Source organism: Dromiciops gliroides, chromosome X (assembly GCF_019393635.1).
Source record: "Dromiciops gliroides isolate mDroGli1 chromosome X, mDroGli1.pri, whole genome shotgun sequence".
NCBI lineage: Eukaryota > Metazoa > Chordata > Mammalia > Microbiotheria > Microbiotheriidae > Dromiciops > Dromiciops gliroides.
Window position 1 is genome coordinate 31,305,225 of NC_057867.1, and position 144,179 is coordinate 31,449,403.

The window sequence follows — 144,179 nt, forward strand, 5'->3', positions numbered from 1 at the left end:
GCTCTATCCACAAGCTGCCCCATTAACACTGGAGTTGAAACGAGAAGCCTTTGTGCAAGCTATCCTGGTCTTGTGACCAAAGCCCACCTTCCGAATAAATGCAGTTGATGTGGACTGATTCTTATGGCCACGTTTATATGGACCTGCAGTAGTGGTGGTGATAGGGGGAGGAAGGAGGTCCGAGGAGGGTACCCCGAAGTCATATCCTTGTTTTTGAGGTTGCCTTCCCTAAGGGTACGGATACATACAAATGAATGGGTGCAAAGTGCGTGTTAGATGGGTATACGTGCACGTACGTGTGTATGTGACCGGTGGAAATTAAGCGGTTTATAAAAGGGCCAAATGGATAATTCTTCGAAGCTTCAGCAGAGAAAACAGCAGAGAAGACTGTTAAAAGCGTTAATATTCAAATCCCACCCGCTAGACCACCCCAAATGTCCTGCCACGCCCACTTTCTTGAACCGACAGCTAAGAACGCCCAATTGGCGCAGTCCCATTAAATTACCATCATCCAATCAACAGTCTGAAAGGGCTTCCTCTCTGCTCCACCTGGGCAGTAATTGACAGAAACTTCAGCCAATTCATGGAACTGCTACCAGGACTCCAGCCCCCTTCTCTGACTTCGTAGTCAATCACAAATAAGTTTTAGGAATGACGTCTCCAATGTCCAATCAGAAATGTGGATGGGTGGAGCCGCCCGGCGCGGAGAGAAGGAACCAGATAGTGGTGGGTAAGGGAACTGAGGGAAGCTAGAGGGATAGGGAGGGCGTGGCGTGGTTGAGACGTGGGGCGGCGCGCGCGCTCCCAGGCTGTCGGCGGCGCGCGCGCACCCTCCTCATCAAGAGTCCTGTGGTAAAAGCCGTTCGGAAAATGGCCGCCGCCGCCGCGCTGAGCGGAGGAGGAGGAGGCGAGGAGGACAGACTGTGAGTGGCGCCGCTGTGGCCGCGGGCGGGGGCCCCTCCGCGGAGAGGAGGCAGCGCGGGAGGGGGCCGCGGGGTCGGGGAGGCGAGCCGGGCCGGGCTGGTGGATGGCGTCCCTCCTTCCCTCCCCCCTCCCTCGCTCTTGCTCCCCCCTCCTTGGAGCCCGGGGCCCTCCGTTGGTGCCACCCCGCCTCTCGCGGCGGCCGGCCTCCCGGCGCGCGTCCCAGCGCGCGCACGCCCTCCCACCCGCCTGCTTGGCCCCGGCTAGGCGCTCGTGCGCTCCGGCCCGCTGCCGGTGGGCCTCGAGCGCCGTGCCGCGCAGTCCCTCTGCTCTCGCGCCGTGGCCGCGCGCTCTTGCCTGGCCTGTCTGCCCGCCCCCTCCCTGCCCTGCTCGGACTCGTGCACGGCCGCTGTCGCGCGCTCGCTCCCCCATCCATCCTCCCCTTCCCCCCCATCCCCTCACCTCTTTTCTCTTCCTCCCTACTCCCGTTGTCTCTTATCCCCCTATTTCTTCTCCCCATCCCCCTATTTCTTCTCCCCCCTCCATTTCTTCTCCCCACCCCCCTCATTTCTTCTCCCCCATCTCTTTGACTTTCCCCCTCCCCCTCGGCCACTTTGGCCCCTCCCCTCCCGCGCCTGCGTAGTAGTCCTACTCCCCGGCGAAAGAGTGCGCCACAGCAGCTTCATCTCCCTCCCTCCCCTACCCCTCCTCTTGTCTCTTCTGCTGCCCTGTTAACTCCTGTTTTTTTTCGTCCCCCACGTCTTTGCCAGTCCCCACAGGGCCGTCAGTTCTCCTCCTCCTCCCCTCCCCCTTGGCAGGAAGAGGGAGATGGGAATTACTGCCCACACCATAGGGAGGAGTGTACATTGTGTCCCCTCTGCCCCACAGCCATTTCTGATAGAAGCAGTGGGGGAAGTGTCACCAATCCTGTCACTTGCTGCCAAGGGGGCTCTTTGGTGAAGAGCTCCACATTGTGCCTCTCATCATCTTCTTGGGGATGTCTGAATTTGTGGCCGCTGGAGTACGGTATGCACCCCTCACATCCCTCCCCCCACCACCCCAAATCTTCCAGTTACGTAAAAGCCATGGGCCATACTCTGAAGCCCTGAGTTCGGATCGTTCCTTTGGAGCAGAGTCACGGGCAGGACGATGGGTGTCTGGTTTGCTGGTTTCTGGAGTTTGGTGCACTCTGTCTACCTTCGGTTCCCTCAGCTTTATTTGGTTCCTAGTTTTGTTTTGAATGGATCCTCCAACTGAAACTCACTTCAGATTTGCTAAGTGTAAATAACAGTCAGGACCTTCCTATGTGACACTCAACCCAACCGATTAGAAACTTTCAAGTTCTTCGCAAAAACCAGGTGACTTTGGCCTGGTTTTAGGTTGCAGTACCCAGTGTACGGCTTTCCACTGAAGGCTTATGGAGGGTGAGAAGAATCAGAAAAGATTTATCTCGTCCCAGAGATCATTTATGAAATTAATAGATACAGATAATCTAGGGAAAATAATAGCTCTAAAACCCAAACAGGAGTTGTTGTGTTTTTTTCCTTTTACCTAATATGTCAGCAGCTTTTAGGATTAGATATATGGGAGGGTAGATCGTTCACAACAAACGTACATCATTACAAAGGAGACAGTCGACTTTTTTCCACGGGACATGTGCAGGCAGTTATTATGATTATTATTTTTTGCTAGTGGGGATTGGTTGTGCTGAGCCACACACACCCCTTGTGACTAGTAGCAAGCATGGGTGAGACAGCTGGGTTCTGTGAGAACTGTGGTCTAGGGCTGTGGAACTAAACTTGTTCTGGATTGAGCTTACTGACCTAGACTTTCTAAAAAGGAACTTTATAAGATTTACGGATTTAGTTAAGCTGTGAAAATGAAACATAACCTTGCCCCTGTGGCTAATTAAATTGAACTTTTATAAAGCAGCTAATACCCTCAATGGGAACTCTAGGGCTGGCATAGTGGGAAGCTTTCATCAGGATCCCTACATTTTGGTAAATACAATAAACCAGATCCCTAGTTTTTCAAAAGATGCTAGGACCCAGTAAAAAGACAGGGTTTTGTTTTGTTTGTTCCTGATCTTAATTCCTATTCAAGCAAGCCTAGTCATTCAGGAACCTTTTGAAACCTTCAAAACCAAAAAACCAAGCTAAAAGTAAAAGTGTTGCTCTTGTGCTCTCATTGTTTTGTTTTTTATCGAACCTGTCAGATTAAAAGCTGGAAGACAAGACCTTAGAGATCAGCTAATGTTATGGATGAGGATGCTGAAAAGGTCAGACACGTAAGGAGTAAAGAGGAGATTCGAACTCCATTTCTCCAACTCCAAACTCCGTGTTCTTTTTACTATACTAAAGTCAACAAGTAGCCGAACCACTGTTTTGTTGTTTTTGGTTGGGATCTGTGATTTTATTTCTGTGGGAAATGCCTGGTATGAAAAACTCAGTCTGTAATTTCTAGTCTTAGAGAGTTGCCTGGACCACTGCTAGGGTAAGAGACTTGTCCAGGGTCACACAGCCTGTATATGTCAGGAGCAGGACTTGAACCCAGAGCTTCCTGACTCTGCAGGGCTTGCCCTTTATCCACTAGATCATGCTGCTTTTAAGTCACTGTTGTAAATAAATATATATGTGTGTGTGTGTGTGTGTGTGTGTGTATACACACACACACACACACACACACACATGTACCTCTAACTTAAGAAACGGAGAGAGTAGGCCCATGAGCAACAGCCTTCTTGACAGTCATCTGTTCTTCACACCCCTGGTCCTTTAAATAGAATAAGTATAAACCTCATCCAGAGAGGGGTTTCTTTGAAAAGTACATTTAACTGAATTAGTGGTGTAAATTAGGCATCAGAGTTCTGAGTGTCCTGACAGCTCATAGAAATGCCACTTCCTGATTTCTTTGCTAGTGTCAGCTTGTCACATCTCTGAGATTATAATACAAGTCAATGGAAAAATACCATTTCTGTTTTCACAGATTTCCTTTGCCCAAACCCTAAAGAAAAGTACACTTTTAGCCTCTCATTTAGCGTTAGTAGCCTTTGGTAGAAAGAAGCTCCAAGTAGCTTCCACTCTTACCTGCACACTACTGGTCAGTTGTAAGGCACGTGTGTTTTTCTTAAAGCTTTGATATTTTGGTAGGGCTCACATTATACAAGGAACGCCATAAAAGAGAAACATGGTTTTGAGTAATTCTGTTACATGAAAAGGAAAAACTGCAAGAGGTAAAGTCTTTTGTAGTGTTATGTTAAAGCTTTGTGTACTGTTTCTAATTGGAATAGTTCTCTTGGCAGCTTAGCATAAAGTACTGTTAGTCACTCAGGTAGAATTACTGATTCCTCTAGTTGAGTTCACTTCTCAGCTTTAGCATACCTTCTTGTTGCTATTTTGATAGTAAACAATGTGTTGTTGAATCTGTTCATCTTTCATGAATATGAGCATTGGTGAAAACCTTGTAACTGGCTTAAAATATCTCGTCACATTTTGCAATCAGCCCTGAAGAAAAGGGCATGAAATCCTTTAGATTGTCATTAATTAGGATCTGTTGTGTGCGTACCAGGTGCATGGCATCATTCTGTATCCACTGTTGAATTTTTAGAGAATGTTAAGGAGACCCTCCTCTAGACTGACAGGAGCAGTAACACAATCCTTCACAAAATGTGAATGTGTCTAAACACGCTCTTTTAAAATTAGCTCCCTTGGCCATGTTTAATACAGATACAGGCCAGCCTTAATGTAGGATTCCCCTGTCACTTCAATTCAGCAACCATTCAACTAATCACCTCTGCAAAGTGCTCTGCTGTATTCTATGGGTACAATGACACCATGGAGGGAGGGGAAGAGAGAGAGAGAGAGAGAGTGTGAGTGTGTGTGTGTGTGTGTGTGTGTGTGTGTGTGTGTGTGTGTGTGTGTACCCCTGTGGTCTTATCAATCTTACATTCTCATCCTGTGCTGTGCCTCTTGTACTTTCTCTCTTGGAAGTCCATCCCAGGGGGTCCACCCAAGGCTGAGGGCTTTTCCCTAGACCTCTTGACTTTGTGTGGATACCAGTTGGGCATCTGGCTGCTTATCCATTATCCTTGGTTTGGCCCACCAGCTCTATGATGGCATGAATAAAAATAATTATAATACAAGGTAAGATGGGATGGAGCAAAGGAGAGATCTAAAATTCTCTAAGGAAATATGAGAGAGGAGAGAACTTTTATATCTTATTTCATGCAAGTTCAGGGGATGGAGATGGCTTCCTAGAGTAACTGGCATCTGGTCCAAGCTTTGAAGGAACAAAAGGATTTTAAGTGGTAAAGATGAGGAATGAGCATCTAGACACAAGGAGTTGCCCTTAAGAAATGCACAGAGGCAGGAAACAATAGCTCAACGTTAGGAAACAGCTAGCATTCCACTTTGACTTACAGGATGCCATCTTCTTGCTTTGGAGATAGAGCATGTGGGACTCTGAAACTGAAGAATCATCGCCTTCAATTCTAGTAGCACACCAGAGCTTTCTGGCAGCCTTGCTGGTTACCAGCTTCCTATTGTGACATTGTTTGGAGTATCAATGTATCTTTGAAACTCGAACCTCTCTACCCTCCTTCAGCTCATTGTACAGAATTTGTTGCAATATTCTGTCTTGCTCCTTCTCTTTTGCATTTTTCAGCGGAGCAAATTTTTCAAAATGGAAGCTTTTATTTGCATGAAATTCAATCAAATCAACAAGTATTTAACAAAATTCTACTGTGTGCCAAGAACTAAAAGGTTCTAGGGATACAAATACAAAGAATGAAACAATCCCTACTCTCCCAAGGAGTTTACTTTCTAACGAGGAGACAGGAAAACACGCATGCACACGCATGCATGCATACATACATTCATGGCATATATATATATATATATATACACACACACAGCACAAATATAGGAGTATATGTGTGTGTGTGCATATATATGTTAAATACAAGGTATTATCAGATGGAGGGTACTAGCAACTAGGAGGTTCTTTATGCAGAAGATGGTGCCCAAGCTGCCTTTCAGAGGAAGAAGGGAACAGGGGGATTCTGTTAGGCAAAGGTAAGGTGGGAGTGCCTTTCAAGGGTGCTGGATGGCCTTTGCAAAGGCACAGAGATGGGTGGGAGTTGTTGTTCCTGAGATGCAAAGGATGGATCACAAAGTTCAAGAGGAGGGGGAGTAAACCCAGTGAAGCTGGAAAGGTAGATGGTCCTGCTCTTTGCAAATTTGTCCCATTATTGAATGGTACTGTGGTGTGGAGTTGCCAGGAACATCCCCCTTCCATGATGACCTTTAAGCAGCTGCACCTTTTGGGAATATTTCTTGAAGAATAGCCTTGTGATTTAAACTGCTCACATGAAGCATGTAACTTAGATATAATCATGTATTTTATCCTTGTAGTTGTTTGCCCCTAAAGTATATGTTTATTTGTATGTATATCTACCACTACCTCTGAATCTGACAGGTACCTAGGATAATTCAGGGTTCGGTTGTCTTGTTTGAGAGCTAAAAGTCTTTGGTAGGTCTGCCTACAAATCACATTTTGATGAGTATCTTGTTTTTTATTCAGTTGGGGTTTTTTTTTGTTGTTTAAACTTAAATCTGGATTAGATCAAAGACTTTTGGAGCTGGAAAGTACCTTCCTTAGAGATCATGTAGTCTGACCGCAGCTTTACATGTAAAGACAGACCCAGAGAATTTAACTAATTTGCCAGAGATCATCTAATTAATATTTGCTTATTCACCAGTTTCATTTTTGTTTTTCTAATTAACTTTACTGCCTGGATCTCAAAGCACTCTCCAATCTTGAATGTGAGAGATTCTTTTCTTCCCCACTATTCTGGGAAAGCGATAGCTTAGATGATGTAGGCCTTTTGTAGGCTCATGTACATATAATTGTTCCTGTGAACAGTTTCCAAAGCACATTCTGGTCCTCTTTTGTGTAAAGATAAAGGTGCCGCACTTGGGTAATTCAGGGGCCCAAGAGATTAGCTATTTTCTTGGCAGTTTGGGTCATAATAAGGAAATGAGGACGGATATCTTAGTAATATCTAAAAATACAGTCATCCAAGCAGCCTTAGACCTCTCTTTTGGTAGCTGAGCATTTTATTAAAAAGCAAAAGGGAAAGGTAGTAATTAACTTATTGTCTTTTGGCTATTGTAATATAATAGTTTTTAAAGAGGTTTCAAAGTTGTCTGGGGTAGTAGAAGATTAAAATAGTCTTGATGGTGGCTTTTAATTGCCTGGGTCACCATATTTTCACTGTTTCTGGTGATCATTTCGAGGTCAGTCTTTCTTAGAATATCTTCTCCTTCAAATGATTCTATAGTAGTTGCTTGTGTAAATGTGTTGCCTCGTGCAGTCTTCTACTGTTTGGAAAACAAGGTCTACTTTGTTTCTGGATTTAAAGTGTTTCTTGTGGAATGATACCTTGATAGAGCACGCTGTCTTAAAACCTATTCACTCCCTGAATGTTTCTGGGTGATTTGTGCCTAGAGGCAGAAGGACATGCCAAAGATTGCTGCTAATGTCCTGTTTTCTAGTGTCAGGGCTTTGCCACAGGTAATAAAATATATGATGTTCTCTTTCCTTTTTTTTAAACAAGAGTGGTTATTCTTTTCATTACAGCAATATACCTATACTTGGTGTTCCAAAGACTTGTGGTTTGTATTTAGCTACCAGTTATGATGTCACCTTTCTGGGTGTACATAGGATTTTTCTACATTTTTGTCTTCAAAATACTCCAAGTAGCCCTGGGGAAGAAGGTCTTGAAGCACATGGGGGCTTTCAACTTACCATTTTCTTTGTTTTAGGCTCCATAAAAACACAGAATCACCAGTTCCTGCTTTGATGTGACATGTGACTCCCCAGAACACATCTTGCTTCTGTAGACCAGCTCCAGCAGGATTCCATGGTAGCTGGGATGTTAGGGCTCAGGTAAGTAACCTTCTTTTTTTTTTTTTTAGTATATGTCATGGTTTGGCCAACTGTTTAAAAAAAATGTTGTGCTACACTTGGACAGTATAAAAAATACCCCAAAGACTAAAGATATAATAACTGTGCCAAACTGCGCCATATAATAAAAAAAATTTACTTCCCTGAGCCCTGAAAGGTCAGTTTTTGTATGGTTACTGCTTCATGGTATGTGTTAAGGAGTAAGATTAGAGCAAAAACTGGTGATCTGTAACTTGAGTTCACCTTTCAGCAGGTCAGCTAAGCTTAAAATCACCTATTGGCTGAATTCTCTGACCACCTATTACAGTAGTTTAACATGTGATGATTTTTTTTAAAGGCCTTCCGTGATTTTTAGTTCATGATTATGTAGTGTATTTTCGGGGACAGTAACTATTAGGAGTATTACTTTATGTTCTCACCAAGCAGTAGAGGACCTAGTTTTGGGGGGATGCTCACCACATGACTGCTTAGGTAGCCTTGCTGAGGTGAGAAGCACACACAGATGAGCATGTTGGGTAGAGTCGAGGAAATAACATTGAATGCCTTTTGAAAAGTTTATGTGGCAGATAAACTGGAATTTGGTGCCTTTGGCATCATTATAATAAGGATTCTGGTTTTGGGGGGTAAATGGTTTCTTAATGATTTCTCCATTGTGTTATTATGCACAGCATCTCTCTCCATTAAAAAAAAAATAGCAATCATGCCACTTTTCATAATTTAACAAAACATATAGCAATTGCCCTGAGTTTCTTGGGAATTTGTACACTTGGAGCTCACACACCCAGTATGTTGAGGCACAAAGGATTTGACAGCTTCTTTTCCTCTCTTCATGGTAAGTTTCCCCTGATGTTGCCAGTCCATTGAAGAGATCTTAACACAGACTTGGGACCAAGCAGCACTTTAAGCCCCTCGTTCAATCTCAAAGGGGTGTTATTAGGATAAAATGAAATAGTCATGGAAAAGTACTTAGTGCCATGCCTGGCATAAAAGTGCTATATAAATGTGAACTAGTCTTATTACGTGCTATTCCATCTTCTCCCAACACCCCACTATACAAGTATTGTGTTAGAGGACAAAATTTTTGCAAAGGAAAATAGACTATGTGGAAGAAAATGGGATAGCATTTTGCATCTTTCGAAGCCCAAAATTGGCTCTGCTTATGAGTCTTATGATTGAAACAGTAATTCACACCATCCATTGCCATGGAATGTGATCTGAGCTTTGTTCACGGGAACTTTCTCTGATTCTCTTTCCTACTAGGGGGAATTGTGTGGCTTATGCTGTTTTGTCTCACAGGCTGGGTCAATCAACTGTAAAAGATGGAATGAACAAATGTCCTCAGATAGGTTTTAGGATTTTATCGTTTCACAGGTTTTGATTTTGGTTTTGGTTTTAATTATTTTTGCCAGTATGTTCAGGGTCTCCCTCTAAGATTTTAGGAAACAATAGAAAGGTTCCCTAAACATGCATTGTGAATGAGAAAGCTTGTAAGCCCCAGCTTCAGAGAACTTGTATTTTTTAAATGTTGACAATTACTGGTGAGAGAATATTCTAAGGGTAGAAAACTATTACCTACCTTTAGTGAATAAGTGCATGACTTTGAAAAAATTGTAAGCTGCTTTTAGAAATCATTTATAAAAATTAGAAATAATTGAGAAAAACCTAAATTAGCCCATTCTTACTCCCATAATAACTAAAATGGCATTTTTGAGTCCTACTTTGTGGAAGGTAAAGGTAGTTTCTATTTAACCACTTGTAAACTTAAAAAACAAAGGAAAAGAGAACATCTTGCATGTATAATTTTTTTTTAATGTCCAAACCCTTTAAAATGTGATCATTTCTTTTGTTTCTATAGTTAACTGCAGCTGGAAAGTGGGTTGAGCTTATTATGCTATCAATTTACAAAATGTAGCCCATTAAAGTGTTTGAAAACTGGAATTTAGATAGACAAATTAAAACTTTCTTTCCTTTCACTGATTCTCAACAAAATCAAAGTTAAGGAGAGTATGATGATATTTCCAGATGATTTTTATAGTTAATACTCTTGTCTGTTAGTCTTCTAATATCATTGTCAATTGACAAATACTTTCTGAATGCTTACCCCATGTGCCTAAAGTGTTAGTGATTTAAAAACCATTCCCTTAAAGTGTTCTTATTCTGTAGACTTTAAAAAAAAAGTTTTCTCATTTTATGATTGCTTTTTTAATGTTTATAATCTTTATGGGATTTTTTTTCCCCAATCTTGACAGCAGAAAGGTTGACGGTGCTGCAGTGAAAACTCTGCTGAAAGACTGCAGTGTATGTTTTGAGTGGCCCAATAAAATATTGGTGATATTGCATGATGGCCATATTAATTTTGTGTCAGCTATGCAAGATTAGAATTTTTCTGTTTGACACAACTTGAATCTTTTGAAATGAGGGTAACACAAGTTGATAAGGAATGTTTTAGTATATCACTAGTACCCTTTTCTCCATAAACTTTGCAAGTACAAACTGGTTCTTGTCTCAAACCCAAATAGAAACTTTGTTGTTGTTGAGGCATGGTTTTATGTTCAACATTCCCTTTATTGTTACAGAAGAACAGTTCAGTACTGATAGATGGAGGAATTTCCTCTTAAACTGTTTTTGAGGGTTGTCTTAAACATGTGGTATGGGAACTGTATCTCTTGAGTTTCATTTTGAATCAAGAGATATGGCGACCTTTAAAAAAAATAAATGAAGACTGTTCTTAGGTGGATAAAACTCTTAGGGAATCAAACCAAATTCATGTATCAGCATCACAGAATTGTCTGATGAAAACCCAATCTGATGTATCACTGCCATTCTGATTTAACAAAAACAAAACAATCTTCCTCGGAGGAGGAGGGAAAATGAATTCTCCTCTCTTCTTCCCTTCCCTCCCCACCCTCAGCCTTCTAATTGCAGAGAATCTGACAATCTAGGATAATCCCATAGATTTATGACTGCAATAGCATTCACCTGATGTGTAGAGCTACTGCTGCTTTTCCCAGCATAAACAAATCCTTTTTCAGCAACCTCTACTAGAAAACCCTTGTCATCCAGAGTGCTCTAAGCACTGTTTCTCTTATATTCCAAACCTCTTCCACCTTTTCCTAGTGATTGCTAGAATCATAGGAAAATTTTTTGATTGAAGTTAATATAGCAGCAATGCCATCTTTCTTTTCAGAGTACTCTATTAACACTAATCTATGTACAATAACACTGAATTTTTTTGACTTGCAGGTTAAATTTAATACACATCCACAAATGATGTGAATTACAGAAAATCAGACATAAAAATTGAAAGATATTTTGTTGAATTTTTACACATAGGTCCTATTTAGAAGAGAATAATTGGGTCTCTGTGTTCACAAAACTTTTTCTCCCACAAAAAAAAAATTAACAGAAAGTAGTTATTGTGATAGACTTATAGACAGGGTAACCAAATAATTACTCTTGGATTTGAAAGGGAACCTCTGCAGGGTGCATGTTCCTTTCTAGGCTTATGCCCTAGCCATCTGATTATGCCACTTGGGAGACCTTATTTCCTTTGCTCTGCTTGCTATTGCCACTGAAAGAACAGCCAGAACATTTTGGTTTAGGGGAGCTGTATGTACTTGCGGTGTCCAAGTGAAATTTAATTTTTGATGATTTTTAAAACGTCAATTTCCATTGGAGCTCCTTATTAGCTCTTAAGGCTTGACAGTTGCTGACAGTTGGTGGATTGTTTTGAAATAATTATTTTGCATATTTAGTTGCTAATTTCCAAATTTAAATATCTGTGCTTGTTTTTAATATGTGTTTTCCAAAGACTAGAAGGACTCACTCCACGTTAAGACCTAACATCCTATAGTATTTTCATTGCTTGAGGTTATAAAACTTGGCCAAAAGTCGAGATATCTGTGAGTATGACAGTTTGCCTTTGACTCTCAGTAACTGTGGAATAACAACAAACAGAAATGATTGTACTAAGCCTGTGATAACGGCTCTTGTAGCTCAGTGTCATTCTGAGGGAGTCACCATAGCAATTCCTCAGCAGTCTGGAAAGGTTGGGAGGCTTTTTCAAGTGGTCTGTGTGACCCTATAAGGGAATGGCTGTCTAGCTAAAGCATAGTGTTAGATCTCAGTCACCTGAATGAGTTCTCACTTCTTTCCACCAAAAGTGTGGTAAAGACTTGTTTACAAGCTCATGCCATTGTCTCAGTATTTCACTTTCTACAGCTTGCCTCCCGGCCCATTTTAAGACCTATGTAATCCAGATCCAGTCTTGCCATTCTTAATACTAGCTTTATGCTTCATTTCTTATGAAAATTATATTACTTTAGGATCTGTTATACACACAAAAATATAAGCCATTTCAAATTAGGTTATACTCTGAAAAGCAACTTTGTGAGAATCCAGGGTTTTTTGCGTGGCATCTAAATCCTAATGCTTCATCTTAAGTCAAAAGATGCTTTTTTTTTTTTTATCATGACTGGCGCCACCAACTCTACCCAGAACCCGAAAATGCCACTCTAATCCTTTTGTCTCTTTCATTATCTCCAAAAGTGAAGGTTCTGCACGGAGGACTTGACTTATGATGCTCAGAGCAGAATAGCAGTTCCTTCCTGGCTTGCAGATGCCAGTGAAGTGCAGTGAGACGAAGAAGATGAGACAGGGAGGGCAGCTCTGGGCAGCTGTGGTTGGAGCCAGTTATTTTGCAGGGCACACACAGTTGCAATCAGAAAACGGGAGCACATCTCTACGAAAGTCTGAACGGCAGCCTCATAATTCAACGTCTTTCTGAGTATTTGGATGGAGGTTCAAGCCTCCTCCTCTGACCCTTACTGACTCCATGAGAGTCAGGGAGCGAGTTATTTAATCTCTGTGAGCTTCTGACAGCTCTTCTCCACACTGCACAATCACTGATCCTTGACCTCTCTCTCTTCAGCGTCCAGTCTGCTCATATCATTGCAGAGCGCCCAAACTGCTTGAATAAAGTGTCAAGTAACGTTGCATAGTAGCACTTGTGGTGTGCTCTGTTGTGTGTTTGCATCAAAACACATATTCTGCCGACAGGTGCTCACTAGAGAATCTCTTTTTCTTTGGCTTTTGTGGTTTCTCAGCCTTCTCTAAGGCTTGGGGCAAAAACCACAGGACTTGAATACTTAGAAGTAATCCAAATGGTGCAACCTGGAGCATAATGCAGATTGAGTTAAGGGGGCCAAGCTCCTCTAGGTTTGGGGAAGTTGGTTGGCTTTGCTCTTGCTCGCGTGTGCTCACTCTCTTGCTCGCTCCTTTTCCCCACCCCTTTTCCTCGCCCCTTTCTTTCCCTCCCTCCTCTCCCTTTTTTCCTCCTCCTTCCCTCTCCCATTCACTGCCTCTCTGACCCCCTCCCTCTCTTTACCCTCCACTTTCTCCCTCTTTTCTCTCCTCTTTCTCCCTCTCCCCCTTTCCCTTTTCTCTTTTCTCTATCTCCTCCTCCCTCCCCTCCAATAAAATGTAAGCTCTTTACCCCCCCAAAAAACAAAACAAAACAAAACCACACACCAAAATGTAAGGCTCTTTTTTTTTTGGTTGTTGTGTCTTCAGGACCCAGCACAGTGCTTGGTACATATTGAGGGCTTAATGAATACTTGTTGAATTGATGTCTCTACCCTGACTGTCTCCTAGAGCTTTGTGTGTGTGTGTTTCTATCAGGTCCTGGAGACTGGTCATTTATCATGTCATACCTTGCTTACTGTATGGGACATTTTTTTTCCTTTCTCAGGCTGATTGGTTTATACAAGTTTCAGCAATTTGAACCAGATTGTGTCTTCTTTTGGGGATCTGCCTTGAGAGGAAGAGTGCTGTGTAATAGCTCCTCATGTTTGCAAAAATTGCATCGTTGATAAGAAATTTATTTGGAACACTTAAAAGTTGTGAAGCTGTAAGACCCCAGTGGGTGTGTTTGACTTCTGACCTTCTGGGATACTCTTATCTACTGGATGCATTTGTAGCAACCCTTCTACATTTTTAGTGCCTGAAATAATTGGGGGGTGGGGAGTGGATTAAGAATCTTATTATGTCTTTGTTTTTCAGCAACTTGGATTATAGTGGTCATGATAACTTAATAATGAAGTAGTGAGCTCCATTGGACCAGAATGTGAAGGTATAACCCAAGAAAGTATTACTTATTTGAATTTCTCACCTGCTCAAGACAAACATTTAACAAATGGAGTTAGCAAACTACTAAGTGAATTTTTATAGTTGATGTGATCAATATTGTAAATACTATTATAAGATGATTCAAAATTAACCCCCCAAATGAAAATTCTGATTTCTATCTTCTCTACAACTTGATATTAATTGAAAAGAGCTGATTTCTCATTCAGAAGATCTTAAGACAGGGTTTGACAAAGTTCCTTCGAACTTGGAATTTAAACCCCAAATATTAGAGCCAGATGAATTTTTTTCACCATTTAGAACAAAAGAAGGTGAAGGGGAGAAAAGGAAACATGTTACCACAGGATATTTCTTTTCAATTTCAGAGAGACTCACAAATTAGCACCACACAGGGCTACAGAAGCCAAAAGATTCCATTTCAGCAGTTATTTATTGAATGCCTATTACGTGCATGGAAGGACAAAGATGAAAAACAACAGAGCTCTCCCTTTGAAGGGGTTTATACACAGCAGATACACAAATGGTTTACAAAGTAAGGGGCAAAGGAAAGAGCTAAACAATTTCTTTTATAAAAAAAAATTGAGGAAGAAGGAAACACTTTGGGTTGGGAGACATCAGGGAAGGCTTCCTTGAGGAGGTGGCTGCTGATTTGAGCCCTGAATGAAGAGGTTTCCAACTGATGGAGCTAAGGAGGGGGGAGCACATCCCAGGCTTGTGAGAATGCACGCCATTTGAGATGTGGGAACAGCTACTGTGGCTGGAACATAATATACAGAAAGGAAATGAATGTGAGATGAGACGGGAAAGATTCAGAGAGGATGGAGAGGAAGTGTAGTATAGTAGAAAGAGCAAAAGGCTTCAATTCAAAAGAACTTGGTTCTAGGTCTAGGCAAGTCATTTCCCCTCTGTAGGCTTCATTTGTGTCATTTGTTGAAGGAATCAGACCAGATGATAGCTTTAGGCCCATCCAGCTCTGACATTGAGGATCAGAGAGGAGGCAGAGAGGAGCTGAGCTATATGCTGGCCAGCCCCATTCTGTCCCCAAATCAGTTCCTTTTCCCTACCCTTCTCTCATGCGTGGGTAGGGAGCTGAACCTGAGTTGGAACAGCTATGGCGGTAACTGAAAAGCCCAGAGCTCTCGAGTGAGTCCCAAGTGCCACCAACACTGAATGGTATTTGTTGTCTGCTCTCACTATGACAGTAAACCACACTTAGGTAGTTTCAAGCAAGATGCACCGGAACCAGGTGCTGTGATGGAACTGTTAAGGGACATGGAGGCCCTCAATTGGCCCCTCATTGCTGCTAGGCAATCCTTCTGCACCTTCCTGATCAACTCACTCTCCCAAAGGTCTCCTACCCCCCCACCCTCTCAGCCAAGAACCTTTTTGTCAAAAAAAAAATCGAGGCCATTCACCTTTTTCCTCAACCTCATTCTCCATTCTTCTTGACCTCTCTGCAGCCTTTGATACTGTTGATCACCCTCTCCTCCCTGATACTGCCTTCTCTCTAGGTTTTCTGGTCACCCCTCTCTCCTGGTTCTCCTCCTAACTGACCACTATTTCTCTGTCTCCTTGGCTGGATCTTCTAGGCCATTCCCTCTAACCATAACCTCAGGGTTCTGAACTAGGCCTCTTCTCTTCATTTCATCTTTCACTAACCAAATTTCTCAATCCATACTTGGTGATCTCATCAGCTCCCATGTATTTAATTATCATCTCTGCTGATGTTGCTCAAAATCTACCTCTCTGTTGACCTCCAATCTTGTATCTCCAACTCCCTTTCAGTAGACATGTTAAACTCCATGTGTCCAATACAGAACTCAGTATCTTTTCCCCTAAACCCTTTCTCCTCTACTATCCCTATTACTCACTGGCCTCCTTGCTGTTCCATGTCCAGTTAGTGGGTGTTTTTTGGCTGTTCCCCATGCCTGGAATGTTCTCCCACCTTATCTCTGCCTCCTGGCTTCCTTTAAGTGCCAGTTAAAACCCCATCTTCTCTAGGAAGTCCTTCCTAACTCCTTACTTCTAGTGCCTTTTCCTCTCAATTATTTCCTATATGGCCTGTATATAGATTGCTTGTACCTACTGATTCGCCTGTTGTTTCCCCTTGAGGTCCCCTTGAACTCCTTGAGGTAAGGAACTGTCCTTTGCCTTTTGTATCTCCAGAGCTTAGCATAGTGCTTTACTCATAATAGACACTTAATGTTCATTGACTGACTGCCTGTCTTGTTGAGTCCTTATCTTGAGACTTTTATTTTAAAAAAGTATAACAAAAGCTAACAAAGCCCATTAGACATGAAGCCTTAAAACACTAACCTGACATAGCTAAATCTTTACCTGATGCATTAGTTTCACGGTTAGCTCTTCTTCCATGGGAGACTAAAATGCCTGTAGATGGAATTGTTCTGCACTTGGTAATACCAGTGTTCACATTTGTGTAGTGCTTGAAGGTTTACAGCATGCTTTCTTCCCATGCACCTTTGTGAGGTAGGTATTGCAAGTAGTAGTTTCACCATTTTACAGGTTTATTGATATTTCTGCCTGTGTAAGCAGAATGAATCAAACAAACCCAGTTTTGTATGTTTCTTACTGATCCAGCCATAATTTTTCCTCATTATTATGATTATGATTATTACAGACTTCTCATAATTAATACTCAAGTCAATGACACTGTCTTTCTAAGGTTGAGGAATAATTGCCCCTTGTTCCTCTATCTCTATAGTAAAAGATTTAAAGTCAGGAGATGAGGGGCAGCTAGGTGGCGCAGTGGATAGAGCACTGGCTCTGGAGTCAGGAGTACCTGAGTTCAAATCTGGCCTCAGATACTTAACACTTACTAGTTGTGTGACCCTGGGCAAGTCACTTAACCCCAATTGCCTCACTAAAAATTTTTTTTAAAAAATTAAAGTCTGGAGATGAATATTTGAAATCTCAGAGGTCACCCACATGTGATTTAGTCCTGTCTCTGAGAATGCCAAAGAGTAGGTGCCCATCTGTTGACCTCAAAGTTGTCATTTTCTAGGAAGCTTCAACAGAGAAGGCCCAGGTTGGTTTTCCTCTTCCACTCTGAGAAGTCTTTAAAGAAAGTGAAGCATGTTGGGTGGAAGACAGTATGGAGGCTTTTAACTTTGCTGTTCCCTGAATTTTATCTGTTCTGTAACTTAAAAAGTTTCCCTTTCTGAAAGTGTCAACAGGAAGCTTTCACCAGTTGTAAACTTATTTTATTTCTTCTATGTACTAAGAAGTAGAGAAAATTAGCACGTGAATCTTGGGAGGGGAAAAAAAAACCAACTCAATTTAAGAAGAATCCTATAGCTAATGAGTAGCTGTTGTCAAAATTTTTCCAGTTGCTTTATTGCATATTTAGGGGCTCGGTTAGGGTTAATCATAAGCAGAGAGAAAGCAAAGCTTATTTGTGGCAGTTGTCAGTAGTAGTTAATTGAAGGTAGACCTCTGTTTTGTGAGAAGCCATGACTGATGTGATGATAGGTCAGGTCAGGAAGGTAAAGTCCTGCCTCTGACACATAGTAGGTAGGTGCCCTTGGACAAATCACTTAACCCCCAAGTGCCCTTGGAACTGTGGAAAACTCTTAAGTGACAGACAAAATACCATCTAGCTCACAAGGTTGTTGTAAAAATCAGATGGGATGGTATATGTAAAGCCCTTTGTAAACCATAAAGTTCTATTTAAATATTAGTGATCATTATTGTTCGCATCTGTATCAGTGGAGGAAGCTTTCCACATCAGGAGTTCTCTACACCCCCAATAAAATCACAAATCTATACTCCCCACCCCCAATGATTTTTAGACTGCTCACCCCCCAAAACCCTAGGCCTCTACTTTTACATTAGCCAGGTTTAAGGAACACTTCAGTGCTAATGACAAAGTCACAGACTCCAGGCTCTGCCACAAGAGTACTGAGGCACCTGACCCTGCTGTGACAGGGGCTTAGAGGTACAAAGGGGCTTAGTGGCTTTATTCTTATCGTGACTTGTTGCCAATGCATGTTCCAGAAGCTCATTATCTACTTGTGGAATTACTGTCGAAAGAGGTGTTTCAGCTTTGCTTGGACCTTTTTCAGGGAGATTGGATGGGGATGACTGTGTTCAAGTCTATCAGACTTCCAGGCTGATAAGTAAGCAATTCGCTCCTGAATTCCTTGGACATGGGATTCTTTTAGGAGAGAGCACCAGATTGGGGGGAAAATGACCTGTATTTCTTCTCCCCTATGTCCTGTTATCTCTTATTTAAACTATAGGGCCCGGTAATTCTCAGGCCAAGATAATAGTGTGATTAGTACTTAAGGTGTTTTTCTCTTCACTTAATACTTAACAAGAAAATTGAAATTTGAAAGCTGCAGGAGATGGTAGTGGACTGAACCAAATAAATGTTGAGTGGCAGTGTCTTCCTTCTGTATTGATGATAATGTACTCTCTTTAATACCGCTGGCATCACAGAGAGAAAGTCCTACAACTTCTGATGTACTCCTTCTGTTTTCTCCTAGCTGTGGTCCTATGTTGGTCTTCATTTTGCCATAGGGGATTTATAAAACTGCTCTCCTGAGAAGTTATCTTAATAACATTTCTCTTTTTAGAAGTTGATTTGTTTCTGACTGGCCATAAACTTTGTTACTGAAAAAAAAATTTTTTTTTTTAGGTAGGAACTTAACTTTCTGAGAAAATAGTGTATTAAAGGGAAACTTTCAAAATGAGATTATTTGTCCTTAAGTGTACAGGTAAGTGGAGTTTTACCAAGTGGATAAATAATCCTCTTGAAGATTAAATCTCGAAAATGATGGGCCTTGTCACACAAATTCTTAACTTTTATTTCCTGTGTGTTTCCATGGGTATATACTATGTTTTGCTAGATCTTTTGTCTAGCTCAGTGAAAAGGACTGAAGGGATCAAACCACACCTAGATAATAGACTTTGCCTTGAGCTCCCTGATGTCATCTATAGAGTTCTTTGTTTTGGGGTTGTTGTTTGTTTGTTTGTTTTGGGGGGGGCAATGAGGGTTAAGTGACTTGCCCAGGATCACATGTTTTGCTAGATCTTGATGCATTTTTGTTTGGGGTTCACTTCATGCTGTTTCAGTATCGTATTTAGTTTGCTTCTGCAGGCTTTCTAAGCAACCAGAACTGGAAGGAAGAATTTCTTGGTAGAACCCCATAGAAACATGAATAGTCTGTTATTAATTAAATAAGAGGATATTAAGAGAGGAGTTTTCAGAAATCCCCAATGTTGTTTTTTCCACCCAGTGAATGAGGCTCCTTCAATAAGGCTGTTGTAATGAGTGCTTGCAGCAGGGGCTCTAGCTTTTGATTCACACTGAGCCTGAAAGGATCAGCTTTCTCATTAGAAAACTCTAGAGATGAGGGAGTGCCAAAGTTAGTCTAAAGTTAGTTTTATGTTTTGGGGGTGAAGTAGAGTGAAGGTAGCAAAAGAAAAAGGGGTTAATTAATAAGGGCAAAACAACAAGGAAAAGATGGCTAGCTCACAAGCATGATTGGGGGCTAAATCAAATGCTATGTTCAGTAGAATGAAAACATTATTAACCGAAATGAGCTAAGAAAATGTGAGGATTCCCATTAGGGATTGATTGTGAGGTGCAGAGTCCTGTGACTTCTCCACTTCTGGCTTATTTTGTGGATTTTTCTTTTTAATTCAAGACTCTAAACAGGCTTCTTAGTCACTTTCAGAAGCTTGATATGTTTAGTAGAACTAACTTTCTATTTCAGGGATAATCTTTGAGTTTGCAAATACTTATCTATCCTCTCCTAACCATCAGGCATCTGTTTAGCCTCTATTCAGTGCCAGGCACTTGATCATAATGGGACAGAAATGTTCAATGTTTGGTGTCAGGTATCCCCTATTTTGGATAATTCCTTCTCCAACCCCTTAGCTTTTTGGTTGGTGTCAGTGAATGAAAATGCATTTTTTATCATAAAATTGTTTTATTATTTTCCAGTTACATGTAAAGATAGTTTTCAACATTTGTTTTCATAAGATTTTTAGTTCCAAATTTTTCTCCCTCCCTCCCCCTTCCCCAAGACAGAAAGCAATCTGATATAGGTTACAATGTACCATCGCATTAAACATATTTCTGCATGAGTCATGTTGTGAAAGAACAAAAGGGGAAAACCTCAAAAAAGAAAAAAAAAACAGCCAAAAAGTAGAAACAGTATGGTCCAATCTGCATTCAGAATCCACAGTTCTTTTTTCTGTATGTGGAGAACATTTTCCATCATGAGTTCTTTGGCATTCTCTTGGATCGTTATATTGCTGAGAAGAGCTAAGTCTGTCACAGTTGATCATCACACAATGTTGCCATTACTGTGTACAATGTTCTCCTGGTTCTGCTCACTTCATTCAGTATCAGTCCACTTGAATCTTTCCAGGTTTTTCTGAAATCTGCCTGCTCATCATTTCTTACAGCACAATAGTAGTATTCCATGACATTCATATACTGCAACTTGTTCTTCCATTCCCCAGTTGATGGGCATTCTCTCAATTTCCAATTCTTTGCCACCACAATGAAAGTTGCTATAAATATTTTTGTACATGTGGGTCCTTTCCCATTTTTTATGATCTCTTTGGGATACAGACCTAGTAGTGGTATTACTGGGTCAAAGGCTATGCACAGTCCCATAGCCTTTTGGGCATAGTTCCAAATTGCTCTCCAGAATGATCGGATCAGCTTACAACTCCACCAACAATGCATTAGTGTTCCAATTTTTCCACAGCTTCTCCAACATTGATTATTTTCTATTTTTTTGTTATATTAGCCAATCTGATAGTTGTGAGGTGGTACCTCAGAGTTTTAATTTGTATTTCTCTAATCAATAGTGATTTAGAGCATTTTTTCATGTGGCAGTAGATAGCTTTGATTTCTTCATCTGAAAACTGCTTGTTCATATCCCTTTGTCCATTTCTCAGTTGGGGAATGACTTGTTGAAAATTCATTTGTTGAGTGCTTACAAGCAAGGCAGACCCTGCTCTCTAGGAGTTCACATTCTAATGAAATAAATAGACTAATGGTATCAAACTGGCTAGTGTCAAACATATTAAAATGTAATTGGGAAATGTTTAACAAAAGAAATAATAATACTATCGATAATGTTAATTTCTGGTTTTCTAAGTCAAGCTGAAGCCCCCCCGGGATCTCTCTCTGTTTGAGTTTGATCCCACTGGGGTAGCTTCAGCTACAAGTCAGATGGAAAGATATCATAGTCCTTAGAACACAGTGGCAAGGCAGATGGTAATACATGTTCTTTCATGTCATTTCTATTCATAAAATCATAGCTATTTCTTGTGTTGAACCATTTGGCTTAAGTGGTGAAAACTTTCTTTTCCTGGTCTTCTGGAGCTGTGGCTGCTGAGGATGCAGAACTGCTGCACCTGGAGAACAGCGGCTAGCTGTTGTCTCCGTAGGGGTTGTCAAAATAACTTGTTCTTGGAGTTCCCAACTTTCCATGGGTTATCAGGGCCTTTGATTAGGTTTGAAATGGAGGGGGTGGGACTTCACATGATTTCAGGCGAGTTTTAGACTTGAAGTTTGGGGTGGCCTGGGTGCATCTTGAAGTAGACAAATGGCATTGGATCATGATTTTAAGATCTTTACCTAAATTGATTTCTTTAAGATAAATTACTCAAATTATTACTTTAAAATGAATTGCTATGGGGCAGCTAGGTGGTGCAGTGGATAGAGCACCGGCCCTGGAGTCAGGAGTACCTGAGTTCAAATCCGGCCTCAGACACTTAACACTTACCAGCTGTGTGACCCTGGGCAAGTCACTTAACCCCAATTGCCTCACTTTAAAAAAAAAAAATTAATTGCTGAGACCAGAAGCAGAGAAGGCCACAGTGAGAAGCTGTCCAGTTCATTCTCTATCCTTTCTGTTACTGCGTGCAGATCAGTAGAGTCTTTAAGGTTTAATCTAGTCATTTTCTTTCTTTCTTTTTTAGTGAGGCACTTGGGGTTGTGACTTGCCCAGGGTCACACAGCTAGTAAGGTTAAGTGTCTGAGGTCGGATTTGAACTCAGGTCCTCCTGACTCCAGGGCTGGTGCTCTATCCACTGCGCCACCTAGCTGCCCCTAGTCTAGTCATTTTCTTAAGGACCTTTTCATTTCTTGACCCAAAATTAGATACCATTTACTTTGTTTGGTGTTTGCTGTGTTTACTTATCCACTAGCATCAGTTTTACAGTTTCAAAAATCTCACCAGCAAATAAAAAAAGTCTGAGTAATTATTTCTGCTTTAGTATCTTTGGCAAGAGAAGATTATTTTTTAGAAAATGAATATATTAGAATTCCATAGACCTGGATGCTTAAACCTTCAAAAGAGTCATGCTTTTTTTTTTTTCACATCTGTGAAATAACTTTGAGCCTACCCATTTAGTACATTAGCTTTAGTTATCTGGGAGGTTATTGGGAAGTAGTGTGGTACAGTGAGAAGAACACTGGATCTGGAGTCAAAGCACCTGAGTTCAAATCCTGACCATTTCCACCTCTCTGGTCCTAAGCTTTCCCCTCTTTAAAATGAAGAGGTTTGGGCTTGAATGATCTCTAAGCCCCCAGATTAATGAGCTTTATGAGTTCTTATATTTGCTTTTTTCATTTTTCTGACCCCGCCCTCAGGAGTAGCTGTCATTTCTTGCTATTGTTGATATGCCTGTCTCTAGTTGTACCCTGGGGGGTGGGGAGGGGTGTCCAGTAGATCAGGGCTTCTTCTTTCTTCTGCTTTCTTCTCCTCCTTCTTCTTCTTCTTCTTTCTTTTTTTGGTGGGGCAATGAGGGTTAAGTGACTTGCCCAGGGTCACACAGGTAGTAAGTGTCAAGTGTCTCAGGTCCTCCTGAATCCAGGGCCAGTGCTTTATCCACTGTGCCACCTAGCTCCCCTCCCCCCCCCCAAAATCAGGGCTTCTTAAACTTTTTCCACACTACCTCTTTTTGCCCAAGAAATTTTTATGAGACCCCAGGTATATATATATGTACATAACCTTTTACTGTTGCCAATTTTTTGTGACCCCCACATTCAGTTATGGGACCTGACCCACAGTTTAAGAAGCCAGGAAATAGAGCATTGGACCTGGAGTCAGGAAATTCCAATCCAGCTTCCGACACTTAATATCTGTGGGCAAGTCACTTAAACTCTTTATTTCTTCCCCATTTATAAAATGAGGATCATAGTAGCATCTCCCTCCAAGGGTTGTTGTGAGGATTAAATAAAATCATATTTGTAAAGCACTTAGCACAGTGCCTGGCACATGTTCAGTCATTTCAGTTGTGTCCGACTCAGTGACCCCATTCGGGGTTTTCTTTGCAAAGATACTGAAGCATTTTGCCACTTCCTTCCCCAGCTCATTTTACAGATGAGGAACTGAGGCAGACAGAGTTGAGTGACTTGCCCAGGGTCACACAGCTAGTAAGGCCAGATTTGAACCCAGGAAGATGAGCCTTCCTAGCTCCAGGCCCCACACTCCATCCAGTATACCAGAGCTTCTTAAACTTTCCACTCAGGACCCGTTTTCTCCTGAGAAATGTTTATTAGACTCTGGATATATAGGTATATTAAATAGGTACACAGATCAAACATTTACTGCCAAATTTTTTGCAACCCCCACATTCAGTTACATGACCCCATATGGGGTCACAACCCACAGTTGAAGTTGCTTTGCACTATACCACCTAGCTACCCTGCCCGGCACATAGTAGGTACTTAATAAATGCTTGTTGCCTTCCTTCTGGATTTTCTTTCTAATCTGTGGGATGAGCCCAGAGCCTCAGAAGGGCCGTCCTACAAGTCAGGTTCACTGTCAAGCTGATGGCATGGCTATTGTGGCACTAATGGTGACTGTTCAGTGGCCTTTTCTGCTTTCTTTTGAGTTCTTGAATGGGTCCCAAGGAGGTTACTTTGCCTGATGAGTAGATGTATTCGAGTTAGAGATTGCTTTCTTACTCAGGTGCTCAAATAGGGGCCTACTATAGTTCTTGTTTGTCCCTAGATTGTATCTCCAGCTAAATAACCACACAGATTATATCTGAGCACCACTCTTATTTTGGGAATTGATCATAGTCTAGCAGTTGGTGTTAGAATTAACAGAGAACTGTTTCTACATCCTTATGTTAAGTAGGACACATGTCATACTAACTTAGTTGATAAAAATAGCATTTATTCTGTATTGTAAACACATTGAGCAGGTAGAGATTTTGCCAAGTTGTTACTGAAGTTGTATGTTCCTTGGAAACAGCAAGCCTTTCTGATCTACTATCAGATAATGGTGCCCATAAATTTAAAACATGGAACCTTTCTTCAGCCTCCACTTTCTATAATGTGAAATAAAATGATCCATGCTTTTAAATCTGTTGGCAATTTGTGAACATGGTGTTTTCTGTACTGTGGAGGGGACAGAAGATTGTTCCCATTTTAAAATCACATTTTTAGTGACCTAAAACAGAAACATAGATTTTGTTATTCAGAGGTCATATTTGAAATCCATGTGTAGAGTGGTTTGGGCATTTTCTAAGCTAATGGTTTCCAACCTTTATGTTTCATTGCCCTCTACTAAATCATTTTAGATCCTATTCAAGTCAAATTAAGTATCTATCACAATTGTTATTACACTGAAATCTTGAACATATTTTTATTGTTAATAGCATGTAGTTATTTGATAACCTTTATAATACTCACATTTATAAATTATAAAAATAACATTTTTGTAATAGTTTGACTTTATTAGGGCAAAAATTCTTTATACTTGGTGTCATTGATGGTATTGCTACTTGTAATTCTTTTTCAACCACTGATCTAGATATTTTGTCTTTAGAATATCTACAGCAGAAAACCTTTTCTGACACCGCCCCCCCCACCAAAAAAAAAAAAAAACCTTACTAAGATTTTCACAGTCAAATGCTTATTTCAGTGCAGTGTTATAGGGTGAGTCTCTTCTGTGTTCTTGTTCAGCTGGAGTAAGACCAAGTAAAATACATTGTGTCTGTACATGGCAAATGAATGGGCTCTTAGTTCATCTTTTAAAATCTCTAAGTCTTGGGGGCAGTTAGGTAGTGCAGTGGATAAAGCACCAGCCCTGGATTCAGGAGGACCTGAGTTCAAATGTGGCCTCAGACACTTGATGCTTCCTAGCTATGTGACCCTGGGCAAGTCACTTAACCCTCATTGCCCCACCCCCAAAAATAAATAAATAAAATATTTAAGTCTTTAAAATTAGAGTTGCTTCTGTAGACTGCTGGTCAGTTGATTAAGCAGGGCTGGCTTTGCTTGGATTTCATTTGTAGAGCCAGTACTTTTAAAATTGGGAAATGTCAAAAGCAATTTGAAAATGTGTCCTTGATGGTTGGGACTTGTTCATGAATGTGGTCACTTTGTCTTTCTGGATCAGTTTGCAGACCCTGCAATGCTTTATTCAGTACGCTTAGTTTTTCAAAAATATCCACCAGATATTCAAGTCTCAAGAAGAAGTTCTTGTTATATAATGAATTTGCCTCCTCTTTATTACCACTAAGGAAAATGGCACAAACACCCATGACAAAAAAGCCAAGCCAGCCATATTTCTCAATAATATAGGTGTCCTGTGTTCTGCCCCATCTCACATCTCATGATGCAACTTTACAAAGTATCTTCCTTTTAATAGACTGTTTTTCATAGAATTGTTTACTCTTGTAACAACTTGAAAACTATGTAGCTTCTCACTCCAATAGAAATGAACTTCTTTCAAGCATGCAGTGCATACACATTGCATGAAGGGCAGGCCACATTCTTAACCAGTGCTTGGAGATTGGCAGTCAGTCCTAACACTGATTGAGTGCTGTCTGTCACTGCAGAATCCAATATAATTCTTCAGTGTTATGTCATTTTCATGAAAAATCATCAATTATATTGAAATTTTCTCTTAATATGGTATTTCCGTTCATGGTTTTTACACAGTAACAAATTCCCCAACAGCAGTTTCAACAACTTAATATACGTATGTAATCAAACAAGCATCTTAAACTCCATCTGTTACTTCATCTGATTGCAGTACAAGATAGGAAGATTTTTGTTTCTCATTTAATTGATTGCAGAGGTCCTAAGCTGTGTGGATGCTTCACTTTATTCTGCTCTACCATATTACGCGTAAGTGAAACCATGCCAAGCTGCTTTTGCACAGAATTTGCCAGGCGCTATGGACCACATCCGGGGCACTGAATGGAATCTGTCTTTTTACACTGAGAAATTCTGTAAACACCTTTTTATGTTATAGGTGATCCTTTCTAGATCAGAGCGCCGGTTTTTTAAAAAAGTTTGTTTTGACTAGGTGGCTCAGTAGATAAAGCACCGCCCCTGGATTCAGAAGGACCTGAGTTCAAATCCAGCCTCAGATCCTTGACACTAGCTGTGTGACCCTGGGCAAGTCACTTCACCCTCATTGCCCCCGCAAAAAAAAAGTAAAAAAGGATCACCATCATAATGATAGCTAAAATTAATATAGTCCTTTCAGGTTTGCAAAGCACTTTAAAAATTAACCCATTTGATCCTCACAACAACCCTGGGGGATAGGGGCTGTTGCGCCCATTTTACAGTTGAGGAAACTGGGGAAGACAGGTTAAGTGACTTGCCCAATCTGAGGCTGGATTTGAATTCAGGTGTTTCTGACTTCAGACTCAGCTCTCTATCTACTGAACCAGATAGCTACCTCTAAAAGCATCTAATTTTCCCTGGAAACATTGTCTTGCCAGCCTATCCTGCATTACACTTTCAAGCTATACATCTTTCATGCCAGTTACAATTAAAAGCAGTCATATAAAGGAAATATAGTCATCTACCCTCATTGTCATTAATAGTACTTGTGAACCTCAATGATAAACACAGTGAATAGCATCTCTTGGATTTGGGCTTTTTCATATCTGTACTTCTACTACCTAAACTCTCATCTTTGCTTGTATTAGTTTTACCTGCATCAGTGAATTTTCTCTTTAAACTGGTTATGTCTTTATCATATAAGAATATTATTTTACTTTATTTCATTTTTCTAAAGTTGCAGGGATTTTTTGGAAACTAGATTATTGTGTTGTAATTTACCATAATGAGTTATGTTGAGAAATGTAACATCTTGTGGTACTTGTGACTTCTATACAAAGATTTTTAAATTTTGAGTTTGTGTGTACTTCATGTTCAAATAGAGCAGGCAGTATGCTGACTCCACTTATCTGGGTCATGGCCTACTCAATCTCATGGTGATGGTGGTAGTCGATACTAGCATGGAGCTTTGACATACACCAATTCAAACCATATTAAATAATTGCTACACAGCCCAAGAAAACTGTTAGTCTCATTTTTGTTGGCTTTGATTTGAACTTTGTTTTCCGTGGAAAAAAAGTAAATAAATTTATATGGGAGTTATACTCAAAAATATCCAATGATTTTGGCCATTGCTTTGTGCTGGGACATCTCAGATGGGGAGAGGAATTGTCTACAGTTAGGAAAACTTGAACTCGATTAACAGGCAAATAGATTTAGACTCCACTGTTGCTGAGTCAACTCTCAAGTACTCTACCCCCACCCTCTAGCAGGTAGCAGTGGAAACAATCAGGTAGAATGAAACTAGTTTGTCTAATGGTTTTTGTCTTATGTAATTTCTGCTTTTTCTCTCCTGGTTTAGTTATTCTTGGTTCTTTGACATATGCCTCCATGATAATCCTCTTGGTTTATTTTCATATGTTATGAACATCTGTCTTTATGCAAATTAAGTTGCATTTGTTTTTTTTTCAGGCATCTTTGAGTCAGACTTTTAATAATGTAAGTTCAGATGGTATTAAAGATTGGCAGGCTTGAAGAGATTTGTATCAGACATAGTAGGATATAGAGGTTTTATTCTTATGAAATCTTTTCAAAAGATAAATGAAAATAGATTACCTTAGTCCTATGCTGTATTAAATCCTTTAAAAACAGAATCTGAGGATCAGGTAAGTACTCTCAGCAGATGATCATTTGAATTCTTTTAGTGAAGATGGAACGAATAAATTCCACACGCTCTCAAGTGCTGAAAAGATAGGAAATGGCAAGTGGAGAGAATTCAGAAAGGAATCCCCAAGTTTACCGAGTTCATTTCAAAACAACAAAACCACACTAACTAGAGCACAGTTTCCAAAGAATTTTAAGAAATGGGGAAAATAGTAGTAAATGGAACTAGCTAACTGCAATCTTAGAAATTGGAGGATTGAGAGGTTCACCAAAAAACATAGATTTGCAAGAGGCTTTTTAAAAGTCAGCTGGGAGGGGCAGCTAGGTGACCCAGTGGATAAAGCACTGGCCCTGGAGTCAGGAGTACCTGAGTTCAAATCCGGCCTCAGACACTCAACATTTACTAGCTGTGTGACCCTGGGCAAGTCACTTAACCCCAATTGCCTCACTAAAAAACAAAACAAAAAAGTCAGCTGGGACTTACAACGCCCCTCATATGTTGCAGCCAGGGACACCTTGCTACCTTTTCCTCACAGCCATTATTACCGCTATGAATTCTGGCCCCTTTTAAGAAGTGACTTCCAACCATTGCTACCTAGCTAGGGTAGCCTATCTCTACTTCCATACTTACTCCCCACTCCCTACTGCCCTCACTAGGGATTTCCTTCTCTTTTTCCTTATTTTTCTTCCCCTCTCCACTACCACAGTTGCTAGAAACTTCTCCAGAAATTTCCTACTCTTTTCCTCCATATCCTATTACCATTGCCTCTGGGGACCTTATATTATCTTCTAGAACTACTGATTTCCATTCCAACTTCCTTGCCTTTTTCTACTTTGAAATTTTTTCCTAATCTAACTTTATCCTGCCCAGCAGCATAGCTACTGGTGATCCTTGTACTCTCTTCTTTCCCGTGCTTTTCACTCTTCCTTTCCCTTTCTTTTTTTTTTTTTTGAGGGGCGTGGAGTGAGGCAGTTGGGGTTAAGTGACTTGCCCAGGGTCACACAGCCAGTAAGTGTTAAGTGTCTGAGGTCAGATTTGAACTCGGGTCCTCCTGAATCCGGGGCCAGTTCTCTATCCACTGTGCCACCTAGCTGCCCCCTTCCTTTCCCTTTCTAATGTCACTGGAACTACTGAAGTCCAGTACCTACTGTTAGAATTGGTATAAGGAAGAAAGAGCAAATAGTATTCTTACTTTCAGAGATAAGTCAGGAGAGATGTTCTTGGTGTTCTAAGTTACGGTTTTCTCAGAGACACGTTAAAAAAAAGATACTGGTTTTTATAGTGTTATTAATATTATAGTTCAACTAAATTAATGCTAAATAGGCTTTGGTGGATTTCCCTAGAAACCCAATCCATATTTATAATATTCTTTCCATGGGAATACTACTTCTGCATTCCAAACAACTTTCTTACAGATGTATTTTGTTTTTGATTTAGTGGAAAGAATGTTCAATTTGCAATCATAGGACCTAGGCTCAGATCCTAAATCTGATGTTTACTTTCCTATGTGACGTTGGACAAGTCACTTAACTTCTCTAGACTTCAGTTTTCTCACCTGTAAAATGAAGGTGTTAAACTAAATGACCTCTAAATCTGTGATCCTATGATTCCTGAGTTTGATGCATGTTGAAGTTGAAATCCTTGAATCTTTTACATTCTCTATTATAAAATGATCATTGACATTCAGAATAATAACCCTGAGACACTTTAAGATTTTCAGTCATCAAGAAATATTTCGTTCTATCATTGCTCTTGGGAAAGCAGGAAAGACAGACCAGTACATTTTAAAAATACTTTCAACACAGTAAAAACCAGAATGGATTCAATTTATAGAGTAAATATTTTTTGAGCAAAAGTAACAGCTCACATTTACATAGTATTTTGGTGAACATTCATCTTCCTTTTTGTGTATTTCCTGGTAATTCTTTGCCCAATAATCTACTCTTTATGATTCACAGTTGTAGCAGAGATTTGGGTATTATCTTTTTTTAAAATTTCATTTTTATATTATCTTAATATATGCCTGAGAGATGCCTTGTTAAAGGGGAAAACCTTTAAAGTGTTATACACATATCTACTAAATCAAATGCTAAACACACTGTGGGATCTTCTGTTCTCTCCAGATTTTAATTAATTGTATAAGTTTAGCTCTTTTCTAATATTTGTGAAATTTTAAAAAAATCAGCTGGCTCCTCTTCTACCTGAAGAATAAGCCACTTCCGCACCCAACAAAGTGGTCGCCCATTTGACTACCTCCAGGGAAAACTGGTAATTCCCTACTCAGAAGATAGTGTCAGATTTCTCTTCATTTGGATTATGGTTTCTAGGCACAAATGTGAAAGAATTCATCAGGAAATGAGTGACTTTTTTCTGTAGTTCTTTGAGGTTTATAAAGCACTTTTCTTACAACAATTCTATGAGATTGATAGGGAACATAGTATACCCATTTTATAGATGTGAACACTGTGGCTAAGAGTTATCAAGTGATTTGGCTGAGATCAGCAGGCCATTAGGAATTGGAGCAAGTGATGATTCTCCAATGAAATAGCTGCTCTTGACAGAATAGGTCAAGGACAGAGGCAACCAGCCGAGGAAGAACCTAAATACTAGTTGGTTCTAGACAACAAAAATTGGAGCAGAGCAACAAGTAAATAGTACCAGTACTAAAAGTTACTACGAGGAGTCCATAGAATTCGCCCATGAAATGGACACTACAAGTCAGTCAGTTATTCCAAAAGCCGTAAGTGGCCACCAAGCACTATGATTTTTCAGAGGTAGATGGAGAGGATACCATTAAGAAGAAAAACCAGTGAAGACATGTGATGTATGAAACAGCTGTAAAGAGGGAAAGGAGAAATGGTCTCAAACTGATTTAATGTGTTATTTGGTATTTCTCAGAATTCTGTGAATGGAATTGAGTTTCTTGTCAAGGAATGAGATATGACTGTAGTCCAGGTTTAAATGTCATAATGTGTTACTTCATCAAGAGTAGGTGAGAACAGGTCTCTTTTGTTAGCCATCAAAGCTACTGCTCTGGTACTTGGCCCAAAAGACTCGGAGTCTGACTTCCTACAGCAAGAACAAGAAAAAATAATCTTTTTCCTAGGTAAGGAACACCCTGATTGGCCCTATGGGCCAAGCCCAGGATTTGGAAACAAGCTGTGGTGGGCAGCACATCTTTGGTTTTCAGGAAGCACAGCTACTTTTCACGCCCTCAATTTAGGCTGGGGAGTATTGACATGCAAGACTGTGAAATAGACTACAGTATAAGGTTTATTACCATTCACTTGAAGCAGCTAATATTTTGAAATATATAGTATTTGCATAACAAGTATGTAATATGTGAGTCTGAATGTAGGTTATAACGCCTAAAGTGAGATCTCTTTGAAAGGAAAAATGTATATTTTAATATAGTTCATATACATAATATATAGGTATATCAATATGTCTTTATATGTATGTATAGGAGGGGCAGCTAGGTGGCGCAGTGGATAGAGCACCGGCCCTGAAGTCAGGAGGACCTGAGTTCAAATCCAGCCTCAGACACTTAACACTTACTAGCTCTGTGACCCTGGGCAAGTCACTTAACCCCAATTGCCTCCCAAAAAAAGCCTACTATATGTATATATAGATGTGTGTGTATGAATATAAAATATACATATATGAATATACATCATATTGACTATGAACCCCATTCAGGTTTTAGATAAGTCAGATTTGGGAGTGGTGGAGTACAGTCTATATTCAGACTAATATGATAAATATTTCAATAATTAGAGCCAGCATGGTAGAATAGATTTTGGACCTGGAGGTAGGAAACTTGGGTTCAGATCCTTCCTCTGACACTTATTGGTAGTATAAACGTGGTCAGGTTTCTGGTCAACTTAACCTCTGAGCCTCAGTTTCCCCATCTGTAAAATGTGCCAATTCATAATTTTAGTTGCCTGGGGCACTGGGAGGTTAAGTGATCTTCCCAGGGTCACACAGGGTATAGGTGACAGAAACCTGACGAGCCCAGTAAATTAAAATGGGCAATATTTCAGAGTCTATAGAGGGCTGGCCTTAGAGTCAGGGAAACTAAGTTCAGGTCCTGCAAAAGAAACCTAGAGGACACATAACTTGGTTTTGTTGTTGTTGTTTACTGTCTTTTGTTTTTCCATCATTTGATTTCCATAAGTTGATTCCCCTCATCCTTTCCTTATAACAAAAGAACAGAAAAGGGAAAAAAATTATTCAGGAAAATTAACTAACACATTAACCGAGTCTTATGTTATATGCAATGATCCACCCTTCTCCAGCTCTACAGAGGAGGGAGGAGGGAAGGGTGTTTTCAGAGCTCTTAGGGGGCCAAGATTGATCATTGCATTGTTATGGCATTCACTTTTGATGGTTTGGTGTTTCTTTTCATTTCTATTCTTGTAGTCATGTATATTGTTTTCCTGGTCCTGCTTCCTTTACTCTGAATCAGTTCATATAAGTCATGCTTCTCTGTATTTCTCATATTCATTGTTTTCTACAACCTAGTAATTAGTCCAGTACATTCACATACCCCAGTTTGTTTAGTTATCCCCCAATGGATGAGCATCTGCTTTTCCAAGAAAGGGATTAGAATAAAATGTCCAGTGTATATCAAAAAGATACACCAAGATATTTATAGCAAATGGGATTTTTTGTTTGTTTTTTGAGATCTTTTTTATTATTTTCCAGTTACATGTAGAAATAATTTTCAACATTTGTTTGTATAAGATTTCCAATTTCAAATTTTTCTCCCTCCCTTCCCCCCTCCCCTTGACAGCAGGCAATCTGATATAGGTTATATATACATAATAACATTAAACATATTTCTGCATTAGTCATGTTATACGAGTAGGATCAGAGCACACAGGAAAAACCTCAAATCAGAAAAACACCACCACCAAAAACAAAAGAAATAGTATGGTCCAATCAACATCTATATTCCAGAGTTCCTTTTTTTTTTCTGGATTTGGAGAGCCTTTTCCATCATGAGTCCTTTGGAACTTTCTTGTTCCATTGGATTGGTGAGAAGAATCTAGTCTATCACAGTTGATCAACACATAATGTTGATGATATTGTGTATAATGTTCTTCTGGTTCTGCTCATCTCACTCATCATCAGTTCATGCAAGTCCTTCCAGGTTTCTCTGAACTCCACCTGCTCATCATTTCTTACAGCACAATAGAATTCCATTACATTCATATACCACAACTTGTTCAGCCATTCTCCAATTGATGGACGTCCCCTCAATTTCCAGTTCCTTGCCAACACAAAAAGAGCAGCTATAAATATTTTTGTACATGTGGGTCCTTTTCCCTTTTTTATGATCTCTTTGGGAAAAAGACCCAAGTGTGGTATTGCTGGGTCAAAGGGTATGCACACCTTTTTAGCCCTTTGGGCATAATTTCAAATTGCTCTCCAGAATGGTTGGATCAGTTCACAGCTCCACCAGCAATGCATTAGTGTTCCAATTTTTCCACAGCTTCTCCAACATTTATTATTTTCCTTTTTTGTCATAGTAGCCAATCTGATAGGTGTCAGGTGGTACCTTAGAGTTGTTTTAATTTGCATCTCTCTAATCAATAGTGATTTAGAGCATTTTTTTATATGGGAATAGATAGCTTTGATTTCTTCATCAGAAAACTGCCTGTCCATATCCTTTGACCATTTCTCAATTGGGGAATGACTTGGATTCTTATAAATTCGATTTAGTTCCCAATATATTTTAGAAATGAGGCCTTTATCAGAGGTACTGGCCATAAAAATTGCTTCCCAGCTTTCTGCCTCCCTTCTAATTTTGGATGCATTGCTTCTGTTTGTACAAAAACTTTTTAATTTAATGTAATCAAAGTCATTCATTTTGCATTTCATAATATTCTCTATCTCTTGTTTGGTCATAAACTGCTCTCCTTTCCAAAGATCTGAAAGGTAGACTATTCCTTCCTCTCCTAATTTACCTATGGTATCACCTCTTATGTCTAAATCATGTACCCATTTTGACCTTATTTTAGTATAAGGTGTCACATGTTGGTCTATGCCTAATTTCTGCCATATTATCTTCAAGTTTTCCCAGCAATTTTTGTCAAATACTGAATTCCTATCCCAGAAGCTGGGGTCTTTGGGTTTATCTATAGCAAATGTTTTAATGACGATATTGGACAGTTTGAAACATACACTGTCTAAGGAGAGTAGTGGCCTGGTGTAGTGTCTAGGGAACTGCACTACAAGCCAAGAAGCCCTGACCCACCTTTGAATCCTGCCTCTGACTCATCCTGGCTGTGTGACCCTGGACAAGTCTTACTTTACCTCTTAGTACCCTAGGCAACTGTTAAGATTATAGATTGTAGAGAAGGTGTTGACTTGTATTGGTAGGAGGAATTGCCTAATCGAGGCATGCCTTGTCCCTATCCCTATCCTGCTAGTTGTGTTAGTGCCTGGCTGCCAAAGCCGAGCAGTTCCCATTGACTCTGCTGAACTTCACATGTTAAATGAGAGTGCTGTGGAAAAAGGAGGAGCCAGCCTAGAAACTGAGTGCAGACCCACGTACACAGGGAGACAGCATCTCAACAGAAAGCTCCTGTGCCCTGGAAGTGTGGCATTGCGCCTCTAGGTGGTGTTTTGTCTTCACACAGCTATTCATGGTCAGCCTGGCCAACTCAGCTCAGTGAAGGCATCCTGGAGCAGTCTTCAGGGCAAGCCTTCATCAGCTTAGCCCGCAGCAGCAGAGGCTGGCGGGGCTCGGATGCCAGGTGCACCATATTCTTTTAGATAATGAATTTTACTCTCTTCTGAAGTTTTGGGTTTGGGGTTGTTTGTTAGTTTGTTTGTTTGTTTTTAATCTTTGCTCCACAACTAAGAAATCTGAAAACTACATTTTTATTTCCTTGAATTTTAGTGGAGTCTTTTTTTTTTTCAAAGTAGAAATTTTTTAATTCATTAAGATACTGCATCAGAGAATTCCTCTCTTGCAGTACCTCAACCACACAAGTATGGAATGGCTGCAAGGATTAGGAGAGAAGAGTGGGAGCTCAGGATTTGGGGGCGATATGGCTTTTAGTGTTTCGCCAGGTTCCTAAGTCACTCATTTTTATTTACATGGAAAAATTGTCTCAGCTGGCCCGGAACATCCTGCCTCATTGTAGGACCTGTTGTGGGTTAACAGACCTTAGTCTTGATGTATCCATCTGCTGCTCTGGAATTAGGGAAGGAAAAGGGGATGGGACCTAGGGCTGGTCAAGCTGAGTGGGAAAAATGGTGTCATTTACAGAGGCAGTGGAAGAATACAAAGTGGGATTCTTTTTCCCCACCAGGATAACTGTTACACATATGGTTTAAGGTCCTAAACAGATTCTCAAATCCATTGGAACAAAGCATGAGTCATATTATTGTTTCGTTCATCAAGCCTTTATTAATAATAGTCCCTGTGTGCTAGGCCTGAGGAAACAAAAACTAAAATGAACAACTGTCTACACCCCTCCAGGAATTTACATTTTACAATGGAGAGACAACAGTTACACAGGTAAGTCAATAATAATATGACCTGAGGTGGGAAAGACCATTAACTACCACAAGGGATCAATCAGGAAAAGTTTCCCATGGGAAATGGTAGGGAGCTGTTTCCTTCAGGTTGAATCTCGAAGGAAGGAAAGGATTCTTTAAGAACCAAATAAAATCTTCCAGACTTCTCGTACCACCCGAAAGGGTTTGAAGACTCTCCTGATAGGGCATTTTGCACTTGGGACTGATAGAAAGACAACCCCCTTCTCCCTGGAGCTGCATCACCCCAAAACCTCACAATATTGGAGGACCAGACTTGCTCAAAACAAAACAGTGGATATAGCATCAAAGATTCACATTTGGTCCATTGATTTTGAAATTCTGTTTAAATGGGAAGATGAACATTGCCAAATGTTTGCTATCATTGCCTTATGAGTGTTACAAAAGATGGGTTTTTTATTGTCTTTAGAATGCTAGGGTTCCTAGCTTTTTTGTGTCATCATGGACTCTTTTGGTAGTCTGGTAAAGCCTCTGCACCCCTTTTCAGAACAGTATTTTTAAGGGCATAAAACATAAAGGATTACAAAGAAAACCAATTATATCGAAATACAGTTATCAAAATATTAAAGGAAAAAAGGTAACGGACCACCCCCCCACCCCCAGGTTAAAACCCCCTCAGATTCTGTGCAGGACTAGAGCTCCATCATGTGGCCAGAGGTTTAATGGCAGTGGTGCACATCCATTCTAATTGGTGTCTGTAAGCATGGCATATTTTTCTTTAATAAAAAATGAAGTACTTGCTCTTCATCATCATTCTTCTTTGGCTCCGGGTAATGTTGTGGCCAAAGGTTAAGAAGACAAAATTCAATTTGATCTGGTCATTAAAAAGATGTATAGAGACAACATTTTAAGTAGTTGGATTACTCATTCCTTAATTGTCTGTTTGAGACTACAGATTAGTAGTTTTTTAGCCAAATTTTAATGCATTGACTAGGTATTCTCTGTTGCGTATACCTTTCTGGTCCAGCAAACACGGCTAGGAGCCTTAAGAAGACTCTGTTCTCAAGAAAGTAAAAATAGAAAGTGGTCTCAATGGAACATGTGACTCTTGTGACATGGTTTGTGTTAACATTAGCCAAGTACCAACTGAAGGTGGTCTAAGCCCACTAAAAATCTCGACAATACAACTCTACCTTCAGGAGATCTGTCTGGAAAATCAAAGCCTTTTATTGGGGAAAAAAAAAACAATCAAAATACTTTCATTGCTAACTTAAGGAAAGATATTGACGTAGCATCCCAGCTTTTAGACTTTGGCTAAATACACGAGTTTATAAACAGGCACAAACTGGTACTGCCTTTTGTGAACTGAAAGCTCTGCAGTTGAAAGTTAAAAACTGGAATCAAATTAGATTTACCAGTTTAAAAAAGAATTTGGCTAAATAAATCAGGAAGGAAAAATAAAGGGAAACAAATGAAGAAGAAAAAAAGAACGGTTATTGCATTTTTAGATTTCTGTAGCATTTCAGGTTGGAGATTCCCCCAGTGCTCTGTACTTACATGTGGTATTGCATGTTGTGACACTAGGCTTTCTCTGCCAGCAGGATGGAAGTTCCAACATGTAGGTCTTCTCAAGTGAGAACAGCTCCTAATGTTCTCTTGATGGCCTTGTGCCTCTGTTGTCCAGGGACCAGCCTCAATAAGTACAGAGAGACTCGATCAGCCTAAGGACTGTTTGGGGTAGAGTCATTAAGGTACCATCTACTAAAACATGGAAAGGTGATGGATGCTCTGTGATGGGATTCTTCACACCATTGAAATCTTGGCTGTGTTGGCATTTTCAGGTCGTGCAGCGGCATAGCTTATTAGTTTATCTTTGCAACATCATCGAGTCTGTGGGAATTTGTTTTGCCCAACTGTACATGTTTGTAACAGAGGTTTTGTTTTGCTTGCTTCCTCACTGGGGAAAAAGGAGGTGGGAAGGAGAGAAAGCAGACTTTCTTTTTTTAAAAAATAAATAAATCGTATTTAATGAAAAAAGAAAACCCAACATCATTGAGTCAGTCAGTTAACATAGGGCAGTCCCACTGAAGCTGGTAGGCCAGCATTTGCCTTTGGTTTGTGTGAATGCTGGCCACTTCTGTTCTCGGCTTTGAGCCAGCAAGGTAAAGAGGATGATCCTCTTCTTTCTGAGGAATCTCAGCACTTTGAGGGCCCCTTGAGGAGCTCCGGATTTGGGCTTGAATTCTAGCTCAAAAGGTACTTACTCAAAGTCAGTAGAACTTAATCCCTTTAGTTTGGCTTTATTCTTTTATTTTTTGGGGGGGGGGCGGGGCAATGGGGGTTAAGTGACTTGCCCAGGGTCACACAGCTAGTAAGTGTCAAGTGTCTGAGGTCGGATTTGAACTCAGGTACTCCTGAATCCAGGGCGGGTGCTTTATCCACTGCGCCACCTAGCCGCCCCTATTCTTTTATCTTAAATTGTGTAACCCAAAATTTGTTTTAGGGGCTTATTTGGGAGCCATCGGCTATTTTGTATAAACCAAAAGAGAGGGAGAAATTTGTTATTTTGCTATAATTAATAATAGTGTACACTTGATGGTTTGCAAAGTGCCTTCCCATATTTAGTCCTTCAGATTCCCCTGTGAGTATGGGGGGAAATGATGGTGGTGATGACTGATTGTTAATAACAACAACTTCATATAAAACTATGGTTTTAAAAAGTGCTTTCATTTGGGGCAGCTAGGTGGTACAGTGGATAGAGCATCAGCCCTGGATTCAGGAGGACCTGAGTTCAAATCTGGCCTCAGACACTTAACACTTACTAGCTGTGTGACCCTGGGCAAGTCACTTAACCCCAATTGCCTCACCAAAAGAAAAAGCGCTTTCATACCTGTCTCATTCCATCCTCCTGACAGCCCAATATGACAGGACAGATAATTCAGTCCATGTTTTACAGATGAGGAAGTGAAAGATCATGCGGGTGGAAGGAATTCACCATTGTAATATAATGGGAAGAACGTTGGACTTAAAGGTAGAAGGGCTGGTATCCCAGCTCTTGGGTTTGCTGTCAGGGTCACTGTGTTTGTACTATTTATATATACCACAGCACCTAGGTGGCATTATAGTGGATAGAGTGCTGGGCCTGGAGTCAGGAAGACTCATCTTCTTGAGTTCCAGTACGGCTTCATACACTTACTAGCTGTGTGATCCTAGGCAAGTCACTTTACCCTGTTTGCCTCTGTTTTCTGATCTGTAAAATGAGCTGGAGAAGGAAATGACAAACCCCTCCAGTATCTTTGGGGGGGGGGGGGGCGCAATGAGGGTTAAGTAAGTGTCAAGTTCTGAGGCTAGATTTGAACTCAGGTCCTTCTGAATCCAGGGCCAGTGCTTTATCCACTGTGCCACCTAGCTGCCCCCAGTATCTTTGCCAGGAAAACCTCAACTGGGGTCATGAAGAAAGAGTCAGGCACAACTGAAACGACTCAACAGCAACTTACACCACAAGGCTGTTGCAAGGAAAACATAAGATGTAAACTACTATATACAAATTTAAGTCACTTTTCTTGCCCAAATAATGATGAAAGTTTTTAAGGATTTGTGGCACCTTTGTGTCTTTAGGTCCCTAAGTCCCAGCGCCCCTACTTACCAGCAGAGTGAGATCAAGTAAGTGACTTAAGCTCTCTGAAACTTATTTTCTTTATCTGGCATATATGGTTGATAATATACTTACCTACCTCACAGGTTTGTCCTGAGGCTCAAATAAGATCATAGAACCATTTATATGGTTCTTAGGATCACTGAGTCATAGATTTAGAGAGTTCACCCCTTCCGCCTTAGAGAGGTTAAGTAAATTGCCTGAGGACACACAAGCCAAGGATAAAAACTTAGATCCTCTACCTCCAAATCCCCTGCTATTTCTACTACCTCCTGTAATACTACCTGCTGTTAAATATAAAGTACTTTGTAACTGTAAAACTACTCATCTCCTGCTGTTCCCCAACCAGATGGGACTGTCAACCAAATATGTCTGTTCTGTGCTCTCACCTCCATATATTTGCTAATGCCATTCTCCCCTCCTCCCCCAATTTAAAATCCTATCTATTCTTCAAGGCCTGACTCAAATGCTACCTCCTCCAGGAAGCCTTACCTGATTTTTCCCCCTCCCCAGAAATGGTTTTCCTTCTCTGCACTTTGTACCTCTCTGATATACTTGCCTTTATATTAGTTTCAACTATGATTATATGTGTTCATATCTTAAATCCCCTACTAGGTTGTAAACTCCTTGAGAGCAGGATGCAGGTCTTTAAGCTCTCATAGCACCTAACAAAATGCTTTGCACATAGAAGCACTCAGTAAATGTTTGTTGAATTGGAGAAAAGGAAATAACCTGAAAAGTAGTAACTATTGAAGAGAGCTAGAGACAAACTTCTTTACAGGACAGGCCTGCCTTTTGGGAACCCCCCATGCTCAAGTATCTCTTCTCCTTTGCTGCTACCAATCCAAAATTTGTTTTTTACTGTGTGTGTGTGTGTGTGTGTGTGTGTGTGTGTGTGTGTGTGGTTTTTTGCCCACAGTTCAGTCCAAAGGGTAAGAATACTAAAGGAAATCTAAACAAAATCAGCCAGAAAGGAGTGAATGGGAAAGGAGAAAAGAACAACAGGGAGATGAAAATAATGCCAGCACATAGCAAGAAGGCAATTCCAATTCTGGAACCATATAACAGGAAGTGAGCATGGGTAATAGGAGTAGCTATTATAAATGACTTTCATTTGTCATGGTAGACCCATAGGGCAATATGAGCTGTGGTCTTAATGTAGAAAGAAAAGGTTTACCTTATAAGGTATAAGCAAAAATATAAAACCAGTTTCTATTTGTATTATAGGCATCTTAAAATGAAATGGAATCAGGGACAGCTAGGTGGTGCAGTGGATAAAGCACTAGCCCTGGATTCAGAAGGACCTGAGTTCAAATCTGAACTCAGACACTTGACACTTACTAGGTGTGTGACCCTGGGCAAGTCACTTAACCCTCATTGCCTCACAAAAAGAAAAAGAGATGGAATCAAAATCAAAAGTTTATTCATTTTGTTTATTTTCTTTGATATGTCCTTAACCTTTGAGAGTGACACTTTGCTTTCGTTCTCTTAACCTAGAAATTCCTTCCATGTTTGGCCAACCTGTCATTATTGGAACTTTTTTTAATTTGCTGTTTCCAGAGTCACATTGACCCCATCTCTTGTTTTATAGTTGAGCTTGCAACACAGGAAGGATATTTTTTAAATATTGGGAGAAGGGACAGCAAAGTGGTGCAGTGGATAAAGCACTGGCCCTAGAGTCAGGAAGACCTGAGTTCAAATCCAGCCTCAGACACTCGACACTTACTAGCTGTGTGCCCCTGTGCAAGTCACTTAACCCCAATTGCCTCACCGGATAGATACATAGATACATATTGGGAGAACAGAAATTTTGGATGGAAAAAGCAAGCAAATTAGTGTATGCATTCAGTGAATTTCTTACAGTTCTTCTGACAGAACTAAATACGGGCTTGGGCTGGTTTTGTTCCCAAAGTGTGTGAGCTCTTGTTTAGAGGGAGAAACTATTGGAACAATTTTGTACACAGTGATTAGCTTTCCAAGCAGCCTACAATAGCTTATTTGATAATATGCCTGAATTACAGTGCTAAAAGTCCAGGGTGGGCCAAAAGTCACAAAGGGATCTGGAATGTTTTAAGAGCCTCTTGAAAATTATTTTTTCTGTATTTTTCACCATTTCCAAAATCTGATTGTTCACACATAATGTAATGCCATTTCCTAGATGTACTGTATACGATGTTACGGTATTGTAAATTAAAAACAGAAAATGAGGGAGTTACTAAATATTGAAATCCTTTTGTGACTTTTGCCCCCCATGTTACAGAGATCCTAGATGCCACCTGCTCCACTTCCCTTCTTTTGCAGATGAAGAAGCTGACACCCAGACAGTTAGGTTGTCCAAGTTCACAAGAGGAGTTAATACCAGAGCCAGCATTTGAACCCGTTTTCTGACTCCAAATCCAGTATTTTTTTCACTGTACCCAACCATTGTCTAATGCTCTCTATGAGAAAATGAATCCTGAGTTCTATTTTAATATATGCCACATGTGACCTCCTTTGTCAGAAGTGAGAATTCTGATTTCACCCTTGCTTACTATGATTTGTCCTCCACTTGTTTGGGTCCAGGAAAATGACTTCCAGTGGGTGTGTAGCTGGGCACAAGAAAAGAGAAGGTACCTCAGTAAGTTCCCTGATGTTTGCATTTGGTTAAAGGGTGCAGTTGGAAAAAAGATGACCCTTAGACTTTATATGTCGATGTCAGTCAGTGGTAATTCCAATAGTCACAAATCATTGCTTGTACCTCAAAGATGAGACTTGACTAGCTCCTGAACAAAACAGAATGACAAATAGCACTGCCAGTGACATTTCACTTAGAGATTTCCTTGGTCTTTTGGACTTAATGCATTTTAACTCTGAAATCGTAGAATCATTGAGACTAATTGAAAAAGACCTGAGAGATCATATCTAACCACCAATCATTTCTCCGAGGAGCAAAATTAAAGACAGATAAAGCAACTTGTCCAAAGTCTCATAGAAAGTTAGTGGAAAACTGGGACTAGAGCAGTCTCCATGGTATAACAATCCAGAGGCACATTGTTTTATTTAGTCAGGAGAAGCCCGGGTTTCCTCACCTACACAGTTGAAGTTGATAGCAGTAGGACCTGTTTTCCAGCCAGGGTTGTTATATGTATCAAGTAAGATGATGTACATAAAGGGCTCTGAAAACCTTAAAACACTATGTAAATGTCTGCTCTTGCGTCAGTCCTGGAACCTAAGTGGTTTTGAAAATATACACAGTAACCGTTAGCCACTACTTAGAAGTAAGCATAACCAATACTTGGGAAAACTGAGCTATGGATATAAAAATATGTCCCTGACAAGAGCTGGGAGAGATTCTGGACCTAATTGTTAATGCTCGGGCCTCTGACCTTGATATATTTTGCTCCATTGAACAGCAGTAGGTTTAAAATGCTCAAATAACCAGAACTATGTGTGAGCTGCAAATCATGGGATCATAGATTTTGAGTTGGAAAAAAATCTTAGAAGCTGTCAAATCCAACTCCCTCATTTTACAGAGGAGGAAACAAGGCTAGAGATAGGACATGAACCCATCTCACTAACATTGCATCCAGCATCCTTTCCACTGTGCCTTGCTCCTTTTTATTGGGGGGGGGGGGGGGTGAGGCAATTGGGGTTAAGTGACTTTCCCAGGGTCACACAACTAGCAAATGTCTGAGGCCAGATTTGAACTCAGGTCCTCCTGAATCTAGGACAGGTGCGTTATCCACTGTGCCACCTAGCTGCCCCTCCCTTTCCTTTTTATAAAAGTATTGTCTTCCTCCACTTGAATGTCAGCTCCTTGAAGGCAAGGACTATCTTGCTTGCTTTTATATATATCCCCAGTGCTGAGCACAGTGCCTCATGTATAGTGGGTCTTTACTAAATGCTTTATATCTACCTGTCAATAGTGCTTACTCCTCCTGCTTTAATGGCCAACATTTATATGGTACTTACTTTGTGCCAGGCACTATGATAATTTGTAAAAAAAAAAAAAAAATGGGGGTGGGGCAGTGAGGGTTAAGTGACTTGCCCAGGGTCACACAGCTAGTACGTGTCAAGTGTCTGAGGCTGGATTTAAACTCCAGGAGCAGTGCTTTATCCACTGCACCACCTAGCTGCCCCAAGCCTTTGTAATTTAACCCAGGACTTACATAGGCTCACAGTACAGATACATTAAGTATCTATTATGCTTAATAAAATGCCCTGGCACACAGAAAATGCCCTCAAAGAGGATACACTTTACTAAAACAATTCAACATGCACACAGATAAATCATGTAAAATAAATAAGAATTTTTGGAGCGCACTGACAACTGGGCCCATTGCCCCTGCATTTGCCTTCCCTCATCTTGACCCATGGATAAACTAGTTCAAGTCTACATTATCATCTTTTGAGTTCATTGCCCCTTATCCTGTCTGTGGTTATCCAAGCCTCAGCCTTGAATCATTCCCGCTGTCCCACAGCCTTTGTTCCTAGTTATGTTACAGAACAAAGCTGGAGAAAATCATCAGATCCTGCCGACTGAGACCACTCCAAATTGGTTACATAATCTCAACTGGGCCCTCACTGTAGCAAGGCACCTCCCTAATTGATTCATTATATCACTCACCACAACATCTTTTCTAAACTTTTTCATCCCTCCTCAAGCTTCCCATGGCACTCCCATCTTTTCTGGTGAGAATCTTGCCTCCTATTTCACTGAAAAAGTTGAGACCATTTGCTGATGATCCCCTTTCTCCTGTCCTTATCTTACATCACTCATATGCTTTCCACCACTATCTCTTCCTTCACCCTTCACATGAAGAGGTGGCTCATCTCCTTGCCAAGGCCATCCCCTCTATATGCGCAAGTGGTTCTATTTCATCCCCTCTTTTCCAGAAAATTATCTCCTAGCTATCATCTACATTCTCACTACTCTTCAATCTCTCTTTCACCTCTCTTCCGACCCCCAGCCCCCCCTTCTATGCTACCTACTAGCATACTTCTGTCTCCCCACTCATCACAAAACAAAAACCAGTCAGCTTCCTATAACTCTCTTTTGTGACTCATCTTGAGAAGGCCTTCTCCAATTGGTGTCTCCACTTCTCTTTCTCTCTTAAATCTTTCCACTTTGCCTTCTGACATCATCATTCAATTATTCACTTGAAGCTGCTCTCTCTCGAGTTACCAATGATCTCTGAATTGCTCACCTGGACTTCTTGCTCTTCCTCACACATAATACTGCATCTCTCACCTCCATCTCTGGAATGCAGCCTCTTCTCATTTCTACCTGTCAGAGTTCCTCCTTCAAATCTCAGCCCAAATATCACCTTCTACCCGTCTCCCTAGATAAAATGAAGCATTCCTAACATCAAGTACAGTGCCTGCTAGATGGTAGCTGCTTGTTCATTGATTGTTCTTAAAATTACCTATGTGGTGATTCATGCAGAAATATGTTTGGTGTGATTGTACATATATAGCCTATATTGGATTACTTGCTGTCTTAGGGAGAGAAAAAAATTTGAAACCAGAAATCTTGTAGAAACAAATGTTGAAAACTATCTCTACATGTAACTGGAAAATAATAAAATACTTTCATAATTTAATTTTAAAATTACCTATGTGGAATCTTTTTCTATAGTATAGAAAGATTCAGTGTGTTTTATGCTAGGTAGTTTATAAGTTCCAGTAAGTTCAGCGAAATTTGCTCTTAAAATTGTAGTTCACTGTAACTGCAGTTCCATCAATGAAAAGTTTTTGTCCTTAGTACTTTTAACTTTTTGCCCCCAACACTTAACAAAAGGAAAAGAATCAGTGAGAAACAGGATATACAAAGAAGTTTGGGAAATACAGATATGATTTAAGACATTGAAAGAAATTGATTTCCTGGGGGCAGCTAGGTGGCACAGTGGATAAAGCACTTGCCTTGGATTCAGGAGGACCTGATTTCAAATCCGGCCTCAGACACTTGACACTTAACTAGCCGTGTGACCCTGGGCAAGTCACTTAACCCTCATTGCCCCGCAAAAACAAAAACAAAAAGGAAATTGATTTCCTAACCAGTGGCTTGTCTAATGTGCAGCAGCAACAAGTTTGTAACTCTGAGGGAGAAAGAGGTCTCAGACTTTGATCTTAGGGGGGCCCTCAAGTACGTCCAGAAAAGACTCCAAGTCATGACCATTGGGACTTAGATAAGTGGTGACTTATCAAGGAGGAGCCCTGGGTTGTAGACCTCAAATCTTGTGGGGATTGGCCCCTAGGAAGCCCAGGATAAGGTGACTAGGGCCCTTGGGTTGTGGGCAGAAGATCCTAGAGAACAGGCTTCACTGTGGGTACTCATTAATAAGTAATATAGTTAATAATAGGGAAGGGATGGATATGAGGGACTCCAGATCCTGGTCTGTGAATCCTGTTTAAGGTAGAATATGAGTTCCTTCAGGGCAGGGACTTTTAAAAATACTGTCTTTGGGGCAGCTAGGTGGCGCAGTGGATAGAGCACCATCCCTGGAGTCAGGAGTACCTGAGTTCAAATCCAGCCTCGGACACTTAACACTTACTAGCTGTGTGACCCTGGGCAAGTCACTTAACCCCAATTGCCTCACTTAAAAAAATACTGTCTTTGTATCCCCAGCACCAGAACAGTGCCTGTCAGTCAATAAACAGGCATTTATTAAGTACCTACAATATGCTAGTGCTAAGCACTAGGGACACAAAGGAAGGCAAAAATGGCCCCTCCCCTGAAGATGAAGTCTTGGCCCTTCCAGAGCTTATATTTTAGTGGAGGACACGGCATGAATATAAACAGGGATATACATAATATATACAAAATTAGGGTAGTTCTAGAAGAGTCCAATAGCAGCTCTGGGGATCAGGCAAGGCCCCCGTTGAATGTGGCATTTGAGCTGAGTCTTGAAGGAAACCAGTGATTCCAGGAAATGAAGAAGAGGAAGTACATTCCAGGCATGGGAGACAGCCAGTCCAAAGATGAGAGACTGAATGTCATGTTTGTGTACACTTGTGCACACGTGGCTATATCAATGAGATAGCTGAATCATAGAATGTGAGGAAAGCAGGAATGTGGAAAAACAGGAAAGTAACAGGCCTTGAAGAGTTTCAGGCGTCGCAGAATTTCTGTGATCCTGGGATTATTAGAGAGCTGCAGGAGGGTAATACGTTAGGAAAGCTGCTTTGGGGGCTATGTGGAGGACTGATTGTAGTGGGGAGAGAAACTGGAGGCCAAGAGGCTACTTAGGAGGCCACTGCCAGAGTCCACCGAGTCATATGTAATGAGAACCTGAACTAGGAAAATGGCTGTTTGAGTCCAGAAGAAGGGGACGCAAAGCCTTAGGTGCTAGGCACTAGGGATACAAAGCAAAGCACAACTATGGTCTGCCCTCTAGGAGTTCTCATTCTAAGAGGACAGAGTTAGATGGAAGGTACTTTCCAAGGAGAAAGCACGAGCATGGGGAGGGTTGGGGGGGAGCTAGGATTGGCTTCCAGTAGAGTGTCCTGTTAAAGGAACAGCAGCAAGGAAGCCAGCTTAGCACAATTGTAGAGTATGTGGAGAAGGGTGCAAATAGAGTAAGAAGACGAGAGAGGCAAGAAGTGGCAGTGGCCAAGTGTTGAACTTTAAGTGCCAAATGAAGGATTTTCTATTTGATCCGGGAGGTAATAACACCAGTGGAGACATGCACTTGACTTGCACTTGAGGAAAATCATTTTGGCAACAGAGTGGAAGGTGGATCAGAGTGAGGAACAGAGCCTTGAGGCAGGAGATGAATTAGGGCTATTGCAGTAGGCCAGGTATATGATGAGGGCCTGAATTCGGGTTTTGGCTGTGTAGCTGGAGAAAAGGGGATTGTTTGTCAAAGTAGAAAGGATGGGTTTGGCAGCGGATTGGATTTTGGGGGCCAAAAGGAGAAGTCAGGCATGATTCCTTGCTTTCAAACCTGGATGACTAGAAGGACTGTGGAACCCTCAAGAATAATAAGCAAGTTCAGAAGAGGGAGTGAGTTTGGGGAAAAAGATAATGAGACAAGATTGAGATATCTCTTCACTTTTGTTTGTTTGTTTTTGAGACAATTGGGGTTAAGTGACTTGCCCAGGGTCACACAGCTAGTAAGTGTTAAGTGTCTGAGGCCGGATTTGAACCCCAGGTCCTCCTGACTCCAGGGCCAGTGCTTTATCCACTTCGAAGCCTAGATGCCCCCCAAGATTGAGATCTCAATGTCCTTGGGGCATCTACTTAGAAGTGTAGCTTCCAACAAGGAGCTAGTGAAGTAGAGCTGCAACTCAGGAAAGATTTAGGCTAGATCCATAGATCTCAGGGTCATCTGTATAGAGATCATTGAACCCATGAGAGTTTATGTGGTCACCCAAAGGGAGAAGGTAGAGAAATAAGAGAGCCCAGGAGAGAGGCTTGGGGAGCAGCCAGTTCAGAGACGCAGAGACGAGATGGAGTGGCTACATCCCACGTTGTGAGGCAGAATTGCGATGTTAAATCAGCAAAGGAAACTGGGAAGACAGGAGGAGTAACAAGAGAAAGCAGTGTCAAGAAAATTCAAGGAGAAAAGAATATTCAGAGAGGGTGGTCAATAGTGCCAAATGCTGCAGAATTCAAGGAGGATGAAGATTGAGAAGAGACTATTCGATTTGGCATTTAAGATACAGTTGGTAACTTTGCAAAGGGCAATTTCGTTTGAGTGATAAATTTGGAAGCCAGATTGCAGAGGATTAAGAAGAGAGTGAGAGGAGCAGAAGTGAAGGTACCAAATATAGATAGCAGGAGCAAAGACCTGGAAACAAAGTAGATGCCAAACTTACCTATTTCTGGCAAAGGCACAGCTATCCTTCTGGTGTCTCAGACTCTTAATCTTGGCAGCTCTTCACTTTGCCTCACCCCACATATCCAGTCAGTTGGCAGATCTCGCCATTTCTACCTTCTTAACATCTCTTCCATTTGACCCCATTTCTACCCGCACACCTACCACCTTGATTCAGGCCTTCCTCACCTCCTAGAATGATTGCAACAGCTTTCTAATTGGTCTCCTTTGCCTTGACTTTCACCACTCCAGTCTATTTTGCACACTGCTGCCAAAGTATTTTTCCTTAAACCCACATTTCATCTCATCACTACCCCCATTCAACCAACTCTAGTGGCTCTCTATTGCCTCTAGATCAAGTATAAAGGCTTTTCATTAGCTTTTAAAGCCCTCTACACTCTAGCCCTAACCTACCTTTCCAGCCCTGTTAGGCATTACTACCCTCCTACCCCCACATGTCTCTGTTCCTCATGCCTGATATTCCATCTCTTATCTCCATGCCTTTTTTTGTTTGTGGGGCAATGAGGGTTAAGTGACTTGCCCAGGCTCACACAGCTAGTAAGTGTCAAGTGTCTGAGGTCAGCTTTGAACTCAGGTTCTCCTGAATCCAGGGCCGGTGCTTTAACCACTGCACCACCTAGCTGCCCCTCTCCATGCCTTTTTACTGACTGCCCCCTTGCTTGGCACACACTCCCTCCTTTCCTCTGCCTCATAGTATCTTTCTCTTCCTTTAAAATACATGTCAGACACCATCTTCTGGATGAAGCCTTTCCCAATCTCTTCAACTACTCGTAATCTTCCTCCCAAATTGCCTTGTATTTAACTACTTTGTATAGGTGTATACCAATGTATTCATTAACTTTATTTTTCTGCTGCATATATTTTTATATTTACTTGTTGCCTCTACCATTAGAATGTAAGCTTATTGTGGATAAGGATTGTTTCATTCTTTGTACTTACGTACCCAGCACAGTGCCTGGCACATGATAAGCATTTTAAATTAATACTTGTTGATTGATTCAGGGATGACCAAACAAATGGTATAAGAATGTAATGGAATATTACTGTGATCTAAGAAAAAATGATAACTAGAATTCAGAGAAGAATTCTGAAAAACATAGGGCGACTTGTGTGAACTGACAGAGTGAAGTAAGCTGAACCAGGAAAACAGTTTGCATATGGACTATAGTAGTGGATAGTTGTGTTCAAATGAACTGGAACATAGTAAAGTAATTAAAAGTATTGATTTTTACAATACATTTTATAACTTTTTGCATCTTTAAAAAACTTTGTGTGCAATATCCTCCTTTGCTGCAATTATTTCTATACAATTTAGCATTGAATTTATAAGATTTTCACATGTATTCTTTTGTTTTTAATCATGAAGCCACACTTTTTTCTCTTTTCATTTTCATTTTAGAATTTTATTTTCCCAAATTACATGTAAATACAAATTTTGACATCAAATTTTTTTAAGACTTTTATGTTCCAAATTCTCTTCTCCTCCCCCCCCCCCCCCCGCAAAGAGCTCAAGCAATTCAATATAAGCTATACATGAGCAGTCATGCAAAACATTTCCACATTAACCTTCAGATATTTCCTTTATTCAGACACCAACAGTTCTCTCTCTGTAGATGGACTGCAAAAAGCCAACTTTTATCACATTGGATATTAAACATATCTTTGAACAATCCATTTTTTTTTCAAGTTTAACCTTAATTATAGTCCATAGATTTTCTTTTTTCTTTTTTTAATTAATTTTTTTATTTTAGTGAGGCAATTGGGTTGAGTGACTTGCCCAGGGTCACACAGCTAGAAAGTGTTAAGTGTCTGAGGCCGGATTTGAACTCAGGTACTCCTGACTCCAGGGCTGGTGCTCTATCCACTGCGCCACGTAGCTGCCCCTAGTCCATAGATTTTTCAATGCAGTTTAAATTAGGTGAATTCCCAGGCCATTGAAACATGTTTATCTCTATCTCTTGAATACATTTGTTAACCTTTATTGTTGTGTGGCATGGCAAAAAATTGTGTTCCTTTTGGGAATTTCTCTAATTCCAGAAGAATTTTGCTCCTCAATCTATTCATGTTCATCATTGCCTCGATAGGGTTAAGATTTCCAGGCCTTTTGGAAGTAAAAACAATCCCCAGAACATTTTTTGGATAGGTGTTTTATGGTCTGAAGATGTCTGTCTCTTAACAGCTTACCTGGACCCTTCTGCCAGTGGTTTTCATATAGCCTTGAATGAAAAAGTGAATTTTGTTCATGAAAACTGCTTTTATTCAAATCTTTAATAACCCCATCTTCATATTGTCCTGCCCATGTCAAGTATTTTTTCTTCATAACAATGGTCAGCAGCTGTTTGCTTGTTTTTTTAAACTAATATTCTTACTGTTTTACCGACTTAAAGCTTATGTTGCACTATAGAGGAATTAATAACAATTTCTCCAGCTGTCAGGTCCCTCTGAAAGTCTTTGCTTGTTTTTTGAGGTTTAATTAGGCTGTTTTTTTAACAATATTTTGTTGGTTCTTGACATTTTTCAGGTTTGACCACACTTTTTCTTTGCACTTCAGTGCAACTGATCCTTTTTCTTTATAACCTTGAATAATCCTTGAAATGCTTGACTTCTCCACACCCCCAGCAGCTGCAGTGTCTCTTAACAGTCATTGGAGTATGCTGTGTGAGAGCTACAAATGTTGTGTGTTTCCTTAGAGAAGCATCCATTCTTAAGAATAGCAGAACAAAAGAGCAATGAAGCATGTGTATGGCATGAAATCCAGCACTCAGCTGACAAAAACCTAAAGATGGGGACATCAGCACAGTACAGTCTTTCCTGGTTAAGGTAACATGTTCTGACTCCCAAACACAAAATAAACCCTTCAGTTATTGCTTGTTCCACAACATTCACACACCACTGTAAATGGAAAGGAAAAAAGCTGAAATTAAACTATAGTTATAGTTTATAATTATTTATAATTATATCATGACTGAGCTTGGGCCAAGAGAAGAATTCAAAAAATATACATCTCTCCTCTCTTTGCAGAGACGGAGGACCTAGGGGGTGGGATCTTGAATTTGCTTTCAGATGTGGTTGATTTTGCTAAACTGCTCTTTTTCTCTTTATTCTTTGTTACGAAGGATGGTTAGATGGGTAGGAAGGGGGAGGGGTATATTTGGAAATGAAAGTGATATGAAAGCAAGATAATAATGAAATATTTTTGAAAATAACATCTGGTGTTAGAAAATGCTAACATTAGGTTGACACGATAGCTTTCTTCAAGTATTTGGAGGGCCATCATGTAGTTGGATTGGCCATACCTTTCAATGGAAAATTTGGGGGCACACATCTCAAACGTGCGTATGTCCTGTTTTATACAGAATATGTACCACTATGCTAGTTATCACGGATATTATAAAAAGTTAAGATGAAGTTGAAATAACATTTGGTCTTAGAGTCAGTAAGAGCCACTGGAGTTTACTAAGTAGAGGAGTCACGGGGTCAGACCTGCACTTAGGAAAGTTATACCGTTGAATGGAGGATAGAGTGGGCAGAGAGAGATGTAAGGCAAGGAGACTGTTGCAGTAGTCCAGCTAAGAGATGATGAAGGCCTGAACAAGGATGCCTTTGTGGGTAGAGAGGAGAGGACAGATATGGGAGATGTTTTGGAGTTAGAAAACCAAGATTTGAAAACTGTTTGGCTCTTTGGGGTGGGTGAGGAGTGAAAGATGCCACTCAAGCTGTGGACCTGGGTGACTGGAAGAATGGTAGTGTTCAGGATAGGAATGGAAATTCAGAAGAGGGGTAATTGAGGGGGCGGGAGGAGCTGATAATGAAATGACGATCAAAACCTGTCCCTGTACGTTCATCCTGCCCCACCCAAAATGAAAAAGATGGTGTGGGCTTTTATTCAGTCACTTTCTAATACTCAGAACTCCAATACTCAGAGCCCACCTTCTGAAGTTTGCCTTCCACATCCACCAGGTGATCTAGGGTGGAAGGGGGAGGGTACCCAGGTGGGAGCAGAGTTAGGATATAAGCAGAGAGATGGTTGTGTTATAGACAAACCCCACTAATGGGCTGTTGTGGGTGGAGTGGAATTATGTCTCTTGAGGTCAGGTGATAAACCCAGGGGTTTTAGCCTCCAATTTGGAAACTACAGATTTTAGATTTCTTTTCCTTGGCCCCAGGGGCAAAATGCTGAGGAATTTACTAACAAAAAGTGAAGTGAATTGCCTCAGGAGGTTAATGAGTTCCTAGATTGAGAGTATTTAAAATTGAAGCCTTCCTGCTACTGGTAGTAAGTAGCAGGACTTGAATCTGAACCTCTGTTTTCATCACACCACTCTAGGTTCCCTCTCAGAGGTCTTCAAGCAAAGGCATGTATAGTGGCGGGGTGGATGGAACTACAATTTGATCATAGGTTCGTAGAGTTAACCCAAATCAGATGAGTCACAGTCCTTTAAGTGATTAATGGTTTACTGACTGATTCTTTTATGTGGTAGTGATCAATAGTAAATGGCCTGACCCCTTTTCACTGCCAAATTAGTGCCATCCTGGTGAAGGAACCATATGTTACTTCTGCAATTTTCTCAGAATGTACTCTCTCACAAAATTCTGAAATGGCCAATTCTGAATGTTAAAGCTTGCTTTGAGTTGTTTTAGCTTATAGAAACAATGCAGTTAAAGAATTTAGCTGAGCAGAACCAGGAGAACATTGTACATAGTATCAACGACTTTGTGTGATGTTCAACTATGATAGACTTGGTTCTTCTCAGCAATACATTGATCCCAGATAATTCCAAAGAACTCATGATGGAAAATGATCTCTACATCCAGAAAAAGAACTGTGGATTCTGAATGCAGATTGAGCCATACTGTCTCTTTTTTTTTTTTTTTTTTGCTGGGCAATGAGGGTTAAGTGACTTGCCCGAGGTCACACAGCTAGTAAGTGTCAAGTGTCTGAGGCCAGATTTGAACTCAGGTCCTCCTCAGCACCTCCTGGTGCTTTATCCACTGAGTCACCTAGCTGCCCCCCCGAGCCATACTGTCTCTACTTTTTTGTTTCTTTTCTTTTTTGAGGTTTTCTCCTTTCTGATTCTTTCACAACATAACTAATGCAGAAATAGGTTTAATGTGATTGTACGTATATAACATATCAGATTGCTTGCTATCTTGGGGAGGAGCGAGGGAAGGGAGGGAGGGAGGAAAAAAAAGAATTTAGCAATCTAGTTTTGCTATTTTGTTCTCTATGAAGGCTTGTGTGCTAGAATACAGATAGTATGGCACTGGGTCTCTTCTCCTTTTTTCTATCAGTGTTTAGCACCCTATCAGATACATGGCCCTTTTCCAATTAGCAAATTGCTTAGCTCCATGAACTTCATTGCTGGATGGTTTTCAGGACCTCCACATTCAGAGCTTATAATTGTGTGAAAAAGCTTTGAGTATAGATGGTTAGCCAACTCGTTCTTTGGGTGATGTGCTGTTCTTTTTAAAATAATAGGTTGGAGGTTTTTATGTTTTGTTTGGTTTTTTTCCCCAAGGATCCATTGGCTGTTCCCAAAACCCACCTGTGATATTTATTTTGTTTTTATGACTTTTTTAACCAGAGCACTGGAGATGCTTTTTTTGTAATATGGTTGCTTTAGATGCAATTTTAATTAGACATTTAGACATTTTAAAATTATTTTTTCAATTACATGTAAACAACTTTTAACGTTCATTTTTTTAAATTTTGAGTTCTAAATTCTCTCCCTACCTCCCTTTAAGAGACAAGCAATTTGATGTAGATTTATACATGATCAGTCATGCAAAACATTTCTCTATTACCCGTGTTGCAAAAGAAAACAGACCAGAAACAAAAAACAAGAAAAATAAAGTTTAAAAAAAGTATGCTTCAATCTGCATTCAGACTCTATCATTTCTTTCACTGGAAGTAGATAGCATTTTTTCATAGTAAGTCCTTCAGACTTGTCTTGGATCATTGTACTACTGAGAAGAGCTGTCATTCACAGTTGATCATTATATAATATTGTTGTTAGTCTACAATGTTCTCCTGGTTCTGCTCACTTCATTGAGCATCAATTCATGTAAGTCAAGTTTTTTCTGAAACCATCCTTCTCATCATTTCTGATCACAGTAGTATTCCATCACAGTCATATACCACAACTTGTTCAGCCATTCCCCAATTGATAGGCATCCTCTCAATTTTCAATTCTTTGTCACCACAAAAAAAAGCCACTATAAATATTTTTGTACAAATATGTCCTTTTCCTTTTCTTTGATCTCTTTGGGATACAGACCTACTAGTGGGATTGCTGGGTAAAAGGGTATGCACAGTTTGATAGCTCTTTAGGCATAGTTCCAAATTGCTTTCCAGAATGGTTGGATCAGTTCACACAGCTCAACCAACAGTGCATTAGTGTCCCTATTTTCCCACATCCCCTCCAACATTTGGCATTTTCCTTTTTTGTCATATTAGTCAAATTGATAGGTGTGAGGTGATATCTCAGAGTTGTTTTAATATGCATTTCTCTAATCAATAGTGAGTTAGAGCATTTTTTCATATGACCATAGAGAGCTTTGATTTCTTCTTTTGAAAACTGCCTATTCATATCTTTTGACCATTTATCAGCTAGGGAATGACCTGTATTCTTATGAATTTGACTCAGTTCTCTGTGTATTTAAATGAAGCTTTTATCAGAAAAAATTTGTACATTTAGACAGTTTTAAATGTACTATGAGAGGGGGCAGCTAGGTGGTGCAGTGGATAAAGCACTGGCCCTGGATTCAGGAGTACCTGAGTTCAAATCCAGCCTCAGACACTTGACACTTACTAGCTGTGTGACCCTGGGCAAGTCACTTAACCCTCATTGCCCCGCATAAACAAAACAAAACAAAAAAAAAACCAAACATATCAAAGATTCATATTACCCCTATTGATGAGTTAAGCAGTTGGCTAAGCTGACCCTTGAGTTAGTCCATCAGTTTGCAGATGTTAGGTCCTACAGTTAGACAGCTAGCTGGACCCACTGATGAATAAAAGGAGGCAGGTGCATTTAGAGACCACTGGTGAGACTGCACAGTTCTTTCAGTGAGCCTAGACTCCTTGTTCCAATAGCCTATCTTTTTAACCCATATCCTCTCAATGATGTTATATTTGATTGAGCTAACCAAAAGTGAAATGTACTGCTTTGAGATCTGGTGCAGCCCCCTTACTAAAAAGGCTGTTAAGCAGATACTAGATGATCAGGGATCAGTAAAATTGGTTTTTTTAAAATCCTTTGGTTGAATTAAATGGCTTCTGAGGTCTTTTCCAACTCCGAAATTATGTGATTGTGCCATGTGGTTGGTGAATTATGGAATACCACAGTCTCAGGAATAAAGATTACAAGATGGCCCTTGCAAGGGCAAATGAAAATCAATCTGAAAAACTGTATTAAGTGCCTACTGACATGCTCAGGGCTGTGCTAGACTCTGAGGATGGAGAGACAAAGGTGAAATGATCTTCTCCCTCAAGGTGCTTCCTCTTAGCAGTGGAGACAGTGTTATACATCTGTATGTTCATAGAAGCCACAGGTAACCATGATTTAGAAGAAACTAGCAACCGCAAGGCCCTGGAAAGATCTCTTGCAGAAGGTGGTGCTTGAGTTTAATCTTAAAAATCGGGGCACCAAGAGATGGAAGTGAGTAAAGAATGTTCCAAGCGGGGAAGGACAGCATGTACAAAGGTACACCAAGATACATGGTGGGTGTAAGTAGGCAGCAGCATAAATCCTTTGATGATTTGATCCTGAGAAATTACAGGAAACAGTATCAAAGACATAAATGGTATGAAGAGGAGGTGGGTAGGTCATTCAGTCTGAGTGCTGTACTGATATCCATGAAATATTAAAAGACTTAAAAGGACTCCAATATATTGACTAAATCCTCTATAAAGGATTTGTGGAAGGATATAAATGAGAATTGCACAGGATCAAGTGTTAATCTTTTCCCCAAAACCCTCCCTTCTTCCCAATTTCTTGTTACTGTCCAGAGCGCTACCATTCTCACAGTTTCCCAGAGCTCACAACCTCAGTGTCACCCTCTACTCCTCATTCTCCCTAGCCCCATACAGCCAATCTGCTATCAAATCTTGTAGTTTTTACCTTCACAACGTCCTTGTATACATCCTTCTTTCCATTTCCACAGCCACCACCTTGGTACAGGCTCTCATCACCTCTTACCTTGAATTAGCCTTCTAATTGATCTCTGTGCCTCAAGGTTCTCCCCACTCCAAGCCATCCTCCACTCAGATGCCAAAGTGATTTTCCTAAAACTCAGGTTCAGAGGGGCAGCTAGATGGCGCAGTGGATAAAACACTGGCCCTGGATTCAGGAGTGCCTGAGTTCAAATCCGGCCTCAGACACTTACTAGCTATGTGACCCTGGGCAAGTCACTTAACCCTCATTGCCCTGCAAAAATAGATAGATGGATGGATGGATGGATGGATGGATGGATGGATGGATGGATGGATGGATGGATGGATGGATGGATGGATGGATGGATAGATGGATGGATGAATGAATAAACAAACAAATAAGTGAGACAGACTCAGGTTCAACAATGTGTCTCTCCCTCCCTCCCCCCCCTTCTCACACTCACACACACACAGTAGTTCTCTATTGCCTCCAGAATCAAATATAAAATTATCTGGTTAAAGATATTCACAACCTGGTCCTTTCCTACTTCTCCAGTCTTCTTTATAGCCTTACTCCCTTCCATACCCTATCTGATCTATGTACACTGGCCTCTATTATTCCTTACATACAACATTCCATTTCTCTACCCAGTGCATTTGCCGTAGCTTTCCTTCATGCCTGGAATTCTCTACCTTTTCGAGTCCTGACTTGTTCAGCTTCCTTCATGACTCAGCTCACATCCCTCCTACTGTAGGGATGTACATTGCCATTACTTTAAATTGGAAAAAGGGTGGGGGGACCTGCATAGTTAGAGGGAATTTTCTCGCCTGGAAGTTTCTTTGGAAATTATAGGTCTAGTCTTAATCCTTATCTTTTAAGATTCCTTGGAAATAATTGGAAAAACTTCCAAGAGTTACAGAAGAGGTATTTTCAGATTCACTATTTTTCTGTCTTGATCCTAAGCTTTGTACCTACTTCATGTTTTGGGTTTCTGAGGTCATAAACTGAATATGTTCTTCTCAGTTGTTGAAAGTTAAGTACTAGAAACTTAGTTTACCATGCCTAGTCCAGCAGTGTACAATCAAAATTCTTGTCCTGTTGCCAGTGGATTTGGTGAAAGACTACTCATGGTTTCTTCAGCATCCAATAATTTAGCAAGGCAACCAAGAAACACAAGGAAGTAATTGGGGTAGATGCTTACCTGCCTGTAAGGTAGCCCTTTCATAGTAAGGGATAAATAGATTGGTTGACTTCAGCTTCTTAAAGGCTTTACCAAGTCTTTTTTTTACCAAGTCTTTCCCATGAGTAACCCATAAAATCTTTGTGGTAAAATCAGAGCTGCTTACTTTGGATTTCATATGACCTAGTGGCATTGTACCACTTGCCATTGTTATGTCTGACGCTAATCTTGTGCTTGTCCAGTTTTGCCTTTTACCCCAGAAGGTGGAGACAGAGAACATTGAAAGTAAGGAAGAAACTAAATTTGACTTCAGATAACATCTGTTATTTGCCGCCTATAGAAAGGATTGTGGAATGTACATCTATTTTAGTTGCATCAACAAGGGAAATCTTACTTTATGAAAGATTTGGAGACTAGCTATTGGCCTTCTAGTGCTCAATTATTCACATTCACACACACATACACGTTTGTTATATATTCAAGTCTGTAAATATGTGTAGCTCTGTAAGTGGCTAAAATCTGCCAGACTCTTACACAGCTTTCTGCCAGAGAGATGAGTGAGTGCATAGAGAACAACCCTGTGCTTGTTCTTGAATACTCTTGAGAAAGACATTTTGAAGTTTGTGGTCGTGGCACCAGGATATTGACAAGCTGGAACACATCTAAGAAGGCGAGCCAGCTAGAAAGGGAATTTGAAATTTGAAACCATTACAGTAAGATCAGATGAAAGAACTGAGGGTATTTAGCCACGAGAAGAAAAGGCTTAGGGCAGACAAATCTTTGAAGGGTTGTCGTGTAGAAGAAAGATCAGTTATTTTGCTTAGCCCCAGAGGACAGGACAAGCACTGATAGGGAGAAGCTACGGGGAAGCTGATTTGGCTCAGTATAAGGAAGAACTTCTGAATAATTACACCTGTCCACAAATGGAGTAATGGGTAGGCTGCCTTGGAAGGTAGTATATTTCCTCTACACTGGAAATTTTCAAGTAACGATTTGATGGCATAGGATCCTAGATTTAGAGCAGGAAAAGACTTCAAAGGTTGTCTGGTACAACCTCATCATTTTTTTTTTTAGTTGAAAAAAATTGAGGCCCAGGGAGGGGAAGTGAGTTGCCCAAAGTCATGTAGGGAGTCACAGAGGAGGGATTTGAACCCACAACCTCTGACTCCAAATTCAGTGCTTTTTCCACTATACCACAGTGTTGTTTACAGAGGACAACGAATACTTCAGAAAGATGTTACACTAGATTATAGGCTCCTAGATCTAGAGCCAGAGGGATCCTTTTTTTTTTTTTTTTTTTTTTTTAAGTGAGGCAATTGGGGTCAAGTGACTTGCCCAGGGTCACACAGCTAGTAAGTGTTAAGTGTCTGAGGCCGGATTTGAACCCAGGTACTCCTGACTCCAGGGCCAGTGCTTTATCTACTGCGCCACCTAGCTGCCCCTCAGAGGGATCCTTAAAGGTCATCTAGGTTAACTCACTGATTTTTAACAGAGGGGGAAGCTGAGGCCCAGCAAAGTGGTAGAGCTAGGATTCTGATTCTGTGACCCTTCACCCTCTGGTGTCCTTTCTAGCTCTCACTTTACATTTCTAAAAACAGTAGTATTTACCTTCTTCAGCTTCCTGGTTTGGAATATTCTGCAGGTACTCAACCTTAGATCACTGCTACCAGGCTCTGGATTGAAGAAAAAGGGAACCTCAAAGATGGCGAGGTTGCTGAGTGATGGAGGGACTGGGGAACAAGGAAAAACTCCCATGACTCCTCCAGAACCATTGTGTCGTTAGAGCATGAAAGAAGGTACCCGGAGTCCTAGAGAGGATGACCAAAGATGCCGTGTTCTCTGGGAGGTACCAGGCCTCTGTGTGCCAGAAGATGGAAGTGGCACTAGAGGAGAAGGGAAGTTTGTTAATTATAAAATGGAATGCCACAGGGCACAAATGGAAGGGGACTTAAAAGGGATTGGCTCCATCCCTTTTGTTTCTTTGTTGTTGGTTTTTTTACTTTATTTATAAGATTTCTAGTTCCAAATTTTTCTCCCTTCCCTCCCCCTCCCCAAGACAGCAATCAATCTGATATAGGTTAATCACCCCTTTTGTTTCTTAGAGCTCAGCTTGAAACAGCTCTGGGAGTTGATTTTTCAATTTTCACTGTGAAAATTTACACCTCAAGAATTGACAAACACTACAAATCAGGGCTTGATTACTTGTTTTGTTTCTTTCCTAGACCAAAGAAAGTGATGGAAAAAATGTTAATAATGCATATTAAACTTCAGATTGTGTTTTATATACTTTTTTTTTCTTGGAGAGCTGGTTGTTAAACATTTACTAGCACAACACAGAGGTTGGGGAGTGTCTTTCTAATGCTATAGCTCATAAACTCCTACTGCTGTGATACTACTACTCACCATGCTTCTCAGTTGATCTCAGTTACTTAGCCAGGCTGAATTAGCTTTTTGTTTTTTGGGGTTTTTTTTAGTGAGGCAATTGGGGTTAAGTAACTTGCCCAGGGTCACACAGCTAGTAAGTGTTAAGTGTCTGAAGCCGGATTTGAACTCAGGTACTCCTGACTCCAGGGCAGGTGCTCTATCCACTGAGCCACCTAGCTGCCCCGCTTAATTAGCTTTTAGCCAGGGCTGTTTACTCTAATGGTGTAGTCCTCCTCAAAGTCTGTGCTTTTCAACAGTACTTCCTTAACAAGTTCAGGGGAAAGTGGGCTCAAGCATAGAGAGCATATGTGGCAGAAGTAACTCACAGCTTCTTAAAATCCTTTTGTTGGAGTTATAGAGATAGTTCCCTTAGTTGTGGTGTACTTTTCAACCGAGCTTGTAAAACATTGAAATCTGCCTTTCCTCATCTTGTACAATTGGGCCTGTTGTCAGTCTGGCCTCAGACACTTACTAGCTGTGTGACTGTGGGCAAGTCACTTCACCACCTATAAATGAGAAGTGTAATAGCACCTATCTATCACGCGGGGTTGCTGTGAGGATCAAATGAGATATTGGCAAAGTGCTTGGCCCAGAGTAGGTGTTCAATAAATGTTTGCTTCCTTCCTTTCAGCTCTGAATGCATATACTGCCAGTGTCTGCCACCAGGCATTCTGTCCCAGGTACACTGCCAGAACCCAGATGAAAAAAGTCCAACTCCAACCCCCAGAAGTTCATATGGTCCTCTGATGGAAGGTGTGAGTGATAATGCTATGGCCAGGGTGCACTCCCCCACCCAAGCTATTCTCTCTCAGGGGTGCCTCTCTTTTCCCTCTGCCATCAGAAAGTAGCTCTAATCTCCACTGGCTTGATATTTATGGACAACCCACAGTTAGGGACCAAGTCTCCTTGCCCAATCAGAACGGCCCTCCTGCTGGACCTACATGAAATGTCTTTGATATGAGTCAGATGATTGGAGGGTTTAGCATCTTTTCACTTACATTAAGTGGAATGGAGTTAATGTTTTTTGATAATTGGATTTTTCCATTGTATTCATATCCTTCCCCTTCTGCAAGATTGGTTAATGGTAAAAATAATTTCAAAGTTGTCCCAAGTAAGGCTTTTAAATTCCTCTTGTGGCCTCTGTTCTGTTTATTAAAGGTTCAGTGTACTCTATAGTGCAGTTCATGGAGTACTCACTTAATTGAAGCAGTGATACTTTCAGGAGTCTTGGCTCTAGGGGGTATAGAACCGGTCTGTTCTGACTGGTCATGCTCTGTGGGTTGTCCATTAAATAATAAACCAGTGGAGATCCAAGCTAGTGTCTGGTGACAAAAAGAAGAAAGAATTGCCCCAGAAAAAGAAGTACATGGAAGAAAGGAGAGCCTTTGGAAGGTTGAGGGGAGAACTCACGCCCTTTTCAACAGCAGTAGACATTTCATCTAGGTCCAGCCGGAGTTTTCTTCCGATTGGTTGAGAAAACTTGGTCCCTAGCTGTGGGTTGTCCATAAATATTAAGCCAGTGGAGATTAGAGCTACTTTCTGGTGGCAGAGAGGGGAGAGAGCCACCCCTGGAAAGGAATAGCTTGGGAGGGGGGGCAACGACTTTGTCTTTAGTGTGCCACCTCCATCTGACTCACACACACACACACACACACACACCCCGAGAAGAATTATTGTTTTAGATGTTTTGATTATTGTTGTTTGAGGAAGAAGTGAAAATCTGGGAGAGGTGTGGGTGTGAGTACAGCAGCAGGGCAGATGTCAAGATGCCTGAACAGTATCTGGGGCCAGCTAGTCTTAGAGTATTGGTCAAGGACTGATTCCCCCTGTGTTCCAGGGCAGTTCCACCTGAGCCCCAGAGCTGGATCAGAGGATGAGTAGCTCCTGTGAAAATATGATTTCACATATAACCAGCTAGTTACTGTTTTCTTTTATTCTTTCTCTTCCAAACAGTCTCTTCCCCTGGAAAGGAAAGGATGGCCTGCTTTTAATTTCATTTCTTTGACCCCTCCTCCCCTCATAGTCCAGACCAGAAGTCAAGGCTCCTGTTTGAACCGAGTCTTGAAGGAAGCCAGGGATTCTCAGAGGTAGAGGTAAGGATTGAGGGCATTTTGGGCATAGGGGAAGCCAGTGCAAAGTTAGAGACAGGAAGTGTGCAAAGAACAGCAAGAAAGCCTGCAAAGACGGGAAGGCTTTAAATTCCAAACTCAGGAATTTCTGTTTTATCCTATAAGTAATAGGGAGCCATTGAGTATATTGAGTAGGGGTGAAGGATGGTACGACATGGTCAGATTTGTGTTTTAGGAAAATCATTTTGGCAGTTGTGTAACAGGGAGACCAGTTTAGAGGCTATTCTAGTAGTCCAGGTGAGAGGTGATAAGAGCCTAATCTAGGCTGATAGCTCTGTGAGCTAAACATGTAGAGAAAGGAATGACAAGATTTGGAAACTGATAGTATATATGGTGGATGTGTCTTTTTTTTTTTTTTTTTTTTTGCGCATTGAGGGTTAAGTGACTTGCCCAGGGTCACACAGCTAGTAAGTGCCAAGTGTTTGAGGTCACATTTGAACTCAGGTCCTTCTGGATCCAGGGCCAGGCTTTATCCACTGAACCTCCTAGCTGCCCCTGTGGTATGTCTTTTACAAGGTCATTGCCCCATCGGGTTTTCCTTTTTCATTTTGGTCTCTTTTTTTCTTATCTAAGAAGGGAGAAGATGGTTTTTTGACAGCCACTTGCAAATTTATAAATATAAAGGATACACAGTGAAAATAAACCAAGCAGCTTGAAATGGCCCATATGTTGTACAGGTAGGGGATTTTCCGTTGTTGGGGCTGCATATTCTTTACTTCCTTATATAATTTCTTTTAAAATAAATTTTTATTGCTATATTTTGCTTTTTTGTAGTTGCTTTTTCATTCATTTCAGTCATGTCTGACTCTTCCTGACCCCATTTGGTGTTTTCTTGGCAGAGATACTGGAGTAGTTTGCCATTTCCTTCTCCAGTTCATTTTATTTTTGATGAAGAAACTGAGGCAAACAAGGTTAAAGGACTTTGGTGACTGGTCATATAGCTGGTCAGTGTCTGAGGCCAGAGCCTGGCACTCCATCCACTGTACCACATAGTTTCCCTTTTAGTTTTTATTTCACCTACCTTTTTGCCTCATTTTATCACAAAAGAGAAAAAAGGGAAGAAAACAATTTAGCATAAGCAACCAACTCATTGAAAAAGTGTGGGAGGGGGCAGCTAGATGGCGTAGTGGTTAAAGCACCGGCCCTGGATTCAGGAGTACCTGGGTTCGGATCTGGCCTCAGACACTTGACATTTACTAGCTGTGTGACCCTGGGCAAGTCACTTAACCCCCATTGCCTTGCCAAAAAAAAAAAAAGAAAAGAAAAAGTGTGGGATTAGAGGTGACTTCTCCTATCTCTTGGAGCCAAGCTTGGTCACTATAATTATGTGGTAGTGGTTCTTTCCATTTACATTGTTGTAATCATAGTGTATCTCATATTCCTTGTTCTACTGACTTCGTTTGTAGCAGTTCATATATGTGCTCATTTCATATCACACTTGATTTAGTATATCTCCAAACTGGAAACTAGGGGGATACCCATCTGTTGGGGAATAGCTAAATGAATTGTGAGATATGCATGAATTGAAATATTATTGCACCATATATGATAGTTGACAGTATCAGATGAAACTAAAACGATCTCTATGAACTGGTTGAGAGTGAAGTAAGCAGAATGAGAACAATTGAACTTTGACCATTTGAACATTTGAAACCAGACAACTGCAGATGAAATACCCTACCCAGCTCCCCACCAGAGAGGTATTAGACTTAAAATGAATAACGAGACAGGCTTTTGTTTGGCTAGACTGTGCACATTTCTGATGAAGGTTTTCCCATGGGTGATGGGAGAAATGATAAATGCTTGTATCAAGAAACTTTGTCAAAGAAAAAAATTGATTTAATAATGTTGATGATAAAGAATTTAAAGCTGGAAGGGATCTGAGAAGTCAAACCTTTCATTTTTACAGATGAGACTGAGGCTTAGAGAGGCTAAGTGACTTGTCTATGGTCACATGACTAGCGGGTTTTAGATTCAGTCCCAAGTCATCAGACTCCCCATCCAACGCTCTTTCCACTGTACTGTCTTGCCTTCGTGGTACATTTCTAGTGGGCCAAAAGTCATAAGTTTGAATAACTTTGAAAATTATTTTTATTTATCTCCATATATATTGTATATGATGCTATGTTATTATAAATTAAAAACAAAAAATAAAAGAGATATTAAATACTGAAATCCCTTTGTGACTTTTGGCCTACCATTGTATATGCCTTTCTTCCTAGAACCCCAAAACGTCCCTAGAAATTTGACAGAGGCATTTCTAGGCACCATTTTTCTATGTGAAAATTTTCATTCATACATATATATATATACATGCATACATATATATGTATATATATATATACATAATGTATAAGTCAAATTTCTCATCATTTTCAAAATCGTTCTGCTTCCCTGTGCTTCCTTCACAACTTCCTTCTGTTCTCTCCTTTTTATAATGTTGCAATGGCCTTCTTTTTGTCGTTTTTGTTCAGTCGTTTCAGTCATGTCTGACTCTTCGTTGACTCCATTTGGAATTTTCTTGGCAAAGACACTGGAATGCTTTGCCATTTCCTTCTACAACTCATTTTACAAATGAGGAAAACAAGGCAAACAGAGTTAAGGAACTTTCCCAGAGTCACACAGTAAGTGTTTGAGACCACATTTGAATTCAGAAAGATGAGACTTCCTGACTCCAGGTCTGACTCTATCCACTGTACCACCTAGCTGCCCTTAGCCATCTTTTTAGGGCATGATTATTGCCATCTCACCACCTACATTAAACATTAAGAGAAAGAGGAAAAACACCCTTGTAACAGACATGGTGGAGCAAAAGGAATCTCTACGGTGGTCATGTCCAAAAGTGTGTGTCTAAGTCTGTCAGAAGGTGGATAATATGCCTTGTTATAGATCCTCCTTAGGAGACATGGTTACTCAGTGCCTTGATCAGAGTTTTTTAATCTTTCAAAAGTGTTTTTCTTTACAGTAAATTGCCCTGGTCCTGCTTACTTCACTCTGCATTAGTTCATATAATCCAGGATTTTCTTAAAATTGCCTCTTTCATCATTTCTTGTGGCACAGTAATATTTCACTACATTCATGTTTAGCCATCCCCCAATTATCTGAGAGGCACTCAAAATCCTCCCTTATATTTCTAGGTTTTTGCTTTGCTTTTCCCTCCTTTTTTTTTTAACTCCTTAAGGGGTTTATTTTGCTTGTGACTATTCCCTAGTATTATCTTCCCTCTTAACTCTTCCCCACTCCCCACCCCCTCCCCACTTGGTTGCCTAATGAGTTTCATAAATTTCTACATGAAACTCTGTGTGTGTGTTTATGTTTAACCCTTTTTACATTATAGTTTTCTTTCTAACCATCTCAGAGGGGGAAAGGAGGTAGGGAAAGGACTTGGAACTCAATTTTTTTTTAAATAAATATAAATAAATTTTAAAACATGATTTTACATATAATTGGGAAAAAATAAAATAGTTTAAACAAAGAAAAACATGAAAAGACTTGCATGAAATAATGAAGAGTGAAATGAGCAGAACCAAGAGAATGTTATATATAACTATTCTAAGTATCATAAGTATAGTATATAGTATATAAGTATATATAGCTATTCTAAGTATCATAAGTATTCGAATATGGGCAGCTAGGTGGCGCAGTGGATAAAGCACCAGCCCTGGAGTCAGGGTTCAAATCCAGCCTCAGACACTTGACACTTACTAGCTGTGTGACCCTGGGCAAGTCACTTAACCCTAATTGCCTTGCCCCCACCCCAAAAAAATATATATTAAAAAAAAGTATTCGAATCAACTATGAAGAACCTAAGAAGGAAGATGCAGAGAAAGAACTGATAAATAGAAGTATGCAAAGGGGGGGGAGAAATGATGGGTGGGGAGGGAGGGTGACAGTTCGAAACTTAAAATGTCATCAAAAAATAAATAAAATTAATTTTTTTAGCAACAAACATTGTGTCTCAGACCATTGTGTCTGAGGCCGGGTTTTGGCTGAGGCTGGGTCCAGGGGTGATGCTTTGTCCACTGTGTCACTTAGCTAGATGATAACATCTTTAGGGTTAAATTGATGGGTGAAGGGAATTCACTGGTGGAGGGGGAAGGGCAGAAGCGAAATCCTACATGAAAGTAACAGGAAAAGGCTTATAGAGTGGGGGAAGAGATGGGAGAGGAGTAGGGCAGTAAATGAATTTTACACTCATCAGAAAAGGCTCAAAGATCTTAAACTCATCAGAGCTGCCTCCCGGAGAGACTAACAGACACACCCAACTGGGTGGAGTAATCTATTTAATCTGGGCACTCATCAAAATTGGCTCAAAGACCTCAATCTCATTAGAATTGGCTCAAGGAGGGAATAATGTACACACTCAATGAGTTTTAAGTTATACTTCCTTAACCTGTTTTCCAGATCAGTTGTTTTTTATATCTGACATGATATATCTTACCTTTCCTTCTATTTTTTCAATCTTTTGATTTTGTCCTAATATTTCTTGCTGTCTTACGGAGTTACTGCTTTCTGTTTGGCATATTCTAGTTTCTTATTTTTCTTCATATTCATTTCTTAGATAAGGCTTATTAACACTTTCTAAGATACTTGTTCTCCTTAGTATTTTTCCTCCACCGCTTTCATTTCGTTTTTTATCTCAAGCTTCATTTCGTCTAAGAATTCATGTGGTCCTTGCGGACAGTCTGTTTTTCCCTTTGAGTCTCCATCGCTCAGCTTTGTAGTCATTATAAAGTTACTTGCTCCTTTTGGAGAGGTCTATACATTTGCAAAAACTTTGTCGTGGTTTGCATTTTGTTTTGATTTTAATTTCTCCAGATTTAGATCCTGAATTGGGCCTTCATGCCAAGACCAGGCTCCACTCCCTGCTGTGCTTTCTGGTGGCGTTTTCGGCCCTTTTTGATCTCAGCCTGGGTTCCTGCATAAATTTCTTTCTCCTAAAGTTAAGTCCCCCCTTGATCTCTGAGGTTCACAGAAGTGGCTTTTCAAGGCCGTCTCTGGTTTTTTGGGACAATGTTAAGGACCACTGGACCAGATTCAGTCTCCTCTGGCCTTTCAGGGAACACTCTTCTTAAGCAAGTTTAGATTCACAGATTAATTAGCAGATTAGCAGTTCTTAACATTTCTGAAGTTCTTCCCCAAGTAATTTCTATTCTCTGTTCTAATGATCACAGTTTGAGTTCAGTTGTTTCTGTTCCTTCCTGCCTTAAGTCTCTCTCTACTTCAGTTCATCCTCCAAACTGCTGTCAAAGTGATTTTCCTTATATAAAGGGATAATCAGGGCCAAGAGACTTGAATTTCACAGGGCCAACCAGGTACTCTCTTTACTTTATCTTTTACTTACTAGGCTTTAATTCCCTGCTGGCCATATTTCAATGCCAGTGCAGACTGTTCTGAATTGAACAACTCTGCCCTCCCATTAGTTTTCTTCTTCCATCCACCCTAATCAGCAGAAAAAATCCCTTACTGTTGACCTTGGCTTTTTTTTGCAAGCCTCAGGTCATTCTGAGCATTGGTACCTCTCACATTGTTCTTGTAACATTCTTCCATTCTCATATAATCATCATTTAATCAGGGCAGAGGAGTTATAACTTGAAGTTTCGCATAGCAGATGCTAAGAATACCAGAAGATGAGGGTTCATGTGGGATTGTTGTTCCTTCTCAAAGAGGACCATGACATCCAGGTGATGTCATGACTTGCAGTTAATTGAATTTAAGTAAGGAAGGGCTATGCAAGGTCACCAGCCTCACTCTCTTTCCTCCAGAGCCATCTGGGTCTAGTGGCAAGATATAGATCAGGACGACTGGAGTGGGCAGGTAGGTAGCATAGTGGGAGGCAGTGAGGTGGCACAGTGGATAGATCACTGTCCCTGGAGTCAGAAGGACTCATCTCAGACACTTACTAGCTGTGTGACCCTGGGCAAGTCACTTAACCCCAATTGTCTTAAACATCCGGGGCCATCTCCAGTCATCCTGATCTATATCTCGCCACTGGACCCAGAGGGCTCTGGAGGAGAAAGTGAGGCTGGTGACCTTGCACAGCCCTCCCTCCCTTAAATTCAATTCACTGCAAGTCATGACATCATCCCTGATGTCATGGTCCTCTTCAAGAATGAAGGACAAACAACAACATTAATCATCCTTTTTTAGCAGCCTTTCCTTTTCTCTTCATTACATATTATCATTAACATCAACAACAGGCATTTGTTTAAGCACCTATGTGACTGGCACTGTGCTAAGCAATACGGGATACAAAGAAAGATCCCCCCCAAAAGAACAAACCAGACCCTGCCTCTGAAGAGCTTACTGTCTAACATGGAAGAAAATATGCATATAAGCTATGTGTATGTAGTGTAAATGGAAGGTCATTGGAGAAGGAAGTCATTGGGGGACCAGGAAAGACCTTTGGCAGAAAGTGGGATTTGCATTGAGTCTTAAGTGAAGCCAGGAAATCGAAGAGAAAAAGATGAGGAGGGAAGCATAGGGAACAGCCAGTGAAAAGTCATGAAGCTGGGAGATAGTGTCGTGTTAAAGGAGCAGCAAGGGGGCAGCTAGGTGGCACAGTGGGTAAAGCACTGGCCCTAGATTCAGGAGGACCTGAGTTCAAATTTGACCTCAGACACTTAACACTTACTAGCTGTGTGACCCTGGGCAAGTCACTTAACCCCAAGTGCCCTGAAAAAACAACAAAAAACAAAACCAAAAAAAAAAAAAAAAGGAGCAGCAAGAAGAGACCAGTGTCTTTGGACCATAGCATGCATGGAGAGGAGTCACATGTAAGAAGACCGAAAAGGTAAGAAGGGTCCAGGTTGTGAAAGGCTTTAAAAAGCAAACATTGGATCCTGAAGGTAATAGAAGGACACTGGAGTTTACTGAGGATAACATTCAGACTTGTGCTTTAGGTAAATCACTTTAGAAATAAGTAGAAGATAGGGGCACCTAGGTGGGGCAGTGGATAAAGCACTAGCCCTGGAGTCAGGAGGACCTGAGTTCAAATCCGGCCTCAAACACTTGACACTTACTGGCTGTGTGACCCTGGGCAAGTCACTTAACCCTCATTGCCCCGCCAAAAAAAAAAAAATGGAAAAGAAATAAGTAAAAGATGGATTGAAGTGGCAAGACACTTAAGGCAGGGAAACCAACCAGAAATCTATTTTCAGTATTCCAGGTAGGAAGTGATAGTGGATCTGGCAGTGTGAATGGAGAGAAGATATATCAGAGATATGTAAAGGTAGAAATGACATGCTTGTCAACTTATTTGATGTACAAGGTGAGTATGAATGAAGAGTTGGAGGTGACCCAGAAGTCATGTCATGAGCATGGGTGATTGGGAGGATAGTGGCATCCTTAACAATAATAGGGAAGTTTGGGAGAGGGGAGGATTTGAGGGGGAAAGATAACGAGCTCCGATTTGGTTGTGTCATCTGCTTTGAGGTAGCAGTTGGCAACATGAAGCTGAGGTCAGTGAGGTTAGGGATGGATAAATGGATCTGGAAATTATCTGCATAGAGATGATAATTGAATCCATGGGAAGTGATGAGATCATGAAGAGAGGAAGGGAGAGAGGAGATGAGACACAAGGACAGATCCTTAGGAGGAATTTTTTTAAATTACATTTTTGGATGCCTTTTGTCTTTGCAAGCACCATCCTTTTAGAGAAAGGAGACTCAAAACAACAACAACACCTTCCCTCCCTTATGACAAAGAAAAACAATTGGAAAAAAAATCCAGTAGTGAGTGACCACACCTGACCATGTATAAAACAATCTGTCCTAGCAGGCCCCTACCTCTTTGCCATGAGGAGAGAAGGTTTTATCTTTTTTCTAATTCTTTTGTTGTTTTTTTTTACTTAGAATTTAATTCTTTTTAGTGAATTTCAAATTTTCATTGTTGTCATATATGCTGATCTTTTGATTTCTGTTGATTTCCTTCGGTATGAGCTTTTACAAATTTTTCCATGTTTTCTCAATTCCTTATATCTGTTAATAATTTGTTCATAATATTGTTAATAATATTCCATTGTTTTATTAACATGCCATAGTTTTTTCAACCATTCTCCAACTGATGGATACCCACTTTCTTTTCTAGTTCTTTTCTACCACAAAATTCTACTATGAATATTTGGGCATATTTTAGACCTTTGTTTCTATCTTTGACTTCCTTGGGCTATGTGCCCAGAAGTGTAATCACTGGATCAAAGGGTATGGACAGTTTAGTTCCTTTAGTTGCATAATTCCTAATTGATTTCCAGAAGATTAGACTAGTTCACAGCCCCAGTAACAGTGTAGTAGTATGCCTGTCTTCCCACAGTTCCTTCAATATTGGTTGTTCCCCTTTTTGGTCATCTAGCTCTGTGAGCATGGATCAGAGATCACAACCTTTCTCAGCCCCAGTTTTTTCATTTGTCAAATGAGAATTTTATAGTACCTATAACCTAGAAGTAATTGTAAGAATCACATGAGATAAGTTTGCCAGCCTTAAAGTGCTATATAAATATCAATTGTGACTTATGACTCATATCTGTGCTGCTTTGAAATGTATGCTTCATTCAGAAAGTATTATTATTTTAAATTTAGTAATATAATTAAATTTGTATTTGTTAATCAGTCACACTTAAGAATTCTGATCAATGCAAGGACCAACCAGAATTCCAGAGAACTCATGATGAAACATGCTGCCCACCTCCTGACACTCAAAATGAGGCATGCATTTTGGGACATAAACAATGTAGGAATTTGTCTTACTTGAATTTTAAAAATATTTTATTATGAAATTTGCTTGAATATATTTATAAGGATTTTGTTTTCTTTCTTTTTCAATGAGGGAGGGAAGAGGCAGAGAAGGCAGATTTTTATTAATTGAAGAAAAAAAATTTTTAAGTTAAAAATGTCAGAATAAGAGCCTGTAAGAACCTAAACCAGGGTTTAGACTGAGTGGAGGGAAGAAGATAGGGAATAAAGGTGGTGTGTGAAAGTAGAAATGACAAGATTTGGCAACTAATTGGATTGTGGAGTGAATAAGAATGAGACGTTGAATCCGATGCAATGGTCACAAATATAGTTTGGAAGAAGGGAAGGTTTGGAAGAGAAAGATAATGAATTCTGTTTTGCACATGTTGAGTTTGAAATGTCTACAGAATATCTATGTGGAAATGTCCATTTGCAGTTGGTGATGAAGTGTTTGAAATGAAGAAAGACTAGAACCAAAAATATAGATCTTTGAGATAGGTATGGGGAAATTTTCTCACATACTCAAAGTGTCCAAGTAAAAATCTATATAAACAAGGAGGAAGGGGTGAGGACAGTTGCTGACACTTGAACCTCACTGTTAATCTGAACTGGGCAAAGGAGAGAAGAGTATCCATACACACAGCTACAGAAACACATTTTACTCAACAGAGAAATAGGAAGGAATGAAGAAAATGAAGAAAATGGGGAATTAGAGAGTAGATTAAGGGAGGAATTTGTCCTAAACAAGACACACTCCAAGGGTTATGCAAAAATACTTCTAGTACCTCTTTTTGTGATGGCAAAGAATTGGAAATAGAGGGTGCCCATCAATTAGGGAATGACTGAATAAATTATGCTTTATGAAGGTGATGGAATTATGCAGTAAAATGATGAAGGGGTTGGTCTCAGAGAAACCTGGGAAGACTTGTAGGAACTGATGCAGAGTGAATTGAGTAGAACCAGGAGAACAATTTATATAATAACATTTTAAAAACAAACAACTAACTTTGGAAGACTTAGGTAACGTGCTATACCTCCTAATAGAGAGATGAAAGACTCTGAGTTCAGATTGAAACTTTTTTTTTTAACATAGCCAATGCAGAACTTTATTTTGCTTGACATGTTTGTAACAGGGGTTTCAGGTTTTTGTTTCAGTTTGGAGGAGGAAAGATGAGAAGGTAGTGTGGTTTTTAAATTTTTTTTTTCTTTGTTGATTGGGAAAAACGTTATCTTCATTAAAAAAAAAATAAAAGGAAGGAAGAAAACAAAGAAGAAAGAGTGATCAACAGTATCAAATGCTGCAGTGGTCCAGAAGGCTAAGGACTGAGAAAAGGGCCATCAGATCTGGAGTAGACAGAACGACTTAGAATATGGACCTAGCAGCTTTTAATTTTATTTTCTGCTTGCTCATCAAATGCCAGGTCTAGGTGGTCTAAATAGTCTACCTGTGTTTGTTAGAGTTGCCCTACTCTGAGCCTACAAATGAACCATTGAGGGGTGGCTAGGTGGCACAGTGGCACTGGCCTTGGATTCAGAAGAACCTGAGTTCAAATCCAGACACTTGACACTTACTAGCTGTGTGACACTGGGTAAGTCATTTAAGCTTCATTGCCCCATCAAAAAAAAGAAAGAAAGAAAAGAAATAGAAGTTGAATAAGGAACTACCAAAGGAAAAAATCCCAGGACTAGATGGATTTACTAGTGAATCCTATCAGGTATTCGATGAACAAATGAACCATTGAGAGGAGTATGGTACAATCCAGAGTGTGGAAGCCTTGTTCCTATTCTTTTTTTTTAAGGGAGGCAATTGGGGTTAAGGTTCCTATTCTTTAATTACTTCCTACCCATGTTATTTACAAACTATAAAGTGCAGGATTCAGCAGACACTAAAGCCTCCTGGAATTCTCTGTGACCAGTCCTCTTTTTTGGGGGGAGGGGGTGGCTGGATTGAGATTTCAGTTTGGAATTTGCTTTAGGGGAAAGCCTGTCTAAAACCTAGAGGAACCAATCCCTTCTCAGCTGTAGAGCTGTAGTGCTCTCTGTCTATCTCAGGGATTCCTTGGATATATCCCCTTGGATTTCTGCCCTGGGCCTTGGGGATCCAGTATTGTGCTAACTGCATCATTGCTCTTTTCATCTGTGTCGTCTTTGACAAGCGTTATGTACTGTAAGAGTACTGAGGTTACAGGGTTTTTGCTTTCATTAGAATGTTGCTGTGCAGATGGATGTTTCTGTACCTTGGCTTTGTTTTATGCCCAAAATCTACTACATCACAGTGGCATGAAATTGAGCCAAAGGAGCATTTCCGTTTGAAATTTCATTTTCTAGGCTTTGGATGCTTTCATAAAATTATATGCAAAAAAAAAAAGGCTTTTAGATGCCTAGTAACATAGAACTCATTTGACCTGTTTTATCTTTTGCTATAATGAAAGCTATATTGAAGTGATCTGTTTGACATTTGGGGGAAATATTTGGAATTTGCCTTTTAATGGTGAATGGTTTCCTGAATGCTAAGCCATGATGACATTTCAGTCTGATGTGGAAAAAACCAATAGAATGAGCACATTATATTCTGTTACATACCCTGGAGCATTCTTGACCTCTGGGTCCCTTCCCTTCTTAGATTAGCCATGACAGAAGTAGACCAGTTGGGTATGCTGCTAGATTTTACTGTTCTTCTTTGTTACAAGGGTCAGTTCTCTTGGGGGTTGGGGGACCCTGGGGGCCAGGGATTAGGAAATGACTTATTTTTTAAAAGGGAGGGTAAAAGAAAGAACTGACATTCTGGGACCAGTTACATCCTGCCTACTACTAGCTCCCCTTTAATTGATCTTGTTTGCCATAGTTGATGGCTTCCCTCTATCACTGTGGCTTCTGGCTAACCTTTTGATAAGGGATTAAAATTGTGATTCCCTTTTTTCCTTTCCCAACCCCTCATTTGCTACTGAAATTCCAATCCTGCCAAGTTGAAAAGTGGCCATCCCAACCTACTAAAGAAAGGGTTATAGCCAAAAGCCTCATCTTCTTACTTTTCTTACTAACAAGGACATGGTTGCCTTTGCCTATAGCTTCTCAGCAGCTCATCCCCTGAGTTGTTCAATTATTGACCAGTGTCACTGAATTCTAGATATTGATTGTCTGCTTTTTCCCAATCTACCAGGCTATTTATTTTACTGGATGTAAAGGAGCTGAATATATTCCTTGTGTCTTCCATTTAAAGAATTTGGGTAGCAACTCACCCCCCCCACCCCCCATCGAATGTCAAACCCCTGGATTATGTATTGGGCATTCTAGATAGTGATTTTCCCACTCAGATTTTTTCATCTCCAATAGCCTTCCATTCATTGCTGACCATCTCCAGTGGAGTGTCTGATCTAGCTTGAATTTGTTTTGTTGATGAAAGTTGAGTTTTAATCACTTGAAAGCCCAATTTATATTGTTTGGCATATATTAGGACTTCAGTCCCCTGAATTAATTAAACTATGCTCTCTTCCTAGCTCCGGCCAGGAAGGTTGCAAATTGCAAGAGCTGCTGAGGTAGCAGCAGTAAGGACTGGTGGCTCTGCAGGGCAGCCTGTCAGAAGCTGGCTGGCTGGCTGGCTGACTGGGGAGGATTTTTTAAACACCAAGAGAGGTAGGTCAGGCAGCACTAAACATGAAAAAAGAGGAGACAAGAAATAAATTGGAAAGCCAGAGGTGGTTAAAAGTTACGCTTCTGACCTTTAATTTAGTTGGAGAAATGGAATGGGTAATCAGTACTTCGGGGAGTTAGCCTTGCTTCCTATGGAGTCAGAAGAGTAGCTATCATCAGGTAACTGGAATCCTGGATTTGGATCTGGTGGGTCAGCCCCCAAGAATCCTTCAGGTATAGGACTGCAGTGGGAATGAGACCAAATCCCTCCCCTCTCCACTGTTCCATTATGGCTCAGCTTAAAGCAGCACTGGCTACTGAAAAGCCATCCCCTCTCCTCACTGCTGGTCACCCTGCTGAAACTGTCATCCCAGAGGGCCAGATTCAGCTGTCTTTTCTCCATCTTTATTCTTCTCTGCTTCAGTCATGTTTCACCTCTCTTCCCATGGCTTTTGTGACTGGATTCTCTCTAGGCATTCCTATTTCAATTCTCTTCCTCCCGGGCCCTCAACGAATGTGCCCTTTATGGTCTTGACCTCAGCCTTTCTATTCTGTGTTCTCCCCCTTTGTCTGCCCATCTGTTCCCATGGTTTCAGCTGTCACTTGGGATCAAAGGACTTGAAACTGGAAAAGGACATCATCTAAGAGCATAGGTTTTAGAATTGGAAGGGACCAAGCCTGGCATTGTGCAAATGAAGAAACTGAAGCCCAGAAAAAGGAAGTGATTTTTCCCAGCAGAATCAGCGTTAGAACCCAGGCCCTTTGAAAAACAAATGCAGTGTTCTTCCGACTATGTCTCATTGCCTTCCAAAACCCTTTATTCAGTGAAGCCCTGACTGATCTCCTGAGTTCCAGTCCCACATTTCTAATGCCTAATGGATAGCTTCGCCTGGCTATCCTTCCGGCACCTCATATTTACCACATCTAAAATGGAACTCTCTAAGTGTGTTCTGAAACCTGCTACTCTTCCTGACTAACTTATTTTTTGCAAATAATAGCACCATCTTTTCAGCCATTTAGTCTGGAAACCTTGTTTTCATCCCTCTTCCCTTACATCCTGTTACTTACCAAATTTGCTGATTATATCTCCATTAACTTTTAAATCCATTCCCTCCTTTCCTTTCCCACAGCCATCACCTTGGCCAGGGCTTTATTGCCTCTTGTCAAGACTATTTCCTCTCATCCAACCCCCCACCTTTACACTGCTGCCAAGACCCTCAGTAGTTCCCTGTCAGTCACTGAATAAAGCCAAAACTCCAGGCCCTCCTTGGTCTGTCTACAACCTTCTTTTCTAACTTATCTCATACTACTACCCTTCTCATTTCGATCAAAGCATACTATTCTCTTTCACAACTGCACCCCAGACTTCTTTACCTCTGTGGCTTTGTTCACGCTATTCCTTATCTTTGGGGTGCTATAAAATCCTAGAATTCCCTGCGGTAAGAGCTGTTAGAGATATTTCATTTTACTGGACGTAAAGGAGCTGAATCCTTGTGTCTTCCATTTAAAGAATTTGAGTGGGGCAGCGAGGTGGCACAGTGGATGAAGCTCTGGCCCTGGATTCAGGAGGGCCTGAGTTCAAATCCTCAGACACTTGACACTTCCTAGCTGTGTGACCTCGGGCAAGTCACTTAATCCTCATTGCCCAGCCCCCCAAAAAATAAACAAACAAATGAATAAAGTAAAAATATTAAAAAAAAAAAAAAAAGAATCAAATGTCAAATCCCTGGATTGTGTAATGGGCATTCTAGATAGTGATTTTCCCACAACTCAGATTTTTTCATCTCCAATAGCCTTCCATTCATTGCTTACCACCTCCAGTGGAGTATCTGATCTAGCAGTCCCAGAGATGAGAACTCAAACCCAGGTTCTCCAATGCCAAATCATACTGCCCCCTTAGTATGAAGTTCTTCAGCACCTAGATGAAATGACACCCTCTCTATTGTCTAAAGTCAGAAGTTCTCTCTCCCCTAGGACTTTTAACTCTTTTTATCTCCTAGGGACTTAACCATGCTCTTATTTTGCATTATGATGATTTGTGTCCAGAGTTTTATCTCCCCTTCCTCCAGCTAATTTATAAGTACCTTATGGGCAAAAATTCTGTTTTACTAATTAATGAAGCTTTGTATCTCACCCAGAATCTAGCCTAGTGCTTTGTATATCTCATTTAATAAATGGCTGCTTTGTTGATTTCTCTCCTTCATCCCTGGAATAAACAAATTGACTTTACAGCAGAAAAAGACACCACTGTAACTCTTAATTAGCATGTTCTTTGCTTTTTGCCCGGGTTCACTTGAGCCTGCTGGGGTTTTCCAGGCTTAATTCCAATTCCAGCTTATCTTCTGTTGTACTGTGCAAATTAAGGAGATAGAGTTTCTTAGCAGTAGAGCACTTTTATCTGACAATTCCAGAAGAGGCATATGATTTTAGGAAATACCTTTCATTTCGTTCATTATTTATATAATTTCCTTTTATTGGGACTGAAAAGGACTTTTACAAAAGAGAGAACTGCATTTCCCTTTTGCAGATTTTTTTTTTTTAATTGGAGTTCATAAGAGATTTTTCCCCCAGGTCAAAGTGGGAGCACCCATCTCTTCCAACCAGTAGTTAGGGAATTTTATTTTCATGAACTCAAGACTACTGAGGCGGCAGGGTGCATCCGTGTTTTCCTTTTAAATTTTTTTTTGGTTAATAAAGGGACCAGGTAATAGGATTTTTTTCTTGATTTCTAGACCTTCTCTTTGCCCTCTTTTTTGTTGTTGTTGTTGTTCTGGTAAAGAAAACCCACCCTTTCTGAGCTAGGGATGTGGCCCATCCCCTAACCTCTAACTTTGATAAAAATGACAGTATTTCAATGATTTATGATTTGGGGCTGGTCTGTGAGCACCAGGGCAGATCAAACCCCTCAGGAGATGTTTTTCATAATTTGCTATAACCAGAAATGTTATCACTCTGGCCACATTGATAATGGCACTCTCCACATTTCACTAGGCTCTTCCTTGGATAACAGACACAGTACCCAAAGCCTTTTGAGGTTGGTAAGACCTGCCATGCTTGTTCTTTGTTGGTTTAACCTTTGAGACTCAGTTTGATTTACCTCCAGGTTACAGAGTTGAGGCATCAGCAGAGGACTTCAGTTGAGAATTAGAGAATACACACAATGAGGTTTGCTGGATTTCAAGCTCCTAGAAAATAGATATTGTATTCGTGTTATATAGAGCCTAGTGGGCTGGGGATGAAATCCATTGCTTTTTTGCTGCTCTCCCTTGCCTGAGTTAATGTGCTTATACTCAACTCACTCTAGAGTACTCTGTGTGTGTATATGCGTGTGTGTGTGTGTGTATGTATATGTATGTATGAAAATGGGGACACAGTGGCTAAGGGTTGCCATAGCCAGATTTGTTAGCTCAACAGCCCAGATACACAAAATCCTACAGACTATATTCTAATGAAGAGGGAAAGTATATAAGATGTCTGCAGCCTGTGTGTTGAATCCCAAATGCTGCTGTGACTTCTGCCTGCATAAAATCAATGTTACAAGTATTAACCTTTATTTACTTCAACTTGTTGACCACCACCACCCCCCTCCTTCTGTATTCTCCTAAAGAAATAATTGCCCTTAACCTAGAAGGAAGTTATCTCCCTGACCATGGATTGACTTGGAACTAACAAATAACTGCTATTCTTGCTTTGGGAGTTTGGGAGTTAGCTCTTTAATTTAGAGCTGCTGAACAGGAAGTTTTGAATGATGGTGGTAGTGGTGGGGGTGATTATGATGAAGAAAATTACTCAATCAAAAAAATTTTTAAAAGAAAATAAAATTGGGGCAGCTAGATGGCACAGTGGATAGAGCACCGGCCCTGGAGTCAGGAGGACCTGAGTTCAAATCTGGCCTCAGACACTTAACACTTACTAGCTGTGTGACCCTGGGCAAGTCACTTAACCCCAATTGCCTCACAAAAAAAGAAAAGAAAATTACTCAATCAGTAAGCATTTCTTAAATGCCTACTGTGTGCCAGGCACTATGCTAAGAACTGGGGATACAAAAAGAGGCAAAAGTTCTTGTCCGTGGAACATCCAGGAAGCCAATGTCACTGAACCAAAGAGTGAGGTATAAGAAAACTGGAAAGACAGGAGGAAGCTAGGTTTCAAAAGAAGGGCTTTGAATGCTAAGTAGAAGATTTTGGAGATGATAGGGAGTCATGGGAGTTAATTGCATTTGACTATACATTTCATGGGCTCAATGTCTTTAAAAAAAAAAAGTTTTTAATTGATGTCTTTTTCCATTACTATAGATTTCCCCAGTATCCTTTCCCCTCTTCCTCCCTGAAAGCCATCCCATATGACAAATAGCATTTTCAAAGATAACAAAGAAAAGAAAAAGGATGAAAAAACCTGCATAACATCAGTAGATCCAAAAAGTTTGAAAATATGTCCCACGTACACCACCTGAGGACCTTCCACCTCTGCAAGTGTCTCCTGATACCATTTCCTTCAAGCCAGGCTTCTTCTTTTTAATTCTGTGTATGGTTGTTCTTTCTATGTCCACAGTTATAGTCATTGAGTATGTGTGTATAGTCTCTGGTTACTTTACTCTGCATCATTTCATGTAGATCTTTCTGTGCTTTTCTATATTCATCACCTTTGACATTTCTTGCTACACTTTAATATTCCATTATATTATATACCACAATTTGTTCAGCCATCCCTTCACCTATGAGAATCTACTTTATTTCCAGTTCTTTGCTTTAAAAAAAATGCTACTATAGGGCGGTTTTTTTGTGGTATTGGAGCAGCTAGGTGGGACAGAGGAGAGAGCACTGGGCCTGAAATCAGAAAGACTCATCTTCATGTATTACAGTCTGGCCTCAGACAATTACTAGCTGTGTGATCCTGGGCAAGTCACTTAACCTTGTTTGCCTCAATTCCTCATCTGTAAAATGAGCTGGAGAAGGAAATGATAAACCCCCAGTATCTCTGCCAAGAAAACTAAGAAAAATGGGGTCACGGAGAGTCAAACATGACTGAAAAAACTGAACAACAATGATTCCAGTATGTTAGGTCAAAGAGTACAGAAATTTTAGTCACTTTATTTGCATGATTCCAAATTGCTTTCCAAAATGGTTGTTCTGATTCACAGCTCTACTAACAATGCACTAGTGTGTCTATCTTCCCACAGCCCTTCCAACATTGATTAATCCTATATTTTGTCATCTTTGCCAATTTTCAGGGTGTGAGATGAAACCTCAGGCTTGTTTTAATTTATATTACTCTTATTATTAATGATTTGAAGCATTCTTTCATATGGTTGTTAATAGTGTGCAGTTCTGCATTTAAGAACTATATACACATGTACATACATATGTGTATGTATGTATTGTTTACATATCCCCAAACCCTTATCAGACAAATTTGATACAATTTTCCCCCCATTTGACTGCTTTGCTTATTATTCTAGGTGTATTGCTTTTATTTGTGCCAAAGCATTTCTGTAATCAAAGTTATATATTTTATCTTTTGTAATTGACTCTATCCCTTGTTTGGTTACATCTCCTACCCATTGCCATGAGAAGTATATAATCTGTTTTTCTTCTAATTTTTTATAGTATTATCTTTAGTATTAAGGTTGTATATCGATATAGAATGTATTGTGGAATATAGTGTAAGGTGTTGGTCAAAACCTAACTTATGCCAAACTGCTTTTCGGTTTTTCTCAAATAGGGAGTTCTTTCCTAAGTAATTTATTGGATCATTGATTTCTCTTGTTTCTGATTCTCCTTATCTAGTCTGTTCTGTAGATCTATCTCTCTATTCTTGAACCATATCAGGTGGTTTTGTTGGCTGCTGCTTTATAATATAGTTTGAGGTCTGGAAATGTGATTCTCCTTTCATTCCTACTTCTTTTCATCATTTCCCTTGATATTCTACAGTTTTTTCTAAATTAATTTTGTTATCATTGAGTTCTGTAAAGTATCCCTTTGATAATTTGATTGGTAGAGCATTAAAATTATAAATTAACTTTGGTAGCATTGTCATTTTTATTATTGGCATGGCTCAGTCATGAACACTGAATATTCTTCCAGCTATTTCAGTTGAGTTCAATGTCTTTCAAGGAGCTCAACCCAGGCACCAGACATGATTTTATTGGTTTTCTAAATGTCCTAGTAATGGAAGCATCTCAGTTGAATTAACTAATAGTGACAGTAACAAATTCCAAAAATATTTAGTAAGGACCTTCCAAAATAAATCTATATGTACATGTGTGTGTGTGTGTGTGTGTGTGTGTGTGTGTGTGTGTATGTTTAGAGTATATATACATGTGTATTAAAAATATCAGCATATGAGGCAACTAAATGGTATAATTATAATGCACTGAATGCCTTCTAGTTTTGTTTGTTTCTGCTTTGTTTCTTTTTAAAGATGGGGTTTAGGGGCAACTAGATGGTGTAGTGGCTAGAATACTAAGCCCTGGAGGACCTGAGTTCAAATCTATCATCATAAACTTGACTTAGGAGCTGTATGACCCTGGGCAAGTCACTTAACCTTGATTGCCTCAAAGAAAAGAAGGAAAGATGGGTTTTTGCAGCAAGTTGAGCTTGCAATTGTTCAGGGCACTATACAGTTTCCCAAATGTGATCTTGCCTGCTCTCTTCCTGCTGTTCAAGTCTAGGCCAAGAACAAATACCTTGCTTTATTGCTATTTTCTACATACATGTACTTATAATTAAAGCTTTCCTGTAGGGTCAAGATTTAGCAGGTTTAGGGGCAGCTAGGTGGCACAATGGATAAAGCACCAGCCCTGGATTCAGGAGGACCTGAGTTCAAATCCAGCCTCAGACACTTGACACTTACTAGCTGTGTGACCTTGGGCAAGTCACTTAACCCTCCTTGCCCTGCCCCCCCCCAAGAAAAAAAAAAGATTTAACAGGTTTGGTTTTTGTCAAATGGTTCCATTTGGTTGAAAATCCCCCTCATGGCATATCTCTAAGTGTCTACCTATTCATTCTTAAAAGTCCAACCCTGCCAGCCTTCAGACCTTTAATATGTTATCAATGTCCTATGGTATATTTACTAGGTGCTCACATTTAACAAGGTAGTCATGCTAATGAGCATTAGTTTCTTAATATTCATGTATATAAAAGGCAATTCTAAAGAAGTGAAATATAACATCTTAATATCAGTGTTGCTTTGACAGATACCAAAGAGTTCTCCCAACTATAGAGCAGGTACTCGGACTAGATTTTGTTCTGAATTGTGAGGAAATGGTGACTATGGTCTGCCCACTACTAAGAACTCTATACCTAGCAATTTGGGGCCAAAGCTACCTTTAAACAGTACCGAAAGACAGAAACCACTTGTTTCTGAGCCAAACCAAGAGGGCAGGGAGAAATGGTAGCACCTAATGTGCTAAGCTGTAGTAGAATAGGCTATTTCTCTGGTCCCTAGAAAATATGGGAAAGGGGGCTGCTAGGTGGCACAGTGGATAAAGCACCAGCTCTGGATTTAGGAGGACCCGAGTTCAAAGCCGGCCTTAGACACTTAACACTTACTAGCTGTGTGACCTTGGGCAAGTCACTTAACCGCCATTGCCTCTCAAAAAAAAAAAAGAAAATATGGGAAAAAAGAATGGTCTTCTGTTTTACCTTGAGACAGTTGGCATAGAGCTATGAGGCATCAGATTTTAGAAGGAGATCCAATTTTTTGTTTCTTCTCTAAGCTTCTCTTGGCCCAAATTATGTTCTTGCCCTTTTGGCCTAGCAAAGCAACACCAGGCTTACCAGTGGTGAGACATAGAAATGCCACCAATTTTTCCTTAATCCCACTGCTACTTTAGAATCATGTCACCATTCTTTCTTCAGTTGAATCAAAGTTCTATCCAGTGGGTTGGGACTTCACTGGTGTGGCCTGACCCAAGGGTCAGCATCCACAGGGTAAAGTCCTACCCTAAGAAAAGAAAGAACTTTGCAATTCCCCATATTTATGGAAGTGACTGCTTTTGTACAGCAGGAAAAAGATTTGCTATTTGCTTAGTACAGAAATATTGGGATTTCATTCCAGCAGAATGTGACATCATGTCATATGTCTACATATTGACTAATTCAGAAAAATGAAACCATACCAACGGCAAGCTCTCTCCCATTAGAGTATTGTCATTTAGGCAGCCAGAACCCAGGATCATTTCCTTCCAACCTGTATCCAGGATATTGGGCAACCTTTTTTTGAATGTTGAATGTTGAACTTCTCCATTTGCTGGTACCAAAGATACCACAGGGCAGAACTTAATTCCTGCCAGAGATGTTATACTCAGAGATGAAAAGTTGAGTCCATTTTGAATTGGACACAGTCTCTATGGGTGTGTCTTCACACTTAGAGACCAGAGCCATCTCCGATCCAAACCTGCAACGTGAAGCTGACCACCTCCTTGACTCTTCATTTGGGGCCATCTCCCTATCTGGCTCCCCAGGGCTTCCCAATAAGCTAAATGCCATCTGCCTCAGACCAACCTTTGAATGGTTTTGGAAGCCAGCCAACCTACCTTGGTCTCCTACTTCCTCCAAACTCTTATTATAATAGGAACCAATGGATTGTTGAGTAAGTGGCAAGGTAACATAGTGAATAGAGTGCATAACTTGGAATCCGGAAAAAGACAGGTTCAAATTCCACCCCTGGTACTTTCTGGTAAGTGCCTCTAACCTTACCAGACAAGGCACTTACCTTTTCCATGCCTCGAGCAACTTCCCCAGACTTGTATCTACTGAGTTATGGATTGTGATCCACATTACTGAGGTGGGGGTGGTGTTCCCATATTGGGAGTTCTCCACAATGATGAAATCACAGATTCTTCAAGTAATGGCTGTAATCGTTGCTGCAGCATGGTAGGAAACTGCCCTACGACTGCGGCGCTTTCATTTTGGTGGACTCTGCTTAGCCATCAGGGAAAAGCAGAAATAGTAGATGGGGAGAAGTTTACCTTGAATTTCAGTTCCAGTTGCAGAGTTCCTTGGGCTCCCCAGTGTTTAACATTCTGCAGATCATGATGTTCTTTGTGATACTTACATGATTATTTAATACTTCAGGGAAGAACAGTCTGAAGACCAAGACCTCCAGGGCCTCAGAGATAAACCCCTGAAGTTCAGAAAGTTGAAGAGGGATAAAAAGGAGGAGAAGGAAGGAAAACATGAATTCCCACAGCCATCATCCCACCAGTCTGCTGAGCCAGCAGAGGCAGGAAAAGCAGAAACATCAGAAGAGGCTGGGTCAGCCCCTGCTGCACCTGAAGCTTCAGCTTCCCCTAAACAACGACGTTCTATCATCCGAGACCGGGGCCCCATGTATGATGATCCCACACTGCCAGAGGGCTGGACAAGAAAACTCAAGCAGAGAAAATCAGGCCGCTCCGCTGGGAAGTACGATGTCTATTTGATCAAGTGAGTAAGAACAAGAATGAGGAGAAGGGGACAACTGGGTGGGGGGGATTAGAAACATATTCACAGAAGCTGATGGGAATGGCATTTGAGTGGCCTGCCTTTTTTGACCCTCTCTTTGTATTTGGAGTATTTTCTACTTTGCATCCTTTGAAGTAACAGTTGCTACTTGCATGTGACCCAGTGGCCCCCATTCATTTTACTCCAAGGAGTCTAGGCTTTATCTCCATGAGCACCCAGTAGGCCACCAAGGGAGTCACCTCTCTCATAAACCGTATGTCATTTCCCATAGGTGATATGTGGGTGACTACAAAAAGAGAACAATAATATGAAGGAAAAAATAAGAGTTTGTTTTTTAACTAGACAGAAATTTTCATTGTTGATTAGTCTTAAGATGGGATCCCGTATTCAAGCTACTTGCCTAACAGAAGCTGAAAACAAACTAACCATTCATACAAGTAGGAAGGAGCTGTGGCAGAGTGACCCAAACTACCTTAGAAGGGCTTGTGTTTGGAGGGAGAGCTATGAGTCTTCCTATTATGAGCATTCCAGGAACACCCAAGTACCTGGCTGGCCAGCCAGATTGTCCTTCTACCTGTGACAAATGGAAAGGACAAATGTCCCATGACATGGGGTGAGCCTTAGAAAAGCTTATGGAAAATGATGCTTAGTGTGAGAATTCTTCAGAAGGCTCCTGGCCAGAAGCTCACCACACCTCACCTACCTCCCATGGAGCCATGCCATTTAATGCTTGAAAGGACTTTTGGCAAGGGTCAGAATAGGGTTACAGCCAGCTGTAGCACTTCATCAGATGTGACTTCAAATGCTGAAGCTTCTCTGGTCATTGTCAGATCTAGTCCTAATAGATTGAAAGCTTAAAAAATGTTTCTTAGACATTTAGTCCCTTTAAACTCTACATGGTTATCCTCATTAAAGTATCTAAGGTATAAAGGCCAAATTTATTTTCCAGTTGGAAATGGTGCGATTGTTTTTCCTCCAGAGATACATGTTTTCCCTGGTCTCTGGCTGGTGTGACCCACACTGCTTTAATGTAGCCGAAGTTCTCACAATGCTGATACTCAGTTTAATTTAGATAGTACCATTTGTCCTGGTTAGTTGCATGATTGTGGACAACCAAGGATAACAGATTGTGAAGAGGAAGGAGGCCTTGACCATTAACGTTTCGTTCTTTTTCACTGGTGTCTGTCCTACATCTAAGAAATCCCCCCCTTGTAGTCCGTGGTTTCAGTGCTATGATAGCTCACGTGAACCCTGCTGTCCTTCGACCTGATTGTTGTTATTGTTTGTCCTGAGCATTTTTCTCCCCATCCAGAGAATAGAAAATAAGTATTCCTTGGTGCTCCTAACAAAGAATTCTAACTGACACCGTTCTCCAATGACTGGATCTGCCCAGATGGACCCCAAGACCTAAGCTCCATTGGAGAACTATACTTTTCAAAAAATTGCTATTCCTGGGCAGCTAGGTGGCGCAGTGGATAGAGCACCAGCCCTGGAGTCAGGAGTACCTGAGTTCAAATCCGGCCTCAGACACTTAACATTTACTAGCTGTGTGACCCTGGGCAAGTCACTTAACCCCAATTGCCTCACTGAAATTAAAAAAAAAAATTGCTATTCCCTAGTGAAATTGTAGGGCACTGCAGTGGATAGAGCACCAGGCCTGGCATCAGGAAGACTCATCTTCTTGAATTCAAATCTGCCCTCAGACACTGACTAGATGTGTGACCCTAGGCAAGTCACTTCACCCGTTTACCTCAGTTCCTCATCTGTCAAATGAGCTGGAGAAAACAATGGCAAACCACTCTAGTATCTCTGCCAAGAAAACCCCAAATGGGGTTACAAAGAGTCAGGCACAACTAAAAAACAACCAAACAACAATAAAACTGTCCATTTTCAATCATCCAAATGTTTCTCAAAAAAGCTTTGACCTTTGTTATCCATAAACACTATGATAGCAGCCAACCCCTTTTTAGCTTCTTAAAACACAGAAGACACTGAAGCAAAAGTCTTGTGTTTTACATTCTGGCCTCAACCCAGGGCCTCTGGGAACTCTCCTTCCAGCACTTTGGAGCCAGTCATTCTATAGTAATGGCAGAGTGGTATTTCCCAAATAGATAGATGACCATATGTCTTCTGTATTGTCTTCTCTGGTCCAGGATTGCCAATGCCAGAAACGGATTTGAAAATAAACATGCCCTTTATTATGTTATTGATTATTCTTTGGGCACAGTATTTTATTTGCTCCCCTATATTCCAGCCTTCTATTCAATCCATATTCATAGATCCTAATAAATTTCGTTTTGATTGCTGAAGGTCATAGTCTACAAATCCTCTCATCTTGGGAAACAGTTCTTTTAATGGCAGAAGTGATTTATTTCATACACAGAGGCGCTTGTAACACTGTCTTACAACCTGTTCTGCATTCTCACAAGCCTGATACGGTTCATCTTAGTAAAGAATTTACTTGTCCACTTACCATCTCTGATAGTCTTTCCCTGGGAGCTATAATGGTGTCATGTGTTGTTTTCCCCAGACTAGACTCATGCTAAAACAGCCAGAAGAGTAAGGCTTGGGTGCTGATACACAGAGCTCATGGTCAGATGGATATTTCAGTGGCAAGGAGAAGAGAGAGTTCTGTCTTCACTCCCTACTTCCTCCTTTCCCCTTTTGGCTCTTGAAAGGACTTCTGTTTGGTCAGGCTTTTCTCCTCCCCTGCTTCACTGCAGTAAGTCATTCAACAAGCATTTATTAAATATCTGCTACACTCCAAGCAGCCACTATCCCAACTTATACTTTGGCTTGTAATAGATCATGTAATGAGCCAGAGGCCTCTGTGGGACAAAAGGAAACAGGCCCAGTGAAATTGTTAAATAAGCCAAGAAGCAGTGTTTCCTTTGCTGAAAGGAGGCCTGACCGGTTTCAAGATCCTGACATTCAGGCCTCAAATCCTAAAATAACAGTGTCCGAGTTGAAAAGTCATTGAAGGGGCAGCTAGGTGGCGCAATGGATGGAGCACCAGCCCTGGAGTCAGGAGGACCTGAGTTCAAATCTGGCCTCAGACACTTAACACTTACTAGCTGTGTGACCCTAGGCAAGTCACTTAACCCCAATTGCCTCACCAAAAAAAAAAAAAAATCATTGAAATTCATCCAGACCTAGGCCAAAGAGTAGGCATGGTTCTATAGTCCTTTGGCCATAGTTCCAAATTGCTTTACAGAATGGTTGAATCCGTTTACAACTCTACCTGCAGTACATTAACATCTCATTTTTCCCACATCCCCTCAAGTATATAACATTTTCCTCTTCTGTCCTATTAGCCAATCTAATAGATATGGGGTAGTACCCCAGAATTGTTTTGATTAGCATCTCTCCAATCAGTAGTGAGTTAGAGCATTTTTTGCATATGGCTATAGATAGCTTTGATTACTTCATCTGAAAACTGTTCATATCATTTGATCATTTATCAATTGGGGAATGACTCTTTTTATAAATTTGACTGAGTTCTCTATATGTTTGAGAAATGGGGTTTTTATCAGAGAAACTTGCCTCAAAAATTTTTTTCATTGTTACTATTGATTACTGTATTTCCCTCCACCCTATTCCTTCCTCGCATTTATCCTATTCTATTCTCTCCTTTCACCCTGTCCCTCCTCAAAAGTGTTTTGCTTCTGACTACCCTCTTCCCCAGTCTGCCTTCCCTTCTATCACCCACCCTTTATCCCCTTCCCCCTCCTACTACAGGGTAAGATAGATTTCTGTACCCAATTGAGTGTGTATGTTATTCCCTCTTTGATGAAAGTGTGGTTCTCTCACTCCCCCCAAATCCTCTATCTTCCCCTCCACTGTATAAGCTTTTTTTTCCTTCTTTTATGTGAGATAATTCACCCCATGCTACCTCCCCCTTTCTCTTTCCTAGTGCATTACTCTCACCCCTTAATTTTATTTATTTTTAGATATCATGCCTTCATGTTCAACTCACACCTCTGCCCTCTCTCCGTGTGTGTGTGTGTGTGTGTGTGTGTATACTCTTTCCACCTGCCCTGATGAGAAAGTTCTTAGTAGTTACAAGTATCATCTTCCCATGTAGGAATGTAAATAGTTTACCCTTTTAAAAATCATTTATGATTTCCTTTCCTTATTTACCTTTTAATGCTTCTCTTGATTCTTGTATTTGAAAGTCAAATTTTCTATTCAGTTCTGGTCTTTTCATCACAAATGCCTGAAAGTCCACTCTTTCATTGAATGCCCATTTTTCCTCTGAAGGATTATGCTCAGTTTTGCTGGGTAGGTGATTCTTGGTTGTAATCCCAGTTCCTTTGCCCTCCAGAATAACGTATTCCAAGTCCTCTGGTCCTTTAACGTAGAAGCTGCTAAATCTTGTATTATCCTGACTGGCTCTACAATACTTGAATTGTTTCTTTCTGGCTGCTTGCAATATTTTCTCCTTGACTTGAAAGCTCTGGAATTTGGCTATAATATTCCTGGGAATTTTCATTTTGGGATCTCTTTCAGGAGGTGATCGGTGGATTCTTTCCACCTCAGTTTTACCCTCTGGTTCTAGAATATCAGGGCAGATTTCCTTGATAACTTCTTGAAAGATGATGTCTAGTGTCTGACCAACGAATAGTATAGGAGGACTCTTGCTGCCCTTGTTCTGTTGTTATGCTTCTATTAATGCAGCCTCGGATTATGTTAACTTTTTGGCTGCCAGATCACTATTGGGTCATATTGAACTTTCAGTGCTGAGGATTCTTTCCTATAAACTATTGCCCAGCCACATCTCTACCCACAAATCTTTATTTATTACAATTCTGTTATTCGAGGTGTTAATCTTCCTCTTCTGAGATTTGAAAAGCACACTATTTATGCCTTCACCTGAGTTATTGGTAAAAAGGTTCAAAGGTTCTCTATGAAGGTGCCCTCTTTCCAGAACACCAGTCCATTCAAGACCATTCTTTGGCCATTCAATCAAACCTAAAGTTTCCAATCTACTTAATTATACTGTCACCCATTCCTTATTTCTCTGTCTTGTCCATGAGGCTATTATAAGAGTTATCAAATAGCTTGTTTAGCTGTGTTATGTCTATAGAATTCCCCTGGTTACCAACCTAGTAATCCTGTCAAAAAAGAAAATGCTTAGTCTAGCATGACTTGTTTTTCTCTTTCTTTTTTTTTTTTTGCAGGGCAATGAGGGTTAAGTGACTTACCCAGGGTCACACAGCTAGTGTCAAGTATCTGAGGCTGAATTTGAACTCAGGTCCTCCTGAATCCAGGGCCAGGGCTTTATCCACTGCACCACTTGGCTGCCCCCATGACTTGTTTTTAATAATTCCATACTGGTCCTAGTGGTCACTGCCTGTTTCCCTTTCCAAATTCTCACAACTTGCTTAGAATTCTCTTCCTCAAACTTTCATTTTTAAATCTTCTTTTATTATCCTTTCCCAGACTCTCCATTAGTATTCTCCTTAGCATTTATACTTTTCACATTACTCAAAATATCCATCCTGACATAAAAGATGAAGCTTATCTATAGAACAGATTCTTTTGTCATTATCCACTTGAGCTTATGCCAAACCGAAACATAAGTTTTCTAACTCAACTCTGTCCTTTCAGTTTGCTGGTGTCTCCAGTTATGTGCTTGCTGGCTGTATAGTGTGCTGAATACTGCAGTTGGAGAAGCTTGGTGCTAGGGTGTGTTGCTTGTGAGCCTCTCTTCATTTCCAGTTCTGGATTCACTTCGTTTTGGGGGACTTTTCAGGAGCCTCGTGCCCACCCTTATGTTTTTCCATTCCCACTCCCTAGACTCCAGGGAATCCTCTTCTTTCTTCTTCCTCATCAACTGTTCACATGTAGAAATAGCTGTTCCTGTACAGATTTGTACTTATGAAGGAGTTGAGTCTTGGGTCCTGCCAGAGACCAGCTCATTATGAGGAAAACCCTAACTGGCTAGCACTGAAATCAGAGACAGCTTAGAGCAGTTTCAGTACTCCCAATAACCTCTCTTCCTGAGTTTCCATCTGTGAAGAAAGCCTCTCACTTGCAAACCCTTCATTCTTCCAAAGGAAATATTATACCTGATACCCAGTAATTGAGTGGGAAAATACTTTAGTTGGTCAGATGATGGTAGCTTACATTTTCTATAGTACTTTAAGATCTACAAGATAATTTCTTAACAACCACCTTGTGAAATGTAGTCTGAGGGTTAGTATCCTCATTTTGCAGTTGGGAAAACTGAGGCTTAAAAAGGGAACATGATCCACCCAGCATTATAGTAAGTAGTAGAGCCCGAATTTGAACCTGAGCCTCTCTTGACTAGATTCCGTGTTCTTTCCCCTATTCCATGCTGAATATACACTGCCAGAATTCCCTCCTAACCCAAAGAAAGGCACAGCATTTTAGCAGCACATTTAGTGCACATAAGTTATTTCAGTTCAGAGTCCAGAAAATGTTGTAGGGTACTTTAAGACAAAGAAATAAGGGATCTTCTAGACATATTATCCTCAAGAACACATTGTCCAGCATAGTAAAACTTGCTTAAAATTAAGTTCTGTCATTTTAAAGACAGAAGAAACCATAGATCTGCCCATTTATAGCTCACCAGTATCCTAACAAACTAAGGAAAGTGTTATAATTTGAGCTCAAACTTAAAAGGAAAGGCAGGAACCACCTGGTTTTGGGCAAAATTATTAATCCCTCTGTCTCTTGTTTCCCCCATCTGTAAAATTCAATCATGCCAACTGATCTCCCAGGAATTTAAGTGCTTCAAAGTGAAGGAGAGCAAGGTCTTCTCCTAAGAAATCTTTTGATTCTTTAAAAAGAAAAAAATAGACTTGTGCAAGGTTGTAAGGGATCTTGTTCTTCATTACAAATTGTTACTGAATATGCCATCCATTGACAGAGTACTGATAACCCCAACCTGGGAGGACAATAAGCCTCTAAAATAAGACTTGTGTATTTGGCCAGCTTTGGGCATATGACTGAGGAAATCCAGAAAAGAGTTCATCTGATTGTTAGCTAGTTAATCCTAGATAGTAACCTGCAAAACTGTAGGTTTGCGGTAGGCAGTAGGCGTGTGTGTTTCAACCTACATGATATAGAAGAGAAATAGTTAAATGAAACATTTACGTGGCCAACAGTAGCATCAAGACCAGAGTAGGGTAGATGGACCTGGAGAATAGGGAGACCATTCAGGAGACCATGATAAGAGCTGGGACTGATGTTAAGTGCTAGAGGAGATCTCAGAAGCCACCTTGTGCAATACATACTTGTCCAGTAATCCCTTCCTCTTCAACATAACCCAGCATTTAGGCAGCCTCTAACTTGAGAGCCCTTTAGTGAAGGAGAATGTGCTGCCTGCCAATGCAGTCCATTGCCCATTCAGGCAGCCCTAATTGTTAAGAAGTTGTTCCTTAAATCAAGCCTAAATCTGCTTGTCTACAATATCCACTCATTTCTCCTAGTTCTGCCCTGTGGGACCAAGCAGAATAAGTCTGATCAATCCATATTCCCCATGACAGCTCATCAGATAGATAAAGATAGGGCTCATATTTCCTCCTCCCTACACATCCCATCCCCCAAATCCTCTTTTCTCCAAATAACCCCTAGTTTCTACAAGTGGTAAAAGTCTCGATATGATATGTTCTCCAGGCTCACCATCATCCTGCTGCTCCCCTTCCGGATGTGCTTAGGCTTGTCTATGGCCTTCCTTAAAGTGTGGTACCCCAAACCAAATACCCTATTCCACCGGTGGTTTGACCAGAGTAGATATATAGAGCTCTTCATTCAGCCCATCAAGCACTGGCCTAGGCACTGAGGATAAAAAGACTACCAGTCTCTGCCTTCAAGGAGTTTTATTCTACTGGGGAAAAAATACCATGGTCTTCTGTTCAAGACTTTTCCTGCTCCCCTCAATTGTTACTATTCCCTACCCTCAGAATTATTATTTTTTTTTTACTTATCTATGTACATATTGTTTTCTCCTGTAAAATATAATCTAGGGTACATGTCGCATTAATCATGGCTTTGCTATCACAAATTGTGTATTGGAGTGGTTCCTGCCATTAATACTTCAGCCCTATCAATTACTCATTGATCAGAATCAAGTCCAGAATAGTAGTTCCCTTTGTTACTTCCTCTTTCTTTTAAAGGATGAAATTGTCATTGAGGCAAGTCACCAATTTACTGGCTGCTCTGTTCTTGGCCATGAGAGTGTGCCAGCAAATAGCCAGATAGTTGAGCTCCCCTTGTTACATTATCAGTGCTTTCATTCCACATTTGTGATCTATTTCCCAAATTCCTCAGCTAATTCCCCACTCTGTCAAAATGATCTATTGATCTGCACCCAGATGTTTTCTACTGTGTTTCTCCCCCAAGGTTCCAGGTTAATATTCACTACTATTGCATGCCACCCTTCCCCACCCCCACCCCCACCCAACACATACACTTTGTCTATACTGTTCTTTTTGAATAAGATATACCCTTCCAGAGCTAAATTAGAGTCAGGAGTCCCAGCCCACCAAGTCTTTGCGATACCTGTTCACTGTGAAGTCAAATTTTCATCCTTGCATCAGTATCTCTGGTTCATTGTTCATTAACTTTACTTTGTACATTTGTGTATGGACATCTGAGGCCATGACTTTCATTGCTGATTCTCTTCTTGGATATTGTCTCCCATGAATTATTGGTCCACTCTTTTGCTCTTCTTCCTTCTGCATTGTACCTCCTATTCTCTTTGGTATCAAGTCTGTCAACTCTATGTGAAGACTTTTTTCCCTTTCTCTTTTTCATTTAAAGTTCTCTTGTGAAAGAATTTACAAGAATCCAGGCAGATATTTTGCGGTGTGTTTGATATGAAGGACATTCCATCCCTTGCCAAAAACCATCATTCCTATGTTTGAAGCCATGATGCAGAAGTCCAAATCCTGTTCTTAGACATCAACTCTTTGGGCAGTTCTTAACTTCCAAACCCTCCTTTCATTTCCGAAGAGTGGTGATAAAAACCATACCTGGGCCCCAAGGTCTGGGGTTTTTTACCCAGGACTTCATACTCACTTCTTTCCTGTGGGATGATTTGTACACGTATGAATCACCAGAATTGGGTAGTGCTTGTTAGATTTGACAGTTCTGGCATATCCTGGATACAAGCCCTGGGAAGGCAGAGGGACCTTGCCATTGTTTGTGGCGGGTTGCTAAATAGCTGTCTAGGTCACCCTTAGCCAGGAGACACCAACTACTTATTTTATTCCTCTTCTCACTATACTTGGAAGACCAAAAGAGCTAGGAAGGTAGAAGGTTGTAGGCAGAGAGGGCAATTTCCAAGTCTCGGATCTTAGAGGTCATGCAGTTGGCTGACATTTCTGTGCTGCCTTAAGGTTTACAAAGTGCTTTATACATTCTCATTTGAAACTCACAACCCTTATCTTCATTTTACAGATGAGGAAACTTAAATTCAGGGAGGTCAAGTGATGTGTCCATGGTTATGTAACTAATAAACCTCCCGTGTTACATTCAGAGCTAGATCTCTCCTGCCTCAGAGAGACAGTAACGTCTAGGAAATAGAAGGTCTGCTTAGCCTGTCTCACTCACAGGGTAATTATGAGAATTGAATAAGAATGTATGCAGCCATGTTTGGGGAATTATATGGCACTAGCTCTAACCCTGTGATCCCTTTCCCTCCCACCTCCCCAAATAATTAGAAGCCATTTCGTTGACAATCTCTGCCCCCCCCCCCCCCGCCTGCTCCTGTCTCCAAGCATATTCAGGTTGCCCGATCCTTTACAAAGCTTCTCCTTGTTCCTTCTCTTTCCTCTCCAGCTACCAACTCATTTCTATCTTCTACCGCTAAGCATTTTTTCAAAATTCTCTCTAGCCAATGCCTCCATTTCTCTATTACCTCTTCTCCCTTCACTCCTTTGAAGTCTGGCTTTCCCCCTGCCACTCTTACTAATCGCTGATGACCAACCAATCACTAAATCCAGTGGCCTTTTTTCCTCTTCTTCCTTAACTTCTCTGCAGCTTTAGACACTGCCCACTTCTGCCTGCTGTCTGATGTCAGAGACACCACATGCTCCTCGAGGCATCACATCACCTCTTCAGCTGCTCCTTCTCTGTCTCCTTTGCTAGATCGTCATCCTTTTCTCTCAACCCCTTAAAGTGAGTGTTCTCCAGGAGACAATCTTTGGCCCTCTTTTCTCTACAGTTTCTCCCTTGGCAGTCTCATTCCCTCCCATGGTTTCATCTACTACCTCTGTGAGGATGATTTCCAAGTCCGTTTCTCCAAGTCTACCCTCCAAGTTCCAGACTTACATCTCCCCATAGCCAACAGTTTATCTCTACCTTGATATGCTACCAGCCACTGAAAGTCACTATGTTTAAAATTGAGTTTATCTTCCCCCTGTACCTCCTTCCCTTCCTGGCATCACTAATTCTGTCTTGGCCCTCCATCCACCCTGTAGTCTCCCACATTCAAAATCTTATTTATCTTTGCCTCTTTCCTTTCCCTTACCTTTCATATCCAGATGGTTATCACGGTTCATTGATACTACCTTCACAATACGTGTCATGTCCTTCCTCTTCTCTGTTCCCACCCCATCATAGGCTTTTATCACCACCCACCTAGACCATCGCAAGAGATTTCTTTCAGATTTTTCTGCTTCCCTCTCTCCCTCTTTCCAACCCATTCTTTTCACTGGTGCTGCAAAAAAAATTTCTTCTGCCTAGAGGTGTTTATGTCACTCCTTTGCTCAAAAACTTTCCCATTGCTTCTATTTGCTACTGAGTAAAATCCTCACTAGTTGTCCTGACATTCGAATCCCTCCTCTACAACCTGGCCTCACCCTACTCCCATCCACATACTCGATGTGCTCCAGCCACCTAAATACGCTTAGTATGGCTCCCTCTCTTTGCTCACTGAATTCCCACCCATCTTTTAAAGTCCAGTTCAAACGCTGCCTTCCTGAGTCCTTCTCTTTAGCCCTTGTAGCACTTTGTTTTGTACCCTACTGATTCGCTTAATACTGGGTGTCAGAATTATCTGTGCCTTCTCTCCTAGACTCTACTGTCCGTAAAGACAGTATCTTTTTCAAATTTTGTGTCTCCTCCAGTTCCCAGCACAGTGCTCTGCTCACAGTGCTGAAGAAATGAGGGGATGAATGAACACATCTCCATTTGACAGATGAGGAAACCAAGGCAAAAAGAGGTCGTAGCTTGCCCAAGATCACATAGCTCAGTAGGGATGGAGGCAGGGTTAGCAACCAGGACTTCTGACTCATCGTCCAGTTTTCTGTTCATTTCACTAGACTGGTTCTCCCATCATGATGCTCTTCTGCCTCTATTTTTAACATACTTTGACATGAAGGGAGCAGTTTTCCAAAGCCAAGTGAGATCTTGGCTTTCTATAGAAGAATAATTCATTGCCATCTTCTACTTCTCCCACCTAGGACATTTCCATGGACAATATTTAATGATCATTCTTTCTGTCTCTCTCCCACAGTCCACAGGGAAAAGCTTTTCGCTCCAAGGTAGAGTTGATTGCATACTTCGAAAAGGTAGGCGACACCTCCCTGGACCCTAATGATTTTGACTTCACGGTAACTGGGAGAGGGAGTCCCTCCCGACGAGAGCAGAAGCCACCTAAGAAGTCCAAATCCCCCAAGGCTCCAGGGACAGGCCGAGGGAGGGGACGGCCCAAAGGGAGCGGCACAGTGAAACCCAGGGCGACAGCCTCTGAAGGGGTCCAGGTCAAAAGGGTAATTGAGAAAAGTCCTGGGAAGCTCCTAGTCAAGATGCCTTTTCAGCCTTCACCTGGGGGGAAAGCTGAAGGGGGTGGGGCCACTACGTCCACCCAAGTCATGGTGATCAAACGCCCTGGCAGGAAGCGGAAAGTTGAGAGTGAGCCACAGGTCATCCCTAAGAAACGGGGCCGCAAGCCAGGGAGTATGGTGGCTGCAGCTGCAGTCGAAGCCAAGAAGAAAGCAATCAAAGAGTCTTCCATCAGGACCATTCATGAGACTGTGCTGCCCATCAAAAAGCGGAAGACCCGGGAAACGGTTAGCATCGAGGTGAAGGAAGTGGTGAAGCCTCTGCTTGTCTCCACTGTGGGGGAAAAGAGTGGGAAAGGACTCAAGCCTGGAAAGAGCCCAGGTCGGAAAAGCAAAGAGAGCAGCCCCAAAGGGCGAAGCGGGAGCACCTCCTCTTCCCCCCCGAAAAAGGAGCAGCAGCAGCAGCAGTACCACCACCACCACTACTTCCCTTCCTCAGAGTCACCCAAGGCCCCACCCCCTCCTCACCCTGAGCCAGAGAGCTCCAAGGACAGCAAAAGCCCCCCGGAACCTCAGGACTTAAGCAGCAAAGTTTGCAAAGAAGAGAAGATGCCAAGAGGGGGGCCACCTGAGAGTGACGGCTGCCCAAAGGAGCCCGCTAAGACTCAGCCTACGGCTGCTGCCACCGCTGCCACCACCACCGCCACCACCACCGCAGCAGCAGAAAAATTCAAACACCGAGCAGAGGGAGACCGAAAGGACATTGTTTCGTCCTCCATGCCAAGGCCAAATCGAGAGGAGCCTGTGGACAGCCGGACGCCCGTGACAGAGAGAGTTAGCTGACTTTTTCAAAAGTGGATTTAAAAAACAACAAAAGAATAAAGGCAGCTGTTGTCTCTTCTCCTTATGGGCAGGGCTCGGACAAAGCTTCCCGATTAACTGAAATTAAAAAGGGTTTTTTTTTTTTTCAGTCAACTTAGAGTTTCGTGGCTTCAGGGTGGGAGTAGTTGGAGCACTTGGGATGTTTTTCTTATCGACAAGCACAGTCAGGTTGAAGACCTAACCAGGGCCAGAAGCAGCTTTGCACTTTTCTATAATAGGCTCCTTCAACAAGGCTTGCTGCATATACTACTGACCAGACAAGCTGTTTATCAGGCTTTTTAGGGTACACCAGCCACCTGCCCTCCATTCATCCCTGTTGGGAGAGGGATGGTGTACTGGTTGTCACTAGAGACCTAACAGAGTAGGGTTAGTGGGAGCTTACATTTTCAGTGCCATTAACATTCTAGTCCAAGATCTTAAATTATTATGTTGTGGGGTTTGGGGCGTTTTTTTTTCCCCCTAAGGGGGCCGGGGGGAGGGGTGGTTAGATTCCTTAGGAAAGAGGGTTGAGACAAAGGGCAGAGCACAGAGCAGTTGGCACTAGAGGAGACCTTGACTAGGGGTCAGGTGGCATCATCTAATCCCAAGGGGCTCCAAGTGAGTATTAGGGTGGGGGAAGACATTACAGTAGGACTAGAAAGAGAAGAGCTAACCCTAAAGAAGAGTGGTTAAAACCCTACCCACTGGTAGTTGACTTGGAAGGAGGCCCCTATGGAGGGAGGGATCCCCAATCACCCAAAGCAGTCTTGAGCTGTAGCTGCTTCATTTAGTGGACCTTTGTATGTCTGGGTGTGTATGCACGTAAATGAGCAGGGAGAAAGAAAACTGGTCTTCCAGTTCTTTTCCAGTGCTACTAGCTAGTTAGAACTGTTGGCACAATTAATTGTGTGATTGTGATCCTTCCCATATTCCCACTTCAAAACAAACTGACTGAGATGCTCAACAGAAAACTGGCTTCAATGGGCCACGTGCCCTTGTGGCCACTTCCTTAAGACACTGGTGTGATGGGGTTTTGAACACCCCATACTTAGAGGTATCTGTGCTTGTTTTAAAGTGGGATTACCACACAGGGTTCCCACGAAGCTTCGAAACTCTAAGTGTTTGCTGCAGTTTTATAAGGACTTCCTGACCATTTGCTTTTCTTTCCTTCCATTTCTCATTTCCTTTACCAACTCTTTTGCCCCTTTTTAGGCAGCAGCAGTGAGTACTCTTGGTTTAGTTGCACACTGAGCTGGCCCCTGCAGGCTTCTAACTGGGTAATACTAAACGAGCCCTCTTTCCTGGGACATGTATACCTGGTCACTTACTTTCATACCATTAAGGAAAATCACTTGTTGAATCTGGTCAGAGGAGTTTGAGGCCTAGTAAACACAGAGCATAAACCTATTCAATTCCGCCCCCCAAAAAAACATGCCTTTTTCCCGGTCTTCAGTTACATAAAAGCAAAAGAGAAGTTTGGAAAACACTCTGAGATCTGCCAGAGTGACAGGAATCCTTCTGCCTACCAAAGCAACGAAACAAACCTCCTAGCCAAGTGGACAGCACAATCATGATGCTTTTTTCTCCTCTCCACTTTGGCCTTTCAAGGGTTACAAACTGTTCCTCCTAGGACACAGTATTACAAAGAAGAGAACACTCCAAGATCTGATTTAGCACGCAGCCCCCAAATTCATACCTGTTCCTCACACTCCCAATGAGCTCTCGCCTCCAATGGCAGACTTAGGATTAGACGATCCCCCCATTTTCAGAGAGTCTGAATAAGGCCCTTTCATCCATTTCAGAATCTTGGGGGGTGGGGAGAGGAGTTGGCTTTGTTTTCCATTTGGTTTTTTTGTTGTTGGGGGAGGGGATATATCTTTTTAACCTCTTTGGGTGTTCAGGAAGTCCTTATCCAGCTGCATATCTTCATCATATTGGTATATCCTTGTCTGTGTTTACAGAGATGTCTCTTGTATAGAAATCTATCAAACTGCGAAGCACCTTATCCAAACAGCAAGATGAGAGCGCAGCTTTCTGCTTATACACACAAACACACACACACATACACATACATACGCATACACGCACACACACACACACACACAACACGTGTGAGCTGCTGCAGTGAACTGTCAAATATGTGCCATTTAGTCTCTTTCAGTCATTGTTTCCCAGCTTCTTTAGGAGGATGTAGTCATGAAGGATTGAACTATTATACAAATAATAATGCATTTCTTCGATTAGTCTTTGGTAACCAGGAACCATAGTTGACAGTTCCAATCAGTAGCTTACAAAGGGAGTTTGCCCTCTAGGTCTTTCTGCAGTTGTTTGGCCTTTAGTAGATTTGTCTCAATTTGCTGAACATCATACAAGTACCACAAAAAAAAAAAAAAAGAAAAAAAAAACCACCACCTCTCATCAGTCCCAGCCCTTCGGCCCTCACCACTTTTCAATCTTCCTGCTTCACTGCTGATAACTCCTCCCAAAAGGGAGGGTTTCTGGGTTGTCCAAGGAGGGCGTCATTCCTCTGTAGCGCCTCTTCCGCTTTCTCTAAGGAGAAAAGGCTCTAAGCCTACCAAGTCTCCTGGCTGTGGATTTGTGTGTTCCTTAAGTCCCTTTTTAATGGGGGATTCCTAATGGGCCTCCAAAGGACACCCACATGTGCACTTTAACTAGTATGTTTCTTGAAGCCCCTTTATCATTGGAAAGGGATATTTTGAGTGTTTCAGTCCAGTTTGGGTTTTGCTTATTATACTTCAAGTATTCTTAGACCAGTAGAATTGAGCTCTTGGGACCATCATCAGGGAATGACAGTTCAATACTCCACCCTATCTAGTTCCCTGGAAAGCGGAGTCTCTGGTCTCCATAGAGTCCCAGTTGGACTCTTTCTGGCACACGCTACACCTCATTCAGGGCTCTTTTAGTCAGGAGAGGTATGGCACTTGAAAATGAGAATCTTTCTTCTGGATGAGTCAACTTCTGCAGCCCCCTACCTCCCTCCACCTCCTCCACTGAAATTTCCAAAGCTGCAAGTGGTGACCAGGGCTCTTTACATTTCTGTTGGGTTTGGGGTTTTGTTCCTCCCTTTTTCTCTTTCTTCCAACCTTCCCTCTAGCCAGAAGTGGCTTGAGTTAAGCCCCTGAAGTGAGGCTGCAGATTTTTCTCTCCCTTCATGTACAGTCAGCCTGGTCTTCTTGCATTTATTTTTCACCATGGCTTGGAAATTCTCTCCAACTCTGGGGTACTTTCCATCTTTTGCCCTGAGGCCCAGTGTCACCTCTGGAAAGTGAGCAGCATATGTGAGTGTCTGTGCTTTACAAGTTTGAACAAGATAGGGTGTTGGAAGATGAAAGCATGTGTGGAGTTTGTATATTGGAACACCACAAACAGAGCATCTGGCACTGGTTAGCAGTGTGGCCCACACTGTGTATATATCTGACCATTCACAATGATTGGGCAGCCTCTCTTAATGACTATTCTAAGAATAAGGGAATACTGATGACCTTCAAGATGTCCTTGGAGCAGAGGGCATGATTAAACATCTTCAGCCTCATTTTTGTCACTGGCTTCACCCTCCTCGACCACTACTTCTCCTAGGTACCAACTGTAACAGGTTTAAGCATCACTCCTCTCTCTGCCCAGTGGGTAAGGAGGAGCAACCAGACTGGTGATTTTTTTAAACACTCCATTACGTATTTGAGCAGGGGATCTACCTGAGCACTTGGTTATCTCATATCCCCAGGAAAAGACACAGCAAGATAGAATCAAAGGAGGGCTTCCTGGCTCACAGTCTGGAGCCTAGGGTGTTAAAGACCCCAGTGCAATCCATGAACCCAGAACCATTGAGAGCGTATGTGAGCCCAGGGCTCTGCCAGCATATCGATTATGAGACTGAAATAGAAAGGTGTCCTAAGGCAAGTTTGGGTGGCCAAAAGTTCCAGCCTCTTGAATTGTGTTTTCTTGGGCTAGAGATGAATCAATAGTGAAAACTAGGGGAAGCATCCCCACCCCTGAGCTGAGTGAAAACTGCCCCATCTGTAGAGTTCATCAAAAAAGAGCTGAGTTGTGGCCATACTCCCACTTCTTCACAGATATCACCTGGGAAAGGGAGGTTCCTTAGTGGAACATCTGAATTTTACATTATTTAAAATAAGAGACTCAAGCCCAGGAAGGCAGAGAATATGAGCTCCACAATTCATAGCAGACAAACTGGGAACCAGCTGGCCAGAGGAGAAAGTTGTAGCCACAACCCAGTGTCTAATGATCATAGGACCATAGCCTTAGAGCTGGAAAAAAGATTGTAGAGGCCATAGAGTCCAAACCCCCTCATTTTACAGATGAGGAAACTGAGTCACAGAGATGCCATGACTTGCCCAGGGTCACAACTAGTGTCCAAGATAGGATTTGAACACCAATGTGGTCTTCCTGACTCTTAAGTCCAGCCTAATATCCACTATTTCACACTGCCTCTGATTTACCAGCTTGAGTTTGGTGCAACTTCTGGTCTCTGATTGGTTTGCAGTGGCTTGGTGCCTTGGTTTCCCCAATTGTAAAATAGAAATGATCATGGTAAATTGAAATCCTTAAGTGTAATGGGCAAGGGCCATTGTTGAAATCACTTAAGTAGATCAGACCAGACCTTTTCCAAATCCTGGTCACTTTGGTTGACACAATTGTTTCTTCGTTGAGGATGCATTTCATGTGGATTTGAATTCCGGGGCCAGAATTTTTCTAAGCCCCTTCCAGGGGTCACTGTGAGCAAGTCTCCTGAATCAGTACAAACAGAAAACAGCCACTGTGTGAGCAATAAATGCAAATTTCCTTTCCAAGCCCATTGGTTGAGATAAACACACCAGTCTAGTCACTACTGGGGCTGTGGAGTGGAGGAAAGCTTACAGTAAGAAATCCTGAACACCCCTATCTCCTGACTGTTCTTGAAATAGGAAAGGAAATGGGCCCTTTCCACAAGTAAAGGAGTGCTTAATGAGTTCCCACCACTTCCATAGCCTGTTTCTGATTCATAGAAGTAGATGGTTAGAATCTAGTCTGCCTACCTTTCGTTTTGATCACTGTACTCTCTTGCCATCTCTTCACATCAGCCACATCTCCCAACCTTTGGTATTTGATAGTACAGCATCTGCAATGATTTGCACTTTAACAGAATTCATTGAATGTCTCCATTTGTGTATTTGTTTCTCTTTTCAAAGAGTGTCTCGTTGTACCATTGTGAAGAAGGGTATTGCCTGCTTATTACAGGCACTATAGATTTTGACTCCTCCAGGTTGAGGGATGGTTTCGGTTTGGGTTTCCACTCCTGGCTTAGGCACATTTCAGGAAGCACATATGAAGAGGAAACGTGAATGCTGAAAGGCAGCTCTCAGCATTCCAGAGTCCAAACTTAGAAACCCTTTGGTTCAACGAGTCATAATTGGATGTTTCTGAATGGACAGAAGGCTCAAATCTTGCCTCACGATAATTGAAGTGACGGTTGAACAAAGGAGGAGCCAAACCAAGTCCTCGCTGTCAGAACGGTCACTGGGGATGGGGCAAGGGCGCACTTGGGTCTTGAGCCTGAAATGTTCTACTGAGGTCTTCACTCCCTTTGGGAAAGGTGTTGGCACTTATAGCATTTGGAAACGAAAGCCACTTTCTACCTGGTTAAAGGAGTGATGCCTTCATTAGCATTTTCTGGACCCAGACTTCAGAGTACATCTCCCATTTGGGCATGAGCTCCAAAATTGGAAGATGGAAAGCCTGAGGTTTAAATCCGATCTCTGCTCATTCTGGTCCTGTTTCCTCATCTGTAAAATGAGGGAATTAGGGTGAGTCCCTTCCAGTTTTAAACCTTATGATCACTTCCTGCTGCCTGTCCTTTTGGGGGGAAGGGGGATTGGCTGGCTGCCTGCCTTGCCAAGAGGTAGTAAAAACCCAACTCTTGAGCCATCCCAGTAGCCTGGGGGCAGGAAGGGGTGGAAGGCGAAATGCCAATTATTTGTCCCTAGATCAGCCACAGGGCCTGCTAGAGCCCTCTGTTCAATCTTCCTTACCATCCCTGCCACCCAAATCCTCTTCCTCTGCTGGATCACGCAGCTAACCAGCACTGCAGAATCAGGCCTGAGGCCCAGGGGAACTAAATAAAGCCTGAAGGGAGTAAAGCTGAGTGATTTGGAAAAGACCCAAGTCTGTTGAAAACCTGTGGGTTGCCAAAGAAGGCACAAGACAGAAAGCTAAGGAAATTCAGCTCCTGCCCGAAGGCCCGATCCTCTGAAAGTGTCTGTGTTGAGTGGAAGATCTCCTCTTCCTGCGAAAGCAATCCTAGCCAAGAATACCTAGACTCTAAGCATAGGCCTGATTTCTTTCGTTTTGTTCTGGGATTCTGTTTTTCAGTTTTAATTCTGTTCTTTTCCGTCCCTTTTTTTAATGCACCAACTAGACATAAAAAGCAGTCTGGTTTTTATATATCTGTATATTGCATTATAAACTCATTTTGCTTGTAGCTCCACAAAAAAAAAAAGGCCTGTTGGAATTATACCTGTTGCTTATTTACAATATTCCTGATTATCCATAGCATAGGACAAGGGAAAATAAAAGTGGAAAAACCTACAAATCTGCCTGCTGGTCACTTTGTCTGTTCAAGCAGATCCTGGGGACCTGCTTTAGTGCTTCTCTTCTTTCAAGGGCTCCCGGTGCTAGCAGGGCAGGCTCCAAGCACCAGCCAGTTTTTGCACTCCATTTCCCTGCCCCCAAGGGCTTTAAATATGGGAGTACTTGGTAGCTTTGTTTGGGGGTGGGGGTGGAAGAGGGAAGAATACCAGGAGATGCCTTGGCCATATGCATGAAGATACTCTCCCTGCTCCCCACATCTTGGGGCCCAGTTGCCTGAGCCATCTTTTTGGTCATTGTGGGATTTTGCTTCCAACTCTGGGGGTTCCATTGGGGTGATCCGGCTTCTCATATGGCCTGATATATTTGTTTATGATAGATGTGAGTTGAGGTGCAGCAGGTCAGCTGTGTAAGGTTTGAGCATCGCTGCAACAATTGGGGAGCCCACCAGCTTCTCTCTGGACAGTACAAAGCCCACCCCACAGGATGGGGATGGGATGGGGAGCACAGGGGGAGCCTTTTAGGTTTCTAAAGCTGGCTGCCATCCTTTGCAGAAACACAAGGCCCTCCAGGCCCATCAGTAACCCAGGGGCCACCTTCAAGTACAGAGATAGCCTTTCACCTCACATTCTTCCCCTACCAGGTATTATTGCTTTTGGTGAGCAGTAGTTCTGAATTAGCAATACCTGCCTGAGAGCATTTAGCTATAGAAATTATTTTCGATCCTTAAAAATCAAAAGCCTGTTCTTCCAGAATCGACAGGGCCAAAACCTTCCATCAAGACAGTGTTGCTTCTTCCAGGGGCTCAGTCCACCTAAAGAAAGGAAATAAGTCTCACTCAGGTTGGCCAGGGCTGAGCCTTCAAAGTCCCTTGGGCCCAAAGGTTAGGCCTCAAGTTGGGGAGCCCACTCCTAGTGGGCATTCAGTATTAGGTGATGAGGTCTACAAGTACCATTCCTGTTTAAGCAACTAGAGAAAGGAGGGATGGGACTGCTTCTGCTTCCGCTCTACCACTAGCGAGCGGGTGTCCTAGAGCATACACGTGCATGCATGGGTAAACGGACTACACTAAATACAAAAACTTGCCAGTCGTCAGCAATGATGGCTGAGAACAACGCTTAAGAGCTCTGGCTCTGACTCCAGCTAAGCGGAGAGGTATAGACACACCCAGCTCTACATTCTCTGAAACACGATTGGCAGTCAAGTGCAGAGGGCCGCACCACTCGAAGCCTGCTTCTTCCCTTGACATCCAAGCCTCCCTTGTGCATTGCTCCAGTCAATCCTAACAGCGCTACAGAATCCGACTTCGCTTCAAGAATCACTAGTTGATGACCATATGACCAAATATTCCAAGGACTGTTATTAAATGTATGCTGAGTTCTTTCTCTGTACAGTTAGTTAGTTCTTCTAGGTTCCCTATGTACCTGGCGCCGTGGTGTGTGCTGTGCTTTCTCTCTTCTTCCTTCCTGCCTTTTGTTGTTGTCCTTAGGTTTTCTTTCTGGTTTGGCTTTTGATTTGGGTTGACTCTTTTATTTTCTTTTTTTGATTTTTGTATTCCAAGCCTGGGATTTTCTCTGCTAGTCTCTTAACTGTGGTGTTAAAGTTTCTATTTGTGTGTTGTTTGATGGGTAAAAGGAGCGTTGCTAAGTAGATCTCTCTTATGTGTTTGAGCTAAAGTCTGTACTTGTAACCATGTTAAAGTAATTGTTCCAGAGACAAATGCTTCTAGACATTTGGGGGAGGGGGGAGGGGAAGGTTAAATGAATCCATTCTTTTTTTTTTTTTAAATTAGAGACCAAAAGTGAAAAGAGCTCCTTCTTCCCTCTGGGGAGGCCTGAGGCTTGCTGAGGGGGACTGAGAACTCCCCCAGCCCTGCCTATGGGCCCCAAGCCACCAGAGAAGCAAAGCCTGCTGGGGCCTCTCTGCAAATCCCTTTCAAAGTCACCACATGCATCCCGGAACTATCTGTCTCTGTTCTCTCAATCTTGGCTGAAAGCAGTCTTTCTTGAAGGAAGTTTCTCCCACCTGTGGTCCCCAGTGAATTACTTTGTCGGTTTCCTGAAGATTATCCCCATCTTCATCATTATTTCTAAAATGTCACAGGTTTAGTTTAGCTGGGGGAGGAGAGGAGACAGTGGTTGGGGTTTTTTAGGGGTTTTTTTCTTTTTTTCTTTTGTTGGGAAAGTTGGGAAGAGAAGGCAGGAAAGCTGAACAAACATTAGAGCAAGGATCTGTGCAGATTATTTAAAGGGTTTATAAAGAGAGAGCTCTGTTTTTACTATGATAGGTCAGTTAGGTTTTGAAAAGTAAATCATTGTCAGCTGAAACGGGGAATCCAATAATACCCTCCAGAATGATATTCCCAAAAACAAGTTAGACATTTAACGGCCCAATTGAGTGGACATCCCACCCCCATTGGGATTCACCACTTAAAACTCCCCCACTCAATTTTCATAATGCACCAAATTAGCATGAAATCTTCTTGCCACCTTTTTCAAATGGCAAATAAGTTGATTTTCCAAAGGGACCCCCTTTCTTTGACCTCATTTGCGCCCTAGTCACATTTGTCTTTTCCCTAGCAAAAGCAGATCCTTCTGGGTGCTGCCACCTCTAAGCAAAAGAGGCAGGTTTGGGGCACCCAGCACAGGGTTGATGTCTGCTCCCAATCAACCATAAAACCTTTAGGAGTTCGAGTGCCCCTTGCAATTCAGCTCCAGAGCCTCCACTCCGGGATGGGAGAGATGGCAGCCCCTGGGCCATGCTGATAGGATGAACCCCCACTGGAGAGGGAATCTAGGAAAGGGGGCCTTGAGGGGAATGAACCTCTTCCTCAAGCCCTCTATTGCATTCACCTTGGGTTTTTGTGTTTGGGGACAATTACTTTAGAAAATAAGGATTGCTCTTTTGTAGTGTTCTAAAAAGGTTCTTTGTGTATAGCCAAATGACTGAAAGCACTGATATATTTAAAAAAAAAAAAGCAATTTATTAAGGAAATTTGTACCATTTCAGTAAATCTGTCTGAATGTACCTATATACGTTAAAACAAATCCCCTCCCCCCACAAATCCCTGTAACCTATTTATTATATAAAAAGTTTGCCTTATAACTTTACATACAATGTCCTTTTTGTGTCTTTTGTTGTAAGCCTAGTGATTTTTTCCCCCTATGATTCTTTTCTTCTTGGAAAAGATGGGCAGCACGCTATTTCGTTTTCTTTTTGTGAGTTTCCTTTCTACCTGTAAAAACAGAGTGCTCAGCATGCATTTCTAAGTGACTAGTTTGCATCTTTTGTTGGTAAGTACTGTATCCTGTGCTGTTAGAATTGATCTATAAATCTATGTAAAAAGTAATTCAAGGTCTGGGCTTTCATTGCAAGGCAGAAATAGCATCCCCCCCCCCATACACACACACACACATGCACATACACCCCTGCTACCCAATCAAATAACACCATGTGAGGTATTTTTTCTGACTTGACCTTTTTTCCCCTTACTCAAGCCATTTTCTGATTCTCTGGGGAAAAGAGGAGCCTTCTGGGGAGGAAATACTGACCTGGGCTAAAACGGTGGATACACCAGTAAAGAGAGAATTTGCTGTTTTCTAACCTCATTGGTTCTGGTGGCCCCTCTTGAATCTGTCCATGCCCCACAGTTCCTGGTCAGGATAATGTGACCCTAAGCAAAAAGTCTCAGGAATTAGGGTGGCCTTGGGCAAGTCATTGAACCTCTGTAGGCTTCAGTTTTCTAATTTATATAATGAGGCTGGACCAAGATTTTTAGCCTTAGATTCAGTGACTTAATAGACTTATGGGGGAAAGGAAGGGAATAAGCATTAACTAATACCTACTATGTGCCAGGCACTGTGCCAAGTGCTGAACAAATGTCATTTCTTTTTTTTTTTTTAATTTTTTTTTTTTTTTAGTGAGGCAATTGGGGTTGCCCAGGGTCACACAGCTAGTAAGTGTTGTGTCTGAGGCTGGATTTGAACTCAGGTACTCCTGACTCCAGGGCCAGTGTTCTATCCACTGCGCCATCTAGCTGCCCCAACAAATGTCATTTCACTTGACTCTCAAAACAACTCTGGGAGGTAGGTGCTATTGTTATGTTCATTTTACAAATGAGGAAACTGAGGCAAACAAAGGTTAAGTAACTTGCCCTGGGTCACACAGCTAGGTTGGGACTGAATCTGCACTCAGGTCTTCTTGACTCCAGGCCTAGCACTCTATCCATTGCACCATTAGCTAGCAGAATAATAAGTCATTTCGGCAGCACTTGAAGGTTGGCAAAGTGGCTTCCTTATGACGACTCTGAGATAGGTAGTACAGTTAACCCCACTTTACAGGGAAGAAAACATTCTGAAAGGCCTTGCCAGAGTCACCTAGTTGATAAGTGCCTGAAGACAGGTTTTTCCCTATAAGGAACTCTCAATGTGGAGTAACAGCCTGGGTTCGATTTCTGATGCTGCCATTTCAAATGACTTTCTAGAAGGTCCCCTACCCACTCCTGCCCCCAAGCCCAGCCCTCCATCCCCTATAACATACAGATTTCCTTCATTCTACCCACCTACCCAGGAAGAAACCTAAGCCAGAAAGGGTAAGGCACTTGTCCAGTCACATCTAGGTAGTGGCAGAGCCACAATTCGAACTAAGGTCTTCTGCCTCTGAGGTTCCCTTTCACCTCAAAATGTATGATCCAATGAAGTCAAAAGCCTACATTCTTTCCCCCACACAGGCTTTAGGGAAACCACTATTCTTGGCCCTTACCCCCTTACCCCTGCCCCCTCCAAAAATTTATGGAGATATAGACAGAAAGGCAAGGTGGGTCTCAAGACTCCTGAGGGACCTCTCTTGGGGTTAGCCTTTAAAGCCTCCAGCACATTCTTTGGGATATCTTCAGGTGAAGCACATCTTGTTCCTCTGGGTAGATTTTTGGACTCAGCCCAAAGTTGTTGGGAGGTAAGAATGGGAATGATGGGTGGTGGGGGTGGGGAGTTCGGACATCTGAGGCCAAAACGGGATGTGGCCAGAAAGGAGTGGGCTACTTGCCTTCTCTTGGCCCCTAAAATTGTCCTTGTCGAAACAGGCTGCTCTGAAGGGAAGGGTACTTATTGTTCAGTGGGAAGGAATTGAGTTGTCAAACATTTTCTTAAATGTCATTGATACCTTTTGTTTTTACATCACCATCATTTCCAAATTTATTCTCTCCCATCCCCTACACAGTGAGCCATCCCCTGTAACAAAGAATAAAAGAGGTGGGGGGTAGTTCAGAGAAGCTAATCAAAAAAATCAACTGATTCTGACAGTAGGTGCTATATTCTGCACTCATGGTCCCCCACCTCCACAAAGGAAAGCAAAGACCACCTCATCCCTTTTCTGGAGCCAAGCTTTGTCATTATGACACAGCCTTCCATTTCTAAACAAGCATTTGTTTGACATTATGGGCCAAGTACCAGGAACACAGATACAAAACCCAACAATCTCTAACCCCCAAGAAGATCATACCCTGCTAGGAAAAAGCAACCTCAATTTAGATACGACTGAATTTAGGGGGGGTGGGGGCATCAGAAAGAACATGCATTCTATAAGGCAGAGGTGAAAAGAGTATTGCAGTCAGTAATCAGGCCTGAAGACCAGATGTAGTGAGCCCGAAAAGGTAGACTGGAGCCAGATCATAAAGGGCTTTAAAAGTCAAACCCCAAAATTTGTATTTGAAAATAGGAACTAGGGCAGCTAGGTGGCGCTGCAGTGGATAAAGCTCCAGCCCCGGATTCAGGAGGACCTGAGTTCAAATCCAGCCTCAGGCACTTGACACTTACTAGCTGTGTGACCCGGGGCAAGTCACTTAACCCTCATTGCCCCACAAAACAAAACAAAAAAAAGCTATTACAGGGGCAGCTAGGTGGCACAGTGGATAAAGCACTGGCCCTGGATTCAAGAGCACCTGAGTTCAAATCCAGCCTCAGACACTTGACACTTACTAGCTGTGTGACCCTGGACAAGTCACTTAACCCCCATTGCCTCACTTAAAAAAAAAAGGCTATTACAGTAGTCCAGAGGATGAGTGGTAAGCTTGTCAACTTCATGAGAAATGAGGGAGGAGGTATATTGTAGAAGTAGAATGGGCAAGACTTAGATGTGAGGAGTGAGGGAAAGGGAAGAATCGAGAATGGCTCCTACCCTGGAAACCTGACTTACTAAATAGATGGTAATGCCCCCAACAAAAATACAGATGTTAAGAAGAGAGGGAGGGAGAACTAGGTGGCAAAGTGGATAGAGCACAGGCCCAGGAGTCAGGAGGATCTGAGTTCAAATCAAGTCTCAGACACTCATTGTGTGACCCCAGACAAGTCAACCCCCAATTGCAAAAAAAAAAAAAAAAAAAAAAAAAACAAGAGGGAAAATAATGAGTCCTATTTTGGACATGTTGAGTTGGACATGGCTAATAATTGTTTATATGGGCATAGAGCTGGCTCTAGAGAGAAAGGCTGAATATATAGATCTGAGAGTCATCAGGATAGAAGTGATTGGTGAATCCATGGACGCTGGAGAGCTCATCAAGAAAGTGCAGAAAGCCGGTCCTGGATTCAGGAGGACCTGAGTTCAAATCCAGCCTCAGACACTTGACACTAGCTGTGTGACCCTGGGCAAGTCACTTAACCCTCATTGCCCCACCTGAAAAAAAAAAGTGCATTCTCCATCTGGTTTGGATGTATAGTTGTCTCTCCCATTAGACTGGGAGCTCTTTAAGAGCAGGAACTGGGTTTCTTGGGGCGGGGGGCTTTCTTTGTGTCCCCAGGATTTAGCACAATACCTGGCATACAGTAGGTGCATCTCCCAGTCGAATGGGAGAGATAACTATAACATCCAAACCATATAGATCCAGGATAAATGGGAGGTGGTGTGAAGAGGAAGGCATGAAGATTAAGGAGGGTGGGAAAGGCTTCAGGAAGCAGGTGGGACTTGAGGTGAGACCTCATGGGAGCCGGGTAAAGAGAATGAAGGGCATGCAAGGCATGGAGAACAGCCACGGACAGCTTTTTTAGGAGCCCACTGTGAAAGCGATAAGATGATGGCTTGAGGAGATGGTCTGATTTGTTTTTTAAATCATATAATTTTTTTTGTCAATTGCCAAAAACACACCTCTCCCCCAGTGAAAAAGAAGGAAAAATAAAACCCTTGTACCAAATCTGCATAATCAAACAAAACAAATTCCTATGTTGGTGATGTCTCAGCCTGCGCCCAGGGTGTCAGAGTTCTGAAGTCGTTCACAGCGGTTTGCCTTTACAATCCCGTTCTTATCAAACAAAGAGTTTGGGATTTGTTTTGAAGAATGGGGACCATCCAGGAATAGGAACCAACGGATGAGGAGAAGAGAAAATTAAGGAGAGGGGATGACCCAAAGGCCCAGCCCTGAGAGGGAGGGTGATGGGATCCAGGGGGACAAGGACAGGGGTTGGAGTTGGAGGTGGGGATGGTGTGTTTAATGTTTGGGTGGGTTCAACCTTGTTCCACACGAGCAAGATCTATCAAAGCACACAAGCCAGGAGAAAATGAACAGAAATGTCAGCACCTATATGGAGTGCAATGAGGTACTTTGGGAAAAGGTTAGCCTCAGATTACTGCCCTTAGAAAGCACTCCAGCTGACAGAGAGCCCTAGAAGAGATAGGTACTGACAGCTGGGAGAGGAGACAGTCGTCTTTATCACCCTCTCTTTGCTATTCCTGATACTGAGCGAAGTTGTACAATCAGTGTGTGCCAGGTAGCATAGTGGGGGGGGGGGAGGTCAAAAAGACCAGAGTTCAAGACCAGTTGTGTCACCTGGGCACAAGTCCCAGCCTCTCAGTGCCCCCAGCAGCCCCCTAACATTAGTGATTCCCGAACAGAGCAGGTGCCCATCTCCACCCTCTCCGCCCCAACACTCCTCACCCTATTCTTGTAATCTTTGACTTTCCTCAAGACTAGGTTCAAGTTTGGCCTTCTGCTCAGGCCTTCCCCTCACAGATCACCTGCCCCCCCCCCCAGCCTGAATGCCCCCTGGTATGTGCATTTTGTCTGTCCCATTCCAACGGCACATAGTAATCACTTAATAAATGCTTGCTGATTCATGGATGGGCGGTTTTTATACCAATAAAATCACAGGCCTGCTGCCCCCCCCCCAATATTTCAGGCTCTCTGCCCAGAACTAGGCACAACAAAGCCAGCTAATTCTCTGCCCTCCGGCGTGCTTTGCCATTCTAACGGAGGAGATGCTGCAGACTCCAAGCAGTATCTGGAGTTTTATGCTCTGCCACCTCACAGTGCTTGGCATTTTAGATTTGCCTTTGCCCCCATTCTTCCATCTGCCTTGGTCTGTAAGGGCCCGTAGTCAGGCCCTGCCCCACCCCCCACCCCCACCCCGCCCCCCTCCTCCTCTGCTTGTCCTCTTTTCCATTATCTCCTCAGTAGTTTCCTGTTCCTCCTCCTCCTCTGGCCCTTTTACAACAAATTCAACCACCTTAGGTTTTCCCCTCCCACCCTGCTGCCCTTCCTGCCAGAAAGATCGACCTCAGCCCACTCAGGGAACCTGCTGGGCCTGCGGAATAGACAGTTTAAGGACCCAGGACCACCTCCATGGGTCCCGCTGCTTACTTTTATGGGCCGAGTGCTGGCTACCCAAACTTCTTTTCTGCAAAAGCCGTGGGGAAGGGTTCTTGACCTGGGTGCTGCCTGCCCCTCCCCTCCCCACCCCACCCTGTGCTGTGGTTGTCTGACCTAGTTGCCAGCTGAACCACAGATAAGCTGTTTTCCCCTCTTCCCAGGGCAGGCAATGGGGGAGCCTCAGCCTGACCCTAAACCTGCTAAGAAGCAGGTTTCCCCCTTTCCCGAACTCATTCTAGGACATGTGATCCTTTGGACCTCCCCCGTGACTTGCTCTGGGCCCAAAAGGATTGGAGGGGAGGGGAGGGGAAGCCGGAGGAAGACATCCCAGTCCTACCACACCCACGATGGAACCCTGCCCCCTAGGAGCTGAACACAGACTTGTAAATCCGAGGACCTAGGTTCAAAAATTCTTCCCGGTGTCACACTACCCCTTTATAAAACAAGTAAGTGGGATTAGGAAGCTTCAGAGAGCCAAGATCTAATTGTAGCCCCGAGGGCTTAGCCTGACGGGGAAGGAGGGTGGGCAGTTAGCTTGTGGGAAGATGGCATCTGCCCCTGTCCAGTGACAGCCCCGGTCTACTAGGATCCAGGCCCACTCCCAGTTTGTTGTGGGGAGCAGGCTGTGTTTGAGACAAGTGAGGGATTCCCCCACCCATTTCTCATCAGCTCCTTAAATTCACATCCTCTCTCCCAGAAATTTTTTGGTCTATAAGAGAGACAATTTACTGTATTCCAAAAGCATTTTATGCTGGGGGTCCTTAGGTATTCCTCTTTAAAGAATTACACTCTCTCACACACAATCCAATTAGAATAAAATAGTCTTTTATTCGGATGCTTAGAGAAAGTGACTGAGAGGGAAGTCAAAGACTTACTTCGAGGGGAGGTGGTATCTTAGAAACTTCTTGCTCCTCCGACAGAAGAAAGGCAAAAGTTTTTCTAGAGGATGGTGGGGGGACGGATGGGGTGACCACCTGACTGTGGAAAGTTCCCTTTGGGGGTGGGGTGGGAGAAAGATTCCTGAGAGTCAGGGAGAATTTTCTTTTGGAATGATAGTCCTGACCTCTGGAGTTCTCTCTGCCTAACTGACTTTCTTGCTATAGAATTTAATCTCCCCCTACTTCTTAGGTGTGTCCATCCTGATAGCTAGTTGGAGGGGGCAGCTAGGTGGCACTGCAGTGGATAAAGCACTGGCCCTGGGTTCAGGAGGACCTGAGTTCAAATCTGGCGTCAGACACTTGACACTTACCAGCTGTGTGACCCTGGGCAAGTCACTTAACCCTCATTACCCTGCCCAAGGGGGAAAAAAATGGGAGATCTGACGACTAGTTGGCTATCAGTCCCAACCCCCATGTCACTAATTTTCAGAAAATTCAAATGTTCAAGTCATCTGAACTTGGTTGCAACTCAAGGCTCTCCACTCTCTGGTCCCAGTGTACAGTTCCATCCTTAACTTCTGCTGAATGCTCGCAGAAAATCTGGAGATGTGACCCAGCTCTGACTCTTACTAGCCAAGTGACCTTGTAAATAGAGAGGGAGGGACCAAATTCTCTTTTTCTTTTCCTTTTTTTTTTTTAAGTGAGGCAATGGGGGTTAAGTGACTTGCCCAGGGTCACACAGCTAGTAACTGTTAAGTGTCTGAGGCCAGATTTGAACTCAGGTACTCCTGACTCCAGGGCCGGTGCTTTATCTACTTCGCCACCTAGCCGCCCCCAAATTCTCTTTTAATTCTGGGATTCCAATATATCCTCCCTCGGCTTTGGCTAGGCTATGCAGTCATTTTCCCCTCCTATACAAAGTCATTCTCACCAGTGCACTTTCTACTGGACATTCATATAGAGATGGCAGTATTGTCACCTCACATTAAATGCTTGGCCGTGCTAGCGCTGCAGGGGCTGCAGAGCTTGGAGTGCTCAATTCGAAAATGTCATAAATATACAAGGCCCAAGGATCAGCTCCTGGCATTATTAACTTGGAGCCTATTAATATAATGATGTAATATAGTGATTATTGTATTTCAGTAATAATCAGTTTCCTTTGCAATCTTGGATTTTATTTTATGCATTTAAAAACATGATTCTAGGGGCAGCTAGGTGGTGCAGTGGATAGAGCACTGGCCCTGGAGTCAGGAGTACCTGAGTTCAAATCCAGCCTCAGACACTTAACATACACTTACTAGCTGTATGACCCTGGGCAAGTCACTTAACCCCAGTTGTCTCACTAAAACAAAACAAAACAAAACAAAACAAAACAAAACAAAACAAAACAAAACAAAACAAAACAAAACAAAACAAAACAAAACAAAAAAACCATGATTCTAAGAAGGGTAAGAATCTGATTCAGCCTAACCCCTCTCCCTTTTTTCTTTCCTTTTCTTTTTTTGTTTTTGGTTTGGGTTTGGGGTTTGGGGGTTTTTTAGTGAGGCAATTGGGGTTAAGTGACTTGCCCAGGGTCACACAGCTAGTAGGTGTTAAGTGTCTGAGGCTGGATTTGAACTCAGGTCCTCCTGAATCCAGGGCCAGTGCTCTATCCACTGCACCACCTAGCTGCCCCCCTACCCCCTTATTTTTAAAGAATGATGCAAAACCCGACCCCTCTCCAACTGCCTCTCCATTAAACAAAAAATAAAGCCTCATCACAAATCTGTATATTCCCATAGAACTAATTCCCACATTGACCATGCCCCAAAATGAGTCTCTGCGTTTTAAGATCACCTCAGTGGCGGGAGGTGAGTGGTGTCAACCCTCTCATTGCGCAGAAACAGCCACTGAGGCCCAGAGAAGGCAGGGGACTTGGCCAAGGCCACCTAGCGAGTAAGTGACAGAGGCAGACCCTGGAGGTCAGCTCCGGCTAGCACACTTTCCACCGGTCCGACAGTTGACGGCCAGCTGGGTTCCCCTAGTTTGGCCGCCCCGCCACTGGCCTGGAGGCCGGGCCCGGAAGGTCGCTGGAAGGCTTCCAACCTTTCGGTGCCCCAAAGGAGGGGGCGGGGCGGAGGCGGGGCGGAGGCGGGGCGCGCGCGGGCAGCTTCCCCCGGGCCCCGCCCAACAGACGTCCCCGCAGCTCGCCCCGCCCCTGCGGCCTCTCCCGACGTGGCGGTCGGAGAAGGAGGCGGGAGCCAGAGGGGGCCGCCTTTTCCTCCCTCGCCGCCTCCTCTCCCCATCCCCGCCCCCGCCCGCATCTGGACGTTTAAAGGGATCCATTTAAAGGGGAAGTGACTCATTTTTCATAGGCTCGCTCCCTCGCTCTCTGGCCGGCCCCTGCCTTGGCCGTGGCCTTGGCCTCGGCGTCGGCGTCGGCGGGCTAGGAGGCGGCGGCCGCGCGGGAGGGGAGGACCATGGCCGAGGGATCCCCAGGGGATTCCGTTTCCCAGCGTTTCCTATACGACGTGCCGGCCTGGATCATGTGTCGCTTCTACCAAGTGATGGATTCCCTGGAGTCGACGGACTGGTACAAGTTCGGTGAGGAGTCGCGCTGGGGCCGCGGGCCGGCCCGAGGGAGAGGGGAAGTGGCCCGGGCGGGAAGCCGGGGCTCCACCTCCCCCGGCCGGGCCCTGAGCACCGAGGGAAGGGAGGGCAGGGGAAGAGCCCTCCGGCCTCCCCTGGTCTCCCCCGGACCCTTCCCTCTGCTTCCGCCCCTGGCCGGCACCCTCGGGGCCGCCGCTCCCCCCGCCCCCCTTAGCCACCTTCTCTTCTCTCCTCTCCCTGGACGCCCGGGCCCTTCTCTCTGGGCGATCGGCGTGTTGGAGGGGTGCTGGGACGGGGACAACCGGGGGACACCTAGAGATCATGGGCTTGTGTCGGGAGGGGAGCTAGGCACAGGCTCGACTCACCTGTCCTCTCACCTGTCCCCACCCTCATCACCTCCCACCTGGACTATGGCAGTAGCTGCTGGGGGGGTCTGCCCGCCTCATTTCAGCCACCACAGTGACTTTCCCATAAAGTTCAGGTCCTATCATGTCTCTCACACACACACGTCTCACACACATGTCACACACATTAGGTCTCACATATCATGTCACACACACGAATAAATTCCAAACAAATCCAAAATGAGGAAACCAAACCTCAGAGGCATTAAGTGACTTGCCTAAGGTCCTACTGCTACGAAGTGCGTGGATTCCTTCAGGTCTTCCTGACACGAGTCCAGCTTTCTTAGAAGTCATCTAGTCTAAGCCTCTCATTTGACAGAGAGGGAAACTGAGACTCAGAGAGGGGGCCCAGAAGGAAATGGTACTTTCCCAAACAGGTAGGAAAGAGATTCAAGGACCCCTAAAGATTGGCCCGGCTTAGGCAGTGGCTGTCCAGAGGCTGCCTCTTTCTTGTTGGGGAGGTAGTAGGATGGTAAATTAATGAACCCTGTACTTGGTAGCTGTGGGTCCCCACACAATAAGGAGGAGGGAGCTGAGCTGGGGAAACTGAGGTAAACTAAATTTAATTTAAATTTAATTTACAACTTCCCTTTCCCCTCCCCCATCTATTCCCTTGACCCTGCTCCAAACTAGGTTTACAAACCCTCCTAGGACCCTATAAGGGTCCAAGAAGACAAGGGCTGGCTCTTCTCTTGCCCCCTCCCCCTTCCTCCCCCTTGTCCAGAAGGAGTGAGGTCAAGGGGAAAAGGGGCCAGGATTTCATGTGAGAATCCTGGGGGCAAGGGGAGGGGGGGGCAGGAGACTGAGAGAGATGGCAGGGAGGCAGGAAAAGGCCATTGGGTCAGGGGTCAGGCAAGCCAGGGAGCTAACATGGTTTATTTTCCCTCTGCCCCCCCCAATCCCCCCCCAAACTTGTTCCCAAAAGCTTTTCACATTCTTTCTTGTAGGTGACTTGGGGCTATGGGCACAAATGACATTGAGAACTGAAAGAGACTGGTGGTTATTTAGTCCAGCTCACTCATTTTACAAATGAGGAAACTGAGGCTCAGAAAAGGTGAAGTGACTTGCCTTTGGTCACATGGTGAAGTTAGTGGCAGAGTCAGTATTGGAACTTGGGACCCTTTGGCTCAAAACTCATGGTTCCTTCTCCATGGGCAGGGGCCTGATGTGAGTGACTTAGGGCAGGGCCAGCACTGGCTCAAGGTCCCAGCCGGGATTTCGGTCAGAGCAGGGGTTGTCCTGATGGGATGCCACCAAAGCCAACAGCCAGGCCTCAGCCCTGGCTGGACTGTGTGGGGCTGACCAGTTCTCTTGCTCGGCAGCGTCCCTCATCGTTCAGGACCAGACAACACTTCGGCTGGGGGAACGTTTTCACGATCGAACGGCCAAAATCATGTGGCCTTGGATTAACCAAAATGCCCGGGTGGCCGACCTTCTCCACATCCTCACTCACCTCCAGCTGTTTCGAGCCCGAGACATCATCACCAGCTGTGAGTCTTCCCTCCCCACCCCAGTCCCCCAAGCTCCCCACAGACATACATGCCCAACCCCCGGCCTACCTGTGTCATTGCTCCCTGCCTGAACGGTGCCCCTCCTTTCCTTCTGTCAAGTCCCCAGCTATCCCCTAGAGCTCCCCCTGTCCTAGGTCTGGACTGAGTGAAGAATACTTGGACAGGGGAGGCTTCAGCCCCAAAGGAGGCTGAGTTTCAATTCAAAGAACTAGCCCTGGCCACAGGCCCTGAACTCCAAGGGACTTTCCCCCTGCCTCCCACACCCCAAGCAGGCCCCAGCTGGGCTCCTAGAAATAGCATCCACCCCCCAGAGAGAGGATCTCCCTCACCCCACCCTTGTGAAGGGAGGCAGGCCCACCGTGCCTACCCTTGGCCCCAAAAAGGTGATGGGGTGGAGGGGGACAGCGCATTCACCCCTGCCCCCCACATAGCCCACACCACTCTTGCTTTGCCAACAGTATCTCTGTTTCTTTTCCTTCCTTCCCACTACTTTTAGGGAAGCCTGAGCCCCCATCATTAGCCCTTGCTGCCACATTACCCTGTACACCGACCCCGCCTTGGCCCCCGCCTCACCCCAAACCCACTAACATCCGTAAGGAAGAGGGAGCCAGGCCACGCAAGTCTGCCTCCACCTTCCCTGCTCCAGGTAATGGGGAGGGGCGTTCCAGAGCTGCCCCCTTAACAGCCCCTGGGCCAACTGTTGGGGCCTGTGGGGGAGGGGGGGGGGACGCAGAACCTGAGCTTTGGGAGCCTTTGGGAACCTTCCCTCCTTCCCAGATGCCAGGCCCCAGGCCTCTGTGCTGGGTTTTAGTGCTGCCAGTGAGCCGGGTGCTCTTCTGATTGATGTCACTTGGGTTCCCTTTGAGGTGAACCTCAGGAACTATCGAATCCCCCTGGGATTAATCTTTGATTTTGGCCTCTGGCTAGTGGGCCAAGCCAGCACTCAGGAAGTGCCTCAGGAAGCCATTCCTCAGGGTCCTGCTGGCTCCTAAGAAGGGGGCAGAGGCCCCTGGGCCCCAGGTGGGCGGCAGATTGAAGCTGATGGGCTGGGGGAGGGGGGAGGCCAGAGAGGCCCTGGTCTGTTATAACCCAATCACCTTTTACTTTCTTCCCCTCAGACTCCTGGCCCTCCCCCTGCCCTACCCCAAGCCCTGCACCCCAAGGGGCTAGGCCACTCAGCTCTAACACCTCCTCTTCTTCCACAAAGGTATGTGTGTTCCCTCAATCTGCCCCGAGTGCCCCCACTGGGCAGAGCCCTTACCTAGGCACTGGGGGAAGAGGCTGGAGAGAGGAGGCTCCCATCCTCAGGGAGACCCTCCCCCCCATCCAGTAGGGAAGAAAGAGACCGTCCAAGAGACAGACGGACAGTTCATTTCAATTCAACAGATATATGAAGTGCCTGAGGGAGGCAGTGTGTACAGTGTAAAGAGCCCTGAGTTCAAATCCAAACCCTGCCACTTCCTACTGGTGTGACCAAGTCCCTTCCCCTCCCTGGGCCTCAGTTTGCCTACTTTAGGGAAATAAAACCACTGCCTGCCCACACTGAGCTTACATTCTGATCCAGTACAGTCTAATAAGCATTTCATACCTCCCATGTGCTAGGAACAAAACCCAGCTTCCCCTTGAGGAGAAACGACATGACATGTACCCAGATCTGAAGCTAAAAAGAGCCTTAGAGTCTTATCCCCTCATTTAACAGATGAGGAAACTGAGTCAAGAGGGAAGAAATCTGAATAACTCGAGGGGTGAGGACAGGTGGCAGGAAGCAAAGCAAGCCATCCAAAGCTTGAGGGGCCTCAGTGGAGGTGGGGAGGATTTAAGGGATAGAAGCAGAAGTCCTGGGTTCAAATCCTGACTCTGCTACTTACTAGCTGTGTGACCTGGGGCAAGTCCAGGAATTCAATGTGTGAGAACTCATTCAGAATTCAACTTATTTGTTAAATTGAATTGAAAGGGGAGAGGGGGCAGCCAGGTGGTACAGTGGATAGAGCACCAGCCCTGGAGTCAGGAGGACCTGAGTTCAAATCCAGATTCAGACACTTGACACTTACTAGCTGTGTGACCCTGGGCAAATCACTTAACCCTCATTGTCCCACAGCAAAAAAAAAAAAAAATTGAAACAGGGAAGGAGAGGATTCTGGGGACTAGGGTTGGTCTTCTGTTACCAGCTACCCCAGGGCCTCTTCAGAAAGCCCTCTGCATTGCCTGCTTGATAATTATTCCGCTTTGTACACAAGGGAGTCCTCTCTTCTCTACCGGATTAAAAGGCAAGAGTGAAGACACTAGCTTATTGACACTTCAGTGCTGCCAACACAACTGATGGCTGGTCAGAGTTGAGTTCCTGTAGGGAAAGAGGCAGGCCCCCATGAGTGGCCTGGTGGCAGGCCTAAGGCCACTGGGCCGAGGGAGGCCGTGAGTTCCATATGCTCTGGCCTCACTCAACCCGGGGTGGGGGTGGTTCTCTCGCATCACAGCAAGGAGAAGAGAACAAAATCCCTTCAGTGAACTATGCCAACCCATTGCCCTTCCGCTGGCCCTTCCTCGAAATCGCCCAGGCCACCTGCAACTTCTCAGAGGAGCTGAAGATTGGCGAGGGAGGCTTTGGCTGCGTGTACCGGGCGGTGATGAGAAACACTTCCTATGCTGTTAAAAGGCTCAAGGAGGTGGGAGTTAGGACAAGGAGGTTCAAAGAGTAACGGGGTGGGGGAAGTTGGGGGGTTGGGGGTGGGGGTGAGGGAGGTCCAAAGCTGCGACACATTTAGATATCCAGGGAGGTCTTGAGTGAAGTGTAAGTATCTGGTTGGAACACTCTAAGAGAGCAGAGGGATATCCCCATCCCCTGGACTATTTCTGGTACCCCACTCCCAGTAACCTGGGGAGGGTGACAGACCAGGGAAGCTGCTTGACACTCCTTCCTCTAACCCTGACTACAGGACGCTGAGCTAGAATGGAACACCATAAAGACAAGCTTTGGCACCGAAGTAGAGAAGTTGTCTCGGTGAGCTGTGAATAGCCCCACGTTGAGCATGAATCCCAGGGGGGGAGTTGGGCAATCGGGGGGAGGAAGGACAGTTGTGGGTCAGGAAGGCCTGGGTTCAAATCCCATCTGACACTTACTAACTGTATAACCCTGGGTGGGTCACTTGATCTTTCTTGACCTCTGTTTCCTCATCTATAAAATGGGGATATTGTGGAGTTGTGAGGATTCAATAATATAACTTTGGGGGCGGGGCAATGAGGGTTAAGTGACTTGCCCAGGGTCACACAGCTAGTTAGTGTCAAATGTCTGAGGCCGGATTTGAACTCAGGTCCTCCTGAATCCAGGGCCAGTGCTCTATCCACTGGAGCTCCTCCTCAATATAACCTTAAAGCACTAAATCAATATTAGCCAATGTCATTGTGCTCATCATCTAACATCTCACAGTGAGTTAGTGGAAGGCACAGCTAGGGTGAGAGCCCAGCACTCCTGACTCCAAGGCCTGAGTTCTTGGTACTCTACACGCTACCCCTGTTTGGGAATGGGCTGACCCTCTGGCGCATGTATAGTGAGACAGTTAGCAATAATCAGGGTGCCCTTTTTGTTTTTGAAAGATATTCTTCCACGGTTTCTGTCTCCGCCTTTCTCAACCAGGTTCCGTCACCCAAACATCGTGGACTTTGCAGGCTACTGCATTCAAGATAACATCTATTGCCTCGTCTACATCTTCCTACCCAATGGCTCCCTGGAGGACCAGCTCCATTCCCTGGTAGGTATTCAACCAACTGGGTGATGGTGATTTTCTCTAGTCGAACACCCCTGGTCCCTGTTCCAGACATGATCCTTGCCACTGGGTGCAAACCAGGTCCATTCAGCAAGTATCTCCTGTGTGCTAATCACCATGCCAAGTATCAGAAATATTAGCAAATAGCCCCCAAAAAGCTTATTTTTAGACTAATGTCTTTGGTTACATCACTTTCATTTCTTTCTATTTTTTGTTGTTGTTGTTGTTGTTGTGGGGCAATGAGGGTTAAGTGACTTGCCCAGAATCACACAGCTAGTGTCAAGTGTTTCAGGCTGGATTTGAACTCAGGTCCTCCTGAATCCAGGGCCAGTTGCTTTATCACTGTGCCACCTAGCTGCCCCCATCACTTTCATTTCTAAAGATATCCATCTCCCACCCCTATATAACCATCCCTTTTGTTTTTTTGTTTTTGTTTTTTGTTTTGTTTTTTGGCGGGGCAATGGGGGTTAAGTGACTTGCCCAGGGTCACACAGCTAGTAAGTGTCAAGTGTAAGAGGCCGGATTTGAACTCAGGTACTCCTGAATCCAGGGCCAGCACTTTAACCACTGTGCCATCTAGCTGTCCCCCTGTGCCATCTAGCTGCCCCATAACCATCCCTTTTAACAAAGATTAGAAAAGAAACAGGGAAGAACAATTGAGCAAAACTCACCAACACATCAACAATGTATGCAGTATTCCATACCCTTAGTCCCCCACCACCTCTTCAATGAAGAGAGAGGGGTACATTTTCTCAACATTCTCCAGGACCAAACTTGGTTATTATATTGACCCAGTCTTCACATTGGATTGAAGAGGCTGAGTTTCAGTTCAGAAAACTGGGGCGGGGTGGGGGGGGGTGTTCTTTCCATTTACCTGGTGCTAGTCATTGTGTAATTTCCCTAATTGTTTAATTCCCTCCATATCAGTTCATGCTGGTCTCCCCATGCTTCCTTGAATTCAGATTCATCATTTTTTGTGGAGCAGAAATATTTCATGACATTAATGTATCACAATTTGAGACCTTTCTGCCTTGACCTCCTTGGGGTTTATGCCTAACAGTAGGTGCTCTGGGTCAGAGGATGTGTACAATTTTAATCACTTATTTAGAATAAGTCCAAATTATTTTTCCAGAATTGTTGGAAAAAGTCACCAACAAAGCATTAGTGTCGCTGTCTTTCCCCAGCCCCTCCAACACTATTTCCATCTTTCATCATCTTTGCCCATATGCTGGGCATGAAGGGAAACTTAAGGTTGTTTTGATTTGCATTTCTCATGTTTTTTTTTTCTTTTTCCTTAAAGACTTACAGTACGTCCTCAATTTTTAACATTGAATTATGTGTGTTGTGTGTTATATTAACTGGTTGCTATTTCAGGTAGCAGTATATGAAAATTCAAAAATTAAAACCACCACTGATTTTATAAAATTTGCTTTCCATTTTGACAGTGAAAACAGTGAAACTCTAGGTTCATTAAAAGGTTAGGGGGGTAGCTAGATGGTGCAGTGGTTAAAGCACCGGCCCTGGAGTCAGGAGGACCTGAGTTCAAATCCAGCCTTAAACACTTAACACTAGCTGTGTGACCCTGGGCAAGTCACTTAACCCCAATTGCCTCGCCAAAAAAAAAAAAAGATGTGACACTTTATTTAATGTAACTATAGTTTTTAATCCCTTCTTTTGAAAACCATTGGGTCATATATTTGACCAAAGCATACATTCCACTGCAGGGGAACAACAGACACATAGATAAATAAATTTAAAAGGTAGGGCAGAGTGTGCAAATCAAATTCTTGAGCTTAACCTTGAAAGAGACTAGGGATGCGAAGAGGGAGGGTGTTCCAAGCATGAAGCACAGCCTCTGCAACAGCACAGAGATGGGAAATGGCCAGTTTGGAAAAAAAAGCCTGAAAAGATAGGCTGGAGCCAGATAGGAAAGAGATAGCAAAGGGCTTTATATGATAAACAGCATGTGGGATACCTCAAACTTAAGCCTGGGAGATAGGCAGGCGGTGAAATCCAGGAAACTTTCCTGCTCTGCATTTCATTTCCAAGTCCCTTGGTGACTCAACATCCCACTCATGCAGACTTGAACAATCACACTTTGCTTAAATGGAGCTCATATATGTTAGGTGCCTTTTACTGTCACTTCATCTCTGAGTGTCACAAAGAACTGAGGGGTAAAACCTTTGGAGAGAGAGTACTTTATGGCTTCCCTGGCTTGCCAAGGGATCTTGAGAATCCTTCCCCTGAAAATGGTGAGCCCATTGAATAAAGAAGGGAATGGCAGAATGGGAGATGAGGGGAAGGAGAAAGAATTGAGATTGGGTGAGAGAAAGAACTGGAGCTAGAAGAGCCTGCCTTGTGGCTATGAGATTCCCAAGTTAAGGAATGTGGGTGGCCCCATTTTCCAAATGGGAAAGGTGAGGCCCAGAAATGGGAGCTGCAGATTCTTCACTCTAACCTCTCTTTATCTTTCCAGAGCCAAAACGCTTCCCTCCTCTCCTGGGCTCAACGAGTAGATATCTTGCTTGGCACAGCAAGGGCCATCCAGTTCCTACATCAGGACAACCCTAGCCTCATTCACGGAGATGTCAAGAGGTGAGAGGAAGTTACTGGGAAGGGACAGGGAAGAGAGAATGCCAGGGGAGAAACAGCTTATCATATTAGCAAACATTTATTAAGTACCTACTGTGTGCCAAGCACCATGCTTGCTGCTGAGGATACAGAGACAAATGAAACAGACCCCGCCCACAAGAAACTTATTTTCTATCAGGGGAGGGAGATACATGTAAAGAATGGGGGAGGGGCACTGGTGAAGGGCATCATGTTGTAGGTGGGCATTCTAGGAGGCAGAGGGGAGGAGCCAGCTTTTGGAGGGCTTTAAACATCCAACCGATGGGTTTGTATTTGATGCCAGAGTCAAATAGGGAGTCACTGCAGCTTCTTGAGCAGGGCAGTGACAAGTCCAACTGGTCCTTTAGGAATAGTAAGCAGTTTGGCAGCTATGGGGAGGATAACTTAGGCCAGGGAAAGACTAGAGGCCAGGAGGCCAAAGGGAATTATCATGCTGTCTCAGTGTGGGGAAAAGACTTGAGAAGGCCAGGAAGAGGCCAGTCCTGGGGACATCCTCAGAGTTCCAAGTTCATTGTTGGAGAGACAATGTGGTGTGGTGTCTAGAATACTAGATTGCTGATTTGGTGAGATAAAGGCTCAAATCTGCCTCAGCTACTTAGGAGACATACACTACCCTGGGTACGGGTCGAGGCAGGGTATTATCAGTGACAGATCAGTGCCAGACTAATGAGAGCCAATGTCAGTGTGACCCCGGTAATGCTATTGGACAGCTTAGTGGCCAGATAGAGGATAGATGGGGGATGGAGAAAGGGGGGAAGAGGCCATTAAAAGGGATTATGAGGGGCCTCTGCTAAGGTTGTGAAAGGGTATCTGGGATGAAGGAGTGAAAGGTGACCTTGAAGGCAACTGGGGGGACAGGAAGGTGGCACAAAGTAATTACTTGGCCTGTCCATCCTGTGTGGGAACCCATATTTTGAGACTTTCCACTGGAGACATAAAAAGATGGATAGAAGGCGAAATCAGTGAGGAACAAGTCCCCTTCATTTACAAAGGATTCCTGCCTGTCAGAGATGGTCTTTGGGGTGTTCCTGGGAGCAGGACTGTGGGAGCCAACCATACTTCTCGACTTGGTCCCTCTTCCCAAAGACAGCATGCATTTGGGTGGAAATTGGCTGAGGTTCAGATGCATTCTGGGGAAACAGAAGAGAGCTAACCGGATCACACAGGGGACTAAGTCTGTGACTAGCTTCATGCTGCGACCAGCTGACCAGAGAGCCAGCACAGAGGCAACATATGCTGTGACTCAGAACTGAACACGAGTTGCCAATAAGTGATCAAGCAGCTTTTGTTTAAAGAGCATCCCTTGGGGGCAGCTAGGTGGAGCAGTGGATGAAGCACCGGCCCTGGATTCAGGAGGCCATGAGTTCAAATCTGACCTCAGACACTTGACACTTACTAGCTGTGTGACCCTGGGCAAGTCACTTAACCTTCATTGCCCTGCAAAAAAATAGATAAATAAAGAGCATCCCTTGTCTTTTGGGATAAGTGTCGTTACCCAGAGGCCTCTTTGCAACTCACCACCACCACCACCACCACCACTGCTCCTAAGTCTACCCTCTAGGGCCAAACCAAATATTCAGTCACAGCTACCAACACCTAAGAGTAGGAAAGGACCATCTCGTCCAAGTCCCTTATGTTACAGATGAGGAAACTGAGGCCTGAGTCTCTCCCCGGCCCAAGTTATCCTCCCCTCAGCTGCCAAACTGCTTACTATTTCTAAATTACTCATGATCACACATAGAATCCTAGATCTAGAGCACAGGCCATATTGTTCATCATACCTTATTTTTCAGTGGAGGGAACTGAGGCCCAGGGAAGGAAAGGGACTTGCCCAAGGTCACACAGAAAATACAAGAAAAAGGCAAGATTTGAACCCAGATTGTAGGTTTAGAGCTGAACAGGTCCCAGATGTCATCTAGTCTCACCTCATCTTATATTTGAGGGCTCGGAAGCCTGAAGAAATTAAGTAACATACCAAGGGCACAGAGGTAGAAATAGAAAATCTAAGACTAGAGCCCATATTTCATTCCAAATGCAGTGTTCTTTGCACTAAACCTTGTCTGCTTATGCATATTCAAATGTTAAAGGTAGGAGAGAGCCAGTATTTCAAAGTCAACCCCAAAATATTTTGATCACCCACAGGTTAAACCATGGGAAACAGCTTTAGAAAGAGCTTTGGGGAGGCAGCTAGGTGGTGCAGTGGATAGAGCACTGGCCCTGGATTCAGGAGGACCTGAGTTCAAATCCAGCCTCAGATACTTAACACTTACTAGCTGTGTGACCCTGGGCAAGTCACTTAACCCCAATTGCCTCGCCCCAAAAATAAAAATCAAGAAATTGAGTCCTTGAATGAATGGAAGTTTTTGTTTGTTTGTTTGTTTTTTTAAGTGAGGCACTTGGGGTTAAGTGACTTGCCCAGGGTCACACAGCTAGTAAGTATTAAGTGTCTGAGGCCGGATTTGAGCTCAGGTACTCCTGACTCCAAGGCCGGTGCTCTATCCACTGTGCCATCTAACTGCCCATGAATGGAAGTTTTAATCTTGGGGGGTAGGGTAGAGGGGGTGGGAAGGTTCCCCCTGTATTATGACATTTTGGCCAGAGGATGAATCTTGAGCCCATATAGATAACTTTATAGGTAATATACTTTGTGCTAATATATTCGTGGTACTTGATTTTTTTGCATAAAAATAAATTTGCTGTGACAATGCTAATTTTTGAAGTCAGAAAAACAAGAATTTGGGGCCTGGCCAGTTCCCTGCTCTGTGCCTTAATGAGACTGGGAGTCCTCCTTCAGATCTAAAATTTGGGAACCACATTTCTTCTGAATCTTACCCTCTCCAGGCCAAACATCCCCACTGCAGGGCCTGCAACCATCCTTGCAAGGCCTAGTCCCAAGCAGGGCATTCAAGTCCCTTGGACATTGTTCTTATCAGCAAGGATGAGTGACTTTCCTTTGGATCCTTTTCTCTCTTCCCTCCCCCAGTTCTAATATCCTCCTTGATGAGAAGTTGATACCCAAACTGGGAGACTTTGGCCTGGCTCGCTTCAGCCGCTACTCAGGAGCTGCTTCTGGGAAGAGCAGCTCCCTGGCCCGCACTCAGACTGTTCGGGGCACCCTAGCCTACCTACCCGAGGAATATGTCAAAACCGGAAAGCTGACAGTGGAAATTGACACCTTCAGTTTTGGCGTGGTGAGAGTCTAACCCCTGGAGGGAAGGGGTAGGGAGGAGCCTGGGATAGGCCTCAGTGGAGCAACAGGAATAGCCTGATTAGGGGACAGGGAGTGGGATGGGGAGGGGGGGAGCAGGGTAAAGAGCTTGAAAACTGGACCTGCACAATGCAAACTAGTAACAAAGTTTGGGGTCTTCTCTTGGTGGCCTGGCTGCATCATGCACATCCTGACATGATGGCTGTACATTTATAACCTATATCAGATTTCTTCCTGTCTTGGGTTAGCAGGGAGGGAGAAAAATTTGGAATTTAAAATCTTATAAAAACAAATGTTGAAAACTATCTTTAGGGGCAGCTAGATGGCGCAGTGGATAGAGCACCGGCCCTGGAGTCCGGAGTACCTGAGTTCAAATCCGGCCTCAGATACTTAACACTTACTAGCTGTGTGACCCTGGGCAAGTCACTTAACCCCAAGTGCCTCACTAAAAAAAAAAAAAAACAACTATCTTTATGTGTAACTGGAAAAAAAAATAAAGTACTATGAAGATTGGGGGAAAAAAAAGAAAAAATGTTTAAAAATCAAAAAAATCCAAACTCTTACCATGAGGCTGCTGCCCACCCAGTTGGAGGCTGGAAGGTGCTGGCAGATGAGCACTAGCCACTAGGATGGAGCTAAGCTGGCAGGGCACAGCACATGGAGGCTAGCTTCTCTTCCCTTCCCCATCCCCTTTCTCAACTGAGAAGGCAGATGAGACCTGTTCCCCCAGGTCCCCGCCAGACATGGGGCTAAAAGCACCCACCCTAGCACCTCATCTCAGCACCAGCAGGATTGTGTAGAGGCTGCCATCCCTGGGGAAGTAGCCTGCCTGCCTTCCCTTTCCAGCATGACTCCCTCCCATTCCCAAAGCCTTCAGCTGGCCCAGACCTTGTTCGTAAAGAGTATCCTATCTACTCCTCAGGTACTGTTGGAAGTCCTGACTGGGTGTCGAGCCATTGAGACAGATGGGGCTAAAACCAAGTACTTGGTGAGTCACCCGGAGCAACATGGGAGGGAGGAGTCCCCTGTGACAGATAGGGGAAAATCCAGAGAGACAGGTGTAGAAGCTTGGGGGCCAGGAAGCCACTGGCTGCTTGATGCTTCTTTGACTAGGCCAGGCCCAGAAAACCTCCCCATCCACACAGAGACTTTCAGAGGAGAATGTCTCACCTCCCGAAGGTTCAAAGGGCTTTTGTTTTTCACCATCCCAACTGGGATCAAAACAGTCTAGGGTGGAGTCAGCCAGCCGGGCAAAGTCCGAGAGTGAGAGAGAAAAGAGAGGTCCCATCCTGAGAGGGTTTTTGTTATTGTGCTTGAAAGACAGAAGTGCATCATCAACTGGGCCCCTCTATTGGATCGGACCATCCAGCCCATGTTTTCAGTTATCTCTGGGTCCCCTAATCACCTTTGATGGGTCATTTCCCTGGAATCCACCTGAACCTATTTCTCTCCTAGACCCCCTCCCAGGCCAATGTGAGATTATTCCCTGCTGCTCAGAGTGTAAACTGAAAGAGAGGGCCCTACTTATAGAGGCTAGAGAGACCTGGGTTCAAGTCCTGCATCTGATACTGACTCTGTGGTTCTTGGCAAGTCATTCAGCTTGACAGAGCCTCGATCTTTTCATCTGGAATATGGGGTGGGGATGAGGGTGACAATACCTATAGTACCCAGCTTACCAGGTTGTGGTGAGACCAGAATAAGAACATTGAAAGTCTAGAGAACATACCAGAGAGAGCAGCCAGGGTGCTGAAGGGCCTGGTGTTTTTGTTATGTGAGGTCTGATGAAAAGAACTTGGGGGGGGGGGTTATAGTCTGGAGAATAGAAGACATGGTGGGGGGAGGGGGAGGACTTGTGATTGAAGGGCTGGTACATGGAAGAAGGATTGGCCCCAGAGGGCAGAAGTAGGAGCCACGATCACTAGAGGTGGCTCTCAGTAATGTTGGGAAAGGAAGGGGAATAGTAATAAAAGCCCATGACTAGCTAGCCCCAGGTAAGATGGCCTGCCCCAGGAGGGACTGGGCTCCCCTACATGGGAGGCAAAGGGTTAGGTTGGACTGGACACCACCAAGATCCCTCTCACCCCTGACATTCTATGAGTACAGACTCACATAAACCTTAGGTAATAATAAGCTACACATCTGGAGGGCTCAGAGATTTATGGCCATTAGCTCATTACCACAGTCTGGCAGGGTAGGTACCCTGTGTATGACTCTGGGCAAATCACTAAGCCTCAGTTTTGTCATCCATAAGATGGGAGATGGGCAGGGGAGAGTCTTGATAACCTCTAAGGGCCCTTTTGGCTCCCAACTGATGAGCTTACTATCTGGTCACCATTGTGATTTCTCCTCTTGAGTGATTTGGTGACTAAAGCCCATGTGCCTTTGACGAGATTCCCAGAATCTCTGTTCTATGGACATTGAGCTCTGTCCTCCATCCAGCACAGGAGTCATTGGGTCCTAGATCTAGAAAAGACCCTCATTTGAGAGAGGAAGAAACAGACCCATGAAGTTGAGATAACTTGCCCAGGGTCACCCAGCTGGCAAGTGTCCAAGATGAGATCTGAACCCAGGTCTTCCCAACAAGTGGTCCTACAGCCACTGAGTTTGTTGTTCTATTGCTGAGGGGCTCACATTGTTACAGTTTGGCTCGACAAATATTTGTTGACCAGAAAACAAAACCAGGGCTGGGTCTACATTTCTGTACTCACTTAGCCATTGATGGGTATTTGGGTATCTGGGGGAAGAAACTGCCTCCCTGGGAGGAGGGGACTGGAAAAAGAAGGGAGTCAGAGGTGTCTGTCCAAGGGGCCAAGTGATGGGAACAGGAAACGTTGGAACTGGCCTTCAGAAGGGGAGGCAGGCCCCTGGGGAGGCTGCTCTTTGGACAAGCCCCACTTTTGATCCCACAGAAGGATTTGGTTGAGGAAGAGGAAGAAGATGCTCCGGCACCCTGCAAAGGGATGGCAACAGGGGCCGGAGCAGACCTGGATGCCTGGGCCACCCAGATTGGTTCTCGACTTTATACAAAGTATGCAGACTCCAGGCCCGGCAAGTGCCCTCCAGAGGTGGGCCAGGAGCTCGGAAGGCTGGCCTGCCGCTGCCTGCACCGACGGGGCAAAAGGAGGCCTCCCATGACCAAGGTACAGCTTAGGGAGGACCACGTTCCCACACTGAGGCCCACGGGCAGTGATGGAGTGTATACCCCCTGAAAATGGACAAGGGTGGAGGGTATCTATAGAGCTGTTAATCAGAAGTTTCTTTCCAGTTGTTGTTGCAGTGATGGGGAGTTGGGGGGCGGGGTGGAGATCTCATTTCCCAGGCTCCTCAGGCCTTTCTCAGGCTCAACCCTACCTTGGGTACACCCCTGCTGTACACTGAAGGTCATCACCAAAAGCATTCTCACTCCTTTCTCATTCTCCCCTATGCCACCTGAGTGTAAGTAAGGTTATGTGATCTTCAATTTGGAGCTAAAAGGGACCCCCCCACAGCCAGTTAGTCCAACTCCCTCACTTTACAGAGAGGGAAACTGAGGTAGGCAGAGGCCACAGAGCCCCAGGTGAGTGCTCGGAGCTCAGAAGTGCTGAGACTTTGCCCCACTAATTGCCACTTAGTAGGGAGGGGTGGTCTCTGCAGCAGGCTGCTGGGGGACCTTTGCCTTATCTGCCTTTTTCAAGGAGCAGGAAGCAGCAGCAGCCTGGGGCCTGGCCTTAGGAGAATGAGGAACTACAGTGGCCCAACTGGGGGAAAGGGCAGCATTCTGCCACTGGCCCGGGCCTCTTATGGCCAAGAAGGCCTCAGTTAAGAGCCACCCCCTTCCAGATTTTGGATGCGACCCAATAGAGTAGGGTCTGATTTAATTAAAAGTGGATGGGGCACTGTCTGGGCAGCTAGGTGGCCCAGTGGGATGGAGTGCCAGGCCTGAAGTCAGGAAGAACTGAGTTCAAGCCTGGCCTCAGACACTTCCTAGCTGTGTGACCCTGGCCAAGTCACTTCACCCTGTTTGCCTCAGTTTCCTCATGTGGAAAATGAGCTGGAGAAGGAAATGGCAAAGCACTCCAGTATCTTTGCCAAGAAAACCCCCAATGGGTTCTTGGGGAATTGGACACAACTGAACAACAGCAACAAAGGTCACTGCCCACAGAGGCAAGCATACCAGGGTTCATGGCCCAGCCTTTTTGACCATGGACCAGTCACTTCCTGTCTCTAAACCTCCATTTCCTCTTCTCTATAATGAGGGGAGTGGACTGAGGTCCTTCCAGCTCCAGGTCTTGATCCTGTGGGTGACCTTGAACAGTTCACTTCCCCACCCCATGCCTCAGTTTCCTCCTCTATAAAATAAAGGGGTTGGCCTAGTTGGCCTCTCAGCTCTAAAATTAGAATCCTCTGTTCTTTGCAGGTGTATGAAAGTCTAGAGAAGCTACAGGCTTCAGTGGGACTATCCGAGCAAGAGGCTGGAAGCAGGGGCCCGGCCTCGCCCCAAGAGAACTCTTACCTGTTCACCCCTAACCCAGCCCCTGATGCCAGAACCCCTCAGCAGCACCCCCAAGCCAGGATCTGTGCTCAGGACTCAAAGCAGCTCAGGAATCGCCCCAACCAGCCTGTGGAAAGTGATGAGAGCACGCCTGGCCTCTACGATGCTCTCAGTTCCTGGAATTTGAGCCAAGACTTGCCCTTGGTGCCAAGCCTGCCTGGTGGCCCAGGGGAGAGAGTAGAAGCTCAGTCCTGTTCTCTTAGGCAGACGCCCTGTCCAGCAGAGGCAGCTCCAGGAGAGAGCTGGGGGGGCCAGGCCAAGACAGGCAGCTTGGGCCATGGACAAAACACCTCTGAAGGTAACCTGGACACCCTCCAGCCAGACATCTAAAGAGCACCCTGGGGGGTGGGGGCACCCGTGTGACAGGGTTCGACAGCCTTTAGTCTGGGGCAGAGTTCTTCCCCATACTTACATAGATAGCCCCATGTAAAGTCATCTAATTGAAGACTGAGGATCCAGGCCTTGGTCATAGGTTGGATGGGGAGGGAGTGAGTGGGCTGAGACAGAATGAGGATGACACCTAGGTTCTGAGCTCCGATGACTGGGAAGACAATGGGGCCCTCAAGAGTGAGAGGAAAATTAGGAAGAAGGGAGGGGGGTGATCTGGAGGAGGATCCAGGGAAGGAGGCTGAGGAGGGCCCCGAAAGGTAGGAGGAGAGAGAGAATCGACCGGAAAACCTAAAAAAGAGAAATTATCGAAGAGAAGAGAGTGATTGACAGCATCCAAGGCTGCACAAAGGCCAAGGAGGATGAAGAGGGAGAAAAGGCCACTGGATTTGGCCACTACAAGGTCATCCGTGATTGCAGAGAGAGAGGTTGGGGTGGAACCGTCAGGAGCCAGATCATAAGGGGTTAAGAGGAGAGGCAGTGGAGGTGCCTAGTGTAGACAGCCTACAAAGGGCAGAAGAGATCAGTTAGCAGGGATGGGGAAGACATGGGCATGCCTAGGAAGGCAGGAGGGAGGGAGCCGGCTGGTGGAGAGGCCAGGGGGGAGAGACGCAGCATTTCCCCATCCTTCTCAATGAGTCAGCCTAGCTTGAGAGAGAAGCTGCCGTCTTTGACTTGCGTCTGGCCCGGGCTCCTTCCTGATCCTGGCACTGGGTGGGGACTTCTTTCTTAACTAGAGAGCGTCACCTCTGCAAGGCCCCAGATCATCATTAACCCTGCTCGGCAGAAGTTTGTCCAGAAACTGGCCCTGTATGAAAATGGTGTGCTCAACAGCCTGGAGCTGCTTTCTTCCAGCTCCTCCCCAGGTAGCGCCCTTCACCTCCCTGCTCTGATCACTTCCTTCCAGCAAGGGATCACCCTTGCTGGCCCAAGCTAACCTGCTAACCAGGGAGTCCTTTAACCTTGTTTTGCTGCTCTCTTGCTTTAGTTAGTGGGGAAAGGTCCTGCTGTGCTTGCCTCTTACAGATTTTGTCCCCTCCCCTGTCTCATCTTTCCTTTCTCCTGTGCACTTAGCCTGTCCATGGTCTCTGCCTTTGAATGCCCAGCCTAGGATCCTCCCCACACCACAGAGAGGACCTTTCTATGGGACCTGGTTAGGTCCAGGCAATGCAGCCAGGCCTGCTAAAATGATTGAGGGTTCTCTGCAGTCCTTCATTGGCTCTCTCGCCCGAGTAGGCTGTGGCTTAGTCTCTTTAAAAGGGGATGGGAGCGGGAAGTTCACTTTCTCAACCCAATTACCTTTTACCTTCTTAGGTTTGGGGCTGGACCAAGGAAACAGGCAGGGACCCGAGGAGAGTGATGAATATCAGAGCTGATTTGCTCATGTGGACAGATACCCAGAAATGGAAGTCAAAGTTCTCATGGTTGGACGTTCTCAAAGTGCAAGGACACTCATCTCTGGGTGGGGGGATCACGGCTGAAGCAAGCTACCCTGGGAGAGGAGGGTTTTGTCAGCTTCAAGGTGCCTCTGTGGAGAGGCAGGCCATTGCACCTGACCCAAGGCTACTGTCTCCCCTAGGGATTATAAGCCCTATGTTGTACCAGCCCCTGAGGAGAGAAACCTTGCCCCCCTATAGGGTTGGCACACAACTGTCTCAAGGTGGAAGCGGCTTGTTCTCTGTGTATCTGGCCCAAATTATAGACAAGCCAGAGTCTTCTCTTAAGTTGGCTTCCAATTAGCAGTTGGGTGGTTGGAGAGAGAACCAAGGCAGGGAAGGATGAACAGCTTCCCCAGCACTGATGCTCACCAACTCTGACCCACGACCCCGGGCCACACAGGAACCACTTCCACGCTTCCCTAGTGAGATTTAGCCTGAAAATCAGAAGGCAGCTAGTCTCCCCTTGTGGAGCCCTCCATAACGAAACAGGCCTGAGAAGCAAGTCAATGGTACCCTCCCACTCAGAACCCCCGACCCCTTCAGTGCCACTACAACCTAGGAAAGGCCCGCTGGAGAAACAGGAATTGGGTGGGGAGCCCAAGCCAGGCAACCTAGTAGTTAGCGATGGTCCCTTACAACAGGGCCAGCTGAGAGCTGGCCACGGCTTCACTTTGGCCCAGCTGAGCCTTTTGATCCCCGCCCCTGGGATCTGGTCTGGGCTGCAACGAATGGCAATGACTCCAAAGCAGGGAAGGTCCTGCTGATCCATGGCCCAGGCCAGCTTAGCTCCCCTCCTCCACAAGCATCCTGGTGTGGGAGGGAGGAGGCAACAGAGGCACCGATTCCAGAATAAAACTGATTCACACCTGGGGCCGAATCCCCTGAGTAGCCTGGGACTGGTGCACCAAGTACCTCAGTGGCCCAGGAGTGTGGCTGGCAGCTGGCACTGCCGCTGCCCTCCTTACCCGGCCATCCAGCAGTCACTACAGGCCCCAGGCTGGCCCACTCTGGACAAAGCTATGTATCGGATGAAGACCACATGTTCCTTTGGCAATAAACTTTTATGGATATTTTTTACCTCTGGTTGGTTACTTTTGCGAAGTCTCTTTGAAGACCTTAGGGAACTCTGACCTTCTGTCTGTCCCCCTATAATTCTGGGTGGGCTTCTCTGGTCACTGGGACCAAATGCTCTATCCTTCTGTGGCTGGGCTGGGCTAGGATCGTTCATTTAGACCTTGGGCACTGGCAAGTCCAATCCCTTTATTTTAAATTAAATTAAACTCGATTTTTAAATTTTTTTTTTTTGGTGAGGCAATTGGAGTTAAGTGACTTGCCCGGGGTCACACAGCTAGTGTTAAGTGTCTGAGCTCGGATTTGAACTCAGGTCCTCCTGAATCCAAGGCAAGTGCTCTTTCCACTGCGCCACCTAGCTGTCCCCACTCCCTTTATTTTACATGTGAGGAAAAAGGCCCAGATGAGGCCAAGTGACCTGCCCAGCTTCACCCAGCTGGGAACGACTATTTGCGACAAGCCTCCCAGACCTCAGCTTGGCTGGCATTCAGACACCCAGTGTGCCAAAGCACAATCTGCATGCCCGAGGTGACCTCCATGCCCAGATAACATCAGAGTGGGGAGGGCCAGGAGACAAACCGGAAGGTGAATCTTAAAAAGAACCTTTCTTTTTCTTGCTAATGAGTGACTATCTTCCGCTTCGATCTCATGTAGCCATCCATCTCAGGCTGAGGCACCATGGGAAGAAAAGGTAAAGATTAGGGTCCAGGAATCCACTGAAGCTACAGAAAGCCAGCTGGCTGAGGCGGCTTTATCAAAGGGTTTAGGCAAACATTGGGTATTGACGTCATTTCACACACAGATAATGTTACCCCTCAGAGTCTCAAAATTTGTTTTTTAAAAAGGCTTGAGTGACACAGCCCTCGAGTTGTATCTGCTAGAAGCTAAGCGGAAGGAAAACACTGGAGCCAGCCATTAGGAAATAATCTAGGAGTTCTCAAAGGGAGAATTCGGCCTCGCTTTTGTAGCCAGTGGTCTGGGCGTAAATAAGTCCTGTTGAACCGCAGATGGGCAGCTTTCTGAGTATTGGCCAGAACACAAAAAATGAACTAGGCACTCCATGGGCAGTGGGCAGGGGAGGGCACATGTAGGGTTTCTTTCTCTGGGATATACTTATTTTTTCTCTCATTTTGGTTTTCCTCTTTAGCAGGTTCTCTGAATGGGGGGGCAGGGTTAGGGGAGAAGTGTGGGAGGGTGTTTTGTGTCACTGTTTTAAACCTTAAGCAGAATTTTATTTCTCTGGGGGGGAGGTACTATTTTTTGCTATTTTTCTGGGACTTTTTTTCTTTCCAGATTTCTATTCGGAAACATTGCCTGGTCCCTAAACTGGCATCGGTGTTTTCCCAGATTGAAATTAAAATGTAAGTTTTGTTTACATTTCCTCTCTTGTGATCACCCCGCTGCACTTCCTAGGCTAGCAAGGGCTTCATGCTGCTGCTGACTGGGATGGTTCCTTCATGCTCCAAAGTCTGTGCCTGTGATAAATTGCTGCTCATTTACATGTGACTCTGACTTTGGGACTACTGTCCCAAAGTCATATAATAATTCTTGTGGTCTCCACTTCCCTTTTTGGCCTGCACACTGACACAGAGGCTTGGGGTATCTAGCTCTATAAGAGTTCTACATTTGCCTATCATTTTAGTACTGAATGAAGGGACAGCTAGGTGGCACAGTGGAGAGAGAGCACTGGCCTTGAAGTTGGGAGGACCTGAGTTCAAATCTCACTTCAGACACTTACCAGTTGTGTGACCCTGGTCAAGTCACTTAACCCTTAAACATCTGGGGCCATCTCCAGTCGTCCTGATATATATCTTGCCACTGGATCCAGATGGCTCTGGAGGAGAGAGTGAGGCTGGTGACATTGCACAGCTCTGCCTCACAAATCTAATTCACTGCAAGTCATGACATCACCCCGATGTCATGGTCCTCTTCAGGAACTAAGGACAAACTCCAACAACAAACAGTGCTGAATGGTACCACATTTTGATTTATTGGCTTGGGTTTGCTAAATGCAATTTTCACTAATACTTCAACAAAATGGAGGCTGAAATAAGGGAAAGAATTGGAGCAGAGTGACCTGGGATCCCTGAAATGGTATAATCTGTATACAACAGGGTCAGCCTGAGAGTTGACAGTGGTCTTTTGTGAGTTTTTCAGACAGATGTCAACAACTCCTGACACACAGGATACCTAGAAATTGATCACCAACAGCCCCTCCCAACATGAGGAGAGTCACAGAGGGGCCTTGGTAGCCATCTAGTCTGATCCATGGCTGGGGAAGAATCCCCATTATAACATGCCCCACAATTGGTCATCCAGACTGAAAACCTCCAAGGAAGAAGAGCACCCCCATCCCCAGAGGCAGCCCATTCCATTTTGGAACAGCTGTAAGTGCTAAATTTTTCCTAACATCAAACCTAAATATGCCTCTTTCTAACGTCTTCCCATTGTTCTCGCTTCTGCCCTCCCAGGCTGGACAGAACAAGTCTGCTCTTGTCTCTGTGTGACAGTCCTAAAAATATCTGAATGCATCTTTATTGTCTTCCCTGGGCCTTATCTTCTCCAGTTCTCTCAAATGATACTCATATGACATGAACTCAAGGCCCTTGTCTGTCTGGGACACTCTCCAGCTTAAATCCTGGTGCCCAGAGCTGACCACATTCCTCTGGAGAAGCAAAGGCTAGTAGGACAATCACCTCTGCATTCTTAGAAGCTTGGTCCCTCATCATGCAGCCCCAAATTGGATTCACTTTTTCAGCTGCTGCATCACACTGCCCCAGCTCCTTCTCAGAACAGCTGCTATCTTATTATACTTCTCTCATCTTGTACTCATGAAATAGATTTTTTTGTACCCAAGTACAAGACTTTACATTTATCCCCATTGAATTTCATCTTAAACAGATTCAACCCAAGATCTGTAAAGATCTCATTGAGTGGGTTTGCTACCCTCTCTGAGTTATGTGACATCTGCAAACCTGATGAGCAGGCACTCTGTGTCATTTTCCAAGTCACTAATAAAAATGTTCAACAGCACGAGCCAAGCATAGATCCCTGAGAGATCAACAGAGAACTCCTGCCACCTCAGTATTGGACATTACTGCCCACTCTGAGTCCAGCCATCCAACCAATCCTAAATCCAGCTGGATGAGACACTTGATCAAAGGCTTTGCTAAAATCTGGCCAAGCAAATTCCCCAATATTTCCCTCATCTACTACTTCAGTGATCCTGTCAAAAAAGGAATGAGCTTGGTCTGGCATGACCTATGCTTTGTGATGACATCCCTTTCTAGATGTTCACCACTCATTTCTTTAATGATCCCTTCTAGGATTTTCCCAGGAATCAAAATCAAGCTCATTAGCCTATAGTTTGTACACTCTGTTCTCTTCCTTATTTTTAAAATCAGGGTTGGGCAGGTGATAGAGCATGTTGGGAACTAAAGGATCCCAGTTCCCCCGCAAATACTCCCCAAAATGTACCAGAAGGAATGATAAAATAAAAACAAAGTTAAAGAATCATAAACTCTGCCCTTTAGTCCAAGGCTACACAAAAAGACTTGCCAGAGTCCTGTGGAAGCTCAGAGTGGTGACACACCCAAGTAGGAAGAAGCCAAAGCCTGGACCCAGATCAGTACCCAGGCAGCTCAGTGCCCAGGCAGTGTGCCAGGGGTAGAGCAGAAGACAGGAGCAGGTCAGTGTACACACAGCTCATACAGGGCTCCAGAAGTTCTTTCAATGCTACTCCATGTAGTACATATATAAGTACATAATTTACATCATAACATATAATATTATATTTTATTGTTATAACAATACATCATCATAATATGTTATATTATAAGCATATAATATTATAACAATAATAAGTATTGTTATTGATTCATTAATTATAGAGCCTTTAGAAACATTATATAGTTTCTCTATCTATATTATCAGGTGATGATCTAGAACATTTTTTTTCTTTTTTTTTTCAGGGCAATGGGGGTTAAGTGACTTGCCCAGGGTCACACAGCTAGTAAGTGTCAAGTGTCTGAGGCCAAATTTGAACTCAGGTCCTCCCAAATCCAGGGCCAGTGCTTTATCCACTGTGCCATCTAGCCGCCCCTAGAACATTTTTTTTATATGACAATAGATAGCTTTGATTACTTTGTCTGAAAACTGCCTGTTCATATCTCTTGACCATTTATCAATTGGGGAATGGATCTTATTTTTATAAATTTGACTCAGTTCTCTCTATATTTGAGAAAAGAGGCTTTATCATAGAAACTTGATGTAGAACTTTTTCCACAGTTATGATTACTAACTATGTTTCCCTCCCTGCTGTTTCTCCCATTTATCCTATTCTCTCCTTTCATCCTGTGCATCCTCAAAAGTGTTTTGCTTCTTACTCCTGCCTCCCCCAATTCACCTTCCCTTCCATGAGCACCCCCACCACCGCTTATCCTCTTCCCCTCCTACTTTCCTATAGGCTAAGATAGATTTCAATACCCAATTGAGTGTGTATGTTATTCCCTCTTTGAGACAGTTCCAATGAGAGTAAGGTTCATGTGCTCCCCTGCCACCTCTCTATGTTCCCCTCCGCTGAAAAAGCTCTTTCACACCTCCTTTATGTGAGATAATTTACCCCATTCTATCTCTCTCCCTTCTTCCTTCTCCCAGTGCATTCTTCTTTCTCACCCCTTCATATAATTTTAAAAAGATAATCATCCCATCACTTTCAAATCACACCTGTGCCCTCTATCTATACTCCTTCCAACTGCCCTAATAAAGAGAAAGTTCTTATGAGTTACAAGTATCATCTTCCAAAGTAGGAATGTAAACAATTCAATCTTATTAAGTTCCTTGTGATTTCCCTTTCCTGTTTACCTTTTTATGCTTCTCTTGAGTCTTGTATTTGAAAGTCAAATTTTCTATTCATCTCTGGTCTTTTCAACATGAATGTTTGAAAGTCCTCTATTTCACTGAATATTCATTTTCCCCCTGAAGGATTATACTCAGTTTTGATAGGTAGGTGATTCTGATTTGTAATCCTACTCCTTTGCCCTCCATCCTGACTGTAGTTCCATGATATTTAAATGATTTCTTTCTGGCTGCTTGCAATATTTTCTCCTTGGGTGCTCTGGAATTTGGCTATAATATTCCTGGGAGTTTTCATTTGGGGATCTTTCAGAAGGTGATTGATGGATTCCTTTAATTTCTATTTTACCTTGTGATTCTAGGATATCAGAACAGTTTTCCTTGATAATTTCTTGAAAGATGATGTCTAGACTCTTTTTTTTAATCATGGCTTTCAGGTGGTCCAATAATTCCTACTGCCACTGCACAAAACTGGTCCAATAATTCTTTTTTGCAGGGCAATGGGGGTTAAGTGACTTGCCCAGGGTCACACAGCTAGTAAGTGCCAAGTATCTGAGGCCAGATTTGAACTCAGGTACTCCTGAATCCAGAGCCCATACTTAACCCACTGCGCCACCTAGCCGCCCCCTGGTCCAGTAATTCTTAAATTTTCTCACCTGGATCAATTTTCCAGGCTGGTTGTTTTTCCATTGTGACATTTCATATAGAATTTTATTCTTTTACTCTTTTGGCTTTGTTTTATTGCTATTGATCGATATTAGTTTTATTAATGGGGACATAACTAGTGAGTCATCTTGATTTTTGTCTTGCCACTGGACCATCTGCCTCACTTAAATCCAGTTCACATACAAGTCATCTTCCTCATGATGTTACTAATCCTCTTCAAGAATGAAGGATGAATGGGGCAGCTAGGTGGTGCAGTGGATAGAGCACCGGCCCTGGATTCAGGAGTACCTGAGTTCAAATCCGGCCTCAGACACTTAACACTTACTAGCTGTGTGACCCTGGGCAAGTCACTTAACCCCAATTGCCTCACCAAAAAAAATTTTTAAAAAATAAAAGAATGAAGGATGAATAACAACAACAGTAATATTTATCAGGTCTGTTTTTGCTGTTGTCTTGTCTGAAATCATGATTGTTTCCCCTGCTTTTTTGAGCTCATCTGAAACTTAATAGATCTTGCTCTAATCCCTAATTCTAACTGTAAATTTTAATGTTTAAAATGTTTCTTTTTTCACTTTCATTTTTTCCCCTTTAAAATGTGTTTCTTATAAACATCATATTGTTGAATTCTGCTTTCTAATCTGTTCTCTGATCCTCTTCAGTTTTATGTGGAGTTATACCGGGAATTAGTTCAATTTAAGGAAAGCTAGAAACATAATCGACCATATTAATAGCAAAAATAATTTTAAGGCGGCAGCTAGGTGGTACAGTGGATAAAACACCGGCCCTGGAGTCAGGAGGACCTGAGTTCAAATCCAGCCTCAGACACTTGACACTTACTAGCTGTGTGACCCTGGGCGAGTCACTTAACCCTCACTGCCCCACACAAAAAAAATTTTAAAATAAATCATTTTTTAAAGTTTAATATCAATAGATTCTGAAAAAGTTTTTGACAAAATCCAACACCCATTTCTGTAAAAATAACACTAGAAAGGATAGGACTTCCATATATTAAGTAGAATTTGTCTAAAACCAAGAGCCAACGTTATACTCAACAAGGCTAGAGATCTTCCTGATAAGAGGACTTTCAAGCACCATAGGTTCCAAATGGATACATGATTTAGATGTAAAAAGCGACATCATTAACAAATTAGACAAGCAAGGAAGAAACTACCTTTCAGATCTGTGGATAAGCTGCAAAGTTTATAACCAAACAAGGGATAGAGAGGTTCACAAAAGATGAAGTGGAGAATTTTGATTAGATAATTAATAATTTTGATTACACAGAATTAAAAAGTTTTTACACACAAAAAAAAATCCAGTGCAGCAAAAATTGGAAGAGAAACAAGTAACTAGGAATGAACAACTTTGAAAGACCTAAGAACTCTAGTTGTTGTCCTTCATTCTGGAAGAGAACTCAAATGACATCACTCTGATACAGTCAAGTTACAGAGTGTCCAACTGTGGCTGATCAGACCAGTATGAGCTCGGGATGTTCTACCATAGCTCAGGCACAAATAGTCCATGTGAGGGGCAGCTAGGTGGTACAGTGGATAAAGCACCAGTCCTGGATTCAGGAAGATCTGAGTTCAAATCCAGCCTCAGACACTTGCCACTTACTAGCTGTGTGACCCTGGGCAAGTCACTTAACCCTCATTGCCCCACCCCCACCCCCCAAAAAACACACAAATAGTCCATGTGAACATTTGGATTGGACTCTCTAAATTTGCACATTTCACATTTTTTGAGCTACTTCAATTTTGCTTTGCTCATAGAGCACAGCACCTTCTCTGATGAGGCCACACCATGCTGGGTAGTCCTGTGCCAGTGTCTCCCATGTCATGTAATCAATTCCAAAGTTCTTAAGAGAGACCTTGAGAATGTCCTTATATTGCTTTTTCTGACTACTCTGTGAGGGCTTGCCCTCTGTGAGTTCTCCATAAAATAGTCTTTTAGGCAAGTGTATGTTTGACATTCAAACATGGCCAGCCCATTGGAGTTGCACTCTGCAGTAGGGTTTGAATGCTTGGCAGTTTAGCTTGAGAGAGGACCATGAACGGGGCTTGGCAGCCCTCCCACCAGAGGTACTAGTCTTCCCTATACACCCCAACTCTATAAATGCCATGATTAACCATGATTCCAAGACTAATGATGAAACATGTGAACCACTTCCAAGCCTCTTTGCTAATCTTTGATTTCATGTTTTTGTGTCAATGTGCATTAGTGACTTTGGTCAAAAGTTTTCATTCTTTGCTTTGTTTCTCCCTGGTTTTGAAGTTGAGTTCATATTTGTATCACAGAAAGATACAAGGAAGGTGCTCTTATTTTCCTATATTTTTCAAAGAGTTTTGGGTAATGTTGGAATTAGTTCTTCTTTGACTGTTTAATAGAATTCACTTGTAAATCCAACTGGTCCTGGGTGGGAATGATGATAGGGTAGCAAAAAAGCAAAAGGCAAGGAAAGAGGGTCATTGAAGCATCTCAAACAGAAGGAAGGTTTGAGAGGATCACAAAGAGAACAGCTCAGAAAGTTATATGTTGAATATATTCTGTATTTACAAGGAAAACAAGCTGAACATGATGGAGATCTACAGCTTCATCTACAATGCTGCTCTTCTGTTGTACTATGTATATGGAAATGCCTATTTCATTTGGTGTTTGTTATGTTCAGAATAAAAATAAGGAAATAAAATCCATGGTCCTCAATTCTGGAGGGAGGGAGGAAGGAAGGAAGGAAGGAAGGAAGGAAGGAAGGAAGGAAGGAAGGAAGGAAGGAAGGAAGGAAGGAAGGAAGGAAGGAAGGAAAAAGAAAGAAAGAAAGAGAGAGAGAGAGAGAGAGAAAGAAAGAAAGAAAGAAAGAAAGAAAGAAAGAAAGAAAGAAAGAAAGAAAGAAAGAAAGAAAGAAAGAAAGAAAGAAAGAAAAAGAAAGAAAGAAAGAAGGAAGGAAGGAAGGAAGGAAGGAAGGAAGGAAGGAAGGAAGGAAGGAAGGAAGGAAAGAAAGAAAGAAAGAAAGAAAGAAAGAAAGAAAGAAAGAAAGAAAGAAAGAAAGAAAGAAAGAAAGAAAGAAAGAAAGAAAGAAAGAAAGAAAGAAAGAAAGACACCTGGCCTTCTCTAATCTGAAGAAAGAGCAACATCTGGCCTTCTCCAATCCTGTGGCATCTCTCACATTTTCCATGTTCCTTCTGATGTCATGGCCAGTGGCTTAGCTATCTCATCTTCCAGTTCTTTCAGAACCAGAGAATGTAGTTTATCCATCTGGGGCAGGGGACTTGAATTCATCAAGGGCAACTATGTTCTTGCCATCTCCTTACTTATCTTGGGCATCAGTTCCCTCCTGGACATTTCTGCTCAGTCATTTCCTGGACAAAGGTCATTCTCCTTGGAAAACAGAAGCAGAATAACATTTCAGCAGCTTGGTCTTCTCATTCTTGGAATAGCTAACAAAATAACAGCTAACATTTCTAAAGCTCTTTAAGGTTGTCAAATCGCTGTACATATATATGCATACATATAGAAATATGTTTCTATGTGTATACATCTATAAACATATATATAAAATCTCATTCAATCCTCACCACAACACTGTGAAGTAAATTCTATTATTAGCTGATGAGGATTATTACCAGATGAATAAACTGGGGCTGAGACAAGTTTAGTGACTTGCCCAGGGTCACCACAGCTGGTGAAGTCTGAGGGAAGTCCTGAACTCAGGTCTCTCCTGGCTCCCAAGTCCAGGAATCCATTCACCACACCTTTGCTGAATCTCCTTTTTCTCACAATATTGCCAAGAAAGAAACCAAAACAACAAAACACTACCTTTTTCTTGTCCTTAGAGGAGAAGCCTTTCCGGCATCAGTTCATTCTGAGTTTTAGCACTCGGTCCTGACATTGTTTTTAGAGGCCTGTGCACATTCGTTTCTTCATCTTCTGTTACCTGGCTTTGTGGCCATCTTCTATATATTTCCTTTTTTTAAAAATTTGTTTTGTTTTGTTTTTTTGTGGGGGTTTTTTGTTTGTTTTTGGTGAGGCAATTGGGGTTAAGTGACTTGCCCAGGGTCCCACAGCTAGTAAGTGTCAAATGTCTGAGGCCGAATTTGAACTCTGGTCTTCCTGAACCCATGGACTAATAACTGTAGACTTAAGAATGATGATATGCTTAAGTTCCCTTTCTCTAGGAACAAACAAGAGGGCTTCATGTGACCAAACTTTTTCTTTCCAATTTTGTCCTCAAAATAAACTGGCATATAGATGGTTTTGTTAATATGAATATATGGATCACCTGGATTTGATGGAGGTGCCTTATTATCCAAAAGTATTTTTTATGAAACCCTAGGTTAATAGGAGCAAAATGTCCTTCAACTGAACTCCAAACCAAACCCGGATAGCTAGCAGACAAAAGTCCCCACCTGGTGACTTCTTTTCTCAGGATAGTAAGTCCCTATCTTATGGGGAAATCTGGGCGTCCTCATCCTTGCCAAATCCCCTATACTGGGGGCAGCTAGGTGGCACAGTGGATAAAGCACCGGCCCTGGATTCAGGAAGACTGGAGTTCAAATTCGGCCTCAGACATTTGACACAACTAACTGTGTGACCCTGGGTAAGTCGCTTAACTCCCATTGCCCTTAAAAAAAAAAAAAAAAGCTAAGCTGACTGGGGAGCTCCCTGTCCACCCACATCAGTTTCTTCAGACATCTCTTATTTTTCCTTCCCATTGGAATTGTTTCC

The 144,179-nt window shown here is 43.0% G+C and overlaps 2 protein-coding genes across 4 annotated transcripts; both read left to right on the plus strand.

Annotated features, from left to right (window-relative positions):
* Positions 1-794: 794 nt before the first annotated feature.
* MECP2 (methyl-CpG binding protein 2) lies at positions 795-99,942 on the plus strand. Of its 2 annotated transcripts, XM_043974789.1 has the most exons (4): positions 7,746-7,869; positions 61,692-61,831; positions 83,304-83,654; positions 95,161-99,942. In XM_043974789.1, the coding sequence occupies exons 3-4, from the start codon at positions 83,557-83,559 to the stop codon at positions 96,269-96,271; spliced, it is 1,209 nt and encodes a 402-aa protein (XP_043830724.1). In that variant the 5' UTR covers positions 7,746-7,869; positions 61,692-61,831; positions 83,304-83,556; the 3' UTR covers positions 96,272-99,942. The 2 variants fall into 2 exon arrangements, with proteins under 2 accessions (XP_043830723.1, XP_043830724.1); XM_043974788.1 differs by lacking the exons at positions 7,746-7,869; positions 61,692-61,831 and adding an exon at positions 795-923.
* Positions 99,943-114,782: 14,840 nt separating this feature from the next.
* IRAK1 (interleukin 1 receptor associated kinase 1) lies at positions 114,783-133,941 on the plus strand. Of its 2 annotated transcripts, XM_043974768.1 has the most exons (14): positions 114,783-114,988; positions 116,721-116,888; positions 117,406-117,555; positions 118,028-118,116; positions 119,384-119,572; positions 119,843-119,907; positions 120,541-120,655; positions 123,147-123,265; positions 126,285-126,492; positions 127,432-127,497; positions 129,419-129,649; positions 130,906-131,338; positions 132,165-132,293; positions 132,742-133,941. In XM_043974768.1, exons 1-14 carry the CDS (start codon positions 114,865-114,867, stop codon positions 132,801-132,803), a joined length of 2,148 nt encoding a protein of 715 aa, XP_043830703.1. In that variant the 5' UTR covers positions 114,783-114,864; the 3' UTR covers positions 132,804-133,941. The 2 variants fall into 2 exon arrangements, with proteins under 2 accessions (XP_043830703.1, XP_043830704.1); XM_043974769.1 differs by lacking the exon at positions 119,384-119,572.
* The last annotated feature ends 10,238 nt before the right edge of the window (positions 133,942-144,179 follow it).

Coding starts and splice junctions, on each gene's coding strand:
- MECP2 (XM_043974788.1), top strand. CDS start 871: ATGGCCGCCGCCGCCGCGCTGAGCGGAGGAGGAGGAGGCGAGGAGGAC. Junction 924..83,303: donor GGAGGCGAGGAGGACAGACT/GTGAGTGGCGCC, acceptor TTAATACTTCAG/GGAAGAACAGTCTGAAGACC. Junction 83,655..95,160: donor TACGATGTCTATTTGATCAA/GTGAGTAAGAAC, acceptor TCTCTCCCACAG/TCCACAGGGAAAAGCTTTTC.
- IRAK1 (XM_043974768.1), top strand. CDS start 114,865: ATGGCCGAGGGATCCCCAGGGGATTCCGTTTCCCAGCGTTTCCTATAC. Junction 119,908..120,540: donor GAAGTAGAGAAGTTGTCTCG/GTGAGCTGTGAA, acceptor TTTCTCAACCAG/GTTCCGTCACCCAAACATCG. Junction 126,493..127,431: donor ACACCTTCAGTTTTGGCGTG/GTGAGAGTCTAA, acceptor TCTACTCCTCAG/GTACTGTTGGAAGTCCTGAC.